The 143,224-nt window shown below is 46.6% G+C and overlaps 4 protein-coding genes across 5 annotated transcripts; 3 read left to right on the forward strand and 1 right to left on the reverse strand.

Moving 5' to 3' along the window:
- Window positions 1-25,240: 25,240 nt before the first annotated feature.
- Window positions 25,241-27,144, forward strand: LOC114701355 (Na(+)/H(+) exchange regulatory cofactor NHE-RF3-like). The gene has a single exon (XM_028881442.2). It carries the CDS (start codon window positions 25,266-25,268, stop codon window positions 26,823-26,825), a length of 1,560 nt encoding a protein of 519 aa, XP_028737275.1. The 5' UTR covers window positions 25,241-25,265; the 3' UTR covers window positions 26,826-27,144.
- An 8,547-nt stretch (window positions 27,145-35,691) lies between these two features.
- Slc22a23 (solute carrier family 22 member 23) lies at window positions 35,692-84,510 on the forward strand. Its single transcript, XM_028881438.2, has 8 exons — window positions 35,692-35,857; window positions 59,307-59,434; window positions 66,451-66,553; window positions 67,999-68,231; window positions 70,061-70,093; window positions 70,209-70,232; window positions 71,193-71,316; window positions 80,295-84,510. The coding sequence occupies exons 1-8, from the start codon at window positions 35,721-35,723 to the stop codon at window positions 80,650-80,652; spliced, it is 1,140 nt and encodes a 379-aa protein (XP_028737271.2). The 5' UTR covers window positions 35,692-35,720; the 3' UTR covers window positions 80,653-84,510.
- Window positions 84,511-85,679: 1,169 nt separating this feature from the next.
- On the reverse strand, window positions 85,680-93,329 carry Psmg4 (proteasome assembly chaperone 4). Of its 2 annotated transcripts, XM_028881447.1 has the most exons (3): window positions 93,044-93,329; window positions 89,733-89,808; window positions 85,680-85,883 (listed from the first exon to the last, which is right to left on the reverse strand). In XM_028881447.1, the coding sequence occupies exons 1-3, from the start codon at window positions 93,215-93,217 to the stop codon at window positions 85,762-85,764; spliced, it is 372 nt and encodes a 123-aa protein (XP_028737280.1). In that variant the 5' UTR covers window positions 93,218-93,329; the 3' UTR covers window positions 85,680-85,761. The 2 variants fall into 2 exon arrangements, with proteins under 2 accessions (XP_028737280.1, XP_028737289.1); XM_028881456.2 differs by lacking the exon at window positions 89,733-89,808 and having other exon boundaries at window positions 85,809-85,883; window positions 93,044-93,323.
- A 32,589-nt stretch (window positions 93,330-125,918) lies between these two features.
- On the forward strand, window positions 125,919-129,094 carry Tubb2b (tubulin beta 2B class IIb). The gene is made up of 4 exons (XM_028881433.2): window positions 125,919-126,190; window positions 126,953-127,061; window positions 127,320-127,430; window positions 127,787-129,094. The coding sequence occupies exons 1-4, from the start codon at window positions 126,134-126,136 to the stop codon at window positions 128,845-128,847; spliced, it is 1,338 nt and encodes a 445-aa protein (XP_028737266.1). The 5' UTR covers window positions 125,919-126,133; the 3' UTR covers window positions 128,848-129,094.
- Window positions 129,095-143,224: the final 14,130 nt, after the last annotated feature.

Consider the following 143,224-nt stretch of genomic DNA (forward strand, 5'->3'; position numbering starts at 1 on the left):
CCCCTTCTGACGCTAGCCTCTGCAGCCACCATTGTGCTCTGGTTCTATGACTCTGCATATTTTCGGAGGAGTTACATAAGTAAAGTCATACAGTGTTTGCCTTCTGTGACTGTGGTATCTCACTGGGTATAATGTCCCAGAAGTTCATCCATGTGGCATAATCTATTTCCTTGTTAACTGAATGCTACTTCACTGTGTGGCTTTGTTCAATTTGGCGTATCCATTCATCCAATAGTGATGGTGGAGGTGTTTCCATGTCTTGGCTATAGTGAGTAGCACAGTAAATATGGGAATACTCCCTTCAGGATCCTGATTTGAGATCTTCTGGATATCAATTCAGAAATGTGATTTCTGGATCATATAGCAATTTTGATTTTATTTTTAATTATTGAGTAACAACTATACTGCTTTCTATAATGCTTTCCATTTGTAGCCCACCAATGGGTTAGGTTTGCTTCTAAGACTAACTGGTCTCCTAGCCTCTCTGCATAGGCCTTCCTTGCTTCTACACCTTTGAGAAAGACAGTGTGGTACTGACCTTCTCTTAGGGCTAAGTTCAAATGCTATTTCCTTGGTAATGTCCTCCCCGGGGTCTGGTTCCCTCCTTTGCATTTCTGAATACAAGGCTCACACATCAGCCTTCCTTATTGCTGCTCTTGAGACCAGCCATGTGGCTTGGTCAGCTTGCCATCTCCACAACATAGGGCTATGCATGGCCCACTCGGAAAAGAGTGCGGGGGGGGGGGGGGGGGGGAGGGGGCCTTTGTGATATGCTTCCTTCAGCTTGCAATTATTGGTTATTATTCATTGTGTCCTACCAGCCAAGGGACAAGATTCCTGGGATGCTAAATGAGAACATCCATTTGAAAACTGAAAGGGTTCTTTCCAAATTTTGGTTATGACATGCTTTAAGTATCTTTTTGCTACTTAGAAAGACATAAGTCAAGTACCGAGAATTCAGAAGTTAAGGCCCACATGTTAACTCACTGGGTAGAAAGCCAGGGAATTGTACCTCCTGTGTTTGAAGTGACTTCCTTGTGCTCGTTGATAAGAAAAACAATCCTGTCACAGAAGGCACGTGCTTTTACAAACAGGAGGAGGAGGAGAAAGGGGTCTGGATAATTATTAGCAGACTTTCCAAAGCTATGAAGAGTCCTCCAGTTGGCTCTTTGCAATGGGGGCTTTCTAGTACCCTTGACCTTGTTGAAGGTAAAGGGGGGTTTGTTTGGCAATGGCAGAGTCCCTGTGACATTGAATGCTCCTGGGCTTTGAGGCTCTGGAATGTGATGTGGGCTGCAGACAGCTGGGCTTTCTCACCAGTGCCTGCTTTGCCTGGCTCTTGCTTCCTGTTTTCCTCTGCTTCTCCTTCCAGGATAGGTCACGACACTTGTTTATACCTACAGACCGCCTGTGTGCACCAGTCTGGGTCCAGGAGCTGGCACCTCTGGCAGAATTACTCTGGGCATCACAGTGGCCATGAACTTCCCTTTGCAGGTGCCACTTCCCATCTTGGAAATGGAGATAGTACCTGATATCTTTATTTATAGGTTCTGCAAGGGCTTCTGAGGTGAGGCGTCCATCTACGTGTGCTTTGAAGGTCCTGGGTGTGATTTGCACCTGATTATAGATACTTTTTTGAGATCTTGGACAGATTTCAAAACCAGAGGGCCAAGCAAGTCTACCCTCACAAGAAAGCCCACGAGGAGGAAGACAGCAGAGTCACAACAAAGCGCTTCAGGCATAGGAAGTCCAGCTCTAAGATCAAGCCCTCTGTGCCCCACCCTGAAGGGCTGCCCAGGATGGAGAAGCCGGTTAGAGTGGCATTCGGGCCAAGTGTAGGGTCAACTCAGTTTACAGCCGTAAATGAGGAAGTGCAAGGCTGCCAGACCTCAGGGTGATTTCCCCTTCCCTGGGCGAAGGTCAGCGCCATCTCCGACAGGGCTGTTCTCACCAGCCTCGCAGACGGTAGGGATGGACTTATGACACTGTCATATGATCCGATTCTGACAGCTGTGCAATCGCTGGCCATTTCCTTTTGAGTGGCAAAAGTCATCAAGAACTCACCGGCTGCCCTGTTTCAGGAAGGCGCTCCCAAGAAAGCCTTTCCTCTGATTTCCTTCATCATTGACTGTGATGTATTTTGGGCATTGCATGTATCCATGTCTTGCCCTGGGAAACAGGCTTATTAATAAAGCCCAGCCCTCTGCCCTGTCTTCCAATCCTTCCCCTCTCCAAAAGCCACCACTTCCCCATTACCCTGTCTCAGTCCCATGACTGGCTTTTACTTTGTCCACATCTGTGCTGGCCCCACATAGTGTCAGGAACTTTGAATCCCAATATGTTGCCTTTTTTTTTTATAGCTTCACACAAATGGTACCTACAGTACCATTTGTCTTTTTAAAATGGCTTTTACTTTAGTTTTTATTACATTTAAAAAATTGTGTGTGTGTGTGTGTGTGTGTGTGTGTGTGTTTATGTGTGCGCACGCACAAGTGCGGGCATGAACATTCACATGTGTGCTACAGCACACGTTGTATGGGGGTCGGAGGACAACTTGTGTGAGTCAGTTCACTCCTTCCGCCATGTGGGTCCTGGGGATTGAACACAGATTGTCAGGCTTCACAGCAGACATATTTGCCCACTGAATCATCTTGCCAACCATTATTTAAAAAAAAAAAAAAAGTGTCCTATCTCAGAGGCTCTCCTGTGATGGTGTAGGTGGAGAAGGAAACAGGAGCCGTGTTTCTGCTGATAATGGGGGGCTGCCTGGGGTTTAAGCTGGGCTTAGGACTTCTGGGTCATGGCTTTAGGAATATAAAGGAAATTAGTAGATGATGCAGGAAATGATGAGATCCTGTCTTCCCTCTGTGGAAATTAATGTTTGGTAGGAACGGAGGAGAAAGCAGCCAACACATGGCCCAGTTCTGGGGCCTGTGGAGGGCTGATGGGAGGAGAGGAGGCCAAACTCCACTAACCACACCCTGGCCTTTCCCTGCAAGGACTTCCCACTCTCCTGCACCCTGCTCACTTGCCTTTTCATGTAGCAGTGACAAGAAATTATACACAGGCTTGCACACACATACACACAGTTTTTGTGAGCGTTTTGCTTTGTTATGTATCGTTCGTATTTTGTTTTGTTTTTGAGCAAGCAGGAACAGAGCATCATAAATGATGAACAGGGCATTGATTTTCTTCTTCTTCTCCTTCTTCTCCTTCTTCTTCTTCTTCTTCTTCTTCTTCTTCTTCTTCTTCTTCTTCTTCTTCTTCTTCTTCTTCTTCTCCTTCTTCTCCTTCTTCTTCTTCCTCTTTTCACTAGAAGCTGGTAGTAGTTGAGCACCTCTACCCATCGTACTATGAGTCCAGCCAAGTGTATCCAGATTGAGTTCTAACTCCTATTGGTCCTCTCGTTTCAGCCTCCTGAGTACTGGGATTATAGTAGTTGGCCCCCACACCGCCTCTGTCCATCTTATTTTATTTGAGGTGCTAATAGTCAGCATTTAGGGGACAGTTTTAACTGGAGAGCGTGGCTACTGTATTGATAGGATGAACTATAACAGGGATATGGATTTGAACATGCCTTTGAACACCAGAGGGGCACTAGTGTTTCATAAACTGGGTAACAGGAGGCCTGCTGTGTTTTTCCTGTTGCTTGCTTAAAGGAAGAGCCCAGCACAAAGGCACCTACCTGACTCCTTCAAAGACAAGAGTCCACCCAGCAATATTCGGCCTCTGAAGCAGGGCTTTGTGCTTGTATGTTGCCTACTTGTAGGCATGTGAGGTCATCTTCTTAACTGATAGGGAAGAGCAAAGGTTAATTGAATCATGAGTTGGCAAACCATTGCATGGCCCACCTGACCCAGCACAGTTCCTTCTCCATGGTAAAGATTACTAATTTTGATTTTTCGAGACAGGGTTTCTCTGTGTAGCTTTGCGCCTTTCCTGGGACTCACTTGGTAGCCCAGGCTGGCCTTGAACTCACAGAGATCCGCCTGCCTCTGCCTCCCGAGTGCTGGGATTAAAGGCGTGCGCCACCACCGCCCGGCAAGATTACTAATTTTGTGACTGATTACTTAAGAAACTAAGAGTTATGTCCTTAAATGTTTCCCAGCAACCCACATGTTAAAGGATCGGCTGCCAGTATGGTATTACTAGAGGATAGTGAAAACTTTAAGAGGTGGGACATAATGGGAGGCATGCCCTCAAAGGGGACTGTGGGACCCTGGTTTCTTCCTCTCTGTTCTGTTTCTTGACTATGGATGAGGAGAGTGGTGTTTTCTCTACCACGTTCCCTCCACAATGTGCCACCATGTGCCTAATAGCAGCAGGACCGACCAATCATGGGCTGAAACTGCCAAAACTGGAGCCGAAAGGGCCACTTCTTCTCTGTAAGTTGACCTGTTGCCGTGACAGAAAGCTAACCAACACCGATGGCTTCAGATGATATGAACCACTGACATCTCCGACATTTTGTTGTCCTCTTCAGAGACCCTGCTCCCCATCCTTCATATTGTTCATCCATTAACCTGGCTCATCCATCACCTGCTGAGTACTTGCTGCATGCTAAGCTCTGAGGGTCAAAAGACACTGCCCTGTTATAGAGACATGTAACATCTCTCATTTTCCTTGGGCCTGACCACGATGCAGGGATCACTGCTGTGGAGGCAAACACTAAATGCAGTGAGGAAAGATGGAAAATCTGGATCTGAGATTTTCTTTTGTTCCTCCAACCTACGTCATAGAAAGGCACATGCAGCGGAAGAGAGGAAAGCCCCAGGGACCCTCGTTCTCTTGTGTATGTCTCCTGTTACTTTGTCACTGAGACCTAGAAGAGAGAGAACCTTTGCCTGTCTGGTGCCCCAACTGCTCTAGGGTAAATAGATCATATTAAGTGGTTTGTGTGGGAACCCACATGTGCCCATGACCTTGAACTTCCTCTGAGCCCTTCCTGTGGCTTCTGACCTAAGCCATGTTGACTTTAAGACGAACATCTGTGGTTGTCAACGAAGTTCTCACAAGTCTACCAAGGAGGTTTACCTGAGGAGTGTGGTGACTTACCACCTCTCACTTCCAGGCTCACATCAGGAAGTTCAGTCACCCAACCACAGAAAGGCCTTTCCCCAGTCTCTTTTTAGAGAAAATCAAAGTTACATGCTTGCAAGAGATTGGGAACAATCGGTGCCTGGAATTTGGAAGATACCTTTGCATGTGACGTCTTCAATGCCGTCTTACTCAGGGCCAGATCTGGAATCCTGAGAAACCTGTGGAAGGGGGCTTCTAGTAAGAAAGAACTGTCTCCCTTTTGATAACAGTGCCCCCCGGGCCAGAAATGACATGAACACATCTGATTTTCAGGACAAGGAACAGAGGAATAGTTTGGGAAGAAGAAAAGGAGGTCATGGACCCCTGCCCAGTAAAGTAGCGCTTAGTGGACTTGTTGATTTGGGAGCAAACATTTCAGAGCGCTTGTCTTTTGATTCCTCTTTAAACGTTTTCCTCATACAGCTGTGATTTAGGAGACTCTGATAAGCCCTGGAATCAGAGCGGCTCATCACTGCAAAGCCTAGCACGAGTGTTTCAGATCTCTGGTGGGTGTTAGGTCTAGTGATTTGAGAAGACAGGATTGGGGGGATGGGGGGGTCGGTACACAGGAAGTCATTTAAACTCAGGTGCCATAGAGCCGGCTGTGATTGGCAACTGGAGACATGGGGGACCTCCTAATACAGCTTCTGTCTGGGGCTTAGAAGACAGAGCACAGTTTCTCCTTTTCATTCAAATACTAGAAGCAGGGTGAGGGGGGTGGGGGTGGAAACAAGTTGGGGCTTGGGCAGTTGGTAAAGACCCCAGCCCCGTCCTTTGCAGCCTTCTACTGATTGCTCTTCAAAATCTCCAGGAATAAAGGATTCTTTTTCAAGCAGTGAGGTCGCCAATTGTCATGTGTATTTTAGATTAAGTGGAGCACTAGCGAGTCTTAGATCTCATGGATCGTGGTATTCATCAATATTTGCACAGTAATCACATTTACTTCCCACTCTGGCCCTTAAAACCTTTCTCCGCTTTCATCAGCTCAGAGTTGTGTTGGAGCAGGGCTGATGGCCAGAGGGTCTGTGAGTGGCAGGAAGGTTGGGGGGAGGGTGGGCTGTGTGACAAGGCTCCCAGATGTAGTGGGAAGGCTGCAGCCTATGACCTCCTCCAGATGTGTGCAGCACTCTGTCTTATCCAGATGTCATGCTGGAGGTGTTCCCACCTGCTGCTCAAGCTGTTTCATTGTGTGCTCTTCCTCCTTGGCAAAAAACCCACACCCGGATTAAGGTCAGATTGCAATTCCTTTTTTATTTTTGAACACCAGCTAAGTCACCAGTTAAGAACACCAGTTAAGTCTCAGGTCCTAAAATAGTTTGGTTGTCTTCATAGGAGGGGGAATATGATTTACAGACTCACATGAGTCTGTTTCCCATGATTCAGGTGAGTCCCAACTAGTAAGTTTCTGATTATGGGATAGGAAAGTGGGAGGAAGGTGGAGATCACAGCCTGGAGAAATTAAACCCTTAAAGCAGGTGCCCTTGCACACACACCAGTGCAGCTGAGACTTAGGATATACCCACACGAGTGTACACACCCTCTCTTTCTCTGGGTGTATGTGCTCGTGTGCATTTACATCTCCGTAGCTCATGTGTGTGCTTATGTGTCTATGTGTGTCTGCGTATGCACATTTCCTAGTCATAGCAGGACAAGAGGCATGTCTTCTTCTAGAACACACCCTCATTTTCTCCCTGCTTTCAGTCCTCATATGCCTGGGTTTCCTAGACTCCAGGGACTCTCTGCAGAAGGGAGACAGCAGGGGGCTTTGACCTTGGCTTTAATTACAAAGAGGAGCAGTTTTGCCAGTTGGGCGTTGGGCCACCATTTCCCTGGAGCGTTCTTCCCTCCTGTCCTGCTTGCCTTGCCCCGGGTGGGGGAGGGGGGCTGGCTCTCTGGCAGCCTCAAGATGGCCCTGCCCTCCGCACCATGCAGCACAGGTCTTGACATCATTTTCTTCAGTCCTGCTCATCTAGGGACACACATCTTGGTGACAAAGTGTGTCACAACCTGTTCTCCTGGTTATCCCCAAGGAAGCAACAAGTCTCCTTGGTGACAGTATTGGTGCCAAGTAGTAGGAATGTGGCATCTGTAAGGCCCTCTGGCTTTCTTGGCATGGAGTGGGATAGGGAGGAGATCCACTGTGGCTCCTGAAGTGCCCATGGCCTGTCTGAGGCAGAGCCAAGCAGGATGAGGGCTAGAGAGGTTTCCAGAGCAGCAAGGAGGAAGGAGGGCTAGGGAATGCCAGAAAGGGCCTTTCATCCAGCCTCTGTGGCTATGTCCTTGGTGTCTATCGGCCTAGTGCTCTGCACAGCCTAACATTCTCTGGACACAGTCCTGGGGTGCCCTGCGCATCACCCCCAGCCCCATAAAACCATGGCATGTGCCTTTCTGCCAACACTGGTGGATAACACGGGATTCCCTTTCCCCGTCCCCCCACCCCCCGCCCTTCTTTTTCCACCCAAGGAGGTTAAATCACCAGGCGCTTTCTTTCCACAGTCCTCGGATTACACTGGACAAGGAGCCCCGACTAGAATGCTAATGGGGAGCTTTCTTTTCCATCAAGGGGGCCTCACAAAGGCTGGGGCTAAAGGGCCTCTCCAGCCCTCACTTTCTTTCCTGTAATTCTAGACAAATAGCATTAGCCTTTTATGAGGCCTTTGTCTGCACGCATTCCGAGGGGACTTTTCATCTGACGCTGGTTTCTTGAATTTTAAATGGACAGTGTTCAAATCGCCCGGCCTGGCGTAGCTTCTGCTAGCGGAAATGCAGACTCCCAGTGACCAGTTAGTAAATTTAAAAGGGATGGCTTTAGAGAACACATCTTTCTCTCCCACCGCAAATTAAATGCCTCAAAAGGAGAAGAGCGTTAAAAATGAAAATGTTCTTTGATGGTCTTAGATTGCTACCCTCTCAATACAGGCGTGCGGGGGGGGGGGGGGGGGGGAGTGGTGGTGGGGCAGCTTGATGCTGTCTCCCTGGCTACCCCCATGTTCCACATGAGCCCCCTGATGTGGGGGTAACCTGGCCTTCCTTTATTCTGAGAGTTGGCTCTCCTAATAAAATCACCATTTGCATTTTAAAACGAACATTCCTGACTTTTCTGCTAGAAATATGAGCACATGGCCAGAACACCCCATTCCCTTTGACATATCGGTCAGATAATTCATTCCTTGGGAGCAGGTGTAGTCACACTTTTCTGTAAAGGGAAAGAAAATAAACAGCAGAGCTAGACAAGGCCCTGCTGCAGCAGCTCCATGACACCCTTCCTCTTTTGTTTTGTTTTGTTTGTGACAGAATTTCACTTTAGAGCCCAGAGTGGCCTCGGATTCCAATCCTCCTGCCTCATCCTCTCACACACACTGCTGTTGAGGTGCAATAGCAGCCAGGACAGTCTGGAATGAAGCTGGATGGCTGTGTTCCTTCCAACAAAGCATTGCTTACGGGTGCTATAAGCTTCACAACCGTTTAAGTGTCAGATTGTTCTCAGCTCATGGGTTGAATCCAAACTGGCCATGGATCATACAAAAACAGGGCAGAAGGCAGGCAGGAGTCAGGGGTGGGGGTAGGGGGCTCCCTTCTTTACGCCCAAGTTGTAAAACTGCAGTTCACAACGCATTCCAGTAGATGAAGGTTATGGAGTCCATTTGATGAGTTTTGTTCAATGTTTGAAAACAAAAGGATTTCATGCATTGCATGTACTATGGATTCAGAGCTTCATGAAGTTTATGTACGTGTGTGCTCACGTGCCTGCCTGTGTCCTGGGTCACTTTTATCATCCAGGATCTGGAAAGAATCTTGCACCTCTGGTGCTACCTCTTTCTCCAGCTTTTTGAATACTGAAGGAATACAGAGAGGGGACCTTTCTCCAAGGTCTGTATGGGAGAATTATCGAAGCAACAAGTCTGCCCTTGCAGGATTATCTGCTAGGATTCCTCCTACTTTCCCGTTTGGCTCATTTCTAAGTTGTTCCGAGAATTTCTCAGCTCCCCTCCCTTCCTTTACCTCCCCAGGCGGTGTGATATTTAAACTATTTGGTTGGTTGAATATTCGATATTCTTCTCCAAACAGAAGCACAATGATGTATGAGAAGAGAAACGATGCATCTTAATATAATAAAAAAAAATGGCTTATACCAATGTTGGCAGTCTAGTTACCAACCAGGCTCTGAGGAGGTGCAGGGAGGAAAGAGGGGGTATCCAGACCCTATTTAGCACCTACAGGGATACACTATAGGTGATTCACATCATAGGAGAGGGGAAAGCAATTGGACTCCCACTAGCCGGTTCTGTGCTATTCAAGGGCTGGGGCACAGGACCCCCTCCAGCACAGAGAACTGGTTGGGGTGAGGACAGGTGTGAAAGGCAGCCCAGAAGAATGGTAGAGCCTCCATCTCCTAAGTTCTTGGGTGGAAAGCCCTGCTGTCCTTACAGGCCACAGCAGGAAACGTCATCCTTCCTTATTGACCTGCTCAGAGGAGGCCCTGTGGCTTTCATGTTTACCCAGGGGGAGCAGTTGTTTACTTTCTGAAGGGGTAATGAGAGATTGGCTTCTATTTCCAGCCAGTGATGAGGTCTGAGGAAGCAGGTGGAAGGGAAGAGGATCCGTTGCCTTCCCTTCTGGAGCATGGACACAAACTTACTCATTAGTCAGCTTCTGCCCCACCCTGGCTCTAGGATATGGGGACTTCTGGTCTGTAGCTCCTTGGGGAATGGCTGTCCATTCATGATCAGCTGGAGACCCTTGCTGGGATACTAAATGACTTTTTCTGAGTGTATAAGAAGTTTGGAAGCTCAGTTTTTCTGTCATTTCCTGTTCAGATCTCAGGAGAAGTGAGCACTGGTTAAGAAGAGGCCTGTGGCCTCAGGCAGGAACTACTCTGTGCTGCCATGGACCTGGAGTCCATGGGTAAGAGGAGAAGCTCAGTGGACTAGAGAAATGATGAGGAGACACACTGGGTTGCTCCGGAACAGATTGTTTTGACTGAAATGTAGCTGGTTGGAAGGTAGGAGGGGTGTAAGAGACCAACGCGGCTGGCTAAGTAAGAGAGACACCAGCCTAGATCAGGGCAGAGGGACAGGAGACAGGGAGGTGGAGAAGAATAAGCAAGGTCTGGAGAGATGATCAGGAGCATAAAGGTAGGCTTGAGAAGAGTCACAAAGCATCCTGTAAGTATGATGCGTGAGCGGAGATGCTATTGACCAAGAGAGGGGACAGACAGGAGCAGCCCAGGAGATGCAGACAGATCCAGGAGACCTAACAGAGATCTAAGCAATCTAAACAGAGAGCCAAGAGATCTGAACAAAGCTTAAGGTCCGCAAGACACAAACAGAGAGTCGGGAGCCCCAAACAGAGAGCCATGGTGTTTGGGAACTCCCTTTTGTGACTGAGTCCCACTGGCTTCTCACAAGGGAAATGATGACTGAGCACTACCACTCGAGTTCTGGTAGGCGCTCCTCAGCTCTGCTGCTAGAAGGAAGCATTTTATAGAACCCAGGCATGCGAGGCTATCAGTGCAGCAACCAATGTCTGTCTCTATAAACACCGTGGAGGCGCAAGATGGAGAAGGACCCATCTCCACAAGGAGGTCAGTGTCCTGCAAGAAAGCTAGTCTGTATGGGGGGCGGGGGTGATAGAGGGATTGCTGAATCATAAGTAACCTGAGGTCCAATCTGAGTGAGTGTTTAAATGACATAACCTTTCAGCCATACCTTGTAGGAACACCTCAAGGGGGCAGTGTTTTCAATGACTTAGAGAAGTGTTGACCGTGAAATTCTGAAAAACAAATGCCAGCTGATAACCGACCTTTAAATAACTCTTAAAGATCAGGAGGAAACGACAGTTTGATTATGCTGAGTTTGGATTATTGGTGATCATTTCACAATATTTTTATATTTCTATATTGTCATAAAGTTCCCACAATGTGTGTTTAATTTAAAGGGGTAAAATGTATGTTCTTTAAGTGCTAGCAGGAAACATAGCTGTGGCAGAAAGGCATCTGGAAGGTGCATTTGGAGAAGTGAAAGTCAGTGAGTGATGCCCCATGTTCTCCAGAGAGTGAGAGGGAGGCTAGAAAGGAGCCACAGGTACTGGAATCCCAGTCAGAGATTTGGTTCTAATCCTATAGCACTGGGAAGCCTAGAGAGGACTCATTGGCCCTTGGTTGTTTGGGAATGAGCTGGTAAACTGGTGACAATAGATGTGGAGGGGACCCTGACCACTCTGTGGCAGAACTGTGGCAATGGGTAGCATGACTAGAGCAGATAAAATCTGTACACAAGAAGCTTGTTGGGCCCTAGGACCATGCAGGGGAGAAAAAGGGTGGGATCTGATATCTTCAGCTCAGACCTGGAGAAACTATGGGGATCTGTAGGTAACAGGCAGATGTAGAAATGGAGGCCAGAGCTGGCATTTGTACGAGCAGGGCAGGAGTGAGGTCGGTTCCCATCATGCAGCGGTGGAGTTTAGAAGTACGGAATCATGTGATCAGAGATGCAGAGATCCCCAGCTCTAACTCTAAGACAGACAGTACTGTCATGTCACATTGAAGTGCTAGAGGGCCAGTCAGGCTCATCTCACGGGCAGGGGCCTGTCTGAGAAACTGGAGTCAGGGGAAGTTTCCAAAGTATCAGGTCAAAGTGGCCCTGAGTGGGGACACATTCAGTGCTGACGTGGAAGCCTGTCTGAAGCAGAATAGCTGACAGCAAGGCTGTGTGCCATGTCACTTCACTGTCACTTGCCATATTCTGCAGTACCACAGAATCCCGGAGCAGTCGCTACACTTAGAGACTGGGAGGCACGGGAATAAATAACAGAGGCTTAGCTGCCCACACGGCAGGTATAAATAGGAGACAAACCCAGAAACAGCCCAGAATAAGGTCTGGTTAGCATCAGGTATGCCAGTTTTACTATGTGACTGAGGCAAATAACAGAAATCTATTTCTATAACCCACAGCATTTGAAGTAAGGACCCTGCTTCACATCCGTGTAGATATGGCTCCCATGTTTCTTATCTGCTTTGTCCTATACAGGAGAATATAGACTCCTGATACTCTTTTCATGACAAAAATGAATGATTTCCCTCAAAGAGCAAACGAAGGTGGGCAATACAGAACTCAACTGGTTTTTTGCCTTTATTTTTTGGTCACTTGAATCTCTGGATCCATTGGAACTCATTGATGTCAGGAATCTGCTGGATTTGGGGATATAGTAGATAAGACACTAAAATAAGAGTAAAGAATTTGGACAGGGCAGACGTTCCTTGCATTCAGATGTAAGGACAATTCATTACAGTGTCAGCAAGGGATCTTTTGTTTGTCCAACCATCAGCAAACAGCTACTTTCTTTGTCTAAAAGAAGCTTGCACAGTGATGAGCCCCCTTGCTTCCCGATATTTCAAACACACTGAAGGCTTCACCAAGACTAGAAGGATGGTCCCCTTGGCCCAGGCTCCCTGTACTGTCAAAAGACCTTCTTTTCCCCACTTTCGATATAAGCTAGAACACACACCTTTATTCTCTTTTAAGAAGGCAACAGGTAAATAGGTTGCCAGAAACTTATTCTGAAATTATAAAACTAAATGGTGCTACTGAGGCTGTTTCTGATGGCCAAATGCTGACTTGCCTTAATATGTTTAAAATTTACAGTTGGCTCTTACAAGACATGCTCTCCATTTCTGCCTTTAAAAAGAAGTACTTATGCATTATTTTGTGTATTTGAATTAGTTTTACCTTAACCCCAATGAACTTCCAGATATTTAGAATTACTCTGACTTTTCCAGGAAACTGAGAACCCAGGCTGCCTGGCTCCAGAGCCAGGTCCTTAACCCTATGGGTCCATCACTTGTGTCCTTAGAACTTTTCAATGCAATGCTTGCATGATTCATTAAAAGGATCCATCCAGCAAGGGGCGGGGAGGATGGCTCAGTAAAGTGCTTGCTGCACAACGCTGAGGGACCTGAGTTTGGATGTCCAGTCAGTACCTATGTAAAAAGCCAGGCACTCCAGGGTATACCTGTATTTCCAGTGCTGGAGAGGCAGAAATGGGAGATCCTGGGACTTGCTGGCCAGCCCAGACCTAGCAGTATTGGTGAGCTCCGGGTTAAGTGAGAGACCCTGTCTCAAAAACTAATGTGGAGAGTGAGTGAGGAAGACACCCTACATTCACATCTGGTCTTCACCTGCATATGCACCCTCATCTACACATGTGGGTGTGGATGTGCACACATACATATACTTAGAAAGGATCCTATAAAACCTCTATCTCCATGGTGTTTTATTTACTCAAAAAGGGAAGTAGGGAAGGGGAGATAATGTGAAAATTGCCATGGTTCGAGTGTGTTCTCCAAAAGTTCATGAGCAAGAAGCACAGTCCTCAGTGCATTGGGATACAGTAGATTCTTTAAGAGATAGATCCCAGCAAAAAGTCATGAGGGCACCACCTTTAGCAGGGAGTCATGTGGTTATTTAAGGACTGGGTTAGTTCTCTGAAGAGTGGGTTCTTATAAAATGAGGCCACGTCATGTGCTCAGTTTCTTCTGCACATGCTGATTCACTTTCTTACCTCTCTAGGATGGTGAAGCTAGTGTTGTCCTCTCTTGGGGAACGTGCCATGCTTTTGGACCCTCTAGCCACCAGAATTTTGAATTTTTGTTACATATCCAGCCCCAAATGTTTTGTTATAGCTACAGAAATACAGACCAAAATATAAGTGTAGAAATTTGACCAAGTTAAGCACTAGGCTGTAAGTATTCCTTAAAGTGTCTTATACTTTTTCAGCATATGTAGAACATTATATAATTTGAAATTTTAACTTTGGCTTTTCTTTCTTTCCTACTTACATATCTGGGGAAGGCTGGCTTGGCATCTTTAGTTCAATATTTTGCATCACATTCTAGGTCAGTGCTCTGCAGTAGAATACTTGAAAATAACTAGTGCAACTGAAAACCTGCTTGATTTCATCTAACTTTAATTTGTTGAAACAGCCACATGCACCCACAGTTTTGGACAGGAGAGCTGTAGGAGAAAAAGCTGCCAAAGCCAGTGTGTCCCAGTGCTGTCGAGGACTGGGCTGTTAGTCCGAATGCCTTCTCCTTCAACAAAAGCAGTTCCTAACTCAGCAGCAGATATGACCAAGTCTAACATTATTGAAGACAGTACCATTCTACATACTGATATCTGCAAGGCCATTCTTCCCTCATGCATGCCACGATGCCCGGCTTGTCCTTTTCCAAATGAGGTGCTTCCCTTTACTCTGGCATGCATAAGTGCTGCTTTCCAGAGTGTGAGGATGTCTGACAGTGATTAGCCCTGTGCCCGGTCCTCCTCCCCAAGGTCATCAATCATTGCCATTATGTGTGGGGCAGATGGGTAAGTCAGGAGTAACCTGTGTCCTTAGCCACTTGGCTGCTTGCTGGGTGTTTAATTATGTCTCTGCAAACATCAGTGCAAGCACTCGTTGATAAGCTCAGTTCATTAAGGGCTGGGTTCTTTAATGGCCATGCTGATAAATTATGCTGGTCTGATTAGGGGAAAAAAAAAAGCCTGTTTAAAAGGAAGACATATTTGAATGATGACAGGGGAGGGAGAGAGAAAGAGAGGGGGTGGTAAGGGGCTAAATCTTGTGTCTGAAATAAGATATTCATTTAAGTCCTGGGTACTGTAGACCTTGTGACCTGAAGCCCATTTGACAGCTGGCTTTGAAGGGCTGCCCTATTCCTAACCACAGTGGTTAGCAATACGTGGAAATGTGGAGGACGGTGAGTGCCGCGTCCAGGACATGCCTCCAGGCAAGCAGAGTGTTGAGAGCTGATAACTTTGCCAACTGACAGATGCAGGAAGACACTCCATGTGAGCTCCTGTCGTCTACCTAAGAGAAGAGCCTTCTGAGAGAGCTCAGCTGTCACGGATCCCCTTTAAGAGAGGTTCCCTATCAGGGACAAAGAGTGACTCTGGTCCTCAGAGCTAAGCTGATGCCTCAGTGAGAACCTGCACAGGCAAACATTTCTAAAAGCTTTCGCTGTTTTCCCTTTGTATTACTAGTTATTGAGATCCTACATCCTTCTCTCTGTATGATAATATATAAAGCCCCAGATAGCAGCCTTTCAGCCACTTTGTGAGCTTCTTTGGTGTGTTATTTAGCTTTCCATTACTATAACAAATATCTGCTGTGATCCACTGTAAAGACAAAAGATTTACTCTGGCCTGCAGATTTGGAAGTGTCAGTCTGTTGTCTCTGTCTCGGGCTGGAGGCAAGGAGCACAGGGGAAGTGTGTGATAGGATAAAATGGCTCACTTCAGGGCCGTGGAGCAAAAGAGGGAAGCAGAAAGGCCGACCCAGTCTCCTTTGAAGGCTGCTTCCTGTTGACCTCAGGAGCCTTCACCAGCCCTTTCTTTTCTCCAACCTCTAGTGGTGACAACCTGGGCTCCAGACCATCAACACCCAGGCCTATGGGGACATTCAGTAACCACCCTGTAGCACTCAGATTGAGTACAGGAATGAGCTGTCTTTTCTCGTGTTTCTCTTTTATTAGTGTAACTCACAGACTTCCAAATGCTGACTCTGAGGAAGGGAAGGGAAAGGCCTCCCACCACACCTCCATTGTGAAGGTGTCGCTTCTATGATGGTGGTTTAAGGCAACTGAAAAAGTCCCAGGTATCTACCAACATTGACAGTGAAGAATTTTTTTAAAGATGTATTTTTAATGTCTTAATTATGTTTATATGGAGATGGGGTGTATGCATATGAGTGAAAATGTTCACACAGAGTCCAGAGGTATCAAAGCCTCCCTGGAGCTAGAATTATAAGTGGTTGAGAGCCACCTGACATGGGTGTGGAGAACTAAATGCCAATCCTCTGCAGGGGAAGTATGTGCCCTTAACTGCTGAGCCACCTCTCCAGCCCTTACTGTTGAGGATTCTTAAGCTTTAACATATCCCAGGTTCCAGGGACCACCTGGAACATTTGGCTGCTTAGGCTGATCTGGGCATAGGACCCAAGGGAGTCGGCCGAGGGGCAGGGAAGCCTTGTTCTATGAAGCACCACTCTCAGAGATCTCTGAATATAGAAAGGGAACAGAGGAGAGATGGGGGAAGGGGAGAGAGGGAGAGAGTGCTGAGGTCCTGGGGCCCTATGCAGAATGATGTTTTATGTTTACTGTTTGAGCATCTGAATGGAATGAAGTTTTCCTTTCAACTTTATTTTTAAATTAAAGGATTTCTTTGGAGGACTCAAATCATGTGAAAGAGACACATGTCCTTAAGACACTGTCTTAGTCAGTGTTTTTATTGTGGTGATGAGACAGCATGGCCAAAGCAGAGCAACTTGGGTTGGAAAGGGTTTATTTGGCTTACACTCACATATCATCATCGAAGGAAGTCAGGACAGCATCAGACAGGGCAGGAACCTGGAAGCAGGAGCTGATGCAGAGGCCATGGAGGGGTGCTGCTTACTGACTTGCTCATCATGGTTTGCTCAGAGAGCTTTCCTAAAGAACCCCCAACTGCCTGCCAGCCCAGGGATGGCACCACCCACAGTGGGCTGGAACCTCCCCCATCGATCGCTAATTCAAGTTGACATAAAACTATCCAGCACAGACACCAAGCCACATTGGGTTTTGTTTCAAATTAAAAGCTCTATCCTAGACAAAACGGTAACTGAAAATAAATTTTCACGCAGACATACCTGAACTTTAAGTCTCTTTATTAGTCTCCAGTATAAACCACTGGCTTCAGAATCACTCATTTTGAATTATCTTTTTAACTCTGCTAATCAGATTAATTCTGCAGTCCACAAATCAAAACATATATAACCACAAATCAAAGCATATATAACCACTTAGGAGCTCAGGTTTATTTAGGCAGTGGGGGAAAATATATGGAGATTTAAGTTATCATTAAAAAGCAAAACTAAAAAAAAAAAAAAAAAAAAAAAAAACGAGTTAACTTTATTTAAAATAATTTACGTGATCTGTTTTTCCCAAAGCACACTGCTTGAGTTATATTTTAACCAAGGGTGGAGATAGGCCTAGCCTGGACTTGTTTTCCACTTTGCTATGCCGTTTCTCCCCACCCCCAATTCTCCACTGGGGATCTTTGCTCACAGTGGGTGTCCCTCCAATTCTCTTGTGTTCCCTGGGTCAGAGATGCCTAATGAGACTGGGAGCGCTGGCTGAACTCTAGCCCCCAGATGTCTGCTGTAGCTTTTCTATGGCGACATTTACATCTGAATGTCACCTGATACCCTGGGAACAGCAGTTGTGACTCACATCTCAGTAGAATACTGTGATTTTTTTTTTTTTTCTTTTCCTGTGTTTTCATGGTTTGGACCCCTAGATGGGGGGACTGATCTAATCCAGTGTTTCCAGAGAGGTCAAACAGACATCTTACCAAAGTTGAACTTCACAATTGCAGCTTCACCTAGAAGTGGTTCTTGGGCCGTGTGCAAGTTTGGCCATATGATAACAGTTGTGTTGGGTGAGTCCTGGGGTGCCAGCACTGAGTCACTTCACATTTTCCTCCCAATGGAGCGAATGCTCTCTAAAGTTCTTGCCACTTGAGAGGGTTTCTCAGGTGAGTCTCGGGGTGGAGACCACCTCTCTCTGTGAAGTACTTTATATTGGCAATGCATTTCCTTCAGAACCAAGAATCTACAGGATCCCTATGTCCCCTAGATTCGTGGCAGGCAGTCCCAGTGATGTTGAGTGGCTAGAATTGACAGACAGGCATGTGTGGTGGTGAGGTCACTGTGTGTGTGGAACCTGAGGCAGACTTCAGTCCAGTCCACTTAACAGAAGGAATGTGGTGTGGAAACGGGACTCTTTCACACATAGTAACTTCATCCTCTGTCACTTCCATCTCTTTCCAAATGCACGAAGTGCCCCTGTCCTGCCTGCCATTGCTCTCAAGCCGCAGACTCTGTGGTCTTAGGCTCCAGATCCTGACAGGCCAGCCTTTCACAGGCAGCCTTGTCTGTTTCCCACAAGTATTGGGTTGTGCCACCTTAGACATTTACTATGGCAATTGTCTGGTGCTTTTTCATGTGGGACTTTGAAAATCGGTTTTTGCCTTTCCACAAAGGAACATTTGGGGAAAGGGTTGTGGTTAAAAATGATGTCACTTTGCAAGCTGCCATTCTCATGCAAAAAGCCCCCAACTTTTGCAAGTTATAAGCATTTACAGAAGTTCATTTGTGTTGTGGTTCCTTGGAACTAAAGGGACATTTTGTCTTAGATGCTGTCACTGCTTTTAAGGGGGGCAGGGAGTGCCAAGGCCGGCCATAGCTATTTGACTGTGTCCCTGAGTTTTTACACTCAAGTGCTGTTCCAGGCACTTTGCCTGAGCCCACCCTGAGAACCAGTTTACCCAGGCTGTATCTGTTGTCACTTTGTAAGAGTAGGGAGCAAACACCTTGCTCAAGGTCACATGGCTAGTACTTAGAAAATGGAAATTCCATCCAACTTCAACCCCAGTGTCCCTGCCTCCCACCCACGCCACTCCAAGCCACCCTTCTGAGTCACAGTGGCTTTGAGAGGCTTTGAGGCCACGAAACCTCCCCACAGGGAGGGAAGCAAGTAGAGAAAAGGGTTCCGGAGGATTCGGCCATTACAAGCATAGCTGTGTGCAGGTGTGCTTGCCTGTGTGTGCACATGAAGAAGTCAGATTTGGATGTGTGGAGTCTTCCTTTATTACCCCCCACCTTACTTTTTTGAGACAGATTATCTCCAAACCTGAAACTCCTTATTTTGGCTAAGTGGTCTAACCAGCCAACTCCCAGGATCCACCTGTCTTCATCCTCCAATGCTGGAGTTACAGGCATGTACAGCCATGCCTGGCTTTCTAATGTGGGTGCTGGGGATTTGAACTCATATCTTCTCGATTTCATAGCAAGTACTCTTATCTACTAAGCTATCTCCCCAGCACTGAGTACAGACAATTTTAATTGCACATGTCTGAAAAAGGATGCTAGTCTTTCGGCATCATAGGCTAAAACTCTAAGGCGCTCTCACCAAGGGCCAGGGCTGCTCCCAGAAAGGAGCAGGAAACAAAGCTGGGCAGATCCTGAGACTGATTGCCTGCTCTCCCCACCCACCAAAGGCCCGTGTGCCAGACAGTTTGTCTCACCTTGTGCTGGTAGTGGGAGACACTGCTTATATTTTCTCAGAATTAGAAGACATTTTCCACAGACTGAAACAGTGAATGGCCAGAGGCTGATGATTAAAAGAGCCACAAATCCCTGGGGAGTGGTTGGCTACTCCCTCTCTTTGCCCTGCCTTTACCTTTGAGATAGATTGTCTGTATCCCCACACCTTCCTCTAGCACCTTCCTATGTCTCTCAGGGTTCAGCCTAGGCATCACTTCATCCATGGCCCCTTTATCAGCCCCTTTCTTGTGCCCTGTTCTGTGCATGGTCCCTCTCAATGCAGCAGCGACATTTGGCTCAAAGCAGCAGTCTTTTCAGACTAGAGAAGAAGCCCTGAAAAATCTATATTGCTTACAGAGTGGAACTCATCTCCAAGCTACCGCTTTTCATCTTGCATAGACTTCTGATTCTTTCACTGCACTGTTCTTTTTATAGTAACAGCTATCCTGCAACTGTAAATGTTGTCATTTTAAAGATGTAACTGCAGGGTCATCTACCTTCTTAATTTTTGTTTTAAATTTAGTTCTATTTGTGCATGTTTGTGAGTGTGTACATGCAATAGCATGTGTGTGGAGGACAGCTTTCGGGAAGCATTTCTCTCTTTCCACCATGGGGATCCCAGGGATAAAGTTCAGGGCATCTTTCTTCACTTGCTGTATTTATGGAAGCAGTGGGGTAGGTCTCTTGGGTTGCAAATAGGAATGTCACAGGGGGAGAGGGGCTGGAGAGATGGCTCAGAGGTTACGAGAACTGGCTGCTCTTCCAGAGTTCCAGAGTTCAGTTCTCAGCAACAACATGGGTGGCTCACAACCATCTATAATGAGATCTGGTGCCCTCTTCTGGCGTGCAGGCATACATGCAGGCAGAACACTGTATACATAATAAATCAATTTTTTAAAAAAGAATGTTACTGGATACAATACAGGCTTGTTGAGAGGGAGGGAAGAAGAGGATGGAGAGAGGGAGGGAGGGAGGGAGGGAGAGAGAGAGAGAGAGAGAGAGAGAGAGAGAGAGAGAGAGAAAGAGAGAGAGAGAGAAAGAGAGATTGTCCAGGCATGATGGTATACCTCTATAATCCTAGCACTTTTAGGTAAAGCCAGCCAGGAAGATCAAGGTCATCCATGACTACATAGTAAGTTTGAAGCCAGCCTGGGCTACATGAGCCCTTGGAAGGTGTGGCACTAGCATTAGGAATATAGTTTGGTGGCAGAGTACTTGCCTAGCTTGAGCAAGGCCCTGAGTCCCAACACCAGCACTACAAGAAAAAGAAGAAAAAAGGTAACACCTGTCACTGAGTTGGTCCGTGCAGTGCAGATGAATAAGACACACGTGAGTGTGGAGCTAGAGGAGTGCCATTGAAAAATAAAGATGGTAATTACTACAACTACCCCCGACCAGGTTTCTTCCAGGTGCAAGTGAAAGAGCCCAGTGCTCAGCGCACAAGCCCTCGGTGTCTAGCTGCTGTCCACTCCTCTCTGGCAGCACTGTAACTCCGCTCTCTGTCATCGGCAGCCAGGGCCTCCTGAGAGCAGTGGTGGGACACCCAAGTCAATGAAGAGCGCAGGAGTTCCTCTGTGGTCGGGCAGCTTGGAGGAACTCAGTGGTGGCGCACACCTTTAATCTCAGCACTCGGGAGGCAGAGGCAGGCTGATCTCTGTGAGTCTGAGGCCAGCCTGGTCTAAGAATTCACTTCTTAGACGGTGTTTGGGACCCTCCTCAGAGACTCTGATCTGGGCCCTTGTGCCTTCATGTCATTATGTGTAAGAAAGACCGTGGTCATCTTTTTCAGTTACCCACTTCAAGGTGACCCACATGGAAAGTGCCTTTCCCACTCGTATGGACTCTTGAATTTCATAGGTGTTCTTTGGGCATCTAAGTGTGAACCAAATGCCAGGCACTGAGGACACACATAAGCAAGCCTGCTTTTCCTCCTTTCACAGCTGTGGGGGAAAGAAAGCTACAGAGAAGGCAGAGTCAAAGGTTCTAGAACATGGTTCTGGGGTCCAGAAAAAGGGTGTTTGGGGAGAATGGAGGAAGGGCAGCCGAACTCGTCAGTGATAGTAGGAGGAACAGGGTTAGGTGGACCAAGCCAGCGGAGTGGAAATGGAAGGAAGGGGCTGGACAGCTTAGAAATGTTTTGCTTGGCAAAGCACTGAGGAGGACAGTAGGTGAGAAAACAAACAGGCCAATAAACAGGGGTGGAGGGTGGAGTGTGAGCAGCGCGCTAGGGATGTGGACTTACGGTATTCTCACCTGTGAGAGCAATGAGGGCAATAACCACCAGCAATGTGCCAGTTGACCTATCAGGAAAAGGTCTCTGGAAGGGATGAGTTCCTCCAGAAGCAACTGTAAGATCGTTGTGATTGTGTGTGCCTCTGTTCTCAGCCTAGGCATCATAGAGACACCACCACCCACCCACCCACCAAAAAAAAAAAAAAGCAGAAGCAACCATCAGATGGGTGTAATGTAGAGGAGCAAAGACATCTCCCTTCTCCAGCTCCAAGTCAACAGTCACCAGCCAGTGCGGACTCCAGGTTGATGGAGGAGGTCCAAATCTCTATATGGACTTTCCACAGCTTCTAGGATCACACCAGCTCATTCGTAACTCACATTAGAACCGGAGGCAGATGGAGTCCCCAGAGAGGAAAAATCCTAACTTCTGAAAGAAATGCTCCATTCTCCTCTTAACTGGCCTAAGGTTTTAGGAGGTTAAGTCGCTGCCTGGAGGCCACACAGCTGTGAGTAGAATCACAGTGGAATAAACTTGAGTCCAGCTGAGGAAAAATTTGGCTTAAACACTGGGGGATTTAACTAGGGGAGTATTCTATTACTTGAAGGTCATTAATGTTACTCAGCATCTATTTACTGAGCCCACGCTTGGCACACAGCATGGCATTGGGGTGACCACAGCATGACCTGTGAAGTCCCCTACCTAGGACCTGAGAGCACTCGCCCTCTGATTCTGTGCCCCACGGTGAACATCTGGACAACAGAAATTCACCACAGAGGTGGCTGAACGACTAAAATCCTGAGGCAGGACTTGCTGAGGATTAGGGTGTAGTGGTATCCATCTCTCACGGCCCGTCCTCCTGTGCAGGAGATGGCACCTCAGACAACGTCGACCAAGCTTTGTTAAAAACAAGATGGCGGCACTCAGTCCTAGTCAGTCTCAAAACTGCGCCTACTAAAAGTATTTCAGTGGACCTGCTTCTCAGCCATGGCTTTAGAGCTCCTAGCCTGACGTGACTCCATGTTTAACTGGCTGGTGTTTCTAAGTGGAACACAACACAAAGGGTTTTTCCCCTTGGAGGGGGGTGTGTGCTAATTTTAACTGCCATGTGTCCGATCAGATTTGATTTCTGTTTTTATTACAATCTCAATTTCAAACTAAACCCAAAGCAATCCTTGTTGCTTGTATTCTCCAAAGGCAGTGTGGTGAGGTCAAAGATCCGGAGGCTTGGAACCGTGCCTTGCCTTTACCACCAACTGACTCCCTGACCTTGTTTTCCCCTTGAATAGAATGAGTTGGTTGGATGGGGATCGCTGGCTGCAGACTGGCCGTACAAGTCCGACCCTGACCCTAGCCATGTTTCGTGTGACCTCAGCTGTGTTTCATTTTCTAATTGAACCTAAAGGTCGTTAAGCAAGGCAAAAGCTTGGTGATTCGTCATGGCTCCCCTCTCACAGCCATGGTTCCGCATATTCCACTAGCCCTCCTCCATAGTCTCTAGATTTCTTTCATCTCAAATTGAAATTTTCAATTTCTTTGCCCCTCCAGGGCTTCTGTGCCTCTGCCTGCCTTGCTCTTTGGGCATTGAAAGCTGTGATATGGTAGGGTTTTCCCCCCAACAGAAAAGAGTGGCATACCTGGCTGGCATTAGCAGCAAAGCCAGCCTCTAATGGTGCCAAGGCTGGTAGGCCACCTGGTGTGGCAAACCCTTCAGCGCCCTGTGTTGCTGTTGGTGTTAATATGCCAGTGCGGCTAAGGGACTATTTAACCAGGGACCTTGGTTCTGGCATGTGTGGAAGTCCACCTATACTGTAAGTCCTACAGCATTCAGATTCCTGGTTCTGGAGGGGCCCCTGAGAACAGAACTGTGGATTCCGGGTCCCTTCTCTGGACCTCCCAACTGTGTGTTTGTGCCATCTCTAGAATGGGCTGGTAAAATGGCACCCCATTCCCCCTAGTTATAAGGAGGGTTAAATGGCATCTCTGGAGGTCATGGCACAGTGGTCCTTAAAAGGGAAATGCACTGGAGTCACTACAAAGTCTGTCACCCCAGCTCACTGGGCCCAGCCCTACTCTGAAAGGGTCTGAGCAGGGCCCTGGGACCTGCATGTCCAATGTGGTCCCCGGTGAGGGTGCAGCAACAGGTGTGTGCTCATGTACATCTCTATGCTAAAGAACTCTGCCCCTAAGACGGGAACCCGGGAGGCAGGAATCACCAACTGCAGGGGCCTTTGAGTGTCCCTCACAGTACAATGGTACTTGGGCAGGAGCCTGAGTAGGCTATTCCTGCTAGGCCTAGGGACCATAGGGAAGCCAGTGTGGTAGAGAGAGGGCACACAGGAACTGGAGCCATCTTGAACACTTAGCTTCTACTCTGAGTGAGATGGGACCCCTTGGGTTAGTGGGGTAGGCGACATGTGACAGTGACATCCACCCTCCAGAGGGACTGCCACTCTATGATGTTGCAGCTGCCAAAGTGACTGCATTTTCAGGGTAAGGGAATGACCCTTACTGGAAAATCAAACTCTTCTTTACAAAATAACTAACATGAAGACCAATATACAAGGAAAGACAGAATGAAAAATCAGATCAGCTCTGCACTCTAAGTGGGGATGTTGATTCTGACCTTGATCAGCAGGGGAAGCTGTAGCTGGTAAGAGAATGTTGATGAAGAAAGCTGGGACCGGAAGCTGAGGGGCAACCTGTAAATCCACAAAGTGGCCACGTCTCCAGGCTTCCCTCTGCAGCTTGAAGCACAGACACAACATTTGTGGAATCTTCTTCCAAAACTTGTGAACCTGGAGCTAACCAGGCAGTTAATCAGACTGCCAGTTTAGAGATTAAACTGAGACATGGGAGAGCAGATTAACAGTCCCATGGGGAAGTAATTAGGTAAGATAGAAGTCACTGGGCTTCTTCACTGAGACTATTCCACGGGGAAGTGGGTGGGTGCAGTCAGGGCAGCTCTAGGGGAAAGGAGACAATGGAAAATATGGCTGAAGTCAGAAGAGGGCTCCAGATCCTCTGGAACTGGATAGTTGGAAGCCACTCTATGGCTGCTGGAAATTGAACCTGGGTCCTCTATAAAGAGCAAGAAGCCCAGGAAAATTATTTTTAGAGATTTATTTTTATTTTAAAGTGTGTGTGTGTGTGTGTGTGTGTGTGTGTGTGTGAGAGAGAGAGAGAGAGAGAGAGAGAGAGAGAGAGAGAGAGAGAGAGAGAGAGAGAATATGAATGTAAATGCAGGTATCTGTGGAGGCCAGAAAAGGGCATTGGATCTCATGGAGATGGAGTAACAGACAGAAGTAGACCTCCTGATGTGGGTGCTGGGAACTGAACTCGGGTCTTCTGCAAGAGCAGCGGGCTACCTTAACCTCTAACACACCTCCAGCCTCAGGAAAGGTCTTTTTAAAATGCAGATATGGCCGAAGATGGAGTATTAGGAGTATAACCCTGGTAGGGCACTAGGCTAGCATACACCAGGACTTGGGATTCCATCCCTAATACAAGAGAGTGGGAAGGAGAGGCAGACAGAGAGGAAAAGGACCTGACAGCCTCATCAAATAACAGCTGTAGTGCCAAAAGCTCAGTTAAGACACGTGTTGCCAAGCCTGAAGTGCATGCAGGCATGCTAATGCACACACACACACACACACACACACACACACACACACACACACACGCACACGCGCGCGCACACACACACACACGCACACTCGATAAATGAATAGATGTGGTTTAAAATAATAATAACACTAGTAAAGATACTGATTATAAGAAATGCAAGCGGCCTGCAGAGTGTGTGAAGAGGAAGACAGAAATGGCCTCCACCTTCAGCCCCAGAGAGTGTAAATTGTCCAAACAAGAGGGCCAGAACTATGGCTTCTTCCTGCGCATTGAGAAGGACACTGATGGCCACCTGGTCCGGGTGATTGAGAAGGGGAGCCCCGCAGAGAAAGCAGGGCTCCTGGATGGGGACAGAGTTCTCAGGATCAATGGTGTCTTTGTTGACAAGGAAGAGCACACACAGGTGGTGGATCTGGTCAGAAAGAGCGGGAATTCAGTGACTCTGCTGGTTCTGGATGGAGACTCCTACGAGAAGGCTATAAAAAAACAGGTGGACTTGAAAGAATTGGATCCGAGCCAGAGGGAGGCAGCTTTGAGTGATAAGAAACCCGGTCCTGTGATGAATGGGGCAGTGGAGACGTGCGCCCAGCCACGGCTCTGCTACCTGGTGAAGGAGGGCAGCAGCTTCGGCTTCTCTCTGAAAACCATCCACGGCAAAAAGGGCGTGTACCTGACTGACATCACACCTCAGGGAGTGGCCATGAGGGCTGGGGTCCTGGCCGACGATCTCTTGGTTGAAGTGAACGGAGAAAACGTAGAGAACGCCAGTCACGAGGAAGTGGTGGCGAAGGTGAAGAAGGCGGGGAGCCGTATCGTGTTCCTCCTTGTGGACAAGGAGACTGCCAAGCGCCATGATGAACAGAAGACACAGTTCAAGAGGGAAACGGCCAGTCTGAAACTGCTGCCCCACCAGCCCCGGGTGGTGGAGATCAGGAAGGGAAGCAATGGCTACGGGTTCTACCTGAGGGCAGGCTCTGGACAGAAAGGTCAGATCACCAAGGACATAGAACCTGGAAGTCCAGCCGAGGCAGCTGGCTTGAAGAACAACGACTTGGTGGTTGCTGTCAATGGCGTGTCCGTGGAAGGCCTCGATCACGACAGTGTAGTGGAAATGATCAAGGAGGGTGGAGAGCAGACCACACTGCTGGTGGTGGACAAAGAGGCGGACAGCATCTATGGACTGGCTCGTTTTTCTCCACTTCTCTACTGCCAAAGTCAAGAACTGCCCAATGGTTCTGTCGGGGAAGCTGCAGCTCCTGTGGCTGCTGCTCCGGAGGCCACAAGTCCAGACACTGCGGAGGATGCGGGGGACCATAAACCCAAGCTCTGTAGACTGATTAAAGTCGACGACAGCTATGGTTTCCACCTGAATGCCATTCGGGGTCAGCCAGGCTCCTTTGTCAGAGAGGTACAGGAGGGTGGCCCTGCGGACAAGGCTGGGCTGGAGGACGAGGACGTCATCATCGAAGTGAACGGGGAGAGCGTGCAGGAGGAACCCTACGAGAAAGTGGTGGACAGGATCAAGAGCAGCGGGGAGCACGTCACTCTCCTGGTCTGTGGAAAGAAGGCCTACAACTACTTCCAAGCTAAGAAAATCCCCATCGTTGCCTCCATGGCTGACCCCCTGGACGCCTGTTCTGAGGACAGAGGAGGACCGTCAGCAGAGTCTGAGCCTGACCCCCACACAGCAAGAGAACGAACTCACAGCACAGCCTCACATTCTTCTTCCAACTCTGAAGACACAGAGATGTGATGAGAACTAACGGTGGTTTTGGCTACTGAATTCCCCTTGCATGTCCAGGAACTGCCTCTCCAAGGAAGGAGCTCTCTGCTGGCCCCATTCGACCTCTAGAATCACTCATTCCAGTGTCGGTCTGCCTTTGTAAGGGCTGCTCAATTTAGCTGGAGGGAGTGGCCAGGTTCTTTCTATGTGATATCTGCCCAAGTACAACTTTACATTTTTGCTGATGAAACCTCTTCTGTATGCATCTTGAGCACCAGAGATGATTCATTTGTGTGTGTGTGAGTGTGGCTAATAAAAGTTTCAAGCAGAAAAAAAAAAAAAAAAAAAATGCAAGCTAGGAGATCTTCCCTGCCCTCTGGCAGCTGGGGAGTTAAGTGTGTGTTGATATGAGGTACAGTTGGAAGGGACTCAGGGTTATTTTGTTGGCCAGCACTCCTCTAGGATTTCCAGCTCAAAGACCTGTGAGGCTTCCCTTGCTCAAACGCATAATCTAATCATGTATCCATGATCCCATAATGAGTGTGAATTTGACCCATAGCCAAGCCAGTGCCAGAGAAGCTGAGGGTGAAGAATCTTTACTGTGAAAACTAAATGGCAGCATCCAGTGTTCCGAACCCTGCAGCCTCCAGCTCCTTCTGTGGTCCTTCCTCTTGCTTAAAAATGCACAGTAGACAGATCCAGCATGCATGAATCACATTTACATGAAGTTGTTCTGACATATAAAGTCATTTCTCTACTTTCTCTGCTTTTATCAAATATTAGGAGCCTAAAAGTGTCATCAGGCTCTTAAGCACATGCTGCCAAACACTACTCCTTGTTTTTAAACAAGATACTGTAAAGCCAAAACATTAGCTAGTGAGCGTTTGAATCCTTGTTCCTCATTTGAGCTATTGAAATGTTAGTTTTAAAGGAAAGACAGAAGGCTGTGGGAACCATGTATCATCCAGAAAGGATGTGGAACTTTGGGGCTCACCATGCCTTTGTTGCCTTAAGTTGTCACCGGTATATGAGTGCATGGTGTGGATTTTAACGACTTCTATGTGTCAGGACAGCTTCTGTGGAGTCAGTGACAGAGCTCACCTGGATCAATTCTGTTGATGTAGGGGGCCCAGCCCACTGTGGGTGGCACATCTCTAGGCAGGTGGTGCTAGGGCATATAAAAAGCTAGCTAGACAAGCCAATAAACAGTGTTTCCCCGTGGTCTCTGCTTTAGTTCTTACCTCCAGGTTCCTGCCTCAAGTTCCTGCCTTTGCTTTTCTGATGATGGACTGTATCCTGCAAGCTAAAAGAAATACTTTCTCCCCTAAGTTGCTTTAGAATCACAAGGTTGAGGCCAGCCTGGGCTATAAAGCAAGACCCTGGCTCAAAATGAACCATCAGGAAAACAAAGCGCAAGGTGGAGAGATGGTTCAAGACTTAGGAAGAGCACTGGCTGCTCTTACAGAGGTAGGTTCCGTTCCCAGCATGACGGTTTACAACCATCTAGAACTCCAGTTCTTCTGGCTTCCTCAGGTACCAGGCACACATACAGTGTACATGCATACATGCCAGCAGAACACTCATGCACATAAAATAAAAATAAATAATAATTTCTTTAGAAGAAAACAAAGCAAAAATTTTAGCAATCTCAGGAAAAGACACAGGTTAAAAAAAAAAAAAAAAACTAGAGAAGAATAGTTCTTCTCTAAGGAACATCTGTGAGCAGTCGGGAAGCTTTGCCTCCTCAGAACTTAGATTCTGGCCCATGTGTAGACAGCTTCTGAGTACAGCAAAAGCGTGGGCAGCATGCAGACTCTTACCTTGTTTCTTCATTGTGAGATTTAGAACAAGATTCTCAATCATTCTAAGCCTTCATGTTCCTCTATGTAAAACGAACATTAACAGTCATATTTACATCATGGACCTGTGTATATTAAATTAATTTAATGTATTTTTAAAAAATGCTTGCTGACATGCCTGGCCTAACATACTCAGAGCACCGGTGATATGCTAGGTACCAACAGTTACTAATGCATTGCCTCTACAACTTGGCATTTCACTGTCCACATCTGTATATCTGGCAGACAGTGGAATGTGATTTGTAGGAAATACTTAAAAGTTGCCCTGGCTTGATTTTCTTTTCTCTGAAGGAAGAAAACCATTCTTTTCCAATCCCATAGGTCATACCGGTCAGTTGGCAGGTCTTAGCCAAGAGGAAAGATGACGTCTTTCTCTGGAAGGGAAGGCTTGGAGCTGTCGTGATAATAGCAGCTTTCTACCTTGGGATGCTATTTGGGTCTCTGTGCCCAGCAATTTCAGGCTCTCTGGCTATAATAAGGATCCCACAATCACATGGCTGAAGAGCTGGTCTTCGGGATCTCAGAGCCTGTGTCCTTGCCCATGGCAGTAATCACTGAATGTTGCCTTCTACTTCCAGACACAATGAAGAGAGAGGCAGAAAGGAATGAGTAATGGGAGGAGAGTGGGACATGGTGGGGCCGGGGCACCGGCTGCAGAACTCTGCCTTGAAGTGTAACCTGATGGAGCAGTCGTCCAGGATAGTGTTTCTCAACCTGTGGGTCGAAACCCCCTAGGGGTCACGTATCAGATATTCACATCACCGTTCATAATAGTAGCAAAACTACAATTATGAAGCAGCAATGGAATCGTTTTATGCTTGTGATCACCACAACATGAAGAAATGTATTAAAAGGGTCACAGCATTAGGAAGGTTGAGAGCCACTGGTCTAGGAGCATCTGGTGGCCACCAGGTGATCTCAATGGCCCTAAGGCTGAACAGGAGCTGGGATACAGGAGGTAGCGCCTGAGAAAACAGGGTCTTCCTGTTTTTCTTCCCCTGACTGAAATGGGAATGGGCTGCTAATCTATCTGAGGTCAGAGGAGTATGAGAGAGCAGGTGAATCCATTCTTAAGGACAGTGGGTTTTGAAAAGCCCTAACCTGTGTTGTTAGACTTGAACTATGCAACTTAGCCTCCGAACCAAGTGGTCTTGGGCCTGGCAGTGTTGTGGGCTGTGTAGACTGCAAGTGCTGCCTTTCCTAGAAAGGTCTTTGTGTGTAGAACAATCCATGAAAGTTCTCCTGTCTCCTTGCTCAGCTCACCAGAAACAGTGATTGTATCTCGCTCCTGCAAGCCTTGCCACACCTCCATTCAGAACTGTGACTGCTCTTCCTGGATTCCTGTGTATGAAGGAGCAAGGGAAGAAAGGATGTGTCTGAGTGAGGGCTGCATGTCCAAGGTGACATGTCCCAGAAAGGGATCTGTGTGACAGGAAGGAGGGGCAGCTCATGAGCCTCACCCCGCTTGCACCCTCACAACCTTGGGACAAAGGCTGACCCAGAAGACTGGCTTCCCAGGTGGCCTCTTGGGCTTTATCTGACACTATCTGTATACTTGCTGGCTGTTAGGAGGTGAGCTCTCTGTTCCGGTCCACCCTTCCTGCCATGATGGAATGAAACCGTGAGCCGAAACAAACCCTCCTCACTTTAGATTGCTCATTTCCGGCTTGTATCGCAACAGCAGAAAGTCCGACTGACGGATCTTTCCTAGATCTGACTGTTCCGTGTGTGGTGCAGCTAGCTGCCTACCATATGTGGTGTGATTATCATCTCCAATTGACCCAAGGAAACAGAAGCACAAAGGTGCTGACTTTACTAGCCTGGAAGAAGCCGGGAAGGGACTTAAAGCCATGACCACCCTCCCCTCCCCTCATACACCAGCCATAGTCTTTACTTCAGCCCATCCCCTTCAAGGCACACTCTGTTCCAAGGACACAGATTCTACAAATCTGTAGTTCTCTGGTTTAAACAGTGTCAGCCCGTTAATATATTCCTTTTGTTGCTAGCCAACCCAGATCCAAAAGAATCTTGTGAGCTAAGGAAGTCCAGAACACTTTATCCCAAGAGAATGTGCATTTCTCCCCTACCTTCTGTCAGCGCACACACCATTTTTTAAAAACAAAGTCCAGGCTGGGGGTGTGGCTCAGATCAGCAGAAGTGTACTTGCCCAGCATGGGCCATGTGAGGACTGGCTTCTGCACCCAGCACCTTCAAAAATAAGTATTTAGTAAACAATAAAGGCTGTATTCTACTCATGTGCGCATTTATAGGTGGGATTTGCTTTTCTCTGATCAGTATCCAATGTTACGGGTTGTGGTTTTTGTTTGTTTGTTTGCTTGCTTGCTTGCTTGTTTTCAACTAAATGCTTAGGATTGCTGACTCCAGGGGAAAGTAAAATGAGAATGTCTGCTTGTGGGGTTTCAGAGGATGTGGGAGGAGAATGCCAAAGCTTTGCTAACTCAGATCCTGGACAAGGTTCAGAAGGCAGGTGTGTGGTTTGTACACCCACACCGGCAGGAGCTCTGGGATTCTGCTGAGGCTCTCCAAGATACCGCAGTGTTAATGGTTTAACACAGAAAGGTCCTGAGCCAGTGACTCAGAGGTTATGGGTGACTGTGCTTCATGACAATGGTTCCCGCTGTCACTGAGAGCACTGATCTCTACCGGAGAGGTGTCTTACATCAACATGAAGCATGGGGTATATTTTTTAACTATGAGCTTTGAGTGTCATCTGTATTCAGGGTGTGTCTTCTCAGTTAAAATTCTCCAGAAATGCTCTTACAAACATGTCCAATGATGTGTCTCCTTGATGTTCAAACTCAGTCAGGTTGAAACTGAGGATTAACCATCATATCCAATTTCTAAGGGTTGCTTGTAACCCTTCTCCCTTACAGCCAGAGAGGAAAAGTCATTTTAATAATGAGATTTTTGATGTGGTCTTCTGGGATTTCCTATTCCTATTTCTTGCTCTTTGGTGTTTTGTTTTGCTTTGCTTCTTACAATGCTGGGAATCCAGGGCTGTACACTAGCAAGTGCTAACATTGAACTACGTCCCAACACCTCAGTTCTGACCTTCCATGAGATGAAATATAAAGAGGAACATGAAGGAGCATTATTCCTCTTACCTTTATCCTATCTTATAGAACAAACTTCAGGCCTGCTCTGGAAAAAAAAAAAATCCCTGGATCAGATGAACAGTAAATTAGACCAAATACGTCTCACTGTGGATGATGAGACCAGAGTGGCTGAGTGGTTGCCAGACCATCATTTGTAGTAATGATGCACAGGGCTAGTGCTCGCAGGTACTGATAGATGCTTTTTGTGCCCTTTCAACTAGCCTGATTTCTCACCCTCCAAAAGGAACAGCAAGCCTAAAAGGCATGTGGCTCCTTGATAATTGCTTTTTGTTTTCATCACATTTTTATAGCTACCATCATAACACAGTTAGATTCAGGCAGGTTGGAAAGAATTTCTGGTGAGTTAAGGCACAAAAGGGTGGCTATCAGGAAACGATCACACCTGTGCCCCACTGACATCCCTGCATCTCCCCAGCAGAAGAGCAAGAATAGAAGATACAGGCGCACTGTGCACCTGCGTGTTGAAGTCAGCTCAAGTCTGTGCTGGGATTCCAACCACAGCAGGTGGAGAGGTCAGAAGACAGTAAACAGCTCCATCCTCTACATTCTGTGAGAGGCAATTAGAGAGCTAGGCTAAGGAACTTGTTCAAAAGTAGGCTCCCCAGGGCTGGCCCCTTCACATATGGTGCAGACACTGCAGGTCTGCGGATCCCACTTGGGGCACAAGAAGTAGAACATTCAGCCACTTGCAAAGAGGAGCTCCAGAAGAAAAGCTGGCAGTGTTTAACAGTCGTCATACTGATAGTCACACTGATAAACACAGTAGCTATCACCACTCATTGGCAGCCAGGGGAGATTATAGAGTCACCTGCCCCATCAAGACACCATTTTCCTCGCTCATCTTCAAATGCTGATCCTGATCTGGGAAGTTTCACTGTTCTTCCAGCTACACAGAACTATAGATTAGTGTGTGAGACTAGACATCACCCAGAGAGCTGTGCTGGCTGAAAGAATGGAATGTCAGTCCCAACCCCTTCCTTATGGGTGCCGGTGTACCCCAAGACCACACTGGAAGCCTGGAAGCTGAGCAAGAACCAAGCCCTGTGAACCTTGTGCTGCTTTCTTCCTGTCGATCTCAGCAACCTCCACACATCTTTTCTTTCCCGTGGTTTTCACCTGTCCTTTTAAAAGGAGCGCTTATGGCTTCTCTTTTGTGTATCTGAATTTCCGGCATCACTATTATCACTATTCCTTAGGTTCGTGGCCATTATGATGTTTAAAATAAGGGTCACCCGTGCACAAGCTGTGTGGCACCACAGGATCCTTCAGGCAAGTGCAATGTCACTGAATGGCCAGGGGCAAGGTCTTCTGCAGAGTGGGCGTGTAGGAAAGAGGGACACTCTCATGGAGTGGGATGGCATGTCAGTTACCCTGAAAGCTGAAACTGCTCAATGTTAGACAGTTAGGACACATACAGTTTGGGTATGTCGGACAGAGGGGTGGTTCACACGCGTGGATTGTGAGGGCATTGTGGTCAGTCTGAAAACTGAGACATCACTTAATGACTAACAAGCAGGTAACTTACATACCATGGAGAGAAATCACACACACACACACACACACACACACACACACACACACACACACACCTGTGAAATGCAATGGCCTGATAGTCAGTCTGAAAACCGAGACATCCCTGAGTGACTGACTAGATAGCAGGTGACTTACACGGCAGGGATATGTCAGACAGAGAGCTGATTCACCCCAGTGATTCCATCCTGCTCCTCAGAATTATGTACAATTTAAAATGAACTGGTTGTAGAGCAGCGAGACCGCTCAGTGGGTAAGACTGCTTGCTATGTTCGCCTGGCAGCATTTGATCCCGAAACCCATATAAAGGTGGAAGGAACTCCACAAAGTTGTCCTCGGACATCTACATGTATAGTGTGGCATGTGCACCCCATCATGTGCATGCACACGCATGCACAATAATCATAAGCACATATTTAAAAAATGTATGGATTGTTTATTTATGGAATTTCCATTTAATATTTTCAGATTGTGCTTGACTATAGAAAACTGAAGTATGAGAAACAGAATCACAGACAATGGAGCATTACTGCAGTTGTAGGTGTCTTCACATAATTGTGTCACTAAATTAAAGAGAGGTAGTGAAGAGAAAAGCAACAAGCAATGCATGGTCTGTTGTACTAGCGAACTCATTAGCACGAATCCATCAGGCTCCTCCAGCATCATCCCTCTGCCTTCTGTAAAAGGCCATTAGGTGTGCTACATTTTTTTACTGGTGTCTGTCAGGCCTCCAATATCGAGCCTATTCTGGCTGATACAGGTTCCTGGTTTCCATAACAAGTCTCCTTATGCTTAATGAGTGAAAATTAAAAACCACAACTATTAGTCCATTCAGAAAAGACTTTATTATCCCAGAGCAGAAATTTCACACCCTGCCATGCTAAGAAGTACCACTTAAGTGAGCTTGGGCTGTGACACAGAGAGGGGTGATATCACAGCAAATGGCCCAGGAAGGCCCTGCCATCCTCTTTTCCTAGTTCAATGACAAAAATGTTCCTTATAAGCTCTATCCAGTAAGAGCAGGTTTCTCCTGTTCACCAGGAGCTGTGATAACGACTATTTGTGGCCAGGGAGGGACAGAAATTGCTGACAGGATTATATTTCTTCTGCAGTGAGCTGGTGTAGATGCTGGCTGGCAAAGTGCCCTGTGCTCGTTAGGACTGATGATATCCTTGTAGCCAAGTTTGATTTATCCACTTTCCTTTTCATCTGTCCCCTGCATACTGCCTTTGACCTCCTGTCCTGCTGTGGTCTCTGGACAGCCAGAAGATAAGCTACTGTGACCAAGCCACAAGGTCAGGCTATTGAACAGGCTCTGGACCTGAAGGCAGGAAGAGTATTTCTCCCAAGGGATCTTTCTTCTTTTTCTCTTTTAATCATTTTAACTGCCAGCCCCCAAAAGAAAAGCAAGAAAGAAAAATTTAGTGACTATTGTACAATGTAGAAAAACAACAGCAAATAAATTTGCATGATCTATAGGTGTGTGTGTGTGTGTGTGTGTGTGTGTGTGTGTGTGTGTGTGTGTAGAACCCAGCTACTTTTTCTAATATCAAGGGCCATTATTAAAGGGATTCATGTATTGGGTCCATATGGATTGTCCATGAGTGCTCAGACAGTTTTTTTGGTTTTTTGTTTTTTGTTTTAGAAAGGGTCAAATGCAGAGAATGGGCTCTTGTGGACAGGAGAGATTGTGGTCTATTCCATTTAGTGGGTCTTGGTTGAAGACAGATACTTCTTTTCATTGTGCAGCTCTGCTGATGAATTAGAAATGGCCCCTGTTGGGGAAGAACACGCCACATCCCCACACCAATGCACAACAGGATTCAGAATGGCACAGGGGCATTCCTGCCAGGTCATAGTGTACCCCCAGGTGCCTTTGCTTTTGCTCTGTGCAGTGTGGTCAGTTTGTCCTGGTTTCACCAAGGAGATGTCTTCACTGAGTGCTGGTGTGAGGTCAGAAGCAAGGATGGCCATGCAAGTGGGGAGAGATTGGAGACCTTGCTGGTGACCCATACAGAGGCTGAGAGGGTCCCCGGTGCATATCCTAGGTGGGAAGGAAAGGGGATGGCATGGGCAGCAAGAGGACCCACTGCACAGCAAGCTCTGCAATACCAAAGGGCAGAGGAAAGGAGATAATGAGAGATGCAAACTGTCTCCACAAGTGGCATATCTTGGTTCCTGAGCTGAGCCCCTATAAATGTCAATGTCCTTCCCACCAGCGTATTTTATGACCTGGAGCAATGACCTCACCCTCTTCCCCATCAGGCCTTAGTTCCCTCCATGTGTCCAATGACATCCTAGCATGGGGCTCCCCAGCCATCAGGCAAGCAAGTGGCACTCACATCTCCCATATTATTTGTTTTCTAGGAATAGAGCTGTGCCCTCCAGGAAAACGGTTCATGATTACCATGGTGGCAAGCTTCGTGGCCATGGCAGGCCAGTTCCTCATGCCGGGGCTGGCTGCGCTATGCCGGGACTGGCAGGTGCTTCAGGCCCTTATCATCTGTCCCTTCCTGCTCATGCTGCTCTACTGGTCGTGAGTATCCTTCATGATGTACCATCTCATCCATGCCTGACTATAGGCCCTGCCCGCCATAATGTTAACATGTTTTCCTGACAGGATCTCACCTCAAATCAGTCTTTCTCAACATACACACACACACACACACACACACACACACACACACACATATACACACCACTCCCCACCCCTTATTAACTGTTTACATTGTTCATATTGTGGAATAATCCCCCTTTTACCATTCCCCAACCCCAATAGCTACCCATGGCATCACACTGACCTGCTTCTGTCTATCACATAGTACCTTGAGATTAATATCTATAAAAGGACTTACCTGTAAATGGTGGGAAGGTCTTATGTGATAGAATGGGACATTTGGAGGGGGGCACTGAAGGAGCATTTAGAAAAGCTCTCTATTTTCTCTCGGTGAAGGATGAACAAATTTCAGCCCATTGCCTAGATCTGGCTCATCATCAGTTTTTGCAAATAAAAATTTATTGGAAGACAGCCATTCTCAGATGCCCACAAGTGCATGGCCTATAGTTACTGTGGCAGCAGTGGCAAGGCCCACACAGCTGAAAATACTTATAATCTGATCCTTTACCAAAAAAAAAAAAAGAAGTTTGCCCATCCTGCTTAAGATTGATTAATATGACTTCTAAAGCCATATGTAACAAGATTTTGAGTTGCCAACTTTGGGGAGGGTGGCATTGAATATACTGTCTGGTATGACCTAACTGTCTAAGGAATATGAATATGCTGTAAGAAGAAAAATTTTAAATTGTACAGATTGAAAAACCAAATTGTTTTTTTTTTTATTTTTGAGAGACACCCAGGGAGTTTAACATGTTAAGTATGCCTGTATGTGATGGAAGGTACCATGCCCCATGCTTAGCTCTGGCTAGGTCAGCCCCAGAAATCCAAATTTTGAAGTCAAGGTACCTTTATAACATACATATTTGTTTAACTGAGCAGTCTTTATAATCAAATGTCTTTCTACAGTTAAAAATCCCAAAGACAACACAATCCAGATTCTCTTTGTGATATCCATCTTTACGTGGCTTATTTTTTATATTACTTTTACTTTCTCTTTAAAGACTTTATTTTTTAAAACTATCTATTTTTCATATAATTGTATATATTACTTTTTTTCTTTCAAGCCTACGTACATTTTACATACATTGTAAACCACTTAGAGGTTTATCCATCTGAATCTGTCTTATTGTGAATCTATTGCTTTAAGCTATAATGTTTCCACCCACCTCAGCTTCACAACATGGTGGAACTACGTTTAACTCCAGCTCTGGGAACCAGGCTCCCACCAACTCTGGGAAGCAGTGGGTCTATGCTTCCATCAAAGCAGCATGTAGCCCAGAAACCTTTTTTGTTTTTGTTTTTAACTATCAAAAGCTATATCCACCACGCATCATACTGTACGGCTTGGAATCTGCCATGTTGCATGCAGGTCAAGCCTGCAAGCCATGAACCCGTCATAGAGTAGCTCAAGCCCGCAGGCTGCCACTAACTTGAGAGAGACTATTAAGAAGTTATTTTTAAATTCATTTTGGAATCTTTTTTTCTTTTTTTGGTTTTAGGTGGAAACACTTGCCCCATGTTGGGCGACATTTGTAGCTGAAGAGTTTCTCTCCAGGTCCCACCAAGCCCCGCACAGTCCCATAACCCACTTATAAAATAATCACTCAGAAGTTTATATTACTTATAAACTGTATGGCCATGGCAGGCTTCTTGTTATCTAGTTCTGATATCTTAAATTAACCCATTTCTATTCATCTATAAGTTTCCACGTGGCTCGTGGCTTACCAGTATCTTAATATCTGCTTCTCATGGCTGCAGCTGGCAGCGTCTCCTGACTCAGCCTTCCACCTCCCAGATTTCTCCTCTCTCCTTATCCTGCCTACAGTATACTGCCTTCCTGGCTACTGGCCAATGAGCATTTTATTTATCAATCAGTCAGAGCAACACATTCACAGCATCCCCAGCAGCCATGCTTCTCTAATTCCCTGCTTTCTAAGAGCTATAAAAAGTGGGTCATAATCATTCTACCTGGGGTTGTTCTGAAGACTAAAGTGATGCATGAAAAAGTGTGCATGAGGAGGCAATGTAGAGGGAGACTTGGAGATAAAGCATAGAACCCTACCACTGAATAGGCATGTAACCTTTGGCAAGTTGTTTAACCTCTGCCCCTCAAGTTCATCAGGGCCCTGAGTCATAATAGTAAATAATTGTGTTAGGAGAATTAATAGACACACTTGATTGACACCTGTCACCTAGTATCACATGTTAATGGTGATCCGTGTAAGTATGATATTTTATATTTATATTGATAGTATTTAAGATACTTTGCATGTGTCATGTCTTAGGTTTCCATAAGTATTAACTACTGCTACTACTGTTATTGTATCAACCCTTAATAGAAAACTGTATGTAGGAGCCGCAACAATTGTTGGGAGAAATGTATTCTGCCTTTTCCTACTAGGCTTGAAAGATTCCACAAGAATCAATAGCTTTCTTCAAAGCCACTGTGTTGGTGCCTGTCCTTTCTCCTCACTCTCTCGTTACCACTGTCCTACCATCTTTTCCTGTTTGGTTCGGTTCTTCGACAGGCTTCAGTGGCTGCTGGAGGGAGAGGTGACTAGTAGCATCAGCCAGCACAACCAGCTGTGGGTGGCCAAGTACAGAAAGTGACATACTTTTCTTTAATAAGGTCTTTACTGCCTGTACTCAGGGTGCCCAGCAGCAAGCTTGGTGGCTGCATGCTCTCTAAGGAGCAGACTGAGAAGCCCAGGAGCTATGAGGAACAGCAAACCAGTTGCCCAAGGCAGAATCCTCAAGCTGCAAGTGGTGGGCTGGGCCATGAAGATAAACGCATGGGGGATCTTCTGGTCAAGGTGATAGATAGACAGACAAACAGACAGGGGTCTTTCTATATGCACATGGTTGCTGAATAAAATAAACCACCACAAAAACGCAGTGCTGAGCTGCACTGGAATGAGGGGATTCTGAGAGAGCATCATGGAGACAGCATGAGGCTTCCAAACCTGACAGCAGCCTAGGGACCTGCCCACAGACTAGAACTGAGCTCTTGGATATAGTTGCTGCTCCTGAGTCACTGACCCAGTACCTGACAGAAACAGCTTGAAGGAAGAAATGCTTACTCAGGCCCATTGGTTCAGAGAGTTTCAGTCCACTATGGTAGGAAGGTATGTCCAAGCAACTCAGTTTAATGTGGTGGGAGTGCATGGCAGACATTGTCCACATCACAGTAAAGTAGACCAGGAAGCAAAGACAGGAAGTGAACATGAGTAAACCTTCAAGGACTTACCCTGAATAACCTGTCTCCTCCCAAATTTCTAGAACCTCCAAAAATAGTGCCACCAATTAGGGATCAAGTGTTTCAAGCATGAGCTGTGAGGACACTACAGATTCAAACTACAACACTGTGGTTTGGATGTGGGTTGTTCCACACCTATCCTTATGCCAGAGGCTTAGATTTCAGTGTAGTGGTATTGAAAGGTAGTAGGGTCTCACGGTTTGGTCATTAGGGGTATTTCCATAGGAAGGATTGATACTGGTCTTACACAGTGAGTGACCTAACCCCTAAATCTGATGTCCCTCTTGCCATGTGATCTCTGTCACACACATTTTGTCATTGTGATTCCACCCACCTTAGATCCTCACCAGAGGTCTAACTGCCCAGTTTGAACTTTCAGTCTTCAAAACTGTGGGCTTTCTATGTTGCCCTGGCACAGACATTTTGTTTTAGCAACAGAGAAAGGACTAAATACAGGCTTGGTATACAATTAGAACTGAGCTCCTTGAATAAAGCCAAGAATCAAAGACTCGAAAGTCTTTCCTCACCACAGGGTCTCCACCCACAGCTGGCTGACTCCCTGAACTATGGCCAGAAAAAAAATCTCTTTAAAATAAATCAAAGCTTTGAAGTCTGTACTATGCATTTGTGTGCGCATGCATGCACAAATTTTAGACACTTGCCAAGGCTGAGATACTGACCTTCTAGAGTCAACAAAGCCTCCTAAGGAGGCACACAAGGCTCACATGGGAGAAAATTCTTGACAAGGATGAGCTCACAGACAAAATTCACACATTGCTGGGGGAAGGTATTGTGAGGGCCCAAAACTGTAGACTTAGGGGTTTTCATCTCAAAAACCACAGAACACAGAATAATCTGAAAGGAAAATTGGCTATTATTTGAGAACCTACCCCATGCTGCTCTTCTAGATATGGCACCTGCACACAAACAAGTCATTATTCTCTGAAAATATAGAAGGCAAATGCAGATAAAAGGTAGCCAACAGACTATGGCCCCATAAAAAGCCAGGAAGAGGCTTATCTTAGTTAGGATTGCTATTGCTGTGATGAAACACCATGACCAAAAGCAACTTGGGGAGGAAATGGTTTATTTTACTCACAGTTTCATATAACAGCTCATCATCAAAAGCAGTGAGGGCAAGAACTTAAGCAGGGAAGGAACCTGGAGGCAGGAACTGATGCAGAGGCTGTGGAAGGATGCTGCTTACTGGCTTGCTCCTTATGGCTTGCTCAGCCTGCTTCCTTATAGAATCTAGGACCCTTAGCCCAGGGATGGCACCACCCACAATGGACTGGGTCCTCCCCCATCAATTACTAATGAAGAAAATACCCTACAGGGCTTGACTACAGCCTGACCTTATAAAGGCATTTTCTTAATTGAGGTCCCCTCCTCTCAGATGACTTTAGTTTGTGTCAAATTGACATACAACTATCCAGCACAATTGACCCCTTGTCAACTTTACACACAAACACATCACTGTAAAGCCACAATCTTTCCTTTCTTGTTCATCTCCAAGATCACACATTAATATAAACATTACAATATAAAACATTTTACAATCTTAAAAAGTCCCAGTCTTACAAATTCAAACACTTTAAAAATTCAGTCTCTTAAAAAAAAAGTCTGAAATCTCTTACAATTGAAAGTCTCCCAACTGTGAGCTAATATAAAATAAAAAATAAGTTTAATCCGTTTGTTTGTTTGGGTTTTTTGTTTATTTGTTTTTGAGACAAGGTTTCTTTGTGTAGCCCTGGCTGTCCTGGAACTAGCTCTGTAGACCAGGCTGGCCTTGAACTCACACAGATCCACCTGCTTCTGCCTCCTGAGTGCTGGGATTAAAGGTGTGTGACACCACAGCCTGGTTAAATTTTCTTACTTATAGAGGGAAGAACCACAATCAAATCAAAGTAAAACTGAGCTCCAATTGTATAAATAAGTCAATGTCCAATGTCTGGGACCCACTCACTTCTGGGCCCTTCCACAGGGCTTGGATAACTTCTCAGGCTCTGCCCTCTGCAGCATGCATAGCTTATCTTATAGGCTCCAGCTAGCTTCACTCCATCACTTTGCTGTTCTTCCTTGTCATCCCATGGTACTGGCATTTCCAAAATGCTGGGGTCTTCTGCTGCAACTGGGTGTAGCTGGAAGTCAGGCAAATCTCTCCCACCTGTGTCCCTCAGCCCCTTGGTCCCAAGTAAACACAAAGAGGGCTATATTATTTACAAACTGAATGGCCTATGAATCAGGCTTCTTGTTAGCTAGCTCTTATAACTTAACTCATTTCTGTTAATCTATATGTTGCCACGTGGCTGTGGCATTACCAATCTGCTGGCATCTTGTTGTTCTTTGGGCAACGGGCTGGTGTCTCTCCCTAGACTCTGCCTTTCTCTTTCCTGTCTCTCTCCTTGGATTTCCTGCCTGCCTCTAAGCTGCCTTGCCATAGGCCAAAACAGTTTTATTTATTATCCAATGGGAGCCACACATATTCATAGCATACAGAAAGACATCCCACAGCACTTCCCCTTTTCTGTCTAATCAAAAAGGAAGGTTTTAACTTTAACATAGTAAAATTACATATAATAGAACAGTTATCAAGCAGGAATTACAGGTACACTATCTGGTCTATTTGTATTTGGCAAAATTAAAGAAAATATTCTATCTATCCTATATTTGTGAGTCTAAAGTTTCATATCTAATTAATCTTTTATCATAACCAAGGAAAATTATAACTATCTAGTCTTCAACTACATCAAAGACCCCAGAAGGATATAATATTACCTGAGTAAACAGGAAATGCTTTGTAATCAACTTCCAAAATTCTGGAAATGACAGAGACAGCTGGCTGCCTGGACAGTCATCTGTAACATTGGGGCATCCATCTTCAGCCTATAGGGCTAGAGTTTTTTCAGTTGCTTCTCCCTGTATCCTATAGAATATTTGGCAGTCTCCTCTGTGAAGCAGGAACCTGAAGGACCATCTCACCTTGTTTTGTGGTCATTTTTTCCCATGGGTCTTGCATGTCCAGTCTATATAACATATCATCAAATGGTCCAGGCAAGAGCAGTTCTTTGCCCAGCAGTCCATTTTGTGCCAAGAAACTAAACTCCATGTGGAATGTCTTCAATGCCCATCTTCTTCTTTGAAGTAAATTGGTGCTACCAGGAGCAGATGCGTCTCACTGTCCAGAAAGTCTAAGTTTTTAAAACATTTTAAATGTCATATTCTGGAAGTGTTTAAAGATTACCTACCTAGTTGAAATGTGCATCTATATACCTAAAAAACTTAACTAATACGACTAAAAGTTTGATTATCATAGAGGACTATTCATCTGCATTTCTTAAATATATATTGCAATTTCAAATGAGCTGTACAAACATAATACCTTAAACATGAGTAGAAATACATACAGTGTGACAAAATTAACTTTAAATTTGTAATAAACTAAAATCCATAGAAATGTAAAACATTTCAAATAAGTTGTTGCTCTTTAGAAGTAGATTCAATAATCTATCCTTCCATCCTATCATATCTATATCCTACATTTCTATATCATATTCCCTTTCTTCTTCTAGAAAAAAATTGACTATGTCCAACAACCTAAACAAAGACAAACATCCATAATCTATTTTTGGGGAATGTGGGTGCAGTGTTCTAGGCTACTTCCTGCTGAGTAGAGGCACTGTTAATCTTATGGTGACCCTGAGAAAATTTAGGATTATGGTCAAGTCCTGACTAGCGGAGTCTGTGAGGCTGCATTGTCTGAGCTAGTTGCCTTGAAGCTGTTTTGGATGTTGGAACATCTGGAGACCTCTCAGGGGGTCTTCCTTGGTCAACCATATTAGCCTGGAAGCAATCCAGAGGTTCTCATCTTCTGTGGAAACAAACACAGAATCTGTTTTCCAAAGCAACGTATCCTTAGACACACATTTTGAAGTCAAGATACCTTAAAAATATATATATTGGTTCAACTGAGTAGTCTTTACAATCAAATGTCTTTCTGCAGTTAAAAATCCCAAAGACAGGGGCTGGAGAGGTGGCTCAGTGGTTAAGAGCACTGACTGCTCTTCCAGAGGTCCTGAGTTCAATCCCAGCAACCACATGGTGGCTCACAACTATCTGTAATAAGATCTGTCACCCTCTTCTGTCCTGCAGATATACATGCAGACAAAATACTGTATACATAATAATAATTAAATCTTTAAAAAAAAAATCCCAAAGACAATGTAATCCAGACTTTCTGTGTGATTTCCATCTTTACATGGTTTATATTACTTTTACTGTTTCTTTAAAGACTTTATTTTTTAAGACAATCTATTTTTATATAACTGTCTGTTCTCTTTTTTTCCTCTCTCTTCCAAGCCTACTTATATTTTTACACACACTGTAAACCGTTTAGAGGTTTATTCCATCTGCCTTATTGTGAATCTATTGTTTTAAATTGCAGCATGGCTAGGATTGAAGCAGCAGCCTTAGGTGCTGACTCCGCCCATCTCAGCTTCCCAACTTGGCAGAGGTACCTTTACCTCCAGCACTGAGGTCCATGCTCATCACTGAGTCTGGGAAGCAGTGGGTCTATGCCTCGATCCAGCAGTGTGTAGCCCAGAAACCTTTTTTTTTTTTTTCTTCTATACTAGCAAAAGCTAAATCTGCCACACAGTACGCTGCATGGCTTGGAGACACCTCTGTGTACTGAGGTGTACACATCCACCAAGCTGGGCTCAAGCTCAAATGCCACAGCATTTCTATACAGCAGCATCTTTGTACCATACCCCCATGAGAAAGCTGCTCTTTGCTCCATTTTAGTAAGTTCTCTCAGGTTTTAGGTGGAAACTCTTGCCCACATGTTGGGCAGCCAAATGTAATCAAAAGTTCTCCTATGTCCAACACATATTCACAGTGTACAGAAAGATATCCCACAACAACTAGGCTGCACTTTCACCAATAGCCTCTCCTAAGCTGTCTTCATGGTGCCAAACGTCAACTTCTCCATGAACCCTTCAGTCCTGGAGCTTCAACTGCTACTGAGGCTGCACCTTCTCCAATGGCCTATCCCAGCCTCTCACAGTGTCAAGCCTAAGCTGCTTTTCATGACCCCTTCATGCCTTCAAAGCTGGGTGACTCTTATATTGCTAAGTTGAGCTACCAGCATGAGGTATAACCTTGGCAGCTGTGTATTAGTCCTGAGGAAACATTTTCCAGAAGATTTCACCTCAATAATACTGGTTTCTTTTTAATAGTAGCTGATTCTTCAGCCCCAGTTGGCCAGCATCAATTGTCCCAGCAAAGCAAAGTTTTTACTTTAGTGGCTCTGGTCTCTTGTTAATCCCAGCTGATTCATTAGCTCCAGCTGACCAGACACCAGATTCTTCATACAAATTTCCTGTTAAAGTCTTTGCTTCCCTCTGAAAATTCACAAGCACGGCCTCCATTGTCTATACTGCTCTCAACATTTTTATCTTCCAAGCTCCAACAGCTCACCAAACTTTGAATACTCAATGGTTTTTCTAGCCCAGAGTTCAAAAAACTTTCTACAGTCATCCCCAAAACACATGATCACATCTGTCAGCAATGCTCCACTATTCCAGTACCAATGTCTTTCCTAGTCAGGATTTCCTTTGCTGTGATGAAACATCATGACCAAAGCAACTTGGGGAGGAAGGGGTTTGTTTGGCTTACACTTCCATATCACTGTTCATCACTGAAGGAAGTCAGGACAGGAACTCAAACAGGGCAATAACATAGAGGCAGGAGCTGATGCAGAGGCCACAGAGGAATGCTACTTACTGGCAAGCTTGCCTACAGCCCAGCCCGATCTTATGGGGACGTTTTCTTAATTGAGGTTCCCTCTTCTCAGATGACTTTATCTTGTGTCTACCCAGCACACCTATGCTCTAAGATCTGTTCCTCGGGCAGAGGCAGCCCCTGTGCTTTAGTTTGTGTGGGGACAGTAGACTCATCTTTAGGTCTGATTGGAAAGGTGTTTTGGAAGTGACCCCAGTGAGATTTGTCAATGGACCCAATGTGGCTCATGAGGATAAGAGAGGATACTGTGACTGGGGCTGAGTCTTTGAATTGGAGGAGCTTAGGAGTTAGGAGTCCAGAGTCCCCTGTTGCCATTGGAGTCTGGAAATGATGGGATGAGGCCAGCTGCTGCAGAGGTCCGATTGCTGAAGGCAGTGGAGGAAGCCGGTGTTCTCAGATATAAATTTTACACTTACCCGGGTAGAATGGTGCCAGGAGATCTGCAGATGTCAGTAAGAAAAACTGTTTATTGCTCACAGTTCTGAAGAGGAAGGATCACACACCACCCCCTAGGGCCGGATGAGGAAGTGCCAGAAAGCAGGGAAGGGACATTGTGTCCAGGATCCTTTATTGTAGTTTCTTCAGGAGAAACGAGATGAGGCATAGCAGAAAGATTCAGGGTCAGCTAGTGTGGAGGCAGGGGGCTATCCCCAATTGTCTGCTACTCAGTCCTGGGGTGATCATAGCAGGTGGGTAGTTGCTAGGCTGATCTAGGTGTAGAATGTGGTTGAGGTATGGCCTCTAGATTGGTTAGTTTGTGTTTAAAACATGGAGCCAAACCTCTTAGTATTACTAGGAATGAGTTAGCCCTTGGCAGAGCTGGGCTGGGTGCTCCAGGAGGAGCAAGGTCCCACACATCCAGACATTGGAAAGTTAAAAGGCACAGCTAACATACAGCCAACCCTTCTACAGCTACAGGACAAGGCCATCAGTACAAGGTGGCATCAGCAGTGTGACTAGGTAGGGATTTGGCAAAGACTTTCATGAGTGCGGGTGCTCTTCGGTGATGGGCAGGGCTGCGACACAGGGATGACCTCTATCCCCGCTCCCCAGTGAGTCTGAGAGCCAAAGCCAAGTGAGCTGCTTGGGGATGCTTGCAGCTCACTTCATCTTTGGGTGAGGCAGAACCAGCTGACGTTTTTCCTATGGGCTGGAGGTGAAGGAAATGCTGTAGAAGGCAAGGGAGGGGAGAGCAGAGAGAACAAAGGTGTGCTTGCCCGGATGTGGGCACTCCCGGGTGTTGCACTAAGCACTTTGTCATGAAACGGTACAGAAGAGACTGTACCTGTGAGTGAACACTGGCAAAGGTGGATGCAGGTGTCCACCACCACCATGCACCCTGTCTTGGTGCCAAGTAGAAACCCTTGTTTAGTTGTTTGCTTAGCCATTCGTTAGCACTTAGGAAAGGGCAGCACGGCTCAATGCCTGTCCGAAAGAGTCATACTGACATATCCTTTTCTCAAGTGAACGCTTCTAGCCTCACAGTATGCAAATGAATGAGGAGAAATAAAATCAAGATGTACAACACCAGAGGACAGAAGAATGAGAGGATTTCTGCCAGGTGTAGCCAGAAGCTGGGTGGGGGGTACCAGGAGGCTGAAACAGACCTGGAGAGAGGGCTGCTGCTTTCAAACGTCACAAGGGTAGGAAAGGCACCTCCTCCAGCTGGCCCAGCCCATTGGGGTGTAGCTTGGTAACAATTCCTTGGTGAGAGCCCCCATGCATGACACAATCTTGCCCTGTATTCTCGTCATTGTATCAAGGTCTGTGTTACATGAGGATGTCTCAGGAGACTACCAGGGTGGAAGACCAGGAAGGTAGTAGGAGGGGCAGGGAGTATGAGTCTTCCTGGTTGAGACTTACGGCTGAGGAGTGATAGAAAAGAGAAGGCTGGAGGTTTTCTGGAGGAGCCACAGGAGTCAGGGATGGTGCATGCCATCCCTGTGGTTGGGTGCATGTCATCATCTCACTCACAGTGAAAATGAAAGGAGCAGAGGACAGGGCAGGTTTGGTAATGCAGACACACACACACACACACACACACACACACACACACACACACACATCTGCTGTGCACCCTCCTGGGCTGGTGACCATCCATGTGCCACTCAGTGAGCACCTGTGGAGGATGTGTGCATGCCCACTGTTCTTCATGTTTCCAAGGTATGAGGGTTGTCATCATAAACAGGGCAAACACAACCCTGCCCTCATGAACCAGCTAGGCAAGGAAGGAAAATCACACTTAAAATTTATATTCCAAGGCACTGTGCAGTATGCAGATTTCAGTGTGCCTTAATATTTCAAAGGCACACTTTCCCTAGGATCAGCTGTAAGCTTCCTTCTAGGCAAGGCAGTGTTCAGCAGAGTGATCCAGTATTGCATGGAAATAAACAAAGAGTCAAAAAGCTTCCCCTGGAACCTGGGGGATGATTCAGTGCGTAAAGATTTTGCCACTCAAGTGTAAGGACCCAGAGTATGGATCCCTCCCACCCATGTCAGTGCTGGGTAGGTGTAGTGGACCACCTGTAATCCCAGCATGGGAAAGTCAGAAGCTGTTGGGGACAGAGAGGAGCCCCAAAGCAAGCTGGCTTGATAGACTAAATGAGTCAGCAAGCTCTGACTTCAAGCAAGAGAATATATAAGATGGAAAGCAATCATTAAAAAAAAAAACCCAAAGTCAACCTCAGGCCTCCGTGTGCACCTGCTCATATCGCCACACACATATACACATACATACACCACAGACACACATGAAGAAGTGTTCTAGGGATACAGGTGAGTCCTGAGGTCAGATGAGCAGTCCTGTGCCAAGTGAAAGACCAAGCCTCTTACATATGACATGTGGACCTCTTTAGAGCAGGGCATAAAGGATGTGCCAGAGATGCCCCAAGTTGGCTGAGTCCAACCTCGTTCATGAAACAGGATCTGAAGCTGGGTAGTGAGAAGCAGATGTTGTCCCTGAGGGGTAGGTGACTACCAACAGCCAGCTCACTTCCTCTGCTGACACAGGCATCAGTCACCTTGCTCATCTCAGACATCCAGCATCAGAGGTGTTTCCAAAAGTGCTTGCAGGAACAGACAAGGGCTTGGGCCTGGATCTAACCACTTAACCCGCACTGTGGGGATATAATATCCACATATGTGACACATTCTGGAAACTTCCATCCTGGCTGTGTTTCTGGTTGCCTGGACTAGGATACCTGCCCTGCTTACCTGACAACACCATCAGCAGCCACAGGTGCCTTGCTCTCAGAGGAATTTCTGCTCCTGGCCTGTTCCTACACCCCTGCAGGGGAGCAGTAGAGGTGGCTTTCTCGCACTCTGCCAAGACTCTTCATCGGGTACCTGTTGGAAAAGATCCTCAGCTTGGGTTCACCCAACATGAGTGCTCTGTGTGAAGACACGCACCAGATGTGTGAAGATGGTGAATTATTAACTACACTCTGGAATTTCATCCTGATGAGGGCTCGCTAGATCACTAGAAGCATCGGGGAAGGCAGCGAGAGGGAGGATGCCAGATGGGAAATGAAAGGAAACGAAAGGAAGGGGAACGTTAGAGAATAAGTATCGGCACCAGTTCTCCAGGTGAGAAATCAGCCGTGTGACCGTGGGAAGGAGAGGGAAGCAGCCTCCATGCTTAGCAGCTGGGGAAGAAACCAGCACCAGGGTGGTGGAGAGGGAGCTTTAGGGAAAAGCACCTGTGCCAAAGAGATTTTAATGTTTAAAATTTTCAGGAGACGTATTAGAAAAACATATAAATGGCCTCAAGCTAGTTATGTCCAGTTAAAAAATACTAACCATTCCATCGTATATAGTAAATGGTCTTAATTTATAAATATCACTAAAAAACATTTGAAGCCAAATCATTGAATTTTATCATTTCTTGAGTAGTTTTATAAGGTTGGGGGGGGGTATTTTGTTTGTTTGTTTGATGTTCTTGAAGTAGAGTCTTGCAATATTGCCCAAGCTGGCCTCCAATCCCTGAGCTCAAGTAGTCCTCCTAAGGACTGAGACAGCAGGTGTGCGTCACTGCCCCAGCTGAAGGTTGCTCCTTGGGGGCCAGACTAAGCTCGTTACATCCCTGAGTGCCCTTGATCTGCCCTAGGGCCCTTGAAGTAGAATTGTGATAGCCTCCTATGCAGATAGGGAAACTGAGGCACACAGATACTCCATGGCTGCCAGAGGTGCTTTGGCTGCTAGGTGCAGGAAGACCACCAGCTGCTCAGCTTGTCCCACATGCTGTGATGCTCTTAGGCCTAGGAAGTACCTGGGTCACCAAGGGTAGCATGTACTTGGCACAGAACTTACTTTTCATCCTGGAAGATTCATGTTCCCTCTAACAATGTCAAAAACATTTCTTCTAGTCACCAGGGTATTACTACCTATCCTAATAGGGGCACAATGAAAATGTTTTAAATGGATTAATTCATTGTGATGCTTGTTGCTAAATGAGTTTAAAAGGTGTGTGTGGGGGGGGACAGGGGTTCAGTAATTACCAGTCTGCTTTTCTTTCCTAGCACGAGGAGCACAACATGATCCTCCATAAAAACCAATTTCATTTCAAAATGCCACATTATACAAAGAGATTCTATCACAGATAAAACAAGGTTATGGGGTTCCCTGTACACAATGAACTCAGCTCTATCAACAGTTACTCACACAGGAAAGGGAAAGAGATGAGTCACAGAAATTAGTCTCTGAGGACCTGAGTCAGAATGCAGCAATCCTTTCACAGGCTGCAGGGACCATCACACAGCTGATCTGGGGACTTGAGAGAAATACAAAGAAAAGGCTTCCCCAGGTACAGTGGCACACGCCTTTAATCCCAGCACTCAGGAGGCAGAAGCAGGCGGATCTCCGTTCGTTCAAAGCCAGCCTGCCCTATATAGAGAGTTTCAGGACAGCCAGGACTTCATAGGGAGACTCTGTCTCAAATACACACACACACACACACACACACACACACACACACACACACACACCAAAATGAAACAAACAAAAATACAAGGAGAGAGCGAGCACTTTAAAATCCTCCTATCTCTACATCATCTACACTGGGTGATGAAGCATCATGTAATACCAACAGAAGGCAAATGTACACTGGTGGAGGGGGGTTCATTTTCTTCAGTGATGCAGCCTCTGTTTTGCTGCCCTGACTCAAGTCAATAACTGACCCCCAACCTATGCTCCCAGGAGCAACTCTAATTAAACTCAGTGGAGCATGTTTGTGCATTCACTCACACACACACACACACACACACACACACACACACACACACACGAGGAAAGTAGGAAAGAGAAGGGTGTGGGGAGGAAATATGATCAAAGTACATATATGCATGTTTATGTAATTGTGAAAGAAATAATTAAAACCGCAGCCCTAGAAATGCAAATGGTAGTGCATGCACGTTTCAATCATGAAAGTGGAAGTGAGCTGCAAGTGTCTTTGCCTCCACTGGTGTTTGGGATTAGCTGCTGACACAGGATGCTAAGGAGCCCTCAGGTAAAAAGCTGCCTCATTTAGGCTTCTGAGTTCAGAGGTTATGTACAATTCCATGAATCCCAGGGACCAGCACATGTGCTTACAGGCAGGGGTGGAGAGAGGCCTGAGCAAACAGGGAAATGTGGCCCCCTGACACCATGCAAGCACCGTACCAGGGTAGTGAAGCTCTGCTGTCCCCAGGGCCGGGACATACTTCACAAACCCATCTCACTGCCCTACCCCAGCAGCCGGGGCTGCCGAAGGCCAGGCCAAGGGCCACTGCAGCCTGGAAAACTGACAGAGAGCGGTCAGGGTGAGCACGTGTGTTAGATTCTGAGCTGTCAGTGCCTGGCTCAGGTCAGGTGGCCGGCCTCTGGCAACGGGTGTCAAATGACCACTGCTCTGGCAGCTGCTCAGAGTCCACCTAGACAGACAGAATGAGTCTCAGCGGACCCATGCGACCAGTACCCAAAGAGTGGCTGTTTGGCCTCACTCCGGCTTTGGAACTGGCTAATTTGAATCAGGATACATTTCTGTGGGAGCCAGGAGAGGTGTGTGCAGTTATGATGAAGCATCTGCCAGATGTCAGCAGGAGGCTTGCACATGACAAGTAGATATTGTAGCCATGGTATCTGTCTGCCACCCTGATGGGCACAGGATTAGAGCCCAGGCTTCGGTCAGAAGGTGGCCCCCTGGAGCAGGTTGATTGGACCACCTGCAGAGAGCTGCAAACACAAGTGCCAATAAAATTCCAATTAGATGCAGAAGCAGCAAAAACCCATTTCTGCTTCAGCCCCTTTCTCTCCTCACTTTCCTTTCTTCCCCCCCTTTCTTTCCTGGTAATTAAATCTAGAACCGGTACATGCTAAGTGAGCACTCTACACTGAATGGGATTCCCAGCTCCTTTATAGTTTATAGTTTTAGACAAGGTCTTGCTAAATTATCCAGGCTGGCAGGGAACCCCCTATTGTAATCCAAGCTAGCCTTGAGCTTGCAATCACCCTGTCTCAGCCTGGCAGGTGCTGAGATTTCGGGCCTGTACCACTTTGCCTGTTTGAACACCACATTTTCTTTCTCACTTGCTGAAGATGTCAAATCAGCTCCCCATACAGCGCTGCACGTTTAACGTCCTGTGTGCTGTTTGTTTTCTGTGGCCTGATGATCACTTCCACACATAGGTTTTCGAAAAAAGGAGAAGGAGGGAGAAAGTGGCAAATATTAGCTCAGGTATGTGGGTGGATGAACACCAGCTGCATACAAGGTTGCAGATTGTAGGTGTCTGCATGGGAGCTGAATTCCAAGTCTTTATTCGCTGAAAACACGAACAGAGGAACATTTAGGGTTATGTCAAGCCCTGTGTATTCAGAATGGGTCTACTGTAAAAAGGCTTCATGTGCCCTACCTGAACCTGCAGCACCCTGAGAATGCTTGTGTTCTGTGTGCCCTGAGCCTGCAGCACTGTGAGAATGCTGTATACTATGTGCCCTGACCTGCAGCACTGTGAGGATGCTGGGCACTGCGCCCTGACCTGCAGCACTGTGAGGATACTGTGCACTGTGTGCCCTGAGCCTGCAGCACTGTGAGAATGCTGTATACTATGTGCCCTGACCTGCAGCACTGTGAGGATGCTGGGCACTGCGCCCTGACCTGCAGCACTGTGAGGATACTGTGCACTGTGTGATCTGACCTGCAGCACTGTGAGGATGCTGTGCACTGTGTGCCCTGACCTGTAGCACCATGAAGATGTTATGCACTGCATGGCCTGAGCCTGCAGCACTATGAAGCTGCTGTGCACAGCGTGACATAATTCTACCTTTCAGAGGTGACATTTAGCCCCAGATCTCAACAGATAACGTGGGGTATCTGGCCTGCTGAGGCTTCTGTGTCATTTTACTAACCTTGTGCCACAGATTCATGGAAATCCTGATGTATTTCCACCACCATTTTTTCAGGGAATTATGGGGCCTCATTTTGTGAAGAGCACTGGACACCTTTGAATAACTGCCAGTTGTTTTAATTCCATTTCGGTCTTTAGCTTGGTTACTGTTCCTTTGTTTTCTTTTGAAAACAGTTTTTTAGCTCTCCTCTCTAGAGTTTTTTTTTTAACTGTCCAGTACTTGATCAACCCAGAGAATCAACAACTAGAGTTCCCTCTTCGATCAGAAGTAGCCCAAGCTCCGCCTATACTCATTTCATGTACACATATGGAAAGGTCTCTCCACAAAGTTTTATTGGCCCTGCTTCCTCTCTGGGCTAGACTTTGTGTCCTTCCTGTGAGTCTGCTTAATAGAGGTCCCAGACTGGGCTGAACTATAGTTCAGTGGTGCAGTATGTATTTAGCATGCTTTCCTTCCCAACAAAATAACTTCTTGGGGCCCAAAGTGTAGCTCTTCGCCATAATGACTCCAACTGCTCCATGCATGTTTATTCTGTGAATGATGTCCCAGTTGAATCACAGACAGGAAGGCATGTTTGTGTACACAGGTATCGCCCTAAAACCAAATACTTCACAAAACAAACAAAGAAATGGCTTAAGGGTACAACTAATTTAATAAAGCATTAGCAATCAGTTTTATTTCCTTTCTGTATTTTATTTATGAGTAAATGTCCTAGTACAGTGAATTAAGCAGGACACACATGTTTTTTACTCAGAGAATTGCCCAACTGGCCTCTCACCAGAATGCGTATTTAATGAAGCCTCAAAAAAGCAGCCCACACAACTATTAGAATCATAGGGGGTTCCTTACAAAGCTACCCATGCACAGCTATTATCACTCCTGGGTATATATACCAGAAGGACTAAGTCAGTGAACACAGAGATATGGACATCCATGATTATAGTAGCACTGTTCACAATAGCCAAGATATGGAATCAGCCAAGGCGCCCATCAAGGGGTGAACAGATAAAGAATATGTGATGTATATACACAATGGAGTTTTATTTAGCCATAAAAAGAATGAAGTTACGATATTTGCAAGAAAGTGACTAAAATTGGAAGTCATCATGTTAAGTGAAATAAGGCAGACACAGAAAGACATATTTTCTCTCATCTATAAAATCTAGATTTAGAAATAGGTATGTAAGACATGAAAACAGAAACTACTTGGGAAAAGGACAGTGGGAGATAATATGAGAGGATGATGGGAGGTATAATCAAATATGTGATATACATTAATGAAAATGTTATAATGAAATCGATTCTTTTATATAGTAAATGTCTGTTAATGAGTAAAAAAGGCTGCCCAGATAGGAAGCTTGGAGATACTAGATTCTCTCATTGGACAAGAAAATTATTACTTTTAAACTTTAAGGGCAAATGATCAGCCTTATAGTACCATGTACCAATTTTTAAAAATTTTAATCAGTTGTATATATTACTAAAATTTATAATAACAAAATTTCCTTTATTGCAAATTTCTGAAAACTGAAAAACCTATGATCTACTCTAATTACTACCTTCACATCAATCTACCCCAAATTCTATTTACATCCTTTCCAGTTACCCTATTTCATCTCAGACTTGAGACTTGGAAAGCACACGGACTACTTGAGAGTCATAGGTGCTTCTTTGGATCAAATAAAGACCTAACACTACAAGGAAGTCATTTGCAAGCCATCAATCTGCACACATCCCACATAGATAACTGGTGACCAGTTAGGAAACACCCCCAGCACCAGAAAAAAAAGAAAGAAAGAAAGAAAGAAAGAAAGAAAGAAAGAAAGAAAGAAAGAAAGAAAGAAAGAAAGAAAGAAAGAAAGAAAGAAAGAAAGAAAGAAAGAAAGAAAGAATCAAAACAGAACAGAGAACTCAATCACAGATTATTCAAATTAATTGCTGTACTGTTGAAGCTCAAACAGTAGCTTTTGCACCTGCTGCAAGGCATTGTCAGCAGGAAGGGGCAGTGTAAGCCTTAGGCTTTGGTCCACTCTGTCCTATTTATCCCTATCCTAGCGTCCTCGGAGGGATCCCAGCCATGAGTGCAGGTGCACTTGAACAGCATACTTCTTTCTTCGTCTTGATCTCCATTAAGACCAGTGCTTCTTAGTCTGCTTCCAATCTGGAAATTCTTTTCATCTTTACCATAGGGTCTCTCTGCATGCCTGTAATGTCCAGACCCCTCTTCGCCTGAGAGAAATCCCTTTAATCTCTCCCAAGATTCTCTCAATTCTGTCCTGGACCTGTGCTGACATTCAAGTGGAGGAGAAGGACGCTTGTTCCGTGTACCAATTTTTAACTGCTGATTTCACTGGACATTTCCACAGCTAATGACTGCAGTCTAAAAGCAGGCCTAGGCTTAGTTCAGATGCACTCCAGGAAAGGAGAATGGCAATGTGCATTAGAAACCTGTTACTTCTGTCAAATCATAAGTTACCATGCTCTGCCATATATGAGCTGAGGCAGGCACAGGAAGAGGTTGCCTAAGCTAAATGCTCCCATTGAGCTTAAAGAAACAGAAGGGAGTGGTAGTGTAAGCCTATAATCCCAGCTCTCAGGACGCTGAGGCAGGAGGGTTACCCTGAGTTCTAGTTAAGCCTAGGCTGCCTGGTTGGACTGCCTTAGGAAAGAAGAGAGAGGGGGAAGAAGAGAAGGGAGAGGGACAGAGAAACAGAGAACAAACCTACCGGGGAGAACATTTTCTCTCTTGATACAGTAGCATCAAAGAGCTCTACATAAAGTTTCCATATAAAGCTTTAGGACCACCCTTCACTGTTTGGTGCAAGATCTTTCTAAAACATAGTTGTCCCGCTTTAAAAAAAAAAAAATATAGAGTTGGAGAGATAACTCTGTGGTTAAGAGCACTTACTGCTCTTGCAGAGTATACATGTCCAGTTTCAGTTTCCACATTAGGTGGCTCACAATAGCCTATAGCTCCAGTTGCAGGGTATCTGATACCCCCTGGCCTCCACAGGCACCTGCATGCATATGATGTATATAAACTCACACAGGCAAATGCATATACATAAATACAAAATAAATCATTTAGAAATTGATTTTTCTCTCTCTTTGTCTCTGTCTCTCTGTCTCTGTGTGTGTGTGTGTGTGTGTGTGTGTGTGTGTGTGTGTGTGTGTGTGTGTGTGTGTTGAACATGTGGAGGTCAGAGGACAATTTGCAGGAGTTGGTTCTCTCTTTCTACCATGCAGGTCACAAGGCTAGGATTCAGATCCTCAGTCTTGGTGGCTAGCATCTTTACCTGATGAGCTATCTCACCAGCCCTGATTCTGCTTTTCAATACCAAAAACAGCCGGGCAGTGGTGGCACACACCTTTAATCCCAGCACTCAGGAGGCAGAGACAAGTGGATCTCTGTGAGTTTGAGGCCAGCCTGGTCTACAGAGTGAGTTCCAGGACAGGCTCCAAAGCTATACAGAGAAACCCTGTCTCAAAAAAAAAAAAAAAAAAGAGAAGGAGGAAGAGGGCCAGGGGGAGGAAGAGGAGGGGAGAGGAGGAGGGGAGGGGGGAGGAAGACAAAGACCAAAAACATGTATCATATTGAAAGAATTCTAAAGGCCAAATTCCAAATCTACCTGTGCTAGTATTGGTGCGTAACAGGATGTCATACTAGAGTGGAAAGGATGGGTTGAGGTCATTGACCATATGGATCCATGCCAAACAGAGATCCTTGTCTGGTACTGAAATTAGTTTTGTCACTTTGCCACTCTTGGGCATCACCAGGGTCCTGTGTCAAGACAGTGGGATATATCAGGGGCACCTGTTGTGTGTGAGGCTCCTGTGCCCACCAGAGGTGTTGGAATGCCTCTGCACGCCTATCACCGACTGCCACCTTTCCCAGGGTATGACTGCTAGCCCTCTCTGTTCCCCACAGCCTGACCCAACATTACCAGGAGCTTCCTCTCCTAGAATTAACTCCTCTGAGTCAGCTCTGAGTGCTCTTCCACTAAGAGTTTATTTCCAATAAACTGATCATGCAACTTCCATGCCACCCAAATCAGAGATCCTTTTACTTATTTCTGCTTTGTGTCTTTTCAAGCATGAGCTACACTGGGCAGATGTGGATTTTATCTGCCTCATGTGGTTTTGTTATTTTTGATTGAAATATTCTGTCTCTGAACTTTAGAGATATGTCCCTCCCAGGTCCCAAGCTGTGGCCAGGTTTGGATTTTTGAGATGGGGTCATACTCTGTATTGCAGGCTGGCCTGAGGTTCACTGGGTAGCCCCAGTGGCCTTGAACTCAAAGCAGTTCTCCCAGTACTCAAAGGGTCTCAGCCTTCTGAGTACTGGGATTGTAGAAGTAAGCCTCCATGCTCATCTGGGTTTTTAAACTTTAGAGTGTTATTACATCATACATGTGTCCAGGAAATTCCATAAACTTCCCACCATGTTATCCAAACTGACAAGCTCCTGGGCCTTCCCATGAGCCACAGCTCAGTTCTTTATGACTTTGCTATATACATTTGAATACATCTTAAAACCTAAGTGTTTGGTGCATGCACCCTGGGGCTTGTGCCTTTCTGTATACCCCTAGAAAATCCTCATAAGGACAGTACTTTCCAGCATCAGCTGTCTGGATGACTTGGCGTACTGCTTTGCTGTGTCTAAGGTTAAGGAAGTAAGCTCTCAACTCATCCAGTCTGTCATCTGATAGCTGAGTGTCCTGAGCAATGCTCATGGATATTCTCAGCCTGAACTTTCCCAGCTGTCAAATGAGTAAACAGTGGGGCATTATCAGAAGCTTGGCCTGTGAAACTGGTAGGACAGTGCCTGCAGTCACCAGTCTGGTGATGGAAGGTGGTCTGCAGGATTGCCTGCTGTTGGAGGCAAGTGTGTGGCTGGTGTGAGCCCACCTGTCTCTCCTGAGAGAGTGCCGTCCTGATTTCCCTTCACCCTGATCCTGTGGCTGCTGGTCCTTACGTCCCCTACCATGAGTGTCTCTATATCCTTCCTCCTTTGTCTTCCTCTCCCCTCTCGTCCCCTTTCATCTCTTCTCTTCCCATTTCATACCCAGCCTGCTGCTTTACCAGCTTACAACTCCTCAAACCTAGTATACAATTTCATACCCCCATACCTCCCTCTGGGTCCTGTCCCCACACACATCACATAGCACCCTGAGCTGAACCGGCACTCGCTTATTTTCTGAAACAGATCCAGAAGGGCTCTGCCTCTCCTCTGAACCCCAGCCGTTGCCTTCCTCAGTTGCCCTGCCCCATCCTATGTCAGACACGCAGGGTCTGATCCAAGTCGCCTGTTGAGTGTGTATCTGCACTTGACCTTATTTACCACTTTTACAGAGGTTTCCCTCCATAAGACTTGAAATCAAGAGTAGATCCATCAATGACAGACCTATAGTGACAATGCTTAGTTCACATCAGAAAAAAAGGGGGGGGGGGTGGAATCATTTGGTGCCTAGCAAGAGTCTGAGCTCATGAGAAGCCACACCCATTTCTTCAAACATGAAGGACCACCATGCCTGCAGTCCAAACCTATCCTTCAAGCCTTGCAATCCGAAAAGACCATAAGGTAGAATTATTTTAGTTTTGCAGACCCTGTTGTCTGAGGACCTAACCTTTAGGGACGACAAAGATGAGTTAAAGACTGAATGGCTATTAGGGATAATACAGTGTCCCAGAGGCCTGACAATTTGCAATCCACTGAACCATGCCTACTGAGTGCAGTTTGGTCTCTGCCAATGGTTCTGAAGCCTGGGACAAGAAGAAGAATCTTAGCCAGGCGGTGGTGGCGCATGCCTTTAATCCCAGCACTTGGGAGGCAGAGCCAGGCGGATCTATGTGAGTTCGAGGCCAGCCTGGGCTACAGAGTGAGTTCCAGGAAAGGCACAAAGCTACACAGAGAAACCCTGTCTCAAAAAAAAGAAAGAGAGAGAGAGAGAGAGAGAGAGAGAGAGAGAGAGAGAGAGAGAGAGAGAGAGAGAGAGAAAGAAAGAAAGAAAGAAAGAAAGAAAGAAAGAAAGAAAGAAAGAAAGAATCTTTTCCTGAGTTCAGGTGTACCCTGGGCCCAGCACTGTTCTCCTGGGAAATTCTGAGAACAAAGATGCCTGCTTTGTATACAACATTTTGATTTGAACAAAATGATGCTGCTCAAACACCATGGATTTATGACTTTGATTCCCTGCCGTGGGGTTAGTGTCCATGAGCACTGGGTATAAATAATGTTACTTTGACCCTTCCCCCCATTGTTGTATATTTTAAGGTTTTACAGACAATCTACAAAGTAACCTGCACTGTCAGATTAATAAAGGCAAGAAGAGGTCCTAACACAAATCACAGGATACTGGAATCAAATACAGATGAGGCTACACTGATACTTATGTTGCATTTTAAGGTTTTAAGTCCATACATTTGAGGGAAAAAAACAAATGTTAATGATCTACAATCTCAGTAAATTAAGAAAAGACACTACATCCAAATACACCAGCAAAATGGAATTTAAACCATGGGCATTAGCAGTTGTTCTATTATTTCTATATAAAGAAAAGATCTGACTTAAAAATGGCACATTTTACTGATGGCATTTTTGGGTGTTTCTACTTATTCAAGTTCTGTTAGCCAAATTAATTTTTAATACAGACCAGTAAACATTAATTTTGATATCTTTAAAAATGCCTATAATTTGAAAAATATTTTATTATAGCTTTTCATTTGGGGATAGAGGAACCAACATTCAGATCATAACAATATCCACTGTTTCCATCTGCTAGATCCATTTCAAGACGCCTGTGAGCTGGCAAGGCAGGGGTCAGGTCATCATGGTTCACCTCTTACCAGAGTCCACTCTGACTTTCCCGATAACACATGACTGAAGTGAAACAGAATGGAAGCCATTCAGCCGTTCCCTTTATGTCTTTGAAGGATATTCCCCGAGTCTCTCCGATGGCTAATGGCTACCCAGCAGTTTGAGGCAGCAAAGAAGCTGATCCTGTACATCACACAGAAGAACTGTGTGAGCCCTGAGAGCGACATCAAGGGAGTGATGCCCGGTAAGTACACTATGGCTGGCCAGGGTGCCTGAGGGCTGGTCTCGTCTGGCAGAACTGTCCTAGCTAGTGTTTGGTCTAGGCCCCTGTGCCCACATGGTTTGCCAAGGTTTGGAAAGGCAGCAGTGGCTGCTGCAATCTGAAAGTGAAATAAACTGAATAAATAAAATAAAAAATAAACTCAAATTCTCTCAACTTTGGGAGCTAGTTTCTTTACACACTCATCATGCTCCTTAGAGCCCATACAAAACCAAAAGCAGGGTGCGAGTTGGATACATACCCATCTTTATCGGGCATATTCAGCTGTGTGATACCCAGCACCTCCTTTCCTGACAGCCTACGGTTTTAAAGCCTTGGTTTGAGGTATGGATGGTGTAAGTGACCTCTCTTCTTGAATATGATCTTCCAAGGGCTGCCATTATCTATTTATGGCCATGACCTATTTGTTGGTCAAGGGAAGAAATGGAAACATGAACTATTTTTGTAGAGTGGTTCAGATCCATAGAATTCTTGTGAATCAGGGCATCAGCCAAGCTAAGTGGGGCTTTCAAGCTGGGAGTCCGTAAATGTCACCAGGAAGTTCTTCACAGCCAGGTTCCTGGCTCCTCCCTGACATGCCAAGATTCTGACCTAGAGGATGTGAAAGAAGCCCTAGGAATGTGCATGTGTAGTATGCTCTAGAAGAGACTAATGCAAGGGACCTAGAGAGTCCCTTTGGAAAATGGCAGCTTTGGCCCACCATTTTAACATGAAAACCTATATGCTTCATAAAATCCCCAAGGAAAGTAAGAGAGAGAGAGATTATGAAATCTGAATATGACTAGACTTTCCCAATGACTAGAATCATGTGATGACCATTCATTCAGAATATAGACACTTATTAAGCATCTGATGGCACCCAACACTATGGGAGAACAAAGAAGGAAGCAGGCTAGGCTTGACTCTTAGGGAGCTCAGAGATGGGGTACATATGCAGGGGGGTCTTAGATGTGCATTCAGTAGGAGGGATAAAGCAATAAAGCAGAGGATATAGGGTAGTAGCAAGTGGCTATAGCCAAAGTGACTAGGTAAGCCTGGCTTTGAGACACATGTGAGAACCTGTGCCAGACAAGAGAACGAACCCTACAGGTCCCCATTTCCATTGGGGGGGTGGGGAGAAGTGTGAGCAACCTGTATCTTAAGAGCTTTGAGCATCCTTATTGGATTCCCATTCAAGATGTAGGGGCTCAACGAGGGTAGTATACCTATCTTTACCTGTGCCCAGGACACACAGGCTGAGCCACAACTGCTTGCTGGGTGAGATGTAGTCTACCAAGTCCTTCAGCTCAGCCAGGAACAGTCAGGCCAGCCAAAAGCTCTGAATTCCCGGGACTGAAGGATGCAAGCCATGGCTGATCTACTTGAAGAGCACTGAATGCTGGCTCTTCAGAGGGGCATCTGAAGCCCCCTTTCTCAGGAGCCGTGACAGTAAACAAGACAATACATGATGCCTATGTGCCAATCCTCTTCTAAATGATGTGCAAAGAGCAACTCATTCTTAATGTTCCATCATATATGTGGAATGCATATGAACCCATTTCTTCTCAGCAGCACATTTATAAGGGATACTGTGATGCTCCTTGTTTGCAGATGAGGAGACCATGACACTGAGAGTCTGAGGTGCTTTGCCAGAGGTCAGTTGGCTACTAAGTAGAATGGGAGTTGAACCCAAGAAGTCTAGCCAAAGTGATTTTCTTGTGCTGTTGAGAATAGGGCAACCATGGAGACTTATGGGAAAGGATGCTATTAAGGAACCCTTCAGACCGGGCCAGCTTGGTTTGGACCATGCATAGCTTCCTGCAAGCTTCTGTCCTCAGGTCTTATTGCACATTTGTCTCTGGCCTTCTAATTAAATCATCACACTCCACTTCTTTCAGGTTAAAATGTTATCTGGGAAAAGCTTGTTTTCTCAATCCTAATTACACTGACTCATGCCCCTATTTTTGGAAAGTGATATTAGCTCTCCTCCAACTTATAAGTTTGGTTGGGGCTTATCTCTCTTCTGTGTCTCAGGCAGGGGGCCAAGTAAGAGGTGATTCCTCCCCCGTCCCCCGTGGTGACTAACAAAGAGGAGAAAGGTTTCACCCTTCACCGGGATGTGTCATTGTATTGTGGTCACTGTGGGATGCTAACTCACCCTGGCTCTCTGTCCCTCCCCCACTCCAGATGCATTCAGCCAACAGTATGCAAAACTGCCCAGCACGTGGGGAAGGAAGTGTCTGTTTTCTCTGGGACTCCAACTTTCTTATTTCAGAATAGCTTCTCCCATGTAATCATTTCGCATGTGTGGCCCTTTTCTTATCCCTGGGGAGAGAGGTCTACAGGCAGCAGGAGTCATTGGACCTCTTCTACAGAGCCCTCTGTGGGCAACCTCATGGGGGAAGCAATCCAAATGTACCCAAGCTCTCAGTCCCAGGGAGCTGCCCAGGGCATGCTTCCAACTGCCTTCCCTCTCTGCTGCCCTTTGGAAGATATAGAGGGACCAGGACCTCTTCACTGCCTCCTGCATCCAGAGTTCAAAGCATCCACACCAGCCCTGTCATATCCTTAGGGCTTAGCGTATGTCAGGACTACCCCCCATTGGTGCCTAAAACCATGGCTAGTGCCTAGCTTTTGACAGGCTTGGTTTTCCCTACAAACGCATATCTAAAATAACATTTAATTTACAAATTAGGCAGAAAAGAGATTAACAACAACTAATAACAAAACTAGAACAATTATGACAATATAATTTATGAGTTTCTCATTTCTGGAATTCTCCATTGAATATTTTCAGACTGGAGTTAGCCTTAGGGAGCTGAGATCTCCATTACTGTGGGCAGCTCTTCCAAGGGGGTTCAAAGAAACACAGAGATGAGCTCCTTCCCAGGTGGGGGGCTCTCGCTGCTCCCAGACCTTGTGCACTGACCACAGGGGTCAAGGAAATGTGGAGCAGGGATAGACACACCCGGCGGGCAACATTAAGTCTGCCCGCGTCTCAGTTTGAAATTCTCTGACAGCACTGAGCCACGAAGGCTGAGGCACGCTGCTCCGAACTCCGAAGAAGCAACCCAGTGCTTTCTTATCAGCTGCCAGGCACCCGTTTGCTTTCATCTCCTAATGCAAGAAGTTTGGGCTGGAGAGACAAGAAGCTCCTTGTTTCCAGTGACCGCACAGGGTCTCAGCAGTTAGCTGATGCTTCCTACAATTTAGACTACCCAGAAGAAAACACTTGAAGCTGCCCCCGTTTGATGTTGTTGATGATAGGCCAGTGGTATGAGTACCAGAGACCCTGACAAAATATCAATAGTGCTGGAAAAGTTAATTTAATTCCCTTTAGAATAATGCAATTACAACTGTAGACTACAGTCAATTCTTAGACTGGGCTCTAGAGCTTAATGTTATTTAAACAAAACAAAACAAAACCCTCAGGTCATAATACAATTGTTATAGCTTCTTTGACATACTAGTTCATCTGCAATAATACATTAGCAGCTGCATATGGACCACTTTTGAAAAAGAAACAACTTTAAACTCATATAAACATGCTAACGGATGTTTGAATTTCCTTCTTGGACGATTGCTGAGAAAGGGTGCCTATGACAGCTGACTTCTGATGTGTCTGTAACAGTGAAAGTACCCAGACCACTGGATCTGAGTGTATCTACCAGTCATGTTTACAAGCTCTTTAACAAACACAGTCCTGCACTGGGCACCGAAGTGTCTGTCACCAGAGGACCACACACACAACTCCGGTCCCTAGACTTTTCACAGAGCAGGACATTTTCTAAGCACTGTGGAGTGTCGTAGAGCGAGGTGCATTTCCTCCTGCTTGTGGTGGTGGTCTGATGTGCATTGGCTGCATTGCCAGCTCTCTAGGAGGATGGCGCACACAGTGATAGACAGCGAATAACAACGAGAAGACTGGTGACGTGTGTCTCCACTCAACTATACTTTTCACTGTCGTTTTAGAATGGCTTCCGTATTTTTAAAGTGTTTCTTACGATGCAGTATACTGTATGAGTCTGGCAACAGCCTCACGCATCTCCGGTTTTCCATGTCTCTACCCAGAAGCCAGATGGTATCATCTAGGGTTCTGTGAGCCCTCTGTGATATTTAAACAATGACAGAATCGCCTGATGACATAATTCTCAGACTCTATCCCCTGACTTGCTCATGAAGTGATTCATGAGTGTATTGTTCTTTAACCATAGAGAAAGGGCATCAATAAGTCAAACTAGCCTGTTTTTGCTGAGATGAAATAGGTCAGGAGACTTCTGGAGCTGAGAGGGTCTGTGGAGAGGCAGCTAGAATACCAGCCATGTTAGCCTATGCCAAATTCTCACCCTAAATATGAAAAGGAAGAATATTCTGGAAACTTGGCACATTCTCCTTCAGTCATAGGAAAGATTTATTCTGTCTTTTCTATGTCCTGGCTGGGGCAACACTGAGTCTAGAATTTATTTAGAGCTAAGTATGATTGCATATGCTCATAATCCCAAGAATTTATGAATCTTGAGGCCAGAGGAGCACTTGACCTATGAGTCTGGGACCAGTCTGAGAAACATAATAGTACCCCATCTTTAACATTAAACAAAACTAGTTAAATAAAAGAAATGTCCTACCCCCCCCCCATGTGCACACCTCTTTTACCCCACCATATAAACCTGACTGGCCTGGAAGTCTCTGTGTAGAGTAGGCTGGCCTCAAACTCACGGGATATTGTGTATGCCACCATATAGCTCACTGGACTACTAGCTCCCTATTTAAAATAAGTTTATTTTTCCTTCAAACTGTTATGAATGAGGTTTGTGAAAAATGAAATAGAAGGAGAGTTGGAACATCCAGGACGGATGTGACTGACCTAGAGAGGTGCATCCTTCAGGGAAGCAGGAAGCAACAGCTGTCGTTACTCCACATCTAGGGACTATTTCACATCCTCCAGGATACCAAAACTCACAGGAGCTCAGCTTCCTTGTATGTAATGGTATAGTGTTTGTAAAGAGCCCACACACAATCTCCTGTGCACACTAGATAATCTCTGAGCTACTCATGATGGCCAGTGTTGGGAAAATAGTTGTTATACTATTTTGTTTAGGGAATAGTAACAAGAAGTGTACATGTTCAGTCCAGATACAATTTTTCAGATAATTTTGATGATGGTTATTTAAACCCAAGGCTTCTGAACCCAGACACACAGAGAGGGTGGTATGTGCCTCCAAGTCCCTAGTCTCACAGACATTTTTAAAATTTAAATGTCTTATTTTGAAACTAGTTCACATATTCAGGAAGTTGAGACAGTGCAGAGCTTTTGTATACTCCTGACTCAGTTTCCCCCATTGCTAAGGTCTGATATTACCATGGCACATTTGTCAAAACTAGGAAACTGGACACAAGTATACACTGTTGTTAGCCAAGTGCCAGCCTCTACTCAGAGCTGGCTTTCTTATCACTGGCCCCTCATGTAGCTAGAGTTTTTCTGGTCCTGCCTGGCCCACGGTCAGGACAAATCTCTCTCACCCGCCAGTCCCGCAGCCGCTCAGACCCAACCAAGTAAACACATAGAGACTTATATTGCTTATAAACTGTATGGCCGTGGCAGGCTTCTTGCTAACTGTTCTTATATCTTAAATCAACCCATTTCTATTAATCTGTAAGTTGCCCCGTGGTTTGTGGCTTACCGGTATCTTAACATTTTCTCATGGCAGTGGCTGGCAGTGTCTCTCCACCTCAGCCTTCCACTTCCCAGAATTCTCTTCTCTGCTTGTCCCGCCTATACTTCCTGCCTGGCTACTGGCCAATCAGCATTTTATCTACACAGAGTGATATCCACAGCACCCTCGTGCTCCAGGGTCCTGTCCAAGGTGCCGTTTGCCATCACCTGGCCACCGCCTTCTCTGGTCTTGACAGTTCCCCAGTCTTTCCTTGTTTTCATGACCTTGGCGGTCTTAATGGCGTGGGTTCCTTGTGGGCCTGGGAAGCATCCTTTCTGTTTTAGCTTCTAAGTAGAGGATGACTCCACAGGGACAAGCCAGCTAGGAAGCAGAAAGGCCCAGAAGGCTGAGTGTGAGCACTGCTCTCAAAGTAGTAACCGCATAGGTCCCTCCGCATGAGGCATTTCCCATGTCCTGATCTTTCCCATTAGATTGCCAGGCCAGCCCCAGGACTTGAGCAAATTCCCAGCTAGGCTGGAGGGACACTGGAGCACTGTTAGACGGAAGGCTAGGATGAGCCTCACAAGAGCCTTAGTCCCATAGCTTCAGAGTCTGTCACATCGCTAAGCCTAACGCATCGTCCATTTTGTTCCACTTCCAAACACTTTGATTTTTGAGTTCTGGGAATGGAACCTAGGGCTTCGTGCCTCCTAGGCACAGATTGTAGCACTAATCTGTACCCCATTCCCCAAAGCATTTCAACTGTTAACTGAAGCATGCACAAATGTGTGTGTGTGTGTCTGTGTATCTGTGTGTATACAGACAAACACACATATCTTTTTTTGTCTTTCAGACGTTAGCATCCTCTAAAGACAGTTGTGTGTAGCTTCAGTCCTAAGATATTCTATCTCCCCAAGATGAAGGTGCATCTGAGCTTGTAGTTTTGCAGGCCTCTGAGCTATAATGGACACAGGTGGTCGCAGCTTCCAGCAGAAAGAAATCACCTGCTGTATGTGCAGGACCTAACTTAGGCCTTAGTAGTTTAGTCCCATCATGGAGTGATGTGTTGAGACAAAATGAATGGAGCGTGTCTGTCTGTGTGTGTCTGGTCTGAGCTTGGGTAGAAATGAACACTGACAGTGTGCTTTGCACCCTTTTAGTTGTGATAGGAAATCTGTCTGCCACATGAGTCACATGAGCACATTTCTACACATAAACCTAGACCCTCTCCCCTGGCTTAAAGGCAAAGACTTTCTCCTTTTCAAATGGATAGGGAAACCAAAGCTGTGTTGTAGCCATGTCTGGAACCTTCTATCCTGCTCAAGCTCCTGGGTCTGTCTCTTGCAGAGCTAGAGAAAGAACTTTCACGGAGGCCCAAGAAGGTGTGCATCGTGAAGGTGGTGGGGACGCGGAACCTGTGGAAAAATATCGTGGTTCTATGTGTCAACTCGTAAGTCATGGGAAACACATGGAGCCAGAGCCAGAGGGACCCTCCTCCCACCCCTAGATGAACTCTGAATCCCAGCCTGCCCCATGCCCACCTGTCGCAACCTGTCTCTATGAAAGAGGCCCCAAAAGTATGCCTGGGTTGCCCAGCTGTAGATTTGAAGGAAGATAGGACTCAAGGATACCACCATGTCACCAAGAAGCCTAGGCAGCCAGCACTGAACATTGCCCTCAGCCCAGCCACCTGCCCTATGCCAGTGTCCTGTATGGCGCTAGAGCTCCTAGGGCTTTGAGCATAAAGAGGCCAGGAGGCCTGGTGAGGTCCTGCACACACCTATGGCCTCAGAACAATACTCTCCCTCGGCATTTTAAGAGAGTGACTCTGATAGTCTCCTTCATCCAGTTCTAGGGAATTCCCAAGGCTGGAGTTCCTGGCGCTGTCTAGGGACAAGGGTTGATCCCACGGAGCCAGAGCCCTTCACCCAGGCTCCAAAGAGCTGCTCTCATGGCCACCAGCCCACCTGCTCAGAGGCCCATGCTCTGCAGAGGGCAGCTGTAATCAGTGGCATGTTGCCTCAATGCAGAGCAGGAACTCAGGCTCCCTCAAGAGGCCTCTCCATACAGCTTCCCCTCTGCCTGCTGAGTCTGTGGCTCATGCAGTTTTATGGCCGCCCCCTTCCAGAGCTAGGTGTGTACCTGGAAGTTCCTTCCGGTCTGACCTCACAGCTCCATAACCTCATCCTCCCTAGCTGTACACAGTGGACCTTTGGTTAGATTAGAGGTCATCTGGATGATTGGCTCTCAGCAGGCATTAGAGGTCATCTGGGAGGAGGGATTTAGACTTTTGTGTGTATGTATGAAAGACCTCAAAGCTGTCTTCAAGAAGAGAGGCTAGGGTCGCAGCCTCCCATTCTTTATAGCTCTCCTGCTACAACAGCTCCATGAAACGTGAAATACTGAGGGACTCAATTCACTTGTGAGGTACAAAAGGTGTCACTACCCATCAACAGAGCAAAGATCTAATCACAGTCAGATCCCACAGCGCTAATCCAGCCAAGCCACACAGAGGCCAGACCCAGAGCCCTCAGGCCTTCCCTTCCTACCCGCTCTAGCACCAACCAAGATGCACCCTTTATCTGTCTGCTGGTCTGCCAAGTGGCTATGACCATGTTCTTGTGCTGACATGAGAGTAAATGAGCACACAGAAGGTGCTTTGTCCTGCCCTTGGGTGAACAAAGGACCTCACAGATGTTTCTTGGATGTCTCTTTGAATTTAACTCCCTCATGGGTCCACATGTGGTGGTGGCAGCATGTAAAATGCTTCTGTCTCTCAGGCATCCCCAGGAGACTGGGCAGCCCCTTATCTCAGTGCATGTTGCCCACCCTCTCTCTGTGTGTGTGTGTGTGTGTGTGTGTGTGTGTGTGTGTGTGTGTGTGTGTCTCCTGCAGGCTGACAGGCTACGGGATCCACCACTGCTTTGCAAGAAGCATGATGGGCCACGAGGTGAAGGTGCCGCTGCTGGAGAACTTCTACGCCGACTACTACACCATGGCCAGCATCGCACTGGCCTCCTGCCTGGCCATGTGTGTGGTAGTCAGGTTCCTCGGGCGCAGGGGAGGGCTGCTGCTCTTTATGATCCTCACCGCCCTGGCCTCACTTCTGCAGCTTGGACTCCTCAACTGTGAGTAGGCTGGAAAAGGGAGGATGCTGGGGGGGGGGGGGGGAGGCTGGCATTCCACCAGAGAACTTGGGAGGCATGGCCGTTTTCCGTTTCTGTGACAAAATACCTGAGATAATCAACTTAAAGAGGGGAGGGTCTGTTTGGCTTATAGATTTGGGGTTTTCAAGTAGCCCACGGTTTGTTGGTCCATTTGGGCCTGTACTAAGTAAGACAACACATCGTGAGAGGAGCCTATGGCAGGGGAGTGTACTCATTTCATGACATGCAGAAACAACAGGAGAGAGGGATCTATGGTCCAAATGTCCTCTTTAAGGACATACCTCCAAGTGTATGAATTTCTTCCCATGAGGCTCCACTTCATAAAGGTCTGCCTCCCAGTACTGCCCTGGGTAGAGAACAAGTCTTCACCCTATGGTCTTTGGGGGACTTTAATGATCCAAACTATAGTGGAAGGATAGGGTGAGACTTGAGAAAAGTCTTCTGTGACCTGAGTGATAATTCTGAAATCGACAGCCACAAGAACTTGCTTCAACAAGGACGGAGTTTAAGTAGAACATCTTGGCCTCTTCCTCTAAGAACTGCTGGGTCCCCTCCTCCTCTGACCCCCCAGACCTGTCGCCCCAAATCAGAGTCCTCTGGCTGCACTGTAACTCCTCAGCATGCCAAGCTTCTGTGTCTCAGTAAACAGGACTTCACTATGGCCAGGCTGTTCGTGAGCTTTTCACATAAGGACAAAGACATGTTTCCTTCTATGACAGTAGGAGAAAAAATCTGGACATTCTTGCGTGGGATACAGCTTTTCTATCCATGTTCCCAAGTATATCATTTATCAAAGTATTCTGTAAAAGTTACAAATCACCTTAACACAAATCTAGAGAGTCCATTTAATCCTCCAGCAAGCTCTGTATAGTCCTCATAAAAAACCACCCACCTGTGTGCAAGAAAATCCCCCTTCCTCCTCCCCCAGTGCCCAGAACACAATGTAGACCACTGGCATCTTCTCATGCCCATACCCTTCCTCTGGCACAAGTTCAAGACACTGCTAGGAAATGTGTCCCACTGAACACCCATCTTTGGAGGAAAGCTAACCCCAGCTGCAGAGTGAGACTTACCTACTGTCCTTCACACGACTACCACAGTAGCCTTCCTGTGGTCCAGGTTAGAGAAGATCCAGTTTCAAATGCTGGCGGTTTTCCTAACTTAGGCACGTTCTTATGGGTTCTGTACCTTGATGGGCAATAACCAATGTGAACAAGTGGTGGCCCTTCTCCCTGCCTCCCTGGGTGGACACTACCTAGCTGCCCTTCGAGAAAGTCTCTGTCTAACTTACCCAGTTAGGGCATATGTGGCAGGATAGCCTCCAGAGTATCCCATGTGCCCTCTTTGGCAGTGAACAGGAATGCCACAGGGACTCTGGGCAAAGGGCAAGTAGCTGTGAGGAATAGGGTTTGGGGAAGCAGAAATGTGGCCGGACAGGCCTGTTCCCAATGCCCAATGTCCCTTGGCACAGACCAAGAGTACCATTTGAATAACTTTCTATCCAAAGATGCTCCCTTTACATCTGCTTGGGTCCTCTCTCAGACTGCATTGTCTCCCAGACTCTGTGGCCAATAGGCCATAGCCTTCTCTTCAAACAAAACGGTCTTTGTTTAGTCCAGTATGAATTCTACTGCCCAGGCAGCCAGCACCAACTCAGACTTAAAAGGAAGTTCACTTAGAAACAAGTCACATGGGAACACTCGGCAGCTGTCCCGTACCTAACAAGCCTTCTCCGTCTCTTCCCATTCTCATTACCCTGTGATGTGGGCGCAACCATCCCATGGCTCCAGTGATCGGCAAATACAGCCAGCATCCAGACTCAGGTGAGTCCTACACACTTGTGCTGGCTTGTCTTTTATTACCGCCACACAACAGTTGCCACCGAGACTCACCAACTGGTTTTCCTTTCCTCTCTTTCTTCCTACTCTGCCCTTCAAGAATTGCAGCTGAAGTTGGCCGTAGGTTGGACACTATAAGCATACATTTGTATTCTCTATCCCCGTCTTGCACTAGAGAAAGCAACTCGTGTTTCCCTGGTTTTGTGCAGCTTGGCATGCATGCCCTCCCAGTCCCCTGGTCCAGCACCGGTGCTCTTTGTCCTTGGCCAGCAGCTAATCAGGATGAGAAGGCAGGAGGGCTGGGGCTTGGCTGTCTGTGCTGTAGGGAGAGCCATTATCCCCTCATGACTCATGGGAGCTTGCTGCTCTCCAACTGAGGAGCAGCAGAGCTGCTGCCTTGTACCCCGTGCTGCTGTCACACCTGCCTGGCGCAACCAAGCCCATGCCACCAGTGCCCGTGCAAGCACTTGCCTCCCATGCAACACCGAGGGGAGCTGAGCTGAGCTAAGAAGTGCAGCCCCCATGCATGCCAAAACACTGTGTGCGGTGCTGCCTTGTGCCAGCCGGGATCCAGTGCCACCTCCGGGTGCAGAGATCGCTTTGCGCTTCCCCTCCCTCTGGGACCCTGAACTATTCTGTGTGGGTCATGTGTGGTTTTGTAACCTTTAAATCAACATTGACTCTGGATTGGGTGGGTCAACCCTGAGGTCGCAGTCTGGAGTCCAGGCAGAGAGTATGTCACTGTGGCAGCAGGGGCACCCCAGTCTGCCTTCTGCCTGGCATAGCTTCTGGATGAGGAATTCTACAGGCCACTGTGAGCTCAGCATGCCAGGTGCCCAAGGCACCTACAGAAGCGAACAGCAGAATGTTTAAAGGGCCCCAGGGTCCTCAGCCTAGAGGACTGCCACCCAGAGGCCTCTGCATGCTCAATTGTACCACAAACTGGACACTGGGGAGGAGGGGGCTCCTGGGAGATCCCAGGCTTCCCTTCCCCCGATCCTCACTCCAGTTCACCCCTTGCCTGGCCTCTGTTCTCTTCCCTTCTCTCCTACCTCATGGTTCCCTTCTTTGGATTCTCATCCAGGGATGAGTGACAGCGTCAAGGACAAGTTCTCCATCGCATTTTCTATCGTGGGCATGTTTGCATCCCATGCAGTGGGGAGCCTCAGCGTGTTCTTCTGTGCAGAGATCACCCCCACAGTCATAAGGTGAGTGACAGGGTAATGTGGGACTTTCTTCTCAGAACTCAAGATTGGTCCTTGTCTAGAGAGGCCTGTGAGAAAGGAACTGTCATCAGTTCTGCCCCAGCGAGGCTTCTGGACCAGGATGTGGTGGCATGCAGGGCATGTTGACTGCCTGACTATGATCAGCTGCACCCTGACTCACAGAGTCAGGTGGGAACTTATCCTTAAATGCCATCACAGCAGTTACCAGGGCCATGGAGACAAGGAACTGTTTAAGGTACAGGAAACATGACAAGGAATAGAAAAGGGAGAGATAAGTCAGTCACTCTTGCCAATCTGCAGTAAAAATCAGCACTGTCCACTGAGAGACTCGGGAACAAGCTATTTTAGACAAAAAGAAAGCTAAGTGTACATCCCACCTGTAATCCTAGATTCTCAGGAGGCTGAAGCAGGGGGTAGAGACTTGTAGGCCAGCATGGCCTACACCGCCAGACTCCATCTCAGCAAGAAGATGAGGACTGGGGATGTAGTTGAGTTGTTTGCCTAGCATGTGCAAAACCCTGGGTTCAATCCCCACCACCCCATAAACTGGATGTGGTGGTACATGCCTGTAATCCCAGCACTTGGGATGGGGGAAGCTGAAGGATCAGAAAGGTCCAAGGTCAGCCTAGGCCATATGTACAAACAAATTAGATAGAACCTTTTTTTTCTTCCAAGCCTGAGAAACTGGTCACTAGTCCAAAATTATATCAATGACTTAGTTAAGAAACAAATCAAGAGCCTAATACTTGGCAGGCATTAGGCTGGGTAAGTAAGGCGGCACAGCCTCAGGCCTGGGGAAAGTTTCTCTTCTCCTCCTACTTCCCTAAGAGGTCGTAAGTGTCTGTCTGTAAAGTGACGTTACTGTCCCTGGGTCATGAAGCACAGCATTCGATCCCACTGGGATTGTAGTATAGGAAAATTAGGATATTTGAAAGGGCATCACTTAACTGCATCCCTCTACCAGATACCCTCTTCCCAACACAGGTTGAACATTACTCAAAACCTGACATCTAAAACACTCCCAACCCCAACATAGTTTGTTTGTTTTGACATGGCAAAAAAAAAAAAAAAAAAAAAAAAAAAAAAAAAAAAATTGTCAATGAAACAAACAAAATTTGTGCATAAAATTCTGTTTCATGGACAAAATTGCTTTACATGTTGTATAAAATGACCTTCAAGCTCCACAAGGCATATATGAGACATAAACAAATCTGTGTTTAGATTGAGATCTCCTCCCCAAGATATCTCATGATGTGTATGCAAATATTCCAAGTTCACAGTTACAAAATCCAAAAGCATTTGAGTAAGAGACCCCACCTGCACTTGCCATTTGTTACTTACTGAAGGGCTTGCTTGGTTCGTATCACACTGAGCTCCTTATTGGAATGGCATTAGCATTTCTAATGCACATGCTCGCTTGAAATTGTGAGTGGGCAGTTATTCAGCTGTGAGCTGAAACCCAGAAGTCAGCACGATGACACCCTTCAGAAGAACAAGCAAGCTTGTTCCAGTTCAGATGGGACTCAGAGAGACTAATTATTTTAGGCCCTCTGGTGCTGGGAGGGCTTGGGGAGCAGGTAGACGGGTCTGTGGACTTACCTCCTTGCTGACAACAGAATTTTCTCATGACCTCATTTTGACTCATTCTCTTGAATTTTTACAATACAAGCCAAGGCTGCTGGCTCTTGGTTCCTGTAATAAAATACCTAGTCATTGTATATTTAAGAAAAAGCAATTAGGTGTCTAGTAAGCCCTCTAGTTCTCTACCTTCTGCATGAGCCAAAGCCAGATGGAGCAGAAGCTTGTTTTGCGCTTGCAATTGTGAAACACTGAAGGTAAACTGCCCTTCCCCCGCCTAGTTAAATTCCCTCCTTTATAAAAGAATGCAGGAAGATAATCTCCCAGCTAGAGTGCAAGTCTGCACTAGTCCTGGGTTTCTGGTAGCCACTGGCAGCCATGGCATGACTCTGGCCTCCTTGTCAGTGTGCTTAGCAAGCTAGATGGAAAGAAATATGGTATCCTTTTCCTCTCTGATGCAAATCTGGAAAAAATTATTTGGGGATAGGAATTGAACAAATACATTCTAAAGTTCAGCTTTCCAGGATGACAAACCAGAAAAATATTTGGCCCTGGGTGATGTTTTGTACCTGAAGAGAGCGAAAGGAAATTGAGTCCAGTTCCTAGCCAGGCTGGAAGAGTCTTTATGGGAAGTCTTCCCACCGTGGTTTGTGCAGCTTTTTCTTGCAAATACACCCATGAAGAATTCCCAGGAGAGCCACAGGATAAATATGCAACTTCCTCCATACCACCCACTCTGCACAGAAAAACCCGAGATAATTGAGGGTGGGCTCCATGGGCTTTCTCTTTCTTATGACAGTCTTGCCTTTTTACATAATACTATGTGGAAAAGAAACCTTCTGAAGTAAGAACAGCAGTGTCTTAGATACTCTTGCTGTGATGAATCACTATGGCCAAAAGCAAGTTGGAAAGGAAAAAAATTATTTTGCTTACAAGTCCACATCACTGTTCATCATGAGAGGAGGTCAGAACAAGAGCTCAAACAGGGCAGGAACTGGGAGGTAGGTGCTGATGCAGAGGCATGGAGGAGTGCTGCTTACTGGTGTGTTCCCCATGGCTTGCATTGTTATACAGTCCAGGACCACCAGTCCAGGCATGGCACTGGTTACAGTGAGCCTTCCTCCATCAGGCACAAGCTAAGGAAATGCCCTACAGGCTTGCCTACAGCCCGATCTCATGGGCGTATTTACTCAATTGGGGTTCCCTCCTCTCGGATGACTCTGGCCTGTGTCGAGTTGATGTAGAACTATCTACCCCCAAGACCTCCAGTCTGCCAACACTCCCGCTTCCCTCATTCCCCCACCCGAACTGCCAAAGGGGAGAATAAGCCTTCCTTCCCCGTGTTGGGATGGGTGAGGACAAGGGAAGAGAATGGACAAGTGCCAGTGACCCTGAGGAGCTGGCTTCATGGTCTGCCTAATTCCTCACTGGTCTGTGGAGACCTGGTCATGGGCTTTCCGTCCTTGCGCCATGCACTATCCCTGCTTCTCTGTCCACTAACTACTGCTTGCCTGCTGCTCAGGCGGCCCCATCCCTTTACTCTGGTCCAGATCATTTGCATCAGACTGGCCTGGAGACCCTTCCCTCTGAGCAAGGTCTCCCTGTCTGTCTTCTGCCCTGATGTTGCCTCAAGACAAGGCATCACAGAGAAAGATTTGCCGTCCATCCCCATGACTTATACAAAGGTACAGCCAACCACAAATAGACAGCATTTTTTAAAGAAATGATGCACCTGAGTGTAGCCCAATGGTACAGCATGTGCTGATCATGTACACAACCCAGAGTTCAATCCCTAACACCCACACCCAATAAACTATGACTACTGAACATGTACAGTCCTTACCATTACCCCTAAATACAGCAAACACCTATGTACACTGCATTTGCATTGTGTTCAGTATTATGAACAATGGTAAGTGATGTAAAGATTGCAAAAAGTATGTAGGTTCCATGCACTACTACAGCATTTTCTAAAAGGGACTAGCATCTGAAGACCTGAGGGGTCTTGGAAACAGCCCCCACAGACACCAAGTGATCACTGTATATGTAACTCCACAAATGGCAATTCGTGTTACTGTTCATACCTGGATAGTTATTTCTGAGCAAATGAGCGCAATATTTGTGCATCCTTAAGTTCACAGAAATGCAGTCAAGAAAAGCTAAGAAATGTAAGAGGAAGTAAAAAATGGAGGGGAGGCTTGTTCATGTTTATATGCAAGTTGGTAGTTCACGTTTATTTCTGATCCACACTTTGTTCCCTCTAGTAAGGCTGCCTGTTTGGTCATGGTGGTTTAGAGGTCGTTACCCACAGTAAAGCTATCCGGTGGGTAGTAAAAACGTTATGCTTCTAAGAAACAAGGTTCTCTTTTGTCTCTTAGAAGCTTCACTGATGTATATACATGGGTTTAGGCTGCCCTCTAGTGAACACCCAGAGCAACAGCATGTGCCTATGACAGCCTTTTGGAGGGAAACGATCCCTAAAGCCTTCAAATGACAAACAAAAACAAAAATGGCATATCATTTTCCTACAAAATTATCTGTAATATTATTAAATTCCAGGAATCAGTGATACTGAAACAGAAGACATACAACTGTTTCAAACATTGCTTAACAACAGGACATGTGAGGAGAAATAAGTCACTATCGGATGCTGTCATCATGCAGACATCCTAGAGTAACTTATGCGCACCTAGATGCTCAATGTTGTTTACTCTGTGGCCTCTTGATGCAGTCAAGAGGCAGTAAATGATATCGGAGGTGCTGGTGGTATAGTGCATAAGCTCTCTCTGTGTAGCCCAGGCTGGCCTTGAACTCATTGTCCTCGTTCTCAGCCTCCAGAGTGCTGGTATTACAAGGCATGCTACACATGGGGCAAACTTTTTTTTTAAGTAGAAATGCTTTATAATAGGATGTAACCCATACCCACAACAGAACCATTTAGCACCCTAGAGTATTAGGTGTTGCATATCATTCTACATGCTGTCTTTAAATATGATTGACAGTGCAGTAGGTCTGCCTACACCAGTAATGCTACAATCATGTAGGAATGGGCTGTGCCTCGATAGCTGTTACAGCAGCAGCTATATTATCCACAGGGATATGAATGTTCCCTTTCACTATAATCCTACAAGACCACTACCATATATGCAGTTTTCCCCTGGCTAGAATGTTATGTATCACAGTGGAATTTGCATTACCCATGTATATGAACATACTGAATATCATATGCATATATCTACATTTAAATGAGCTGAAAATTGAATATACTTCACTCAACATTATTTATTAATATGATATATTACTTTGATATCATTCACTCAGTGTCATGTAAGACTCTCCTGGGGTGGAGCACATCACACACTCCTTACATCAGGGACTGTATTCTGCTTTCCTGCATGGCAACTCTACATGGGCAAGGGTGCCAGCCTCACTTGGTGCCAGCTGAGAAAGCATAAACCAGAGAAAAACAACCTTCCTGATGTCAAAGGTACCAATCGAACAGGTCCCTGACATCTGATGTACCCCTCGCATCCTGTGGCTTCCCAAAGGGGGGAGATTTACCAAAAATCCTGAATGGCCATTTAGGTATTCATATTATTCACCTGATGGTGGGGGCTCAATCTCATTGATCTCCAGGAAGCATGATCTATGGGCATCCATTATTTATTACATGCAAACTCTGAGACAGCTGATGGTCTAGGAAATAATCCTTGCCCTTGAAGGGTTCACGGAGGAACAAGGGCAATAGGCTTAGGAGCAAATGTTGACAGAAAGATGTCAGTGTCTTTAAAAGGTGGGCTAGGACACAGGTTTGGAAAGGGCTGGTATCCAGACAGCACCAAGAAAAAGTAGTCCCACCTCAGCACACGCCTCACCGGGCCAGCAGTGGGGCTTTCTCTGTGGCTCTTTCAGTGCTTCCTTGGTGAAGAACTGTCTAATACAAGGTACTGAAGACCTGGCAGCTTGGGTGAGAGGTTCTACAGCTAAGGTTGGGCATTCCAGCTACAGTGCCTATCTGTTTCTGCACAGCAAACGACTCCAATTCTATGGCTTGTGCTAATGTCTCGAGGTCAGTGGTCTGGACAATGCTTGGCTGTACCCTTGTTCCAAGCCCCATACGCCACAGTCCCCTGAGATAGGAGGCTCAGCAGCCATTGGCAGGATCCAGTTCTTCGTGAGTTGCAGAATGTTTACTGGGGGCCATCTCGCTTCCTGCTATGTGTTCCAACAACACAGGAGCGTGCTTCATCATAGCCAGAGTCTGTGTACCGTATTTGTGGAAGGGACATCTCATAAGTTTTGCAGTACTTTATTGGCAAGAAATTACTTATTTCTTCCAGACCCAATATTAGGCAAAGGTCAAGAGTACTGGGAAATGGGAATCATCATCTTAGGAATCTGACACAGTACCAAGTAATGCCCGAGGGCCAGCTGGCCAGGTCTTGCACAGTTACTGAGAGAATACTAGGGACTACAGACTGAGCCAGATTTGGTCGTTCTTGAACACTTCTCAAGTGAGGAAACATGGAGACATGAACCGTGAGGATATGGTCTCTGGGAGAGAGGACTCAGGGAGGCCTGGAGCAGCTCTGCAGCTTGCTTAGCCTGGATTCCACAGAACTCACCGGGGAGTCCCAAGGAAGCCAACAGGAACCGTTGTGCACTGTGCCTGGGAGGAGGTGAGCGCTCTGAGTCATGTCCCAGACATCAGCTCAGGATTGGTCTGAGGACCTTACTCTTAATAGGGCCCCTGAGAGGCCCCTGAGCAGCCGTAGGTGGCACAGAGAGGGAACATCTGGGCTCCTGGGAAGAAGAGGTGAGGCTGGCAGCTGCCTCACTCAGACCATGAGATGATGGGGATCTGGACCAGCTGGCCTGGCTCCACAGTGGGAACAGTTTGGAAGTTAGCAGTTTTAGTGGCATGTACTTTACATAGGACTCATCTGTGTAGATGTATATATAGTTCATCACCCTCCAATCATAAACCATGTCTATCTCCCCTCTAAAGAAAGTCTCATCCACTTTGTACTTTCTACCCTCACTCCTAGAACCAATCACTGTCCTGCTTTCTGTCTCTCTGGAGCAACATTTCTGACATTTCATATCAATGGAATCGTGCAATCAGCATGATTTTTTTTCATGATGTAACACGTAGTGTTTCATGTGTTAAATGGGTAATATTCCATTATACATGGACATGCCACATTTTATTTCTCACCAGTTGATAGAAATTTGGATTGTTCCCAGTGCAATAAGGCATAAACATTGTAGATTTTTGTTTAGGTTATGTTTTTACTTGTTCTATACATGGAATTGCTAGTTATATAAAAAAGTATGTTTCCTTTTAAGAAAATGTCGACCTGTATTCCATCCTGTTACCAGGAGGCTATCAGAGAACTGCAGCCCCTCTAGGTCCTGGCCACCATGTTGTTCTGTCCTTTATTCCAGGCTTGCTCACAGGTCTGAAGTGGCCTTTCAGTGTGGTTTTGATTTGCAATTCATCGACTCAGGCTTCTCTCTCTAGATGTTTGCAGTTTGTCGTGTGTGTGTGTGTGTGCGTGTGTGTGTGTGTGTGTGTGTGTGTGTGTGTGTGTGTGTGTTGAAATGCCTGTTGATACCTTTTCCCCATTTTTCAAGCCAAGTTGAGTTCATACAGATTATGAACTTACATCCTTTGTCAGAGGCAGTGTGGTGTGAAGGAGACCCTGCCTTCATTCTTTAGCACACGGACTACCCTGCTGTGCCAACACTGCTTGTTACATAGCTGCTCTTTGCCCCACATGCATGCCTTTGTCAAAATCCACTGGCTGCCGGTGTAAAGCCCTGTTTCTGAACCCTCGCTGTTCTGTGGATTTGCCTCTCGGTGCCACCATACTGATTGGCACTTCTTCTAAGTTTCACAATGGAGACAGTAAGTCCTCCTCTATTCCTGTCTCAAAATCCCTTCCTGACTATTCTGAGTTTTCTGAACTACCGTGTGAATTTTTGGATAAGTTTATTCTCAGCTAAGATTTTGATAAAGATTGGGGAGAATCCATAGCTCGATTCGGGAAGACTTACTATCTTCACACCAGCGAGTCTTCCAATCCATTTACTTTGAGCTTCTTAAACTTGCCATCAACAAAGCCCTGTAGCTTTCAGCATGTGAGCCTTGCATTTGCTTTCTTGGAAACATTTTCATTTCATTTCTGAAGTTGGTGTTAGTATACAGGCATGTTGTGCTGACCTTGTATCTTGGCACTTTGTGGGGTAGTCTTTTCTGACTTGGGAGCCACCTTATAGTACCAAGTAAGAACCCCATTAGTTGTTCAAGAGCTGCCTCCCAGCGACAGCAGGCACTTCCCCTTCGGCCATTTCCACTCCATGTTTGAGAACAAGGTCCCTGTTGGTGCATAAGTCTTGAGCATCTCCTTTGTAAGGTTCCTCCCAAAGTCGACATCCCTGTACATCCTCTCCGCTCTTCCTGAGGGTGGGCAGGCAACAGTATTCCTCCTGCTGGACATAAGACCACCTCCACCTGTCCCCTGGGCCTGGGGACTGGAGACCAGGCAGTTTTCTGTCCTATTACCTGGGCACTACAGATGGCACACTCCACTCCACCGCCACACCACTGTCTTAGTACCTACAGAGCACCACTAATCCCAGGAATGTTTTAGGTCAAAGTAGAGAAGTTAGAGCCATGGAAGGAGGGTGTCTAAAAGTGTTGCATGTACCGTAATCTCTCTGGGATTCTCGAGGGTTCCTCACTTGCCAGAGGAATAGAGATAAATAATTCCCACTAAGGGTCTGGCCTAGCTGATCTCAAAGTTGTAGGAATCCACAGGTACACCCAAGGTGAAGGTGGCTTGGGATGATGGCCCACCTCTGGGGAACGCTGGGTAGTTCCAACCAGAGCGGGCCCCAATACAGAGACAGAACATCCCTGTGCTTCAATCCATTTTCTGTTGTAGTAACTGACAATTTATAAAGGATACAGCTCGTTCGGCTATGGTTCTGCAGGCTGAGAGGTCCAATGTAGGGGGCTGTACAAGGATCCTTGATAAAGGGAACTCTGCAGAATCCCAAGGTAGTGCAGGGCATCCCGTGGTGACACAGCAAATATGCTAGCTCAGGCTTTTCCTCACCTTATAAAGGCCTATAAAATTATCATCACGGGGGCCCCAACCTCTTGACTGAATTTAATATTCATTATTCCCAAAGGCCCCATATCTGAATTCCATTTGAATTTGAGGATTAGGTTTCTAATGCTGGAAGTTTGTAGGACCTGTCTAAACCAGAGCCATGCTGTGAGCTTGCCCTAGTAGCCCATCAAGCTGCTGTCTCGTTCCACTTGTATCACACACTGTATGCTCCATTTAAGCCTGTGCTCTCTCCCCCTGCAGGTGTGGCGGGCTGGGGCTGGTGCTGGCCAGTGCAGGCTTCGGCATGCTGACAGCACCCATCATTGAGCTGCACAACCAGAAAGGCTACTTCCTGCACCACATCATCTTCGCCTGCTGCACGCTCATCTGCATCATTTGCATCCTCCTGCTGCCTGAGAGCAGGGACCAGAACCTGCCCGAGAACATCGCCAACGGGGAACACTACACGCGGCAGCCATTGCTACCACACAAGAAGGGAGAGCAGCCCCTGCTGCTGACCAACGCGGAGCTCAAGGACTACTCCGGCCTGCACGACGTGGCTGCCGTGGGTGACGGGCTGCCAGAGGGGGCCACGGCCAATGGCATGAAGTCCATGTAGCTCGCTGGGCCACACCACCATTCCACCAGTCCCCTGAGGCGTGAAGGGCTGGGGAAAGTTTGCACACGGATTTATAGACCAGAGAGAAGACACATGGCTGGGGGAGGAAGTCCAACTCTGCTGCTGACTCCACTCAATCGTAAGACTTTCAACTGGTGTGGGGAATTCTGTCTTTCCAGACATCCGAGGAACAGATCTGAGAGATCAGATGTTTTGGAAATAACCCTTTGAAGACTTTCTTTTCTGCCATGAAATGTTTGTATTTATTTTGGTCATTTTTACAAGAAGCACTTTATCCCCTTCCCTCTCACTGATCACGAAGTGGAACCTTCTTCATGAGTGAGGCAGGGTCACTCTGAAGGAAGTCCCTGTAAGTGACCAATGCAGTGGCCAGTCCCCTCCCCAGAGGCCAGACTCAAATCTCCTCCTTCTCTCAAGGAGACAGAGGTCATCTGTAGGCCAGGTTCCCTACCTCCAGGCTCGCTGCCATGGACAGTTGTGCCTCTCAAGTGGAGCATCCTTGGGACTACATTTTAGACAGAGGAAAATGTACATGAATTGGTTTTTTTTTCTATAGTCTGTATATTTTAAAGTTGGGTTTTTTGTTTTTTTTCCTTTCTGTGTGTAAGGTAGTTTCCATCCCATGTTTTGGGAAAGCAGCCCCCAAGTGTCATAAGAGCCAGCTTAATCTTTCTTTCCTTCAGGATCATCCTTTTGTACTTGATCTGGGAGTTTTTGTGGGGAAACTTCCATACTTCACCAGAAATCCTACATGAGGAGAAAGCACCAGTTTCCTGACACTGGGTTTCTTAGTTCAGTCCACAGTAGCTGTTGTGTTGCGGTCTGAGACGTTCGTTTCTGTTAAGACACTTTCCCAGACTGAGTTCCAGCAGCAAAGGCCCCTCTTCCCCAGTCAGCTCTGTTGCCAGCACTACTTGAAAATGTGGTTACTTTCAGAATAACAGGAAAATAACCGAAAAAGACAGCTAAGGCCAATCCCAGGAGGGAGCCTTGCTCTCCCACATACAGCCGCCACCCACATCTCCAGCTCGGATGGCTGTCAGTCTGACGTCACAACAGTGCCCATGGCACCTGGAGGCGCTCCACCTCATGTCTTCCTCAATGGCTTCCTGCCTGTCACTCACTCAGCACAAAAGGGCCCTGGGCAGGAGTGCGGGTTGCTCACGGGTGAGTCCACGTGGCCTCCAGTCCCTTGAAAGCAGCAAGAAGTGAGAGAAAGCAATAACTCACCAAAGCTCAACTCCCATCCTGTGCCAGCCTCCCAGGATGTCCCTTATCTGTGTCCTTCATCTTGCCCCAGACAGCAGGGCACCAGGGCTGCTGAGAAACCAGCCTCTGGACCTCTTGCAGTAGCTCAGGCCCCAGCCTTTCTGGGCATCGTGGCTTCTGATCAACCATCTGCCTTGCCTCTTGCCTTGTGTCTCCACCCTGTGTTCTTCCAGGGAAATCACGGTCTCAGGCCTAGACAGGCAACTAAGTGACTTCTAAGTGACAGTTGCTAGAATTCAAAGGCCGGAACACGGTCGAGTTTATCCCCTTCCAGCTCCTTGTCTGGTCTGTTTCTTACAGTCTTACCTGTTTCTCTTCCCCATTTGATAGATACATCAGCAGAAGCCAGCTGCCTTGATCAAAACCTCCTGAGGGTAGTGATGTGATATGCAGCCATGTTTCCAGCAGCTGGGATATGTTCTCTTCAATGCCTGGCGTCCTGAGGGTTTTGCTTGAGGACTAATGTCTAGGAAGGAAGCTGTGTGGCCAGTCCCTGATACCTGCTCCAAGTCCAGCTTAGCTTCACCTCCCTGGTCTCTTAGTCACCTCCTTCCCATGCCTTGATGTTAGTACACATCCTCTTCCCAAAGCCTCTCTACATCTGTGCAGCCTTTGCGTGCCAAACTTGTAAGATACCTTTCACCTTTCCCAGGGCACCTGCTACCAAGTCACCTGGTAGCAAACTCTTGTTAAGTACAGAATGAGACATCTCATAGTCGAGAGCAATCTCACACTGGTTGCGCTATCCTTCTTAAGAGTGCTGCGAAACCGCTGGGGAGGTAGTGTCAAGGTCCAGCACTTCCAAACGTCAAGGTCTCCAACCTGCACCTCAGATGACAATGATAAAACCACTGGCCAAGGCAGACAGTGTTAATGGCTGCAGCAATCACAGCCAACCTATCAGGGATAAGCAGAGAAGCTGCCACTGAGGCAGGGGCCAAGGGACCACCAACCAGAGGAAGTTCAGAAGGCTGACTGCTGGCACTGTCTTGACCTTCATGTGGCAACCTCAGGAGACTGCTGAGTGGTTCAGTTTCTGCCTCAGAGTATGGATACCTGAAGTTGCTAGGACACCTCATGAAAGGTAGCCAGAACAGGAAAGATTGCTTGTAGGCAAGCTTGTGGTGTGGTCTGATCAAGTCAGAAAGGCAGCAGGGTACCCAGGCCTCAGACACTCGGGACTAGCTCCATAGGAAGATGGCGGCAGTCCAGCTCCCTGATACCAAGCTATCATCCCTAAATTCAGGCCTGTGCTCCTGTGGGTAGCTGCTTCTCAGGCACTGGCCCTTTGTGTTGGGCCCCTCTGTCCCTGGGGAACACTAGAAGGTCTGTACTCCTACTTTCCACCCACCCCTGCACCTGTTTTCATAACTTACGCACAAATGTGAACACCCAAGACAGGGCTGGATCAGTTCTTCGTTTCGCTCTTTATTAAGTCAAATATTATGAAATATCTAATTATTAGCACCCAAGACAAATAGGAAAAAGGTTTAGATGGGGTTTTATGTGTGTGTGTGTGTGTGTGTGTGTGTGTGTGTGTGTGTGTGTGTGTGTGTTTTAAGACTATAATCACCTGCAACTGGAGGCCAGGGCTGATAAGCGGGTTTGGCCACCAAATGGAAAGCAAGCAAAACCAGACCTTGTGAAGGGAGTATCCCATGCAGTCATGACTACACTACTTCCCAGAGCCAAACAAGGAGTCCCGGAACTGGAGGTGCCATTCAAAGACTCTCGTGACCGTTACACAGCCAGCCCTTCCCTGGGTGGCACACAGGTTGAGGGAGGCCCACACTTCAAGTCCTCCTTGTTCTGAAGGACACCACCTCACTCTGATGTATTGTGTGTGTTTTGGAGCAGTGTGTTGTGTCTAGTGAGGAACGCTTCCCTACCTCTGTCCTCTCTGCAGCCCGACCATGCGTGCTTCTACTCTAGGAGCCGCGTGACTGTACGTGTGGACGGGGGCGGTACCTGTTCACAGCACAAGTTTATGTTGAGCTCTGAACTGTCATTCACAGCTGCGTGTCTGCATGGTGTCGCATCTGTTGTACCTTCGGGGGAGATTTGTATGTAAATGTACAGAAATAAAAATGTTGCCCCATTAACAGATTTCCTCTGGAATGTCTTCCCTACCTCACCTGATGGTGTCCACGAAGGGCATTTCATGACCACTGAGGACGCGTAATAAAAGCCTCCATGTTGATCAGACCTCCCCGCCTCACTGCTTTCAAGGCTTCTTCTGTCAGCGGCCTTCACCTGCCCTGGGATGGTGGGGCCTCTCATTCTGCTTTAAGAGTCCTAGTCTTAGAGGGCAGTCAGAGGCTGAGATCGGATTAAACTTAAATGTTTATGTGATTCTCAAACCATCTGAGAATTCAGCACATTTAAGAAGAATTTTTTTTCTCATTTGTGTTCTGCTAATCCGTGGCCTGAGGATTCCTAGAGAGGTCAAGGAATGACTATCTACACTGTGATTCTGTGAGGAAAGACTGATAATCCAAAACTCTCTTCTCTAATGTAGTATTTTTTAACAAGAAAACAATATTTCTTTAATAAAGCATTTATACCAAACTCTTCTCTCCATAGCTGATTTTGTGTTACTTACTATTCTGTCCTAGAGAGCTATCCACTGGGCTTTCCTCACTGCAGAAACACTGGCTGAGGCCTCAGAGATTGGCATGGAAAGTATGCAGGAGGCAGCCCCTTGAAGCACAGACATTACTCTTAACCGCCCTTATACCTGCCCCTGCCTGGCTCAGTGCAAAACTCTTAGCACTGTGCAAAATAATTATGCCTACCTCTCGACACAAGAGGGTCCAGTGGTGGTCACCTTTTGTAAAAACATGGTTCTCAACACATGAACCTCCGGTGGAAAAATCACAAGTAGAGCCCAAGTAGTAGCCAGGAAAAGGCTAAGGATTAACAATGGCAGAAGGGCAGGGACTAGGGAGAAAGGAAAGAAAAGGTGACCGTTAGAGCAAGGGGGCCTGAGGCATTGGTGTCCATAAAACAAAGTTAAAACCGAGGCTGACATGTGTACAGTTTGCAAAGCATTTCTACACACTTAACCCAGCAAGCTAGGGATTACTGCCATTTCTCAGATGGAAAGAACAGCCAAAAACCTAGACTCCGCAGAGACCACAAGTCTAGAAAGCTGCACTAAGGTTCAAATGTAGCTTTAAAAAACACAAGTAAACCAGGAGGTGGTTGGCGCACACCTTTAATCTCAGCACTAGGGAGGCAGAGGCAGGCGGATCTCTGTGAGTTTGAGCCCAGCCTGGTCTACAGAGCTAGTTCCAGGACAGCCAAAGCTACACTGAGAAACACTCTCTCTCTCTCTCTCTCTCTCTCTCTCTCTCTCTCTCTCTCTCTCTCTCTCTCTCTCACACACACACACACACACACACACACACACACACACACACACACACACGTGTGTGTGTGTGTGTGTAAGGCACTCAGAAGACTGGCCTATCAGTTCATAAGACATAAGCCTCTAGACCTGCCACGTGAGCCTCAAGCACAGCCACTGTGGCTCTTGACTCTCACCGGGAATGTGTGGAACACAGAAGCCACTGATTTAAACTCTTTCCAATAACACTTTTGCCCCTTTCTCTAGCACTGAACAGTCAGAGGTGTCTACTGTCTGCCCCTTTTCTTCTTCCATGCCCGTCAGTTCAAGCTTTGTGAGACCCACACTAAGAGGAGAAAGCCCAGGAAATAAACTCTTTAAAGCGAAGTATGAATACAGCCTGAGACACAACCCAACCTGTTTATTGAAATGTAATTAATACACAAATTACACCCTCTTTCTCCTGCCACTCAGAACTTCTCCGGAAACGTCTCCATTTCTTCCTTGATCCTGTTTTCTACGAGTAACGTGAAGTTATTGTCTGTGTTGGGGAGGTTGTAGCTGACAAACACCTGTTTACTGGTCTTCCTGGCTAAAAAGAGAAAAATATGTTGACAGCCACAACCAAAATACCCTGAGTCCATATTCCACAAACCTACCTAGAGCTGGGAAGTGCTTAGGAAGAGAATGGGATTTGGAGAAGACTTCTCAAGGGCTCGACATGCAAATGGACATCTAGCCCCTCCTTGACTCGGGAGCAGTGGATTTAGTACAGGCCTAGCAGCAGCGCTACAGTTCAAGAAGAACTGCAGAGTCTCTAGCCCACCCTAGCTCCTGCAGGGGAAAGATAGTGGTGGGGCCAGCAGTCAGTGCTAGAAAGTTCTCAGGTGACCACACACTAGATCTGAGAACCTCTACCCTACATGGGGCTCCTGGCTTAGAAGGTTTGGGATTCTGTTATTTCAAAAACATTAAAATATTGAAGTTCTCCATCACCACCACCCACCTCTATCATTTTCCACTGCCCTAGGAGTAATGCTTATTTTATGCATGTACATATTTGTATATATGTACACACACAGGCATGCATGTGCATTTTCTAGAACCAATAAACAGGTGAGGCACCGACGGAAATGCAAACATGAAGCTCACTTACATGCCTAGAATCGAGAAGGCAACACCCTGAGCAGAAGCAGGCAGCGAGGGCAGGCCAGGGTCTCATGCAGCAATGCCTGGGCAGTGGCCTGACCTCTTCCCTGGCCTCACCCATGCCCAGGGCACCTGTCAGAACACCAATCCTTCCCTCTAGTCTGGTGACCTCACCCTCCTCTCCAGGCAGTAGGGCTGGGGCAGCCACAACACCGTGACTAAAGCCTGCTGTCAGACATGCCACGGGTGGTGACTCTGCCCCCCTCAACTCTTTCCTGCAGTCGGAGGAGGGGGTCAGCGAGGACAGAGACAAAGCTGCCTTCAAGCCTGGTCTTTCCCGCTCCACCACAGCCTGAAACCTTTGGGCTCCAGATCCTCCTTTGTAAATCGAAGGCAGTTAGGCCTCGGACTCCCAAAGACCTTTTAAATTATTTTCTTCATTAGATATTTAAGACTCGGTGTTTGGTTTCTTTGGGGCTTGTTTGTTTTTAGATAAAGAGATCTTGGGGAACGCCACTGACTGGGCAGCTGATGTGTCTCTAAAAGAGCCCTGCCTCTGCTCTAAGAATAGCTCAGTGGATTGTGTGGCACATGAACTACATCTCAATAAATAAAGCTAGTTTTATTTTGTTCTGGGTTTTTAGTTTTTGGAGACAGGGTTTCCCTGTGTAGCCCTGGCTGTCCTAGGAGTAGCTCTGTAAATCAAGATGGCCCCCAACTCAGCCACCAGCCTCTGCCTCCCAAGTGCTGGGATTAAAGGTGTGAGGCACCACGCCCAGTATGTTGTTTTCTTTTTTAAAAAAGAATGTAAAAACATAAATAAGTGAAAGGATGTAGCCAGACATACTGGTACACATATGTCATCTGAAATCCAGCAGTTAGGAGGCGGAGATGGGAGGCTAACCCTATGTTCTAGGCCAGCCAAATCAAGACAGACAGACCCCGTCTTTGAAGAAGAAGGGGAGGAGGGCATCTGGACCAAAGCGGCTGTTCAGTTAGCGCAGAAGGCAGTGCCTTACAATGGCTTACAGCATTTTGTTTGGACCAGCCACCACTTTGCTGCATGCAGTGTGCCCAGGGGTCCCAAACAGTGTTCTGCTCAGCCCAAGGAGTGGAGCAGGGAGACCCAACAAGTCCCCCACCCCCCACCCAGCCATCTCCCCATCCCATCCCCTTAGGTGCAAGAGGGAGCCAGGGAATTGCTAGTTTAGAAAATGATCTGAGAACCAGTCACGTATGGCAAGATAGTGAGATCCACCAAGACCAATGAGAAAGGGGCCATAAAATCACAGTATTAGTCTCTCTTCTCAATGGTGGTGGCATGCCCTTCCCTCTCCCCAAAGGGCTCCGATCAGTCTAATTGCTAAGGCGGCCACTGCGTCTGTGGCTCAACCTTCCAGGGCCATCTCTGCTCTGAAAGGCGGCCAGAGCTCAGTGTCTCCTCCTGCAAGCAAAGCTATGAGGCAATGCTTCCATGGCCACTGAGAACCCTGTCTCTTACCCTGTCTGTGGTCATCTTCCATAGACGTTACTGCAGGTCACCTCTGTCTTTATTATACGTTACTGATACCTGTCCAGGCCCGAGAGACCAGTCAGCCTGGGACTTGGCTTTCTTAGACACAAGGAGCCATACCAGGTCACCGAGTTACTTTGCACAAAACCTGGTATTAGGCCTCTATCTCAGAGATATTCTTGAGCCATTTTTGGTATGAAATCATTGGTGGCACACACTAGGATATGTTGAAAGGGCAAAGGCAAGAGAATCATAAATTTAAGGCCAGCCTGGGTTATACCTTCGGGCCTGGAGAGATGGCTCAGCCACTAAGAACAAATACTGTTCCTGCAGAGGACTGGAGTTGAGTTCCTAGTACCTGTGTTAGATGTCTCACAACTACCTGCAACCCCAGCTTCAGAGGATTCAACACTCCTCTGGCCTCCAAGGGCACTGCGCTCACATGCACAAACCCATACTAAAACATACACATACATGCATTAAAAATACCATCTTTAATTTAAAAAAAAAAAAAACTTTTATTCATGGCATGCCAGACAAATTTTTGCCACCCTTCTCTACTAGGGACTGTCACTGCAGCTCAACCCAGCATCCTGTCCCCATACATATGGATACTTCCCTCAACTCTGTCAAGGGGACATGAGCACACAATAATCTGCTTGACATAAGTGTGTTAGCACTTCTGTGTTTAAAAACACACAAGGAAGCACTTAGAGGCAAAGAGTATTACGTCCCCCACTGACTTTCACTGGGGAGAAAATGTAAACTCCGAAAGGGCAGGGCAAAAACTAGAAGCCTTGGTATAGACGCAACAGAAATTCTTTCCTACAAACTCAAAATTACTTCCATTTGTTTCCAGCCTAGGACCCTGAAAGTTCCTGTGACCTCTGTTCTCCCTGGCCTCTAACTATAGACTACGACAAGTCTGGAGCCTTCCTGAATTGGAGGTGTTCCTCCTGGTTGTGTGCTAGTTGCTCATATGTAGGTGACTGAAAGTAACAGACTTTCCTACTTATCAAGATCATACAATTTTTTTTGTACAACTCCAAACACAACTGATATATCCATTTCTTAAAACTGGTGATTGGGCTCTTTCCTGTCACAGCCCCTTGGCTAGGATTCAGGGGGACCCTGGCTGGGATCACTGGGCTCAGAAATGGCTAGGGATGCTGGAGAACACCAAGGCTAAGCCACTGATGAGGACCCCCTGTGCATACAGCCATGGGCAACTGGGGCTGGAGATCATAAAGCACAAGTTATTCTTACCTAAATCACCTGTGCGTTTATAATAAAAAAAGAAGGCACACCTGGGAAGAGCGGGGCCTTCAATCTCACGCTTTCGGGTAAACACCCACTCTACTGTGCACTCACTTTCCCAAGCTCTGGCTGTCATACTGAGCCTGAGAAATAGTCCTTCCTGCCACAGGCTCCACAGGGAGCCACCCTGAGCAGCTGCCCCTGGGCAGGATGCATTCTCTCCCACAAGGAGATGATACGCTCACTGAAAGAAAATAAATCAGCTCATGGATTCAAGTGGGGAGCCAAGAAAGTTGTGGGAGCTTCCAAAAGTTCCCTGGGACCATGATACTGAGACAGGGGACACAGGGACAGGTAGATATGTTCCATAAAAAGACCCAAAGGCCAGAGGTCTGCTTCCAACAGTAATGAGGCAGTTAGTTGTCCCTAATATGAAGATCTTGACTTCTGAGGTCATTTGCCCTAGGACATGAAGCGGTGGGTCCCATCTGGCTGGTAAGAGCACTAGCTGTGGGTACATACCTAAGCGCTGGGCAAGGCCACTGGAGGTCGTGTCAGAAGTGTCTCCAAAAAGGGAGGTGCACACAGGGATGGGGTCCTAAAGAGAAAAAGAAAAAAAAAGAGCAGAGTATACTATAGATTGTCCTCAACCAGGCAGCTTTGGGTTCCACACAAGGTGTCAGGGCAAGAAGAGGACATACAAATGTCCCCAGGGGGTGGCATTTAGTCAACAGCCAAAAGCCAGATGACCCAACACAGAAGAGGTAGTAAAATCAGGGCAAACAGAAGCCACCTGTAATGGGACCCAGGGAGCTGCTTATAGACCCTATGACCGATTTCATATAAAGGGACTGTTTTTGTGTTACAGACTCCCAAGTATGCTGAAGGGCATTCCAACCAGAAGGGAAGCAAACGAACTCATGATGGCCACAGTAAAAAAAAAAAAATGTGACCAGAGTCTCTGGGTGCCTGGTCCAGTTCCTCACTGAGAAGCAAGGTCCTGCCTTCCTCAGGAAAGCCTACAGCTCTCATTCCCTGAAGGCTTGTGAGGACTTCTGAAGGTTAGTAAGTGACCTAGGACTTTGAAAAGACACCAGCTACCAGCATCCAAACAGCAAAATTAAAGCCTTGTATGAAATAGTTGACCAATCTTGTTTTGGTTAAGAAATAATAAAATGTAACACAGTAGTGTGCTTGCCTAGCACGCACAAGGCCTTGGTTCAATATCTAGCACCTCCCTGACCCTACCCCCACCTCCACCCCCACACACAAAAAAAGCTTGTTTGAAAAGGAAAAAGCCCACTCACTACCTTGCTCTGGGGTTTGGTACCCTGGCCACACTATCCAGGTGGAGACAACTGAACTGATGAGACATCATTTCCTAAGGGCTTAAAGTCACTTTCAGAATTTCTTTAGGTATATAGAAAACAAGATTAAAAAAAAAAAAAGCAGGCAATAAATGAATCCATTTCTGAATTTTTTTTTTTGGCTGAAAAGATACAAAAATATAATGGTAAACCTGCTGTTTACAGACTCTGAGTTCAACATTTGGCTTAAATACAACAATATTTAAACTCAACCCTCCTGAAGGTAAACCTACCTTACCAGCTGGCTTTGTTGCTCCAAAAATAAAATTTTAAACCCCATCTTGTTACTGTTCTTAACATAGCTCATTACTTTCACATTGGACATTGGTCTCTCAGTAGAAATATGCTCAAAGCCACATTTACGAGCCCTTCCTTTGATCCCTGCTATAGGTCAGGAATACCTTTCATCCCAAGTCAGCCACCCTTAGGGCTGATAGGCTCAGCATCATCCTCTCTGGGTACCAAAACCCCTGCTGCTGTCAAGACAGGCCAGCTAGAGAAGCGGCTTCATCCTGTAATTTCTGTTCTCCATCGTTTGTTGAGGACATACAAGTTTAGGAGGAAGAGAAGGGACGGGGACACACACACACACACACACACACACACACACACACACACACCCTTTGGCAATGCCCTCCATGGGCCAGCACTGCTTTTCTAGAAATGATCAGACAGTAAACAGTTTAGGTTTCAGAGGCCACAGGCCCTCTAGTAGAACTGTTCAGCCCTGCCATCAAAGCACAAAAGCTGTCCCAGGCTCTACCTGCCCAGACAGATGTGGCCATGTTTTAGTAAAACTTGATTACATAATCCTTACTGCCTGACTGGCTACAATTCAGGACTCCCTGAAGAAGTCTCAACCATTCTCCAAGTGACTTAATGAGCAGCCTGAGAGGCACTAGACACAAACCTTGCCTTGGAACACTACAACTTGAGAGGAGGCCAGCATCGCAGGAGTGACTGGGCAGGAAAGAACACTGAGAGAAAACAGGCCCTGTGGGGGTCACCGAAACCTGAGGATCATATTCAGAGTTCATCATGAAGGGTCTTTAGCAGAAGAATGGCAATGTCTGACCTCTTTTTTTTTTTTTTGCCTCTGTGTACAGTGTGCAAGCATATGTGCATGCATGTTCCATATATATATACAGGTGCACATCCACACTCACACACAGTAACATGTACACACACACACACACACACACACACACAAACACGTGCGCGCTCATACCAGAGCCCTCCATCCAATATGAGTAGTATGTTCAAAGAAGAGACAAGGCCTGGGGGTTCCACTCAGTGGAGCACTTGTATAGCACAAGCAAGGCCTCAGATTCAATCCCCAGCCCTGGGGAGGAGGCGGCTCTAGCGCAGACCCCTCTCGGAAGAGAAGACAGACACACAGACACACAGGGAGAAAGCAGCCCTGTGCTGTGCGAAGGAAGACTGCAGCGGGCATCTAAGAGCCGAGGGCCATCGATGACTGCGGCAAACCACATGAAGCTGAAGGCCCCATGGGACGGTTTTTCCTTCAGTCTCCAGGTTTTGGACTTGGGATCTCCAGCACTTCGAAAATAAACCAGTGCTTTAGTGTACCCAGTTTGTGGTACTTTGTTAGCACAGCCCTAGGAAAGGCATGCAGACAGCAAGGGGGAAGCAGAGAGTTCTAGCTCTGGGTGACAGACATCAAGGCGGAGTCACACTAGCTCATGTTTTCACTGACAGACGTGCCCAGGGTTTAATGACTCTGGACACATGAATCCTGAGAGAAGGAAGGGCCAAGGACAGCCAGAGAACACTCAGACTAGGTGGGGTTGCCAGTACAGAGATGAAGGGCCGTGGGACCAACAGTGAAGAGGAGAGAAAGTTCGTCTTGAGTTTGTCGGTCAAGTACCTATCATCAAATCGAAGCTCCAAGTTCAGAAAAGGAAAAAAAAAAAGTTTTCTAAACTCAATGTAAATTTTAAACGTCAGTGTGGCCAAAAAAAAAAAAAAAAAAAACCTAACCAAACAAACAAAACCGGCTGATGGCACACACGCACACAGACGCACGCACGCGCGCACGCACACACACACACGCACACACACACACATCTCGGGGTGCTGGTGCAAGGAGAGCAGAGGTTCTGGTGGGCTCAGAGCTCAGGGCTGGGCTGAGCGCCCTTTACGGAGATGCAAGTGCGGACGACTCCAGGGTTCGCCCCCGGTCTAGAAGCAGGCCTAAGGGCCTCCAGTCCGAGGTATCCAAGAAAGACCTGGGGACGCGCTGAAGGCCCTAAGAATCCCCCTCGGGGCTCCACGTGCTCAGCCTCGTTCCCACTCGCCTCTCCGGTTCCAGCCCCCTCCCCTGCGGTCCCCACTTGCCAGCCTCCCCACTAAAGTCCACCAGGCCCTTCGGCCTAGGCCCCGCCCCCAGATCCCCACCAAGTTCCTGGCCCACCCCCTTCCTGCCCAGGCCCCGCCCACACTCACGTAGCGGCTGCACATGGCCACCGCGAGGTTGCGTAGATGCGGCGTCGCCCCCACCCACAGGAAGAGCGAGTCTGTCAGGCGCATGACGTGGAAGTGGACGAGCTGCTCCCACAGCCTTGCGCTGAAGTTGTGAAGCGACACGTCCGCGCCCGCGGCGGCCTGCGGCTCCTCCATTCCGCCCGCCACCCGGGCCACGGCACGGACACCAGGCTGGCGCGGGCGGCCAGACCAGAGAGAGCGAGCGCCGAGAGGCCCAGGGCGCTTTTCCTTTCAGATGCGCGCGCCGGGGAGGGGCGGGGCGAGCGCGAGGGGGCGGGGCTTAGGGGCTGCCCCAGGCCGACTCTAGACCCAGGATGTTCACAATGGTCCATTTGGGCGGAAACCCAGTCTCGCCTAGGAGTCTGACAGTGACCTCTGGGGACTCTCTGAACTCCCCCTGTCCTGTCCGTTCCCTTCTCCCCAGGAGTGCGTGTTAGTGGGCTGAAGCCAGCCTCAGCGTCTTCCTTTGCCCAGACATTCACTCTGAGCGTTTTAGCAGCCGCCACCTCCCATTCCCTCTCCTGGCTGTCTCTGAAGCAAGCCTCGGATAACCCTACTTAACAGCAACGATCCTGGGAGAAAGCTTTAAAAAGACCATGGCGGGAGGACAGGCTCTTTGGACACAGGCATGCACACCCCTAGTTGCCATCATGTAAAATGCGGGCCTTGCGCTAACCCTTTAACTTCTCTGAGACTTGGTTTCCTCATGAGCAAAATGGAAATACAAGTACGGAGCTTTTAAGATGTGAGAAAGAACATGAGAGTGCATGGGAAGCCCTATGGAGTGTGGTGATATGCCTACCCAGGGACCCTTTAATTTTAACCACTGGGACACTAAGGTGTTTGGAATGAGGCCCTTGATGGGTTGAGAGAGGCCTGTAAACCTTCCTGCCCAGTTCTAGCTTTTTACTGCTGACTTGGAGGCTCACTGAGCTGTAAGAGGTCTGCTTAACTCTGCAGTGATTCTAAGTGAACTAAACTGAGGTTTCAACGGGTGATATGGTTTGAATATGGCTTGTGGCCCCCTAGATCCATGGTGAGGTGTTTTGGTCCTCCTGGGAGACCGTGAAATGATGGGGAGAGAGGGCCTGTCTGGAAGGCTACATCACTGAGGACCAGGAGGTATTTCTCCGGCAGAGGTCCTGAGGTATTACTATCAAAGCAACAAGCCCAACTACACCCATCCCCTTTCTGCCTACACTTGGCTCAAGCTGTGACCTCTGTCCCTATTTGTGCTCCTATGACTGCCACCCACCATTCACTATTCGTTCACCACGATGTCCTCCCCTAAGTCAGCCAATGCAGATACCATGCTCCTGAATCTCCCAACCACCGTAAACTAAAATCTTTCCTCTATATAAAGGTAATTGCCTCTGGTATTTCATTTTAGTAACACGAAACTGATAATATAGCATGGGTTTTGGTTGGTTGGTTGGTTTTTAGTTTTTCGAGACAGGGTTTCTCTGCGTAGCTTTGCGCCTTTCCTGGAACTCACTCTGTAGCCCAAGCTGGCCTCAGACTCACAGAGATCCACCTGCCTCTGCCTCCTGAGTGCTGGAATTAAAGGCGTGTGCCACTACTGCCCGGCGCAGAGTGTTTTTTATACTTTGGTTCTATTTGCTAATTATTCAATGATTCAGGTCATATTTTAACAGCATTATTAAAGTATAAGTAGCATGACTGCACATGTTTCAAATGTACAAATTAGGGGGTGGGAAGCTTGGAGGAAGGGAGTGGGGGAATGGATGTGACAAAAATAAATTATACACATGTATGAAATTTTCAAGAAAAAAATAAAACATGCCAATTGAAGTTTTAGCATCTGTATATCCCATGAAACCACCTTCAGAGTCAAAATAACAAATCTAGTAACACTAGTCTATGTTGTTGCTATAGGTTACTGTGCATTTTCTAGAGTTTTATATAAATAGAATTGCACCATATATTTGACTTTTCTCTTGCATCTTTCGTACATTAGAATCTCATCAAGACCCTTCCAGGTTATATGTATCAGTACTTCACTCCTCGTCATTACTGAGCTGTGTTCTATTGCATGGACACCACCATCTGTTTATCCACTCACAGGTTGATATTCATATGGGTTGTTTCAGTTGTTTTTCTTGATTTTACAGTAAGATATACAAACATATGCATACAACTGAGCCTCTGTGTGCTTTCATTTCTCATAGATAAAAATCATGGAGTGGGATGGCTGTTCCCTACAGTTGTATATTTGCATGTTTTAAGAATCTGCCAAACCATTTCCCCACAGGTCTCTACATTTCCATCGGCAGCACCTGAGAGCTTTGGATCCATCACATGCTCACCAGGCAGCGACTGTGTAGTGCAGCTGTTCTTTCACTGGTAGCCATCCTGATAGCCATAGATTGGAACAACATTGCTATTTTAATTTGCATTTTCTTATTAGCTAGGGGACTTCAGTTCACATCTGTACCAAACATAAAACTGCACTGAAATGGTTCATAAATCTCAACATAAAACCTGGAACTATGAAACACAGAGCAAGGCGAAGGAGAAAACCTGTCATCTGACAGAGGTTTCACAAGAGTGTGTGTGATTCACTCAATTGGACTGCATCAAAACTAAATTCTTCTGCTCTTAAAAAAAAAAAAAAAAAAAACATTAAGAAAGTGAAAAGATGGGCTGGAGAGAAGGCTCAGAGGTTAAGGGCATTGGCTGCTCTTCCAGAGGTCCTGAGTTCAATCCCCAGCACCCACATGGTGGTTTACAACCATCTGTAATGAGATCTGGTACCCTCTTCTGATGTGCAAGCATACATGCAGGCAGAACATTGTATACATAATAAATAAATAAATCTTAAAAAAAAAAAAGAAAGAAAGAAAGAAAGAAAGAAAGAAAGAAAGAAAGAAAGAAAGAAAGTGAAAAGATGGCAGGCAATAGTGTTGCACACCTTCAAACCCAGTCCTCAGGAGGCAGTGATAGGCGGATGCATCTCTGTGTTCAAGGCCAGCCTAGACTACAGATCGAATTCCAGGACAGCCAAGGCTACACAGAGAAACCCTGTCTTGAAGACAGAAAAAAAGGAAGGAAGGAAGGAAGGAAGGAAGGAAGGAAGGAAGGAAGGAAGGAAGGAAGACAAGCCATAGACTAGAAGAAAGTACTTACAGAGCAAATGTCTTATACAGAATTTATAGTCAAAATATATAATAAATTCTCAAAGTTTAATAATAAAACTAACATTCCTTTTTTTCTCTTCCTTCCTTCCTTCCTTCCTTTCTTTCTTTCTTCCTTAAAATGTGGGAGGCTGGAGAGATGGCTCAGGGTTAAGAGCACTGGCTGATCTTTCAGAGGACCTGGGTTCAATTCCCAGCACCCACATGGTAGCTCATAACTGTCTAACTCCAATTCCAACACTCCTTCTGACTTTCCTTGGCACCAGGCACATACATGGTGTACAGACACACATGCAGGCAAAACACCCACACACATAAAATAAAATTTTTTAAAATTAAATAAATGCAAATGAGTAATCCATACATTGTGGTTCAAACTTGTAATCCCAGCACTATGGAGGTTGAGAGGCAAGAGGATCATGGGTTCAAGGCCAGCCTCGGCTACAGGGCAATTTCCAAGCCAGGACAGGCTATACAGGGAGACACTGAGAATCAAAACAAAGATCTCCTTTTTAAAAACCTGGGGCTTCAGCTCAGGCCCTCACTGGCCCTGGGATACCGGGCAGTGCCCCTCAATGGACACTGCAGTGGGAGAGCTGCACCCTCCATGGGAGAGCTGGCCTCCCTGCACTCAGGAGAGATGGCCCCACCCCTCACCATGGGTGTGGAAGAGCTGGCTCTGCCCCCTCACCTGAGGGGGCCCGTCCCAGTGGCCTGGACCAATCAGCTCAGCTACCACCCAGACTCACATCCTGGGCCTTGGGTTGGCCCACCCTAACATCTACCCCATCTATGACCTGCTGGAGCACATGAAAGGGCTGGTCCTGCGGAACAATAACCACAGACTCTCCACGACCCAGGGCAATGGCAGGATATCGGAGAGGAGTCTCCGTGAGGGTCCAGTGATAATGAGTTTGCCAGAGGCCTGGAGCCAGATCAATGACTCACAGCAATGAACATTTCATGGGTTAGGCTGATTGGAAAAAAGAGTGTACTGTGTGACACTCGGCAGCACCCGATGCCACGAGGATGAATGAAGAGGTGTTGGAAAGATGGAGGAGCGAGGTGGGTTTTTTTTTTTTGCCTGTTTTGTTTTGTTTTTAATTGCTTTTGGGGGAGCATTTCTTGGGGGGCTCCAAGAGTGAGGGGAGGAAATAGAGGTACTGGGAGGTGAGTGGGATTGGGGTTCATGATGTGAAATTCCCAAAGAATCATTAAAGAATTATATTATAAAACAAAACAAAACCTGAGGCTGAATCTAGGCGTTATGGCATATGCCTTTAACCACAGCACAGGCAAAGGCCAGTAGATCTCTAGGAGTTTTCAGGCCAGCCAAGCCTGCATTGTTACATAGTGGGACTCCATCTCAAAAATGGAGGTGAGCAGGGGAAGGAAGAGGAGAAAAAGAAAAGGTAAAAGAGTTGACTAAAGGCCTTACCAAAGAAGATACATGATGATAAGCCTCTGTTCAGTCCGCAGTACCGTAAGCTCTATGAAGGTGGCACTCTGATTTTCCATAGAGTTACAGTAAGCCCATTGTGGTGGTTTTGATGAGAATGGCCCTCATAGGCTCATATATTTGAATACTTGGTGCTCAATTGGTGGAACTGTTTGGGAAGGATTAGGAGGTGTGGCTTGTTGGAGGTAGACTCTGAGGCTCCCTGGTGTGCTCTCAGCCTCTGCTTGCAGTCCAAGATTTGAGCTCTCTGTGGATGTGCTTAGTCACTTGCTACCTGCTACCTCCACTCCACCATTGTTGTGGGATATATGTACACTGTGTGAAAGGGTATTGCTGTGATTGTATAATAAAAAGCTGACCGGCCAATAGTTAGGCAGGAGGTATAAGTGGGACTTCTGGGGAGAAGGAGGAAGAAGAGGAAGAATGAAGGCACTCAGGAGACATGGAGAGGAAACAGGAAGTACAAGATGGAAGAGAAATAACATCATGTGATAAAATTTAGATTAATATAGATGGATTAATATAAGTTATAAGAGCTAGTTAGGAACAAGCCTAAGCTAAAGGCCAAGATTTCATAATTAATAAGAAGTCTCCTTGCCATTATTTGGGAGCTGATGATATGGAGAAAGACTCGTTACAAATCATCATGGATGAGAACTCTGAAACTGTAATCCCCAAATAAGCTCTTCCTTCTGTAAGTTGTCTTGTGTCTTATTACAGCAATGGAAATGTAACTAACATATCCACAGTAAGTAAAAAAAGGCCTGTGCCACACCTAACCTCAGCATTCCAGTTTTGGACCTTAGCCTACTGGGGGGTGTCAGTAAGGGCCCTGCATGGCCGACTGGGGTCTGCCTGACTTCCCCAGAGAGGAAATAACTACTTATTGCTATCCTAGGAAAATTCCAGATATAAAATTCCAAATACAGTTTCTGCTGAATACATATCACTGCCATACTATCACAGAGTTGAGAAATAAATAACGGAGTTAGAGATTGTCTGTAATGTAGTCTAAACTATCAATATGATAGCAGTAAATGAAGTTAACCAATCCTGCAGCCATGCAGAGAACAGGAAGGGTGCCACCCTCAGGCAAAGGATTCTAGCACATTCCTGGAACATGGAAAGTAGACAGACTCTTCTCTAATGAAACAGCAGGTTAGGAATCCAGAAAGACCAGTGCAGAAACAGAAAAAATGAGCAACAGAAGAAATAATATGATTAAAGTGCATCAGATGCATGTATGGAAACATCATAATGGAACTCCGTTGTGTTGTAGGAATCTAGCAGAGTCAGTGTATCGAGCGTAAACATTAGAACAGAACAGTTGTTTTCCAGAAGTACTTTGACCTTGAAGAAATCATGGTGGAAATCAGTGACTGTTTTCTGTGATTTATAGAGTTGTTTTTCTGAAGCAGCCTTACAACCTTTGCATGACTTTAGTCATAAGACACTTCTGGCACACCCGGAGCTCTTGGATTATTGGGTACTGCACACAGTACAGAATAAAGACTAAAGTGGTGGGTGTGATGTTTTCCTTCAGAAAAACAGATAGATTAGATCAGGGACTTGGGGATGAGGAACTTGTTTATCAAAAAACAACTTTGTGTAACCATCAATAAATACACCTTTCGAGGTTCAGTCCATCAGAGGCTGCTCTCCCTGCTGCCACACAGGCCTAAAATCGATCTTGAAGTGACCTCTTTCTTTGACCCACTCACGCAACACAGAACTCCTGATACCTTTGTACAAATAATATGTGCCAGTAAAAAATATCCCAAAAATGTGAAGGGGGCAGCCGGGGAAGAGGCTCAGTGGACAAAGTGCTCGTGTGCAAGCATGAGGACCTGAGTTCAGATCCCCAGAGCCCACATAAAAGCCAAGGACGCATGGCAACCCAGCTGTAATTCCAGTGTTCCAGAGACAGGAGTCCTCCAGGGCCAGCTGGCTTCCTAGAGGTGGAGTTTTTGATGAGCCCTGGTAATGACCTTGCCTCAGTAAATAAAGTGGCTTATGTGCCTGATATGACAAGTGGCAAAGATAGCAGTATAAAGGCCACTTTGGCCTGATTTGGAGTGATTCTGATGGGCACCAGGAGGTCAGATGAGGCATTCACCTTATACAACACCAGAAGACATCCAGAAAGCATGATCTAAGGCTGGAGAGATGGCTCAGTAGTTAAGAGTACTGGCTGTTCTGCCAGAGGTCCTGAGTTCAATCCCAGCGTGGTAGCTCACAACCATCTGTAATGAGATCCGATGCCCTCTTCTGGCACAAAGTCTGTAGAGCACACATATACATTAAAAAAATAAATAAATAAAATTAAAAAAAATAAAAAAATAAAGCACATGATCCAAAGCTGAGGGCAGTCACCTCCAACCAAATAGAATGATCCTTTGTTCAGAGCCTGGGCTTGGAACTCAGTAACTGAGTGACTTCATGTCATTAAAATATAAACAGTAACGGTCATCTCAATCCTTCCCCCAAGGGATCACTGGCTACTCAGGTAAAAGTACAGCAGGGAAACGGGAAGACCTAATGTGTCAAAGGTCAGAGCTAGAAAGAGGCCCAGCAATCTGAAGTATCAGCATGGTCTGTTCTGCTACTTTGGAGCATATAAGAACCAAGCAACAGAGGAGTCCTGCCACGGGTGCACTCTGTCTGTAGATCCACTGTAGGTCATTCCACACAATTGGAATACATAGACTTGGAAGCTGGCCCAGTCCCTACACCAAGTGGAGAAAGGAAAATGGAAACCTCTAAGATTACTATCATTCAGGCAAAGTGAGCAAGTGAAAACAGTATTGCATCCTGAGGAGGAGGAGGGGGAGGAGGGGGGGAGGAGGAGGGGGAGGAGGAGGAGGGTAGGCATTTAGACCATCTGAAGGATTCCAAAGATGCAATGATGGTCATCCTTGTCCTGTCTCTGTTATTCTACTAGTCAAATCTAGAAGACTAAAACAGAAAATGTCACCTCAATAGACAATAGGCACTGGAAACTCTTGGCAGCAGACTATATAAATCCAACACACACACACACACACACACACACACACACACACACACACACACAACAGTATGAATGTGACCATCACCATCATCTTTGCTAGGGTAATATAGTAAGGCTTCAAGCACATGGCATGTAGCCAAGGACTCCATGGATGTATTCTTTTCTACTCTACTCAGGAAGAAAAAAAGGCACAGAAACAGTTTATATTCCCATGAGATGTACACAATGGATGTTTATAGTTTGGGCCAGGGTTCTGACTCACCACCCTCTGTCATAAGAGATTAAAACTATCTAGACATCTTTTAAGAATCAAATTAATGCATTAGGTCACTGTCATCTCTGCCTCACCAACGTCCTTTGCACCATTCACTACTGTGGCACAGGGAGATGGTAATGGCTGAAGCCCAGACTGGCTTTGAGGAGGACCAGCAGAGAGGTACAAAATAAACTTGAGGGGCCTCACTCATGCAGTGGGCCTGGTTATCCATAGTGTGTGGATAAAGCAAGGCTAGGGCAGATTCATGGGATGTGGCAGTACTTGTAGGGAAGATGAAGCTTAAGGAGGCCTGGGGTGTGGCCTCAGAATGAAGAGTCCAGGACATGTGAGAATTGTTGTATTATAGCAAAGGCCCACCAAAGAAGACAACATGGCTCCGTCAGTTGGCATCACTCAACCCCTGTCTTCCACCATCTCAGGGATGGCACATACACAAATTAGTCACTGTAGCGGAGATGGAGATCATACTATCTGAAATCCACTTAGAAAAGATGATTTTGCTTCCTTGCCATCAAATATCCTATGATCAGTTCACAGAGACCCTATCCTGAAGCCCCAAGAAGCATTCCTCAACAACTGGCCGCATGGCAGCAGTGGTGACTTTGTGTTCCTCCTATCCAGAGAGACAGCAACTTACGGGGACCAGGACAGATGTATATTCCAGGTGTATGTTTGCATTTTGTGTGCACAAGGCCCCAGACGGTGCCACCTTTCCAGTGTTCCTAAATGTGCTTCACAGAACATGTTGTCCTTAACTGTCACCTTGATACAACCTACAGTCATCAAGAGAAGAGCCTCAACTGAGGCTTTTATTATGTTGGTTTGTGAGATATCAAAACATAGCCCAGAAATGGAGTCCTGTGAGAATTCTGAGTGCTTGAGGAAACACTCCAAGAAAACAGGACAAAAGTGGAGTGGATTTATTTCAGATTACTTTTGACTACTTACTATTGACTACCAGATATGTTTAAACTGTCCTTTATGTGCTTCTGTGGAAGGACGTGTTTTATCACACTCAGCTTGTCTTTTTTATTGTATATAGCATGAAAGCATGTGAACTTTACTCATGAATTTTCCTAATAGTCAGAGCATAAATTGTTTGCTGCTCTGAATAAAATTGGCTGTTGCATGAGACTTTAGTCTGCCTCATTCATTCACTCCATTCTCCCAGGTCCCGCCACCGCTGGAGCAGTGACAGTAGGCAAGTCTGTGAGGGATCGTCTTGATTGTTCTTTGATGTAGTGGGGCCCAGCTCACTGTAGGAGGCGCCATTCCTCAGACATGTGGTCCTGAGCTGTATAGGAAAGTTAGCTCACCATTACCCTATGAGTGAGATAAAGAGCCAGAGAGGGGGCAAGCAAGCAGTGTTCCTCTATGGTTTCTGTCTTTGGGTTCCTGCTTGAGTTCCTATGCTGATTTCCCCCAGTGATGGTTAGTAAGGTTAGTAAACGCTCTCCTCCCTGAAGTTGCCTTTGGTCAGAGTGTTTTAGCACAACAACAGAAAGGAAATTAGAACATATGACATGAGCCAGAGCAGATGAGAAGATGCTGCTATGGGATCTACTGGTCACACTACACTCATCACTCTGCTGCCCACCAAGGTGACTATTTTCAGGGTCGGGAGATCTTCCTTCAGGATCCTGACTCACAGTGCTTTATAGATATTATGTCACCAATGGGAATATCTCATGAATCAGAGACCAAAGAAAGTGGGAATGGAACACTCACCATGACTCACAACAGCCCATTTAGAGGACTGTACTTTCCAAACCTCTGTGAGTGGACACAGGACCAGAATCCTGCTTCCATCAGGGAATGCTGCAGAGACCTCCAAGCAAGTAGCTATGGCTGCGTCTGAGCATCCGGGCTCTGGATTAGCTACTTTGCTCATTGCTGTGACTGGATGCCTGGCAAAGAAGTTTAATGAAGGCTTTATCCCAACTCACTGTAGGAGGGTACAGTCCATCATACTGTGGGGAGGCTTTGGTGTGAGGTAGCTGGTTGTAGTCAGGAAACAGAGAGATGAATGGCAACACTCAACTCACTGCCTCTCTTTTCCGGTTTTATTCCATAGACTCCCAGCCCAGGAGTTGGTGCTGTCCACGTTCGGGGTAGCACTTCCCTTTGCAGCTAAATGTCCCTAGGAACACCCTTCCTTGTAGATGCTCCTCGAGGTGTGCCTCTGAGGTGATTCTAATCCATTCAAGTTGATGATGGAGATTAGTGTTTGGTCACAAAAGTCTAGCAGGTCCAGAACAGTCACCATCGGGCAGCACAGAATTCACCCTGACCACCAGGAGACAGGGTTGTTGGTACCCAGTAGGGGGGAGGAAGAAAATGTCATGCATCCACTTCTGACACCTGTGACTCTTCTTGCCCAGTCATAGAGGTAAATGGACAAAACAGCAACCTGGCTGAAGAAGGGCAGGTCTCCTTCAAGGCAACAGTCCTTGCCCAGCTGGTGCATCTGAGGTCTTCCAGTGCCGTGCCCTGTGGGGATGACTTCAGCTATCAAGTGTGGCTAGCCTTAAGGTCTGTCCATTGAATAAAGACCCAGCCACCTGAGCCCACTGATGTCGATAGCTGTTGGCCTGGAATTCCACTGCTGTCTTGAAGGGGTTGGAGTCGACAGTACAGCCTTTCTCCTTCTCTCCCTCCCTGCCAAGAGCCATCCCTAATAAACACAATAAATGTTTAGGCTAAACTTTCTCTGAAGTCTGCTTCTGCAGATCCCAAGCTGGATCCAGCAGCCTCCAAGGCTTGCCCTTGTTACTGGAATCTCGGGTTTGTGTCTCACCGCTTCATTGAAAGAAAACCCAGAGATAAGAACTGATAAAGGAAATCATTTTTATTTATAGTCTTGGCCAAAATTGAAGAGAGGAACGTTCTTAGTTTCTCTCCATCTTTCCTGCAACAGGATTATAATTTTTTAAAAAAGATGAAACAAAACCCAGGAAATGTACATTTGCAGGTGAACAGAGGTAAGTTCATAGAAAAGTAAGATCGAGCCAGGCAGTGGTGGTGCCTGCCTTTAATCCCAGCACTTGGGAGGCAGAGGCAGAGGCAGGAAGATCTCTGTGCGTTTGGGGTCAGCCTCATCTACAGAGCAAGTTCCAGGACAGGCTCCAAAGCTACACAGAGAAACCTTGACTAGAAAACAAAACAAAAACAAGAAAGGTAAGATGGAAGGGAATTGCTCTCTTAGCTCCAAGCCCTCAGAGCATGTTCATTCCTGGAGGAGGAAATCCTGGAGAAACATGAATCCTCTGGAGTTCATCCTTTGAGGGTCTCCATGCATTCTCATCCGGTTTCCTGCATCCGTGGGTCATTTAGTCATCACCTCGTCTGGGATGTATGAACCCAAAGCCCATTGTTCTTCAGGCCACACACAAATGAAGTTGCCCGCCGGCCCTCTGGACCTGACTGCTGCACAGCGCTTGCCCCCTCAGGGTGTCCACTCCAGAACTCAGCACTTCTCACTTCTCTCTGTCCAGCCGTGGCCCACGCACCTCACCGTCTTCCCTGAAGTGGTGAACACCAACCCCACTCACTCTGTTCCCAGCCATGAATTTAGGAATCGTCATCCTTACTGCAAAGACTAAGATGGCTCACATCCCCCACTCCCCACTCTAGGCCTGTCCTTGCTATGTGTACTGTCCTGTCGCTGCCCTGGTGCGAACCTACCCATCTCCAGCCTGGGCTGCTGCTGTGACAGTCTGACTCCTCTCCTTAGCTCTTCTTTCACTGGCTTCCAATTTGTCATTTGTACCATTCCCAGAGAGATCTGTGCTTATTCCACCAATTAAAACAGAAACTATGCAATGATGTTCCGCCTCAATTGCAGACATGCAAACGCCACTCACCCATAAACTAGTTACTTGATGCTAGGGGGTGCCAGACCCCTGCTTCCCATTGCCTGTGTACCACTGCTCATGGTGGGAAACCCACCTGACTGAGAAACTGTGTGTGCTGCAGTTAACCGTCCCCTCATAGAGAAACCTTCCTAGACACCAGGCAGGCTGGCTGAAGCTGTTCCCTGGCCTCCATCCCCATCTCCTGCAGATCAGGTGAGAAGGTAAAATGTTAACCAGAGCCTCACCCAGAAGGGTGTAACTCTAAAGACCACCACTAGATGGCAGGTGGGAAGGAAGCGATCTACTTGCAGAGTAGCTTTTGCTTTCAAAAAGCCAGGCGCAGCGTGTGTCCTTGGGAGCCTGTTCTTAACTGGGAAGTACAGTCTAGGAGTCTTCCTCCAGGTTCTGCAACTGTAAAACAGGCCATTGAAACAAACCTGAGTAGACCACAACCTCCACACGCAAAAGCACGCAGCAGAAGGCCACGAAGGCCAGCTAGAAGACAAAGAGTGAGCTGATGGTGGGCGTTTTGATGCGTTTCTGCTACCACCGTGAGCCTATAGAGAGGAATTCTTTAGAATCATAAGCGTTTTTGTTTGTTTGTTTTTTGTTTTGTGTTGTTTTGTTTGTTTAATTTCGGGGCTGGGGATAGAACCCAGGGCCTCGTGCTGTGCCTCTGAGCTACACCTGCTGCCCAGTCGAGGGATTTTAGATGGAGGATAAGAAAACTGCTCTGTGGCGGGGAGAGTGGGCTGATGTTCAAGGCCCTGGGTTCGGTCCCCAGTACTGGGGGGCGGGGGAGGGAGAGAGAGACAGAGACGGAGACTGTAAGAATGATTCCTGTGAGCACCCTTCTAGGTTTGGAAACAGAAGCCACCTGCAGGTGGCGCTGTCTCCTGGGATGTTCATGGTGCATTTAACGATGCCTAAGAACTGAGATACTGGCAGCACCGTGGAGCTGTTTGTGAACAAGACCCTTGGGCTTTTAGCCAAACTCAAACCCAAACTTGGTTAAACACCATGGTAGGTAATGGACTACTCACGTTAATAATAGACTAGTGATGCAACAGTAAACATTTTGACCCTGCTGTATCAATGACTTGATAAGAGAAATTCTATTGTTAGCTTATGCTATCTATACATCTCTCTTGTGACAGGACAAGTTCCTTTTGGAACTCTAGCTGATAGGCCCCCTGCCACCACAGGTCACAGCAGCAGAGACGGATGCCAAGTAATGGCGCTCAGTGTTTTTTGTCCTGACCTAAAAGTGGCACGTCACATTCCCTCACACCCCACCACTTAGTCCTTATTGCTGCCTTCCTGCAAGGTGGGAGGCGGCCTGAACCAGGGGGACAGAGGAAATCTTTGCAAAGCAGCACTGTGCCTGCTATGGCGACAGCACTGTGATTGGGGGCTGGGAGTATAGATCAGTGTTAGCATGTGGCATGCACGGGGCCCTGAACTAAATCCAGCACAAAGAAAAAAAAAATCTGATTGATGGAGAGTCACTACATCTACCAGCCAAAGCATCTTCAGACTTTCAAAGAGGAAGCCCTGGGGGCCTGAGGCTGGAGCTGTGTTCACCCTCCCAAGTGATCAGTCTATTTTAAGTCTTGTTCTAATTTGTTTGGTTTTGTGTTTTGTGTTTTGAGACAGGATTTCTCTGTGTAGCCCTGGCTGTTTGGGAACTCAGTCTGTAGACCAGGCTGACCTCGAACTCAGAGATCCGCCTGCCTCTGCCTCCTGAGTGCTGGGATTAAAAGTGTGTGCCACCACTGCCTGGCGTCTTGTTCTAATCTTAAAAGTGTATGGCAACCTCTTCCTTTCACCAAGTCCACAAAGCCAGCTGCAGCAAATCCAGGACGTCTCCCTCTGATCCTGCTACTGTAAGTGACAGGACCACCCTCCAACCTGAAAGTAACCCTTCCTTCAGGCAGAGCTCCCACTGCCTCTCACCTTCTCAAGAATAGCACATGAGCAGTTGTGACAGCTCTCTCTCTCTCTCTCTCTCTCTCTCTCTCTCTCTCTCTCTCTCTCTCTCACACACACACACACACACACACACACACACACACACATTGTCCATTCTTAACAAACCATCCCAGTAGCTCAGATGCATGCTTATTTTTCTCAACTTAAGGAAAAAAATCTTTCCTGACTCTGCTTTAACCCTGAGTTATAGGAACATCCCTGCTCTCCCCTTGTTTGAATAAAACTAGGTCATGAAGTGTGAGAACCAGCTGCAGAGACAGATGGGGCCCAAAAGCTAAGGAAAGGGCACAGCAAGCACTCTATTAAGTCCTGATACACAGTGGCATGGCTTAGGACACAGCCAGACAGGAGAATAGTCACTCTCTGAGGCAGGAATGGGGTATAGTCTTCTTAGATGAAGGTGGCCGTGGCGGGCCACAAGTTCCTGGGTTTTCTCAAAAACTATTAACATGTCAAACATCAGGTTAAGAGGCAGTCCATCAACAGTGAGTTTTAACTGCTTTGTTTATGCCATAGCGTGTGGAATGTGTGCCAGGGTCACCTGGCGGGCAAGATAGCAGTTACAACCAAGACGGTAAGAGTCGGATCACGCTGGCTCCTAGCCTGCCCCAGCAAATTCCTGGAAAAGGGATTTCTGAATTTCCTTCCTCTCCTCCCTTCTTCATTGGTTTTTATTTTTGTTTTGTTTTGTTTTGTTTTGGTGTGTGTGTGTGTGTGTGTGTGTATGAGAGAGAGAGAGAGAGAGAGAGAGAGAGAGAATGTGGCCCTGCCTGTCCTGAAACTCACTCTGTAGACCAGTCTGACCTCAAACTCACAGAGGTCTGCCTATCTCTTCCTCCCCGGTAGTAGGATTAGAGGTGTGTGCCACCATGCCCTGCCTCTTCACTGTTTTTTGCTTGTTTGTTTGTTTTGTTTTGTTGACACAAGGTATGTAGCCCAAGCTGGCCTGGAAAGTGGCATTGTCCTGCTTAGCCTCCTCAGTGCTGGGGCGACAGGCCTGTGCCACCCTGTCCAGCCCTTCTCTCCTGAACTCACGACACTTGTCACCGTCTCCTTACCACTGAGCTTCCCCTGCCAAGGTCACCACAACCTTCCAGGTGCCAAGCCTGTGTCCAAGCCTCAGTCCCTTCCTTCTGAATGGGACAATGATGGGCAGGATGCTGCTCTGTCTTGTGGCCCTGTCCCTCCTGGCTCTCCTCTTAGGTTTGCTGTCTGGTTCTTTATCATATCCTGCCTCTGCTTTACAGGTCCCCCCACCCCTGGAGCTCTTGCTCGGTGCTGTACCCACAAAGTGCCTTATTGTCTTTTACATGTTCAATATAGGTCCCTAGAACCAGCATCCAAACTCCATCTCCACTGGAGGTGTCCTGAAACCTGCCTCTTGAAGTGGGGTTCACCCACAAAGCCTGCCTTCCCCATGTATTAGCCAGATTCTGCGTCATGGTGGCAATAATGCCTAGTATGGACACATTAAGGAAGGAATGGTATGTTTTGGCTTGTGCTTTCAGGACATAGCTCTTGTCTCTGCTGATTCTGGGCTGAGTATCAAGACAGCAGAGTGTGTGGTAGAGGCTACTCTCTTCATGGTAGAAGAAAGTAGCAAAAGGGAAGACAGGAAGGCACCAGGGCAAGATACAGCCCCTAAGGACAGAGCCCACGCATGCATCTAACACATCCTGTATATTCAGTGCCCTAGCTCAGTGTCCCCCCCACACACACACAAGGAAGAGTGTACATTGTTTACCATGGTGTCTGGAGGGTTGCCTGGGAACCACAGCTGGAAGTGGCTACCCAGCATGGCCAAAGAGGCTCCAGGCACCTGTCACTAGCCAAGGAAAAGATCTAAATTCAAACTCAGCCAGGTGTGATGGTGCATGCCTGCGATCCTAGCCCTCAAGAGGCAGAGGAAAGAGGACGCTACAAGTTCAAGGCAAGCTTGGGTTACACAGTGAGTGTCAGGTCAGCCACATAGCAGCAAGACCTGTCTCTACACACACACACACACACACACACACACACACACACACACACACACACTAAAGGATCTTAAGCTGGCAAATGTAATTTACCTCTTTTTTTAAAACCCCATTAGAGTCTTAAACAATGCAACCTCAATATGGACTTGCCCTTGCCCTGCCTAGAGGATAACTGCTCATCTGATCAGCTATAAACTCTGGCTGGGCTCCTCCATCAGGCCACTCTGATCTCAATGCAGAAGCAGAGAAAGCAGGAACCCGGATTCTGCTTCAATCCTTCCCTATCTAAAGGACATCTCCAACTCTGCCCTGATGAACCACGAGTCGTAAATAAAAGATTCCTCCCTCGTGGGCCTGGTCTAAGCAAGAAAAGGCGGCCACAAGACCCATGCCTGGATTCATCCTGCAAAGCAGGTTGTCTTACAAACAGGAATACCGCTTGGCAGCTGCAGGGAAAAAAACCTATTCTTAAACACCGAGGGGCATGGACACCGATAGCAGCAGAAACCACTGATGTTGCTGGGGTCAGGAGCGGAGGGGATGGAGTAGGAGAGACTGGGTCAGGTTCAGGTAGGTAGGGCCAGGGAAGTCCCCAGAGATTGGCTGAGAAACTTTGAAGAAACCTGAGATGCCCAGAAGCACCTGGTCACTGAGGAAGGGGCAGGACTGCTCAGTCGAGCTCTCCCCAAAGACAGCTTCGATTTGAGCACCTGAGACGCTGGCCAGCGGAGCCAGCTCAGGGTTGGGGGTGGGAGGATGAGCAAGTGTGAGGAACTAAAGGGAACGCCAACCCATCTGCCCTGGATTTGGGGGCTCATAGGTCTCCGCAGTCCGCCGACATGTCTGATGGCCGAGCTCTCAACTCCCCCAAATCATCTCCAGGGGTTATTTACCACCAGCAGGCTGGGAAAGAGAAGTGTGCATGTATGTAGAGGACTCAGGAGAGAATGAAAGAGAGGCCGCAGTGCTAACAGCCAGGGGGAGTGAAACGCCACTCTCTTGATTTAGATTTCCTGATAACCTTGGAATTCCTAATATAGCCAGCCCCGAGGTTGACTGTTTCAAGTAAGTGTGGGCCCTGGTGTGATTTTACTTTTGGAATTGCTCCTGCTTTTCAGATAAGAGCATACAAGTGGGAAAACAATCCTTTCCCAGATGATGGATACTTGATTTGGGCTGGAATATTTGTGAGTGCTCCTAGTATGTATTGAAGAACACTGTCCTTTGAGTATGGCACGGCCACAGGCAGCCATTTTGAAATCGGAAGAGCCATGATCACCAGTATAAGACCCTAGGAAGATTGGACCTGCTAAGAGTCTCTGTGGGAAGTGAAGGAGGGCGCACTGGAGTACAGGGGTCCCTCCCCTTCTCCAGTTAAATAACTGTTGGGAGGAGGGAGGCTTCCTTCAAAAGCATAACTTGCTAGCAAGTCACCCATGCTCCTGTCCTGATTAAACTATTGGTTCAGCAAGCTAGACTTGGGTCGAATGGCTCCTTTGGTCTGTCCTCGGTGTCTTGTCTGCGGTGAGAAGATATTTGCTCATTTCTTCCCAGGAAAAGCCACACATTGTCGTTGTTCAGGGAGGTGGCTTGGGGGTTCTGGGACCCATCTCATGATGGAATAAGATGCGATAAGATTTAGCGAGGATGGGCAAAGGAACAGGGCAGGTGGAATTCACAGCCCTGAGCACAAGGCGGTGCTGAGGGAAAGGTCATCCTGTCTCCTGGGTACATCGGTTATTTTCTCAGGAACCTCAGCCTGACTTCAGAGCATTGTGCTAGAGATGAAGATACCCAGCCATGGGAGGAGGCAGAACAAAAGCTCTCGCTCCTCCCTCCCTCCCCTCTCCTCTCTCCAGCTTGTAATGCTGAGGCAGATCCATCATGAATCCCTGCCTGGGGAGGAGGGGCAGATGGGCTGGTGGCTCAGCATAGTTCAGGTTTTTTCCGAAGATGATTAAAGGGCTCTTCTCACACTGGTGATTCACAGCCTGTCTGTAAGCCCTGCCATCGGACTGCTTCTCTGATTCCCCACACAGGGCCCTTTGAGAGCAGTGGACCCTACACCTCCACCAAGCTGTGGGCGGGTCCGTTCTTGGCACAAAAGAGGCTCCTTTGCTGAGACCGTGGCTGCTGTGGCAGGGATATTTCTGTGCTCGCTTTCTCTTCCTGGTAATGAAAACAAGCACATCCACCCAGTAAATAAAGGCGAAGCCAATGAAAGCAGCTGTATTTCAAGGAGAGCCGGGGAACAAACCAGAGAAGAAATGAACAGATCCAGTGACAAAATGTCCATTCATTGGGTTCACTCGGCAAACATTTACTGAAGGCATCTGTGCACCCGGCACTGTACTGAATGCTCGGGAAACAAAGATGCCCTTGAAAACAGTGGCCACCACCTCCCCTCCACTGGAATGGACATGCATATTACCACACACAGCACCTTAAAGAACTAGGGATATGTGGGATGTTTGAATCATCTGCAGAACACGAGTGATGTTAGATACACAGTGATGTTAGACATCTGCTCAAAAGAACCTCCTTGCAATCTCAGTCCACAACACGTGTCAATCAAGCTCACTGATTCTGATGAAAATCGTACCTAGTTTTATCCAGAAACCCCTTCTTTTTGACAGATGAGTAGCCCGGCAGTTTTGCAATCCTAAAAACAATTATTGAGTTCCCACTGTTTGCCAGACCCTGGGCACACCGCAAAATGAGGTAGACGAAACTATTTTTAGAGAAAGAAACAGAGAAGCAAATAACTACAGTGGAGCTCAGCAGGTGCCAGGCATAGGCGAGTGACTTAGGAGGCTCCTGGAGCGAGCACAGATGGAGTCCCAGGGTTTCCTGAAGGCAGCAATGTCAGGGCCAATGAGACGGCATGGTCAAGTCCAAGGAAGGCCGCAGGAAGCCAAAGCATCCAAGAGGTCAACCTGGGGAAATGCAAGGGGACCAGAGGTGGAGACACAGATGAACAAAAGGTAGGGCACAGGATGGAATGGATCAGAAACCCTTCTACAAACCGGAACTGAAGTCAGCAAAATGCTCCCACTTGACTGGCTTAAGAAAACCTGTTAGCTGAGTGTCTGAGTCTCCCACTCAGACAACACCTTATCTCAGGGAGGAAAGCAATTCTGACACCACATGCACGAACCTTGAGTCTGTCATGCAAAATGGAGTAAGCCATTCACAGAAGGAGGACTATGCTGGCGGCATGTATCTCAGTGATAGAGTGCTAGCCTGGTGTGCAAAAAGGCCATAGCTGGATTCTCAGAACCACAGAACCTAATAAAGAAAAAGGAAAGCACAAAAAGACTAATACATCATATGAGATACATAGAACCATGAAAATTCCTAGAAACAGAAAGGAGGACGGGAGTTGACCAGTCCCGGAGACCGATGAAAGAATGCTCCATGGCTACAGAGCTTCCACTCTGAAGGATAGGGTCACCTCGCCACGGCCACCTTGGAACCCCGTGAGTGGCCTTTAAGGGCCACCATCTTCTTTCAAGCAGGAGCATAGATGAGAAGTCTGAGACCCCAGAGCCCTAAAACTTAGGATATCTACTGATTCTTTTAGGACGGTCTCAAGTTTTTGTGACCCATACCTCCTACGGTTTGTGCGTGTCCTTCATTTTTCATGTGTTAGAAGCAATATTTTTATTTTGTGTGTGTGTGTTTGTATGTGTGTGTGTGTGAATGTGTGTGTGTGTGTGTGTGTGTGTGTGTGTGTGTGTAGGCATAGGCACACTGTGGAACACATGTAAAGGTCAGAAGACAACTTTTGTGGGAGTCTGTTCTACCTTCTAATATGAAAGTCCCAGAGATGAAGCTCGAGACATTAGCCTTTATCCAATGAGCTAGTTCCCCAAACCCATGTGTTGGAAACTTAACCCCAATAGTGTTGAGAGGTGGAATCTTTAAGGGGTGATTAGGCTATGAGGCTCAACTGTTCTCCTATGAGTGGATTCTTTACCAAAAGAGAAATTCAGAAGCACTGTTCCCCACCAACACACACACACACACACACACACACACACACACACACACACACACACACACGCCTTGCCTTTCCTGTCTTGTGTTCTATCTCCCACTTCTTGTCAGGGAATGATGTAACAAAAAAAAAGCCCTCACTGGATATGGCCACTCAATCTTGGACTTCCCAGCCTCCAGAACCATGAGCCAAACAATGTCTGCTCATTATAATTACCCAGTATGGTATTCCATCACAACAGCATACAATAAAAGAAGATAATGCTATTTGAAAGTAAGTCCTAGGGGTGGGAACATAGTTCTGCAGTGGAAGGCTTGCCCCAGACTCACTCCACAGGACCACAAAAGGATACCTCAAGCCCAGGTGTGCTCCTGTGAGGTTTAGTTTACCTCCCCATCTTGTGTATCATTTACTGGAAGAGATAACTATATTCTTAAGATTTCCAGACAGAAGACCACAGTGAATGCTTCCCATGAGAACAGAGACAGGCTCCACAGTGGCTACACTGGACACACTGCTTTCCTCACTCGCTGGTACAAACAAGCCTGGCACACATGTGCTGTCTCCTGCAGAGTCATGTCGGAACTGGGAGCACTGTGCATTCTGAGAGCTCACCCTTTCTGGTGGTCCTTCCAGGTCAAGGCTAGACACACACAAATCTGGGATGGCATTAAGCTCTGTTTGTGTATTACTTATTACAACCAATTTACCGACAAATAGGACTTGAAATAATTTAGAACTAAGTATTTCTCCCAACTTTATACATAAAGATAAAATAGTAACCATTAAAAAACAGATGGAGGGCAATGGTGGTGATGGGAACACCAGAAAAAAATAACGTTTGGAATTGTCAGGCATGGTGGCGCACGCCTGTAATCCCAGCACTCAAGAGGCAGAGGCAGGCAGATCTCTGTGAGTATGAGGCCAGCCTGGTCTACCTAGTGTATTCCAGGTCAGCCAGGGCTACATAGTAAGAACTTGTCTCAAGGAAAGAAAACCAATAATGTCACAGTTGCAGCAGTGACCATGAGAACAAGATGAAGGTGTGAGAGAGAGAGGAGGTGTGATGTGGCCGACAGACACAGGGATGTCCTCGTGAGCTTTAACAGTCAGTACTTTTGCTGAGCACTTGGTCCCATGTGTCCTTGTCCAGCAGACGCATGAGCATCTTCATGTGGTCATTTCCCCTGCCCCCCGTGGCAAAAGGTTTGGGCAGAGCAAAAGAAAGGCAAGCTTTGCTGTGAAGGTGACCAGCGAGCCCTGGTTCAAGTTGACCCAGGCATGTGAGGAACGGGTCATTGCAGTTTTAAACTCAGAAGGAGCTGAATGGCTGGCCGGTCAAGACAGAGACAAAAGAATCCCAGACACTGAATACCAGAGATAGGGGCAACACCAAATCCCGGCTCCAGGTGTGTACACGTCAATATTAATCAACAGTGAGTCCAGGCTCTGAATTACAAATGCATTAAAAATAAAAAAGGCTCATCTTCCAGGCTTCATTTCCACTTTTAAGCAATTTAACATGTCACCATGGATGGTGGTGTGCTGATTGGCTTTTGTCAACTTGACACAAACCTAGACATATCCAGGAAGAGGGAATCTCAGTTGAAGAATTGCTTCCATCAGACTGGCCTCTAGGCAACTCAGTGGGACATTTTCTTGATTAATGATTGGTGTGGGAGGGCCCAGGTCAGTGCCACTTCTGGGCTGGTGGTCCTGGGTTGTATGAGTAAACAGAGGGACTATGGAGATGTCTTAGCAGTTAAGAGCACTGGCTGCTTTTCCAAAGGGCCTGGGTTCAATTCTCAGTACCCATTTGGCACACAGACATACAGGCATATCCACACACATAAAATAAATAAAAACAAGAGGAGTGGAGCCAGACTGAGCAAGCCAGGAGTAGCAGGCCTGTAAGCAGTGTTCCTCCAAGGCTTGTACTTCAGTTCCTGTTTCCACTATCCCGCTTTGAGTCTCTTCCTTGACTTCCCTCATTTAACTGTGACCCAGGATATGTAAGCCAAATAAACCCTTTTCCTCCCTGTCCTGGCTAGTTTTATGTCAACTTGACACATGCTAGAGTCATGTGAAAGTAGGGAACCTCAATTAAGAAAATGCCTCCATAAGATCTGACTGTAAGACATTTTCTTAATTAGTGATTGATGGGGGAGGGCCCAGTCCATTGTGGTTGATGGTATCCCTGGGCTGGTGGTCCTGAGTTCTTGAAGGAAGCAGTCTGAGCAAGCTGTAAGGAGCAAGCCACAAAGCCTCTGCATCAGTTCCTGCCCCCAGGTTCCTGCCCTGTTGGAGTTCCTGCCCTGGGGTCCTTCCGTGATAGACTATGGATATAAAAAAGTAAGTCAAATAAGCCCTTTCCTCCCCAACTTGCTTTTGGTTATGGTGTTTCACCCCAGCACTAGAAATCCCAACTAGGACACTCCCCAAGTTGCTTTTAGCCAGTACTTTTCTCTCGGCAATAAAAAGCAAACTAAAACAGGTGGTATATGCCTGTAGTCCCAGCACTGGGGGATAAGGCAGGAAGATTATGACTTTCACACTAATCTAGGCTACATAGTAAGATCATATTTCAAAAAAATAAATAAATAAAACAAAACAGAACAAAATCTCCAAAGAAAACAGAAACATCATGGCATCTCCCCTGGCTGGAGAATGAAATGTCAGCAATAGAACATGAAAAGCAACGAGACAATATGTTTCCTTCCTTCCTGCAGTCGGTTACCTAAAAGCAAAAGGTGAATAATTATGAGAAGATAGAGGGAAAGCAGAGTTCAATAACATTCAAGGAACAACCTTTCGATCCCATCGTATATACCACTCATGCGGGCGAGGGGCGTGAAAGAATTCAAAAGGTCAAGGTGAGGGTTCCGCTGCACACACTGTACCAGTTGACCAGACACCTTTGATGTGTTGCGGCCCTCCCATAATGACAGCCTGGGCTCATGCAGGGTCAGCCTTGGAAGAGCTCAAGTGGCATTATCGATCTTCCTAGAGCTCCTTGTGTGGTAAGAAAGAAGGAGGCAGCACATTACTATTCCTATTTACAGATGAGGAACATAAGACAGACCCAGTGGGTGGCTTGTCCAAGGTCAAAGCCTGTGAGAGACTAAGAAAGCCAATAGAGTGGGCTGCTCCGCTGAGTGAATTATGCAGCTTCTTACTAGGTTCTAAAATCAAATTGTCATGGTAAAAATGGTAGACACCTAAGGGCCTCATTCCCAAACTCCAGCAGTGAACTTGACAATGGATTTGTATGTTTGGGAAGTGGAGGCACCTTTGACTTTCTGTGTGGTATTTCTGTGCAATGAAGAAACATGAAAACCTCTAGGGAAAGACTTTATAGCATTGAGGAGTGGTGTTTTTTTTAATTTTACAAAGGGTCTTGGTATATAGTCCAGGCTGGTGTTAAAACTTATGGTCTTCCTATCTCAGCCTTCTGAGTGCTTAGATTACGCACATGTACCACCATGCTTTGCTACAGCATGGTGGCTTGGCTACAACATGGTGGCAAGCATATTTACTTTCCCCAACATGCCTTCTAATGCGAAGGTCTCCATAGAAAGGCTCCTACAAAGATTAAAGGAACTGAGTTTTATCTTTCCCCAGAATCTTTTTCCTGTATCATTTAGAGAGAGAAAGAATAAAGAGAACAGAAAACTGAGGTGAGTAAAGAAGGCAAAATAAACGGGGGTGGGGGGGTGGGGGTAGGGAGCAGGATAGTGTCTATACTCAAAGTGTGAGTGTGACTCAGATGACCTTGATGGCACCTTCTCTAACAAGCTATCACAGACACTTTTTATTATCATCAAAGTAATATGTGCCCTTTAACTACTTAGGTGCACTACACTATCTAGCAGAGAAATGGGAAAAGTATGAAAAAGAATAAAGCTATGATATAAAGACTGAGAAAATAGACAGGACCGATATGAACCACAGCTCTGAGAAATTCTGCCTTTCTAATTCCACAGCTTTACCTGCAGTGTGAGCTGGGGGAGCAAAGGGTGTTTGGTTTGGTCACTGCTGTCTTCCTGGGACACAGGACAGAGCCCAACACAAGGTGAATATTTGTCAGGTGAATTCTGTGCACCAGAATGAAATTTATACATGGCTGGTTAGAAGATGGCACTATGAAGGCTTCTTTCTTAGATGGTCAATCAGACCTTTCCCTTCCGTCCACTCAGGAAGGCACCAGTGCAATATAGTTCACATTGGAGTCTATTTTCTATTACTGTAAGTGAACACCACAGACTGGATAGATCTTCAAGAAATCGGGTTATTTGATTCAAAGTTCTGAAGGCTGGACATCCTAGGAGTTAATACAGGCATCTATCTGTTCAGCAATAGACGAAGGCCTTGTGCTATCTCTCACATGCCAAGGACATCACATGGCAAGACACAGCAAGAGTGCCACCTCAGGTCGCTTCCTCTTCTTAAAAAGTCACAAATGTCATCATGGGAATCCTACTCTCATGACTAAACTCTGAGTCCTCCTCAGAGAATCCATCTCCCAATAATTAGGGTCAAGTCTTCCTGTGATCTTGGAAGGGCATTTAACTGGCGGAGTTGTGCTTGGTCTGAGCCTGGAATCACAGCATCTTTGTGCACGCTAGGAGCCAGTCTCCCATTTCAAGATAGCCTTCTCTCCCTGGGATCTCTGCTCATGATAAAAAATGGGTCTGAGCAGTCCACTTTAAAGGTAGCAGAGGCACTGGGTTGTCCTCTTAGGAACATCACGGTTCTGATAGGTTTCCAGGATACAAGCATGCGTGGTACACAGGAACAAATCCCTGATGATGGAATCCAGGTCGTTTGATTCCTAGGTGAGGAAATTAATATTAATCAAAGGAACTCCCAACTGTACTTCAAATTACAACATAGCCAGGGTTCTTCTTTCAAATTTTGAAGTAATTTGATAACTTTGAACTTTAAAAGTATTCATTAAAGGTACATTATTTTCATAATGTATTCATAACCCCTAAACTAATTTTTTAACTTTTGGTATCATAGTCACTAAAAAACAGAGAGATAATACTAAAGATGGTTTGTCTTCAGACTCTTCATTTGTGACTGAAGATATACAATCTTAGGTAAGGTAAAATAAATAAAAGCTCAACAAGATGCAAATTTGCTTGATGAATAGGTCCATTTTCTGTTTTTATAATAAAACATTTTATTCTGGAAAAAAAAAAAGGTTTATTTAGCTCACAGTTCTGGAGGTCTGAGAATGTGGTACCTGCGACTGCATATAATTCTAATGGGGATTTTCTGAGTAAATAGCATGGCTAAGTGGTGCCAGGATGGGAATATGATCACGTGGTAAGACAGGAAACCAGAGAGTTTCACACTCATACATTTGTATCAACCTGCTCTCAGGGGAGCTAACTGGGGTCCCTGGAGAAATGCACGAATCTCTTCTGAGTGCAAGGCTCCCAGGGACTACTCACTCTGCACTAGGCCTCAGCTCTTAAGGTTCCCTTGCCTGAACATCACCAGACTGAGGACCAGGCCAGGAGTGTGAGCCTTTGGGGCGCACACTCCAACTGTATCCAAACCACAGCAGATGGAGATGCTCCATTAGGCCACTCCTGTCACCCGGAAGGCCTTGGGGCGGGGTGGGGGCCTGAAAACACTCCTGTGAACAGCTTTGAGAAGAGGGGCCTCCCTAGAGCCTGAGGACATTCAATCCGAGTCTTTTAAAAGATGATCCAAAAACCTTGAGTGGTGGGTGAGAAGAGTGCGGAACGGGAACCTCCCGTCAGAAGCACAACCTCTAACTTTAGCATCAATTCCTCGGGAACCGAAGCCATGAACATTGATCCCCGTGAAAAGCCAGGTCGCTCATGCAGTAACAAGAAGCCCGACAGGAATAGGGGGGAAGACAAAGGCTGGGGAGGCCTGGGAACCCCCATCTTAGTCAGAGTTTCTATTGCTGCAAGGAAACACCATGACCAAAGGCACATTGGGGAGGAAAGGGTTTATTCAGCTTACACTCCCACAGCACTGTTCATCACCGAAGGAAGTCCAGACAGGAACTCAAACAGGGCAGGACCTGGAGGCAGGGGCTGATGCAGAGGCCATGGAGGGGTGCAGCTTTCTGGCTTGCTTCTCCTGGCTTACTCAGTCTGCTTTCTTATAGAACCCAGGACCATCAGCTCAGGGATGACACCGTCCACAATGAGTTGGGCCCTCCCTCATTGATCACTAATTAAGAAAATGCCTTACAGTCATCTTATGGAGGCATTTTCTTAATTGAGGTTCCTTCCTTTCAGATAACTCTAGTCTGTATGTTGACACAAGACTAGCTAACACTCCCCCACGTTGAAGACTCCATAAATACCCTTCTGATGATGCCCTGTTGGACACTTGCAAAAGGCCAGGGTCTCCAACACGAGTGTTGCCTTTGGCATTCATCACTAGAAGAAGAAAGAGCTTCCTTGAGTTATTTGCTGAAGTTTCCTGGGCCCATGTTCCAGGAATATTTTGTTCCAGACAATCCAGGACCATGTATCACGAATTGCTTATTAATATAAAAAAAACCCAGAGCCAGATATTGGGGTGAATTCTAAAAGATCGGAGAAGCAAGACAAGCCACAGCCAACCTCACCTCGCCAACTCCTCAGCCGATCCCGTTTCCTCACACCGAAAGCCTCTGAGTCCTCACCCTTGAGGATCTCAGTTGAACTGCTTAAAAGCGTCTAGTTCCTGGTCCTCACACCTTACATACCTTTCTGCTTCCTGCCATCACCTCCTGGGATTAAAGACATGTGTCCTTCCCAAGCAAAGGCATGAGATCTCAAGTGCTAGGATTAAAGCCTATGCCTGGCTCTGTTTCCAGTGTGGCCTTGAACTCACAGAGATCCAGATGGATCTCTGCCTTTCAAGTGATAGGATTAAAGGCACATGTGCCACCACTGCCTGGTCTCTATGTCTAATCTAGTGGCTGTTCTGTTCTCTGACCCCAGGTAAGTCTTATTAGGGTACACAATATATTGGGGGACACAATATATCACCACAGGACCACACTGGGGACCATCCATCAACCATTTGTGTTACCACTCTTCCATCACAAAATAATAACTTAGAACACACCACTTCCGTGGGTGATGGACAGAGTTTGTATGTCCCTCCCATCAGTGGACAGAGAAGGTAGAAAGGCTCTCTCTGGAAGTCTCTGGTAAAATTGTATTCATTTCAGTCACAGGCTGCATCACTGCATAGTTCCTAGGATTCGATCTGACTGGGGCATTGAGGGAATGAAGAAAAGACAGACTGAAGGAATGACAGACACACGTAGAAGAGCTGGGATCTGGTGGACTGGACTCTTTGATGGAATAATTGCAGCCACCCAGAAACTCGGTGTGCTTATTGTATACAGTTGGACACAGAGGCGGGGTTAGTGCATATAGCTGAATGTGGGGGCAGGGCTCATGATATACAGCTGAATCAAGAAGATGGGATCTGCTGATCTCTGTGGGTGCAGTCAGTCTTTCTAGGGAGCACTGTTCAGAGCGTAGACACAGGGAGGAGGAAGTTGGCAAAGCTTCGAAAGATATTTTCTGTACGCACTGCCAACATCCACACATGAACCAGGAGGGGAAGCTTTGACATTTTCCTGAGCCTCACCCAGGTAAGGCTTTGCCACTCCCATGAGACTGAGGCATCGGGGTCTTTGGCATGGCCAGCTCATGTCGACACACACCCCCACTCACACCCTCAGGGCTTGCTGCACTCTCCCCACCCCCACCCCAGGCTGGCATGTCTCACTGTCTGCTGCAGGGAGAACAGCAGAGCGGCTGCCAGGAGCTTTCTTGCCACGAGGCACAATCTGGGGCTTGTGGTGACTCTCTGTTGGTCGTAACTCATCCCATTTCTTCACTTCTCTGCTTGTAAGTCCACACTTCCTCTGCAGCTGGCTGTCTCTGACATGTCTTTTCCTATTCTGCTGGCTATGAATTTGTCTCTTTTATAAAACTATGCATTTCTCTCCATAGAGGTCATTGATTGTCACAACATTTTGCTTCATAGTTTTTCCTTTAGGTTTTCCAGCAGAATTTAGCCAAAGCCATGCCCCAATGATCTCTCATTGAAAATGAGTCATATGGCAAACATTAATCCATGATCATTTTTCCTTTCTCTTTATTTTTTTAATTATTATGTCTGTTGAACATATATACCCCCAACAACTACTGGCAGTACTTATTTTTATTAATATTATTAATTATTATTTATATTAATATTATGACTTAAAGAAATTGGAGGATGATTGTGGGCTTTTTGCAAATCCTACCATACTCTATATAAAAGTCTTAAGATCCTGAGGATTTTAGGTGTAAGGTGATATCTTGGAACCAGTTTCAAGGGAGTGATTTTATGTTCAAAATGTTGCAACTATCTTGCAAAACTGAAACTCTTTACTCATTAAATAACCCCCCATTTTCCCCTCTGCAACTCCTGGTCACCCCAATTCTACTGTGTCTCCTTGTCTTTGACTCCTCTGTACAATACCTATGCATGGAACTGTACGGCTTTGTCTTATCATGGGCTAGTTTCACTTAATGTAATGGTCTCAGAATTGGCCCTTGTACCAGAATTTCTTCTTTTGAAAGTCTGGGTGATATTTCATCATATATACATACAGACCACACTGTTTCTCTCCTTACTCAGCCATGGTCATTTGCAATGCTTACATATTTTTGGTTCTTGAGAACTACCTGCCATGAACATGGGTTGACAGACAACTCTTAGGGATCCTGTCTTCAATTCTCCTCCTCTTTTTTAACTTTTTGTCACACTTTTGACTAAAAGTGTGCCACTACACCCAGCTAATTCTTTTGAATATGCATACCAGACTAAACCTTCTGGTAAGTTTTTATTAGTGGCCACCAATTGGGAAATGAAGTAGAGACTGATTTGCTAAGAGATCCTGGCACATGCTCATTAGGGCAAAGGGCAGAGGGGTCAGTATGTATGTGTATTCTCACTTTATTGAAACAGCGAGCAGAGGTCTGTGGTAGATTTTGGAGAGAACATGAGCTCTGGAGACACAGCCAAGCAGCAGTTGCTAGTGGAACAATGTGGGTGGCAGCCTACGGTCACACTGATACTACAGCAATCTGCCTCCTTAACTTAAAATGGCTCCCCCATTCTATCCTCTGCCGAGTACTCGACTTTAAAACGGGATCCATTTTCACACCAATGGCTTTCACAGACAGCACCTTACAAGGGCAGGCTGTCAGAGTTCTTCTAGCATGCTTCATTTGAGTACTTCTGGTTTCGTTTTTTGTCGCAGGATGACTCTGTACTATGGAAATACAGTCAACCAGGCTGCACTGTGAACATTTCTGTGCTTCCCTGTGCTCCAGGTCCAAGAATCTTAAAATCTTTGCTAAGGATGGAGGAGGGGAGGCAGCCCATGAAAGGGAACTAATGCCCTAGAAAAGCAGAGGCTCCCCTCCTCCTGCCGATTTGTGTGATACTAGAGGCAACCCTCCCATGTGAAAGGCTTGCTGACTGAACATTAGCCTTTTAAATCAAAATTCACGGGCACTGGCCATGGGAAAACACCCAGCCTCAATGAGAAACAAAGAGCTAAGGTGCCCCCGCCTGGGTGCATTTGCTGCATTCAAGATGCAGAATTTTCTCTGCGGATCCCAGTCTTTTGTTGCCCGAGTGGCTGACTCCTGCGAAACTCTACAGCGGCAGACAGGGTTCCGAGCCCCCCACCCAGGTAGCGCCTAAATTCTAGAGCAGTGGACAGCGCCGTGTCGGCACAATAGCTTTTCTTGTCTAAGAGGGAAAGGAATAGAGAATCGGGAAGTGAACCTGGACCCGCTGGACCAAGACCATAGACCCCGGGAGCCCTTTCGTAGCATCCGCCCACTGCTACTATATGGGGGTTGAGGGGGGGGGGGCTGCGACCCCTTTCTAGGCTCAGTTCTCTGGGTGTTTGACTCTTTTACATGAATGTTAGGGTTGATAACTTCCCAATATTTCTAACCACAGAGCAATGAGAAGAGCGGATGGGGTGGGGGAGGAAATAACCAGGGATCTGCAGTCTTTGCAGTCTTTCTTTCAATTCCTTTCCATTCATTGGCAAAATGTGTGTTGCCTAGGAAACCGCGTACATCTAGGCTGCATAGACAAGCCTGTGGGGGCGGTGAACTGAACTTTAAGTGGCAAAGGCAGGCTAGCAATGAGGAAAAAAAAAAAAAAAAAAAAAAAAAAAAACGAACTAAATGTCCGGTGATTTCAATAGATGGGTCAAAATACATCGTGCATCAAGAAAACAACATTTTCAAAATTTACTACGTATTTATGAAAAGTCTCCTTTCTATCCGACTTCTTCTGTTACTTGAAACAATGACCCTTTGTGTACAATAAATGCACAGTTGAGGATTTGCCCTTGAAAATAATCTGACAATTGTAAAAGCACATATCATTATAATGATTTGGGGTCCTCCTTGCATTAAAAAATGCTGGATTAGATTTTGCACAGAGATGCTTCTGCATCTGAAAACCAATTTGTACGTAAGAGATACTGAATGAAATACATTGCCCTTAAATCTTCATGTCTGATACGTGGCATAGAGGGAGGGGAATCTAATATAAAGAAGCAAAAACAAATGCTGGGAACCTGTCTGATTTTGCTTCCCAGTATCTCTTCCTTGGAGTCAAGTGAAATAAGGCTGCTTTTTTTTTTTTTTTTCAATATTTCACAAAAAAAAAATCAGGTCTTTGCAAAAATTTAAAATGTGCAACACCGTAATCCCAATGACAAGTTGACAAGTTGGGTGGGGACAATGGGGCAAAACGCATGAAAAGAAAGCTGATGCTGGACCAAAAGGCTGGATCCCCACAGGCGTCCAGCTTTGAGGATGATTTCTAGTCACGCGGTTCCAAACCTCTTCCGCTAAGAGAAATCCGAGAGGAAAGGTCCTTTCATCTTTATAATCGTAAACATGAGTTTTTACCAGCTCCTTTGCAAAGATCTGGCTGTGAAACAGAAGCTGAGCAAGGAATCCATTAGGTGAGAAAGGCAGGCTCAGATTACCGGGTTTAGAGTTGAGCCCCCAGAGGCAGGCCCCTGAACTCCGGGATTGCTCCTTGGCTGGCGCAGCTAGGCGAGACGGCTGCACAGCGGCATCAATAATCGCAATGCGGGTGACACCCTGTCTGTGTTACTTTCAGGGCAGTTGAGCACCACCGCAGCCCACCACCTCTCCGGCTACACCTGGGATAGCCCTTTCGGCTGTGCGTGTAGTCACCTTCCCTGAAAATCTGGGCGTCCTGGAGACAGTCCACGCCCTGTCATTAACTCTTTGTGTGACCTTGGGAAGTATTCCGTCTTCACGCTTCTGCATCTGTAGGAGGATTTGGGTGGGGAAATCCGGAGTCAGAGCCTGGGTCCTTGGAGCCCTGCTAGTGGACACGTGGGCACACCTTCTGCTGTTCTGCTCCTCTTCTCAACCCCACCCTGACCTGAGCACCCGCAGCCGTGTCTGGAGAACTATGGCTGTAGAGCTCCAGTCTGGGCACGCTGGCCATCGCAGGCGGCAAGGCTTTTGTTCTGGCTGTTTCTCCTTGTACATTAGAACTGAGTTTTAAGCCCGCACTACACCCCCTCCCCCTGCGGAAAGGAGAGGCGATGACAGCTTGCGGATGGTTCTAGCAGGCCCTCTCTCGCTCGACAGCTGCGAGCTCTACCCTACAGCGAGACCCTGAGTCACTAGGGCCTCTCTCCCCAGAGAATGCAAAAGGTCATATCACCTCCTAAACTACTAGTCCCACGTGGGGACCGCGACCTCCAACCTGGGGTAGCAGGGAACAGGCTCTGACACTCTTTTTCCTCCCTCCCTCAGAAGCACGCAGGTTTATCTCACACACGCGCGGAGACAGTAACAAAGGAATCATTTTCTTCCACGAATATCTAGAAAATGCGGGTTTGAAGGGTGTGTGTGTGTGTGTGTGTACCGCGTCTGCGCACGCGCTGATGTTAGTGCGCTAGGGTCTGCGGTGGTCTCTGGCTGGCTCACGGTACCGCAGTTTTTAGGCGTGTCCCCCACTCTCTATCCGCAGCATTAAGGCTGGGACCTCGTGGGAGCTGCAAAGGAAGATACTAATGCTCTAGGTAAAGACAGTTCTCGGATCCCACCCCCCTTTCCTTAAAACAGAATGGCCTAACTCTGGGAAGGACAGCGCCTGGCTGGTTTTTAAATACTCAGTTGTGGAATACATCCCACGCTTTTGTGAACTCTTTGTTTCCCCGACAGGCCCGCCCCCAGAACTCCACCCTCGGTCTGCCCGCAGCACAGTTCAGGCAGCGCGGCCTGCCACACCCACTCCATCACTTGGGAGGAACAAAAGCCAATCACAGGGTAGAAAGTGTTATTGGTATCAGGCTGAAAGCTGTATATTCTTGGAGTGGGTTAGGCAGGGCTGGGCTCAGAGGTCCTTCTACCCCTGAATACTGCTACTGCAGCGAAGGGATAGAGTTAACAAAGACAAAGACAAGGACAGCTGATGCTATGGGAGGAGAGGAACGCGCTCTGATGCTCCCCGGTGTCCAAAGTCAGGATCTTTTGGACCTCTGTTTTTCCAATTACATTGGACTTCCTGGGATCACCTGTCTTTTCCTAAAATTCTATGTAATTGGCGTATGCTCCTGGCGTGGATGAAGAAGGGGGCAGTACTTTCGCCAGGTGCATTGGCTTGGCGAAGCCTGCCCAGTATTAGAAGAGGGATTGCTGGGGTAACGCAAGTTGTTAGCTTAAATCCCCCTACCTTGTGCGCACTCGCAATACCGGACTGCACCTGCTCCAGTTGCCCTCTTCCCTATCCATAACCAGCCCTCTCTCAATCCCTACTCTTATACTAATCGCCCCGCCTCGCCATACTCCGGTAGGATTCACGCTCCCAGTTCCCCATACTCGATTTCCCCTTCTCCTCAAGTTCGAGACAATGATCACGCCCCAGCTTCTCCCAGGAACCCCCACCCCACGCAAAGTCTTCACGCCCACGCTGATTGGCCACAAGCCCATAGTCCAGCCCCCTGGACCGTCCCTGGGGCTCAGAGCATTACGTCAACCCGGCCTGGAGAGCGCCAGCTAGAACGGGACTGGGGGGCTTTAACTGGGGGGCGCGGTCTGTCTGGTCCGCCCCACCCTCCCTACATAAAAGACCGAGCCCACCCGGCCGTCGCCCTCAGCCCATCGGTTCCGGACTAAGTTTCAGGTGGCCCTGCACAGGGTGTGGAAGGGGAGCACCGTCAGACCCACTGACATACATCCAAGCCAGCAAGAAGCTAACAAGGCACCATGCGAGAGATCGTGCACATCCAGGCGGGCCAGTGCGGCAACCAGATCGGCGCTAAGGTGGGCTCGCAGCTTAGGGGGTGGGGGAGGAATGCTAGGAGAGCGCCGCTCGGGATACTTGGGCACCAGAGCACGGCACGATCCTCGGTGGACCCAGGTCTCGCCAAGGGTGGATCTGACTTGCTTTGTGCAATAGGATGGGGCGTGTGCCCAGAGGCGACTTTAAAGCTCGGGGGTCTTATTCATTTTTCCCGGAACTGTTCGAAATTTGGGGTGCCCTTTCTTTTCCTCTCTGATCGCCACGCGTGCCTGAAGGAGGGGTGTGCAGGCTGGGCTGTGTGCGCCGGTCTTTGGGAGGGGCCGGGACGCAAGGAGAATTGATTTTACTCGCTTGAACACCCGGCGAGCTGCGGGGGAGGGGAGGAGAGCGATTGTCTGGCTGGACGTGCTTTGCATTTAAAATACCCTTCTACAGTTGCCTGGCCTCACTCTCTCCCCGCCTGCCCCTTTCTTGCTGCTCCTAGAGTCCCAGAGCGTTTGTCTCCAGCCGCCACTGGCGGCTGTGACCCGCAATCCCAGGCTTGGGCTGGTTTTTTCACCACCACCCCCATTCCTACCTCCTGCTGAGAGCAGCTGTTCGCCTGGGAAACCGCCCAGTTTCAACTTTCTGATCTTGTACAATGCAAGCCCTAAGGCTGTGCCGGGGTCACGCCACTCATTAAAGCTTCTGCAGTGTCGGGTTGTTAAAACTGGGTGGGAGCTTCTCATTGCAATTCGGGGTGGGGTCGTTGCATAGCTAAATGCCGACTTTTTATGTCTCAGTTTTGGGAGGTCATCAGTGATGAGCATGGTATCGACCCCACTGGCAGTTACCATGGAGACAGTGATTTGCAGCTGGAAAGAATCAATGTATACTACAATGAAGCCACTGGTAATTATTTCTAACTCCCCATCTTCAATTCCGGCACCTCTATACCCTGCTCGCATGCGGCCCCAGGAGAAGGTGTTGACTTTAGGATGACCACTCAGGGTGGGGGTAGCCTCTACTGTGTCAACGAAATCCTTTGAAAGCCTGGTCATAGGCCTTTCTTTGTTTGGGGATAGTAGCAATCAGGAAAGAGGTGGTACCAAGCCCTTCTCTGCAGAGATCATTGCCTGAAGGGCTAAGCCAGCTCTTGTTTCCCTGCAGGTAATAAATATGTACCTAGGGCCATCCTGGTGGACCTGGAGCCGGGCACAATGGACTCAGTCAGGTCTGGACCATTTGGGCAGATTTTCAGGCCAGACAACTTCGTGTTCGGTGAGTATTTGGCATAGCTAAAGACAGAAGGGCACGAGGTGCCAATTACCGCTGGTATAAGGGGTGGAGGAGTGTGATTGACAGATTGAGAGCATAAATAGCATCATCCAGGTGCATGCTGGCTAAGTGTTAGTTTACGCTTAGAGACAAATGCATCTGAGCTTTTTCAAAGCAAGGTGTGCTCTGTTAACTCATTTATAATTGCATGGATGACCAAATAGATTATTGTTTAATATTTATTGGCCACTTGGTGGTAACTTGAAATAACTATATCTGAGGCGTGATTTAAAAAAAAAGAAAAAAAAGAAGGGATTTAACCCAATCATGGCTGATTTAATCCTCCTTTGTTCTGACAGGCCAGAGTGGTGCAGGAAATAACTGGGCCAAGGGCCACTACACAGAGGGTGCTGAGCTGGTGGACTCCGTCCTGGATGTAGTGAGGAAGGAGTCTGAAAGCTGTGACTGTCTCCAGGGCTTCCAGCTGACCCATTCACTGGGGGGAGGCACTGGCTCAGGCATGGGGACCCTGCTCATCAGCAAGATCCGGGAGGAGTACCCAGACCGCATCATGAACACCTTCAGTGTCATGCCCTCACCCAAGGTCTCTGACACTGTGGTGGAGCCCTATAATGCCACCCTCTCTGTGCACCAGCTGGTAGAGAACACAGATGAAACCTACTGCATCGACAACGAGGCCCTGTATGACATCTGCTTCCGCACCCTCAAGCTGACCACACCCACATATGGCGACCTCAACCACCTGGTGTCAGCCACCATGAGCGGGGTGACCACCTGCCTGCGCTTCCCAGGCCAGCTGAATGCAGACCTGCGCAAGCTGGCTGTGAACATGGTGCCCTTCCCACGCCTGCACTTCTTCATGCCAGGCTTCGCACCTCTGACCAGCAGGGGCAGCCAGCAGTACAGAGCCCTGACAGTGCCTGAGCTCACTCAGCAGATGTTCGACTCCAAGAATATGATGGCCGCCTGTGACCCGCGCCATGGCCGCTACCTGACCGTGGCCGCCATCTTCCGGGGCCGCATGTCCATGAAGGAGGTGGATGAGCAGATGCTCAACGTGCAGAACAAGAACAGCAGCTACTTCGTGGAGTGGATCCCCAACAACGTGAAGACGGCCGTGTGTGACATCCCTCCCCGAGGCCTCAAGATGTCAGCCACCTTCATTGGCAACAGCACCGCCATCCAGGAGCTGTTTAAGCGCATCTCGGAGCAGTTCACTGCCATGTTCCGGCGCAAGGCCTTCCTGCACTGGTACACAGGCGAAGGCATGGACGAGATGGAGTTCACCGAGGCAGAGAGCAACATGAATGACCTGGTGTCTGAATACCAGCAGTACCAGGATGCCACGGCTGATGAGCAGGGCGAGTTCGAGGAGGAGGAGGGCGAAGATGAGGCTTGAGTTTCCCAGGCCAAGAAGGTTAGGGAAAGCTGAGATGAAAGCAGGGGGTGGGGGGCTTATCTGTGAAAACACTTTGGCAGTTGAAGGAAGGAAGATGGTCTTAGGTTTGTGCTGGGTCTCTGGTGCTCTTCACTGTTGCCTGTCACTTTTTTCTCTTTTTGTAATATTGATAACATCAATGTAACACTTGAGATCTTTCTGAACTCCTGTTGTAATGGCTAAAATCACATAAACCTTTGTGTCCTAACGGTGTCCTCTTTTCTTTCTCTTCTTTCTCTTTATTAAGTTCTTTTATTACCAACTTAAATCCATCTTTCTGACCACATAATAACTTTCTTCCTTTAGAAAAGAATGAAAGTCCAGAGGCATTTCCTCTTTGGGTATGGTATGAATTAATATAACTGAAACCAACCAAGAATGACCCTACTCAATCCAATAGGAGGAAGCAACCTAAATTTAAAATGCCCTTTGGTACATGACTTGTTTGCTGCAGGAGTGCTTGCCTGAAAGCACACAAAGTATGTTTTCATGTGGATACCTCACCAGGCCTTTATTCCCTTTATAAAGTTTTATTTGAACAGTTACGTAGAGGCACCCAGCACTGCATTTAAAGGAGTATGGAAAGTAAGTTTCCTCTCCTCCTGTGGTCCTTGATCCAGCCTTCCTCTCTGGAGGGTGCCATTATTAATAATGTTGATAATAATCACCAAGTTATATCATTTTCATGGTACTGAGAATAAAATGTGGGGCCTTCTTGCACACTCAGCAAGCATTATACCACTGAGCCCAACAGCTGTGTTCAAGAGACAGGGCATTCACCATGTAGGTATGCTGTGTTTGATTTGGCCTGCTCCTACCAGTGGACATTCAGGTCATTTAGACTTTTTCATATAATGCGACAATGAATAATTTTGTAGCATTGTGCACACAAGAAAAGCTATTTCTGTAAGTGGGATTTCCTGCCTCTTTGAGTTAATGAAGTTATGTGCATTTAGGAACATATGTTAGATATTTGATAGATGTATTCTCAGGTTTCTCCCAGCCACAGTGTCCACAGTTTTATGAACTTTGTGCTAATCTTCATTTCAGTTTATTTGAAAATATAAATTTGGAGTGGTTGGGGAGTTTTTGTTTTGTTTTGTTTTGTTTTTTTAAAAAAAAGACAAACCATAAGAATTTTCATAGTTTATTACATTCTTACCATGAAGACCCAGGATCTGAGCTTTGCACTCAAGCCTGAACTAGACTTGAATTCAACAATGAAAGAAGCTTTAGGAGTCCAGTCAAACATGGATTCTGGGTTAAGATACTTCCATGGAAGTATTTGTACTTTATCAGAATGGCACTGATACTCTAATCTGGGCCAGACAGTTTCTCACTTGAGGATGAGAAGTAGAAAACAACTGTGCAGAACTTATTTATATGCTCCTCGGGAAAAGAAAGTAAGTCAAGAAGACCATCTCTGGGATTTTTCTACTCTTTTAGATGAATTCAAAACTAGAAAAAATATTATTTTATATCTGGCCTTATATTTTTTCATTTTGTATAGGTCTATTACTTTAAAAGGAGGGCATAAAGAATTTTTATCTTAATAAAAGGTTGAAATATATTTGGAAGCAGTTCCAAGGGGGAGGGGGAGCAGTGCCATTCTGAATAGTGTTAAAAAGAAATCCATCCCACTCCTAGGCTCCATAAATGGAAAAGGACAGCAGTTCACTGTGTAAGTCTAGATCACAGAAACCTGACAGAGTGAGTAGGGTTCAGTGGGTCAGGATCTTTAGCTCCAACACTCTATATTTAATGGCAAACTGGCAGGTGTCAGTCCTGGCTGAGCCGGTGTAAAGCTTCCAACAACCTCCTTGAAGGACGGCATTGGGTTTAAATGCCCCGAACACTTGGGGCAGCTGCCAAAGCTCCCTGGACCTGTCCTTGGCTGGGCATTTCCGGCAGCCTGTCAGATCCATGACAGTGACTTTGGGAAAGAGAAAGGATGAGTGCCACGCTCCTTGTGACATCCTGGAAGTGTGCATCTCTCCCATACCTTGTAAGAAGAGAACAGGCAGGTGCCAGCCAGCTAGCCCTTTGGCGGCACACAGCTAGAGCTTATTTTGGCACGATGGGAAGAGTGGATGCCAACCTGACCATTCAAGCAGGTGCTCTGGATTTTATGTCACTTCAAAGACGAGGAAAATGTTTAGATACTTGGAATAAGAAATACTATTTTTTTATGTGTGGGTTTTTGGGGGGTTTTGCACTTTTTTTAAAAAAAATATTTATTTTTATTTTGTGTGCATTGGTGTTTTGCCATGGGTGTCAGGTCCCCTGGAACTGGAATTGCAGACAGTTATGAGCTGCCATGTGGGTGCTGGGAATTAAACCTGGGTCCTCTGGAAGAGCAGTCAGTGTTCCCAACCACTAAGCTACCTCTCCAGCCTCAAGAGACACTGTTTTTAAAACACTAATTTCCTTTGGAAGGTGGCCATTGTGTGATGGGATCTGGTGTATGTGTGTTGGAGGGGCAGGGGTGGTGAGGTGGGTGGTGGTTGCCATGGATGTTTTTAGCTCTAACAGTGCTCCATGCCTCCCTAACGTGCTTTAAGGAGGATATTCAGTTTGAGTAAGCAGGGTACCCAAATTATAAAATCTGCTGCAAGGTCTAGAGGTTGGGATTAAGGATGGGGGATTTCGGTTATCTTGAGGCAAGGAAGCAAACTCCCACAGGGCTCCCCATTGGCCTACCCAGCTGCACCGGCCTAAGGAGTGCTAAGGTGTTATTAGACTAGTAGCAGTTTCAGCTAAAATCTTCTCTGTGCAGTTCACTTCAAAGGAAAACTTGAAGACGTGGTTGGTTTGGTTCTGCCCAAATGTCCCTAATGAGGTCACTGTTTGAAAATGACACTGCATTTCTTCATTTTAAAATTCCACGTGCACATGTGTTAATGCAATCATATTTGCAAGAGAATTTCTTTTCTTTTTTTTCTTTCTTTTTTCTTTTTTTTCTTTTTTTTTTTTTTTTTTTGGTTTTCAAGATAAGGTTTCTTTCTCTGTGCAACAGTCCCGGCTGTCCTGGAACTTGATTTGCAGACCCGACTGGCCTTGAACTCACTGAGATCCACCTGCCTCTGCCTCCCAAGTGCTGGCATTAAAAGCATGTGTTACCCAGTGCAAGAGAAATATTTTTATCAGAACTAAACCCTGTGAAAATTAATGGGGAGTTAGGAAAAGCTGGGGAGCGTGAGAGACCCTAAAACAACTGTGTCACAGCTAAGACTCCCCTCCCACAGACCCCCTTTCACATGCTCTGGTGTCCTGGTTAGCATGACTTAACTGCTGGGGAAAGCTGCTTGACACCTCCTAGAAGGTTGATTTCCTCTGAGTGTGTCAGCAGCTTCCTTTGCGGTAAAGATGCTGCCAAGTCAAGTCATGTGTTCACTTGGAAACGGATTCATTCTTCCCTTGGTTTCTTAACTGCCCTCTCCTTAGTTCCTTTTGAGATATTCTGATTATCATGTACCCACAAAAATGTATTTTGGTGCAGTCTATTTCACATCATTTCTTCTTCTTCTTCTTCTTCTTCTTCTTCTTCTTCTTCTTCTTCTTCTTCTTCTTCTTCTTTTTAAATTTTAAACCATAAAAAATTAAGCACTTGAAAGAGTACAGGTGCTGTAGCAGACAACCTACTTTCTGAGTATAACGGCCATTGCCATCTTAGTCAGCAGCTGTGACTAACAGAAGACCATCAGGATGAGGCCTGTTGGGGTTCTCATAAAAGGGGGGGGGGTCCTTACACTCTCACCTAGGTCCTAGCCACTCGGTCCTATTCCTCCCGCTGTATATGTTCCTGCACTCACTGGTTCACCAGGCTAGACTTAATGTGGAGGTTCCTAGGGGTTGTCTGTCCAGCAAGGACATGGACACCTTGTACCTTTTCCCACATGCCCTGCATTGTGCATCCCTTTATCTGATGCCCACAGTTTATAATTCCTTTTATAGTAAACCAGTAGACTTCAGTGCTTCTCTGAGTTCTGTAAGCTGCTCTAGGAAATCTGTCGAATCTGAGAGGTCAATAAAAGACACAATTTACAGCTGTTGGTCAGAAGTATAGGGCACGGCCACTGGATTGTCACTGGCATCTGTGGTGCAGGGCAGTCTTGTGGGTCACAGCCCTAAGATTGTGTGATATGATGCTGCCTCCAGGAAGTCAGTGTCATAGCTAGATTGAACTAGTGGATATCCAGGTGGTATCTACTGTAGAAATGCCTTGCTTTGGTGAGGAGGCATCTCAAATTTGGGGGTATAGTTTTCTGTGTTGAGAGTAGAGGGGAGAACCATTTTTTCACAGAGTAATATAAATAGGTCCCTGAGGCTTAAAGAGAGCGTGCACTAGGAAAGGAGATAAGCCTTTGAAGTGTTGAAGTGTTTTCTGGTGAAGAGAAGCCTTATTTTCTTTTCTTTCTTTCTTTTTTTTTTTTTTTTTTTTTTTTTTTTTTTTTTTTTTGGTTTTTTGAGACAGGGTTTCTCTGTGTAGCTTTGCGCCGTTCCTGGGACTCACTTGGTAGTCCAGGCTGGCCTCGAACTCACAGAGATCCGCCTGCCTCTGCCTCCCAAGTGCTGGGATTAAAGGCGTGCGCCACTACTGCCCGGCACGAAGCCTTATTTTCTAAAGCAACTGAAGACAAAATTCAAAATTTGACCCATATTTCTGGTGTGATTGGGAGTATTCAGATGGACAGTATTCAGGATGGTATGGCTGTAGACATTGTCCATTTCTGGATCCAAACATTTCTTCCTCTTATCTTGAGGCCTTCTTAATTTTAAGCTAACAGATACAACATACCCATGACTTACAGAGACCATGTTTCAATGATCTGCAATGAAATGTTCATGTCAGGACAGCTAAAATGATAGATTTTTTTTTCTCTCTCTCCAGCACAAATGTGTTTGCTGTTGCCTGTGTATCTGGTTACCAGGGGGAAGGGATCTGCTTTGATGGATTTGGTGATAAGGGAAGGCACATAAGTATACACAAACAAAGAAGCCTCTGTGGCCACATGGAAGGTGTTTCCAGGAAATTGATTGGGGACAGGAGCTAACATAAGGTAAAGGGCTGGAGAGGGGGTAGAAGAGAAAGAGTATGTGGGATGTCCATGGGCAGTTGGTGGCTAGTGTCTGGCAGGCCTGTTGAGACATGTGAGTCTGCGGAAGTGAAGACCGGAAGACACATTCTACATTCAGCAGCTACATTATTCATAGATACAACTCTGAGATACAATCTCTCCCTAAAGGAGACAGAATCTAGCAAGCTGCTTTGCAACTTTGTAGTTTCTTTCTTTTAGTTCTCTGACTGAATAGGTATGTGGCACCATTTGAATGAGTTCGTTGGTTTCCAACAATAATCACATGGAGACTTCATTCTGTAAGGTAATGACAGTGAAGTGGTGTGATTTTTAAGGATGATAACTAGGTCATAGGGCACCATCCTGAGAAAGGATGAATGTGGTTCTCTATGGGGAGTTCCTCTCCTGGAAAGTGGGTGACTATGAGACTGAACCTGGACCTTTCTCTCCCTCCGTGGCTCTTTTGTTCCTACTATGTTTCAACATAGCCCTGACCCTCACCAGAGCCCAGAAAATGCAAATGTTACAAACTTAGAAGTGTGAAGGTGGGCTGGAGAGATGGTTCAGTGGTTAAAAGCACTGGCTGCTCTTCCTGAGGTCCTGAGTTCAATTCCCAGCAATCACATGGTGGCTCATAGCCATCCTTAATGAGGTCTGGTGCCCTCTTCTGGCAGAACACTGTATAATTAATAAATAAATAAATAAATAAATAAATAAATAAATAAATAAATAAATAAATCTTAAAAAACGGGGGGCTGGAGAGATGGCTCAGAGGTTACGAGCACTGACTGCTCTTCCAGAGGTCCTGAGTTCAATTCCCAGCAACCACATGGTGTCTCACAACCATCTGTAATGAGATCTGGTGCCCTCTTCTGGCCTGCAGGGATATGTGCAGGCAGAACACTGTATACAAAATAAATAAAAATATCTTAAAAAAAAAAAAGTGTGAGGAAAATGAGCCTCCTAACAACACAAAACAGAACAGCACAACATGGCTTTAGTATCTCGGTTTATAGGAAAAGAAAAGAGAATCCACACTTAGCACCTACTATGTGCTAGGCTTATTACCATTTGGTCTATACTGTAGAGTCTATACTATAGAGTGGAGAGAGACCTCAGTTGTCATTGAAGAATTTGGAAGACTTTTAACATATCACTTCAGCTGTGTGAATCCCTGTATAAAACAATTCACAATATCGGTACAGAGGTCCACCTGGTGTTAGTGTACATAGAAAGAAGAAAGTGATCACGCCCAGTATTGTAAGAGAAATTATTGGCTCACATTGTTGAAAAGCCCAGAAGCAGATCTTTCACAGCAATATTTAGAGTCTAGATGACATATCCCATGATAGCTATAAATGCAGACCAATGCAAAATCATAAACTCACTTAAGAAATTATGAGACTACTTTTTTTGTCACTTGATTGTGTAATTCTCAGGTGTGAACTTTGTGGATGACGATTCACGTTACCATGTGAAAAGTTGGAGGTGCCTGGACTGGCTTTGCATTGTGTCCCTGGAACCTGTTCTCTCCGGATCACTTCTGGGCTCTGTAGTTTTTTGTTTCACCATTGCTCTTTGCAAGGATCTCCCCAGGGGTGACAGCTTGAGGCTCATATCACCCCATTGCTACAGAGAAGGAGCCTGACTGGCTATGGACCCAAGTCGGATGCTCATCTCTAAATAAGCCCCTAGGGGCACAGGAGCTGGCTAGCCAGCACTGCAGAATCTGAGAGACCCTCTTTCAAATACTAAGAAGGGAGGTTGTCTTAGTCAGGGTTTCTATTGCTGTGAAAAGACACCATGAGCATGGCAACTCTTATAAAGGAAAACATTTAATTGGGGCTGGCTTACAGTTTCACAGGTTTAGCCCATTATCATCATGGCAGAAAGCATGGCAACATGCAGGTATGGTACTTGAGAAGGAGCTGATCCACAGGCAACAGGAAGTGAACTGTCTGTGTTCCACACGCCCCCCCCCCCCCCGTGTAGCTTGAGCAAAGGAGACCTCAAAGCCCACCCCCACAATGACACACTTCCTCCATCAAGGCCATATCTACTCCACACTTCCTAGTAGTGCCACTCTCTTTGGGAGCCATTTTCTTTCAAACCATCACGGAAGTGATTAAAGAAGACCCTTGACACTGACCTATGGCCTCCATGCACATGTGCACAAACACAGTAACAAAGTCATGAGCACATTCTTTAACATGTGTATACACACACACACACACACACACACACACACACACACACACGCGCGCACGCGCACGCGTGCGCACACACAGAGCTGAGGAACCCCTGGGAAGAAGACATGGAGTGTATTCTGGGAAGAGAGAAGGATATGTATCAAGGTGAAGTGAGAGCTGAATGTGTTATACAGCTTGCCACGACTGGGACAAGTGCCTGGGGTAACACGCTTAGAACAGAGAAAGCTCGTGCTGGCACGTACCTGGGACATCAGGAGGTAAGGTGGAAAGAGCAGAGCTTGGGGTTAGCCTGGACCACTACACAGTGAGATCCTGTCTCCAAAGGAGACATGGAGAGGGGTTCACTTGGGCTTTGGCCCATGGTTGTGTGCCCCTCTTCATTTTGCTACTGTGGTAAGGCAGCTTGTCACAGAAGGGGCACAATGTAGAGTGATACCAATCTCCTTGTGGTTAGGAAGTAAAGAGGAAGAACAGCATCCTAGAATTCTACCCTCCCTTCTTTAGAAAAAAAATTATGTGTAGAGTTGTTTTGCCTGTATGTATATCTATGTATTATGTGCATTCCTGGTGCCCAAGGAGGCCAGGAGAGGACATTGCTTCAATTTCCTGGAACTGGAGTTACAGATGGCTGTGAACAATATGGGTGCTGACAATGGAACTGGGTCCTCTGGAGGAGTATTTAGTGCTCCTAACAGTTGGGTCATCTCTCCAGCCCTCAGAATCCCCTTTGAGGGCATTTCTCCACTGACCAGAAGACCTCCCACTAGGCTTTATCTTGACGTTTCCACCACCTCTCAATAACTCCATGATCTGGGGACTTTGGACAGACAGCACAATGGGAAAGTGCAGCACTGTCTATTGGAGATGAAATTTATAACAGGAAGTCTGCTTCTTGGCTTTTTGGCTGCTGTCTAGTGTGGGACTTCTACAGAGAATGAGAGAATAGCAAGGTAAGGAATGTGTCAGATGATCTCAGGCTCCTTGAATGTAGACTTAAGCCTGTTGTCCAGCTGGAACCTTGGAGATTTGCATGTCTATGGATCAGGCTCTCACGCTGAGCACTTTGTAACTGGCTGTGATCCCTTTTGGGACAAACCTTAAGCATTTCAGAGTCAGAAAAACCAAGTCAGAAAACCAAGGTGTCTGTGTCTTTTGCTTACCACGGAATGATTCCAGAACAAGTTGCTTAAGTTAATTCCCTGAATGCCAAGGTTACCACTCCTCTGGCCTCTCTTCATCCGCCTGAAAACACACACGATCCAGCTCCTGTACCCACCTCCCCAGTGCTAGCCAGCTCCTGGGCCCACCTCCCCAGTGCTAGGATCGCCAGCATGTGTCACTACACCCACCTTTTTTAATGTGGATGCTGGGGATTTGAACTCAGGTCCTGATACTTTCATGGCAAGCACTTTTACTGATTGAACCCATGCCCCAGTCTCCCACTTAACTCTAAAATGACAATCAGATTCCATCTTTCTAAGAGATTTTCTGGGGCTGGAGAGATGGCTCAGCGGTTAAGAGCACTGGCTGTTCTTCCAGAGGACCTGGGTTCAATTCCCAGCACCCACATGGCAGTTTACAACTGTCTGTAACTCTACCTTTCAGGGATCTGACATCGACAGACAGACATACATGCAGGCAAAATATCAATGCACATAAAGGAAATAAATCATAAAAAAAAGAGATTTTCTGTTGTTTTAAAGTTTTATGTGTCCATTCTTTTCATGTTAGGTATCCCGGGAGCTGCCAAGGAAATCAGCTGGTTTCAGGCTGGTCCTGGCTTTTTTTTTTTTTTTTTTTTTTTTTTTTTTGGTCTACTCTCCCTTCTAATTCCACTTTTATCTCCACTACTGCCTTATGTATGTTTGTTTTCAGTGTTTGTGCTATGGTTTATAATATGTACTTTACCACACTATGCCTTCAAGTGGTGCCCTCACAGCCAGCCCCAAACGCTGTGATTGCCCACAGCTTTGCACTTCCTTTTGCTCCAGCTGTCCAGCCTGGAGCCTTGTCTTGCTCTCAAGTCTTTTTTTTTTTTAAGTCATTATTTTTGCTTGAAACAGCTTCATTTGATTCAAAAGGAAACAGTGTATTCATCTACATAGTTCCAGTTTCAGATCTCTGCACTTCTTTGGATACTTCTACTTTTTTTCTTGCTACAAAACTTACTTCAACATCCTTAAGGTAGCAATGAACCTGTCAGCTTTAGATTAGGCTTTAAAAACCTTTATTTTGCCTCATTTTTCAAAGATGTTTTCACTGGAGGCAGAATTTTAAGTTGACAACTTACCTTCCCTAAAAGACATCATTCTATTGTCTCCTGATTTGTACTAAGATGTGAAGTTATCAGTAATTAATAATTTTATCTTCTTGTATGAAATGTTTACTTTTCTGTTTTTAATCACTGTTTTCCAAGCAGGTTTTAAGTTCTTTAAAGATTTATTTTATATGTGTAAGAATGTTTTGCCTGAATGTGTGTGTGTGCACCCTGTGCTTGCCTGGTTCAGAGACATGTTCAGGAAAGTCAGAAGAGGGTATTGGATCCCCCAGGAACTAGAGTTACAGATGGTTGTGAGCAGCCATGTGGTTGCTGAGAATTGAACCCAGATCCTCTGCAGGAGCAACAAGTGCTCTTAAGCACTGCACCATCTCTCCAGCCCTTCCAGCAGTTTTGATATGCTCTATCTTGATGTGGTTTCCTCCAAGTTTACTGTATTTGGGGTTCATTAAGTGGTTTAAGTATGTGAGACTTCATCAAATTCACAATGTTATCTTCTATAATTTCTTCAAATGTTTTTCTCCTACCCTCACCTAATATTGAAGGATTTTAATTACTTATACATTTAACTTTGTTAACTGTGTCTTAATGGTTTACTGTCAATCTGGCTTTTGTCAGTGGTAGGTTTTATCAGTTTTTTTTCTTTTTCTTTTTTTTGAATGGGTCTGGAAGTCTCTATTACTATGCTTTCAAATCCATTGATCTTTTCTACAATGACTAACCCCCTATTAACCTGATGTGAGGATTTTCAAACTGAGATATTAGATTTTTAATCTCCAAAGTTCCCCCTGGATCTTAAAGAGCATCCCATTTCCCCCTCTTTCTCCTTTTTCTACGTTTTTGAATGTAGAACACATTTACATTCACAGCCTCATGGTCCTTCTCTTTGCTTCCATCATCTCTGTTATCCGAAGTTCTGCCTTTTTGGATGGATTTTCCTCCTGGTTATGGGCTATCTTTTCCTATCACACTGCAGTTTTCAGGTGGGAGCCAGACATTGTGAATTTTTTGCTATTTGAAATTTGAATTTTGTTGTATTCCTTTTGAGATTATTAGAAGTAGACAGAACAATACCTAGAGCCCCCAAACCCTGAGTGGCAGTGTCGCTCACACTGTCCTAGTGCCTTTCAGGCCTGTGGGAGCTCTCCCTATGGTCCGGCTTACTTTCCAGCTCTCAGCATCCTCCCAAAGGCTCTAACCTTGCATTTGCTTGGCTTAAGAGGATCGCTATGTTATGTTAACCACCAGAGCATATTCTCTCTCTTATTTTATTTTATGAGACAAGAGTCTCACTCTGTAGCCCTGGCTGTCCTGGAACTCTCTGTGTAGGTGGGGCTGGCTTCAAACTCACAGAGATCCCCCCCCCCATGTCTGCCTCCTGAGTGCTGTGATTAAAGGTGTGTTCTACCACGCCCAGGCTGCAGAGCTCCCTTGATGAAGTTCCTCCTAGTCAGTGCTGTCTCTGTGATCCAGTGACTTGGGCTCTGAATGCTGATCTCTGATTCCCACTCTATGTAAGCACCCCTCCCTGCCCCCCTGCCCCTCTCCACCTAACCCACCCCGCCCCGTCCCACCCCTTGCTGCTCCACAGCATGGAAACTGCTTCCAGATAACATGTTGGGGAAATCACACAGCATCCTCTTTTGTTCCCTTTTCCTCAGAGATGGCTGTCACCGTTGCCTCATACCCAAAGGCTTAATTTTGCCCAGTTTCTTAACTGCTTCGGTAGGAAAAGACTTTATGTATGTATGTGTGTGTGTATGTATATATGTGTGTATGTATATATGTATATATGTGTGTATGTATGTATGTATATATGTGTGTATGTATGTATGTATGTATGTATCCATCCTGAGGATCCAGCCCAGGGCCTGGACCACCATGGTCCACATGATGCCTCATCACTCTCCTTCACTCCCATGAACTCCACGCCTAGCCTGTCAGTCTGTCTGTCTTTCCATATACTAATTCTCTCATGCAGTATTTGTCCAGTTTATTTGTTCTTATGTACCTTTTAAACTTTGCTTGTGATATTTTCTTTATTTTTTAAATCTCTTTTTACAGATCTTTCTTTTCTGACAGAATCTCATTTCAGAATTTTCTTAATTTTTACATTTTCTTCCATATCTGTTATCTTTTTAAAAATACATTTGGGCAGATGATAAATCTGTGTAGACGTTATTTTGCTTCTAACTTCTCTCACTTCTCCTAACACTTTTATGATAGCACATACTCATAATCACAGCACTCAGAGGTAGAAGCAGAAAGATCACAAATTCAGCCATCCTGGGCTCCGCGCCCCGGTCTCAAAAACAAAACAAAATACAGTTGTATGGAAGTTGATCATAGTTCTTATTTTACTTATTGGACCTGGGCCTCTCACAAGCTAGGCAAATACTCTCCCACTGAGCCCCACCCCAGCTCTGGAGCTCGTTTTCAAATGAAATGGATTTTCCTACACTTTGGGAAGAAAAAGCAAGCTCCCCCACGCCAGTTTACAAACAACACGGTCCTGTAGCTCCCCCTTCTGCTGTGTTCATAAAAACCATTTAAAAACATTCTTTAGAATTGTTTATTTATTTAGTGTTGGGTGGGGTGGTACACCTGGAGGTATTAGGACAGCTGTGGAGAGGCTCTTCTTTCCTTCCCCGTGCGGGTTCCTGGCATCGAACTCAGATAGTTAGGCTTGGCAGCAAGTGCCTCTACCCACTGAGTCATCTCGCCAGCCTTTTGTTTATTTTTAATTGCCTGCTTGAGAGATGCATCTGCACTCCCACCAAGACTCCCACAGGAGTCTCCTCCTTCCTCTCCTGCTGTTAGTCCGCAGTGGTCATGGAAACTGCAGCTGGCATTTTCTCCTCATTGCAATCCCCATGGTAAAGGGGCATTTTGATTTGCTTAGCTTGAGAATTTCAAGTTTGCTTCTTGCTGGGCATGGTGGCTCATGCCTTTAATCCCAGCACTTTAGAGACAGTTAGATCTCTGCGAGTTTCAGACCAGCCTGGGCTACACAGTGAGACCCTGTCTCAAAATTTAATTAATTAGTCAACTAATTTTAAAAACAGATTTTGCTTTTGGGTCTGTTTAACAGATAGGGAAGGTGAGGGAGACAGGTTCAGGGAGAATTCAAACTTGTGACCCCCAGCCTTTCTCTCTGCAGCTTCCAGATCAGTCCACCTCTAAAGTCTCCGACCGCCACGCTTCTGTTTCACCAGCCATTTACTTTAAATTTTACTTTGACACAGTAGTGATAGGAATGTGGATAGACACCCTCTGGCCTTCAGGGAGTGTCCAGGCTACCCACAGAAGCAGACATAAGCACATCCAAACACCACAAGAAAAGGATGAGCAAAACCCCAAAAAAGACATGGACTCGCTCCTGTGGGCTCTCTATAAGTGCAGTTTTCACAGAGGAAACTGCACCCATTGTCCCCAAGGTTGGAAGGTCCGAGGGGCTTGCATATCAGCCAGAGGCCGTTTCTTAAAGGAAGATGAATTAAACAGTGGCTCATGAAATACCAGGACATGCTGTTACAGCCAATGAAACCAGGTGACAGGAGCTGTCTCTACCGAGAACCCTGCTGACCTCATTTTTTTTCTTTTTTTGTGGTGTTATAGGTACACACAGAGCCTCATGCATCTGTTCCACTGCTGAGCTGGGTCTCCTTTATCTTTTGTTGGTTTTGCTTCCCCCTAGAAACGTTGGCAGGCCTCTGGAAGGTGGACAGTGGCTGTTGCCTGGTGCAGAGCCTATGTCTTCCTTCTTGAGGCTGACACATCTCGTCAGATTACAGCTTTGGAGTCTTCTGTTGAAAGAGAGATCCTGCCAAGATTTTGCATTTTTGACCTGTGACATTGACCATTTTACTCTTTGGATGGCACTCACATAACCATGCTTCCTTGTCTGGATAAAGACCAAGGGGCTGATGTGTGTGCTATGTGGAGAGAGAGGCAGGCCTAGCTTTCCCTATACACATTCTGTGTGCAGAACTTTACTCAGAGCACCAACATATGGCTATTGTGTCTGTATATCATATAAAGCTATTTTTTTTAGTGTCAAATACTATATCCAGTCATTCAAGGGTTCAATTGGAAAGTTCAAAAAGACAGAAGACACGATTATCTTTAGGACTTACAGTCTTTTCTCTATACACACCACTACACCTTACAGAGCCCAAGGCTCAGAAGCAACCCTGAGATCAGCGGGTAGAAGAGAGAAAGGCAGAAGTTAAAGATCTTCCCCTAAATCAGCCTCAGAGGGAGCCATGCTAAGGGTTAACAGAGCCTGGAAGTACTGACTCACAGAGGAAGATGTGGACGGAGGAAGGGTTGCCGGGTTCCCGGTGCCCATGCCCATCCTTCTGGACTTCCTGCAGTCCTGGCCCAGTTCCACAACTGAGGCCCAGACCTTGGCAATTGCTGTGAGACCACACTGCTCCTGACCCCAACTCCACACCCAGGTCGGGTGAGTTCTTTTGCAAGCCAGTCCCAGAAGATAAGACTAGAAACTTCCTCCAAGAAACTAGACGTGATAATCTCAGTGACATCCCAGCCACGAGTTTCTCCTGCCAACCCAACTCTCCTACAGATCAGCACAACATGCCCAGTTCTCATAGTTCTACCACTTCTTCCTGCCACTTTTAGTGATGTCTGGGGTGGGGTGGGGGCAAGTTGAGACTAGAGTATCAGACCACAGAGAACCTGGGATGGCCCCTGGCCCCTTCCTTTCTTTTACCCCTAGGCACAGTCCTTCTGTGCCTTGGGCTCCCCAA

The sequence above is a fragment of the Peromyscus leucopus genome, chromosome 5, assembly GCF_004664715.2.
Source record: "Peromyscus leucopus breed LL Stock chromosome 5, UCI_PerLeu_2.1, whole genome shotgun sequence".
Taxonomy (NCBI): domain Eukaryota; kingdom Metazoa; phylum Chordata; class Mammalia; order Rodentia; family Cricetidae; genus Peromyscus; species Peromyscus leucopus.

Excerpts from the sequence above, each read along its gene's own strand:
- Tubb2b (XM_028881433.2), top strand. The coding sequence starts at position 126,134 with ATGCGAGAGATCGTGCACATCCAGGCGGGCCAGTGCGGCAACCAGATC. Across the intron at positions 127,062-127,319 it reads ATACTACAATGAAGCCACTG|GTAATAAATATGTACCTAGG; the intron begins GTAATTATTTCT and ends GTTTCCCTGCAG. Across the intron at positions 127,431-127,786 it reads GCCAGACAACTTCGTGTTCG|GCCAGAGTGGTGCAGGAAAT; the intron begins GTGAGTATTTGG and ends TTGTTCTGACAG.
- LOC114701355 (XM_028881442.2), top strand. The coding sequence starts at position 25,266 with ATGGCCTCCACCTTCAGCCCCAGAGAGTGTAAATTGTCCAAACAAGAG.
- Psmg4 (XM_028881447.1), bottom strand. The coding sequence starts at position 93,217 with ATGGAGGAGCCGCAGGCCGCCGCGGGCGCGGACGTGTCGCTTCACAAC. Across the intron at positions 89,809-93,043 it reads TGGCCATGTGCAGCCGCTAC|GACCCCATCCCTGTGTGCAC; the intron begins GTGAGTGTGGGC and ends TTTTCTCTTTAG. Across the intron at positions 85,884-89,732 it reads TGGCCTTGCCCAGCGCTTAG|CCAGGAAGACCAGTAAACAG; the intron begins GTATGTACCCAC and ends TTCTCTTTTTAG.
- Slc22a23 (XM_028881438.2), top strand. The coding sequence starts at position 35,721 with ATGATTACCATGGTGGCAAGCTTCGTGGCCATGGCAGGCCAGTTCCTC. Across the intron at positions 70,233-71,192 it reads GCAGCTGAAGTTGGCCGTAG|GGATGAGTGACAGCGTCAAG; the intron begins GTTGGACACTAT and ends ATTCTCATCCAG. Across the intron at positions 71,317-80,294 it reads ATCACCCCCACAGTCATAAG|GTGTGGCGGGCTGGGGCTGG; the intron begins GTGAGTGACAGG and ends CTCCCCCTGCAG.